General features: G+C 42.6%; 2 protein-coding genes across 3 annotated transcripts; both read left to right on the forward strand.

Annotated features, from left to right (window-relative positions):
* Positions 1 to 18317: 18317 nt before the first annotated feature.
* Positions 18318 to 66428, forward strand: LOC145361296 (polypeptide N-acetylgalactosaminyltransferase 15-like). The gene is made up of 10 exons (XM_080216950.1): positions 18318 to 19055; positions 22962 to 23128; positions 32514 to 32718; positions 46678 to 46845; positions 50195 to 50312; positions 60531 to 60725; positions 61520 to 61669; positions 62155 to 62256; positions 63169 to 63312; positions 65859 to 66428. The coding sequence occupies exons 1-10, from the start codon at positions 18544 to 18546 to the stop codon at positions 66006 to 66008; spliced, it is 1911 nt and encodes a 636-aa protein (XP_080073076.1). The 5' UTR covers positions 18318 to 18543; the 3' UTR covers positions 66009 to 66428.
* A 7811-nt stretch (positions 66429 to 74239) lies between these two features.
* oxnad1 (oxidoreductase NAD-binding domain containing 1) lies at positions 74240 to 117346 on the forward strand. 2 transcript variants are annotated; one of them, XM_080209617.1, is made up of 7 exons: positions 74240 to 74441; positions 77665 to 77731; positions 84760 to 84866; positions 95558 to 95699; positions 108361 to 108603; positions 111860 to 111968; positions 114488 to 117346. In XM_080209617.1, the coding sequence occupies exons 1-7, from the start codon at positions 74314 to 74316 to the stop codon at positions 114637 to 114639; spliced, it is 948 nt and encodes a 315-aa protein (XP_080065743.1). In that variant the 5' UTR covers positions 74240 to 74313; the 3' UTR covers positions 114640 to 117346. The 2 variants fall into 2 exon arrangements, with proteins under 2 accessions (XP_080065743.1, XP_080065744.1); XM_080209618.1 differs by having other exon boundaries at positions 77668 to 77731.
* Positions 117347 to 144179: the final 26833 nt, after the last annotated feature.

Here is a 144179-nt window from a genome sequence, read left to right on the forward strand (position 1 = left end):
GATATTGATCGAACTGGAAGACTGTAGCAGTGAGTGGAGCCAGAATGACACCAGTCAGTAAACAAATCCTACCAGGGAGAGGCAATGGCCTGGTGGTATTATTGATAGACTATTAATCCAGAAACTCAGATAATGTTCTGGGGACCCAGGTTTGAATCCCGACATGGCAGGTGGTGGAATGTGAATTTAATAAAAATTTGGAATTAAGAGTCTAATAATGACCATGAAAACATTGTCCATTATACCACTAATGTCTTTAGGAAAGGAAATCTACAGCCCTGAGCTGGTCTGGCCCACATGTGACTCCAGAGCCACAGCAATGTGATCAATTCTCAACCGTCTCTGAACAAGGGCAATTAGGGATGGGCAATAAAGTCTGGCCAGCCAGGGATGCCCATGTCCCATAAATGAGTCAAAAAGATAGCTACCTTATTTTAAGAGGTGGGTTTCCCCAATGAAAAATGTTGCAGGCCTCCCAGCACATGTTTGATGCTTGATAGATCAAGCACTGCAGTACTTGGATGGCAGACAACAGGAGTCCCATCTCATCAAGTTGTGCTAATATGTTTGTTAGCATCAGAAATAAATATTACAAAAGTTGCTGGATTGCTTTTATAAATTCAACTGGATTACTGATATTCTTCAGTGAAGGATCCCCACCATCTTCTACCCTTGTTTGCTACATATCAATTTAGCCCAAATTATTTTAATGACTCTCAATAATCTCTGAAATGATCCAACAAATCACCAAGTTGCAAAACTAAGAAGAAGTGGACAGACCTACAAGTATCAACAACTCAGGCATTGTATCTGAACAAGGCTCAGGCAGCATCCAGCAGAATCTTATTGTCCAATATCTGGGAACTGGTGTCCAAGTTGGGAAAACTTCCTACAGATCATTACAACAACAGCGTCATGTAACTGTTTGAAACAGTTTTCAAACATTTACACTATTTCTCCAAAGATCTCCCATTCAAAGTTCAACAGCAGGCTCAAAGGGCCAAATGTCCTACTCCTACTCTTAGTTCATATAATCGTATATATGTAACAGGAAGTCCCAGCTACAAAATAACTGTGGGCTTCTGATGGAAAGGACTTATCTTGAAAACATATCCCTATTAATGGATAATCAAATGAATGATTGGCATAAGGGCCCCAAAATAAGCTGCATAAATGGGATCTTGAGAGAGAAAAATAATTTTGAACTGGGAAGACCTTTTCAAGGTGGACCATGCTGGCTCTGGCCTAACATCTTGATTTGACTTTGGACAGAAGAGAGCTTTTCAAAGTGATCCATGTTGGCTTCAGCTTAACACTTTGGCTAGCTCAAGAAGATTAAGTGTGAAAGAAACTGCCACTTCCAGCCACCGAGGTGAACATTCAGTCAGCATCATCTGTCCATTCATCTTCCAGGCAGAAATCAGAATCCAACTACTTCCCCCATCTACTTATCTGATCCTGGATCAGTAAACATTTCTCACCAGATTATGTATCATATTTTAACTGTTGCTTTTGAATAATCTCCTTTAAGGTCATCCATGATGTGCGCAAAGCTTCTGGATAACCTAGGACCAGAATCATGCACTTGTTCACCCAGTTATCTGGAGAAGGGAAGAATAAAATACCTGGAGCAGAATTCCTTCCAGCTGTGTCTGTGGATTTCCTTATTAACCCAAGAGAGGAATTTAGGATACCCATAGAAATGTATGTTATTCGTTGTATCTCGTTCTTACAATTCAGCAACCTAATACAGATGGAGAAGGCTGTTTTGTGAGGGAAGGAGGGAAATGGTGTAAATAGACAACATTATCTTGTACTTCTCTTTTGCCTGCGCGGTGAAATAATAGTCAATTCTTCAGCCACAGATATTGAGCAGCAGCTGAAGATTATTACAACTAAAACATTTCTATTGCTGCTTGAAAACAGTGTTTCATACTGGAGAACATAATGGTAAAGGGTAGGATCTAGACCCATGGCACTGGTCTCCCCTGGTTAATAGAAAATGGAAAATCCTAGCCGTAGAGTACAAAACCGCAAAAAAAAAAATTTTTGAACCCTGTAAATGTGACAGAGAAGACGCTGACAACTCAAGGAAACGTGAAGATCCAAAACTGCAAAAACACCGCTGAATAGGACAAAGGAAAACAGACAAAGGCAGCACATGACTATGGCTTGAATAAAATGGTGAGTAAATTTTTCCATCCCTTCTCCAATGGCACTGGATGGTGATACTTGATAGTTGTACAGTGGCAAAACCACGAGATTGCATCAGACTTAATTAACAAGCTTGAAGGGTAAGAGTAGCCAAACTCCTCACACTGCTGGGGAGGGATTGCTACAATCCCGAAATTTGACCAATGAACAAAGAAAACAGATGGCAGACATTTTGAACCCTCAGTGAATGCTACATGTAGAAGCATAGAAACATAGAAAATAGGAGCAGGGGGAGGCCATTTGGCCCTTTGAGCCCACTCCACTATTGATTACGATCATGACTGATCATCCAATTCAATAGCCTAATCCTGCTTTTTCCCCATAACTTTTGACCCCATTTGCCCCAAGTGCTTTATCCAGCTGCCTCTTGAATACATTCAATGTTTCGGCATCAACTACTTCCTGTGGTAATGAACTCCACAGGCTCACCACTCTTTGGGTGAAGAAATGTCTCCATCCTAAATGGTCTACCCTGAATTCTCAGACTGTGACCCCTGGCTTTGGACTCCCCCATCATCAGGAACATCCTCCCTGCATCTTTATTATCTAGATTGTTAAAATTTTATAAGTCTCTATGAGATCCCTCTCATTCATCTGAACTCCAGCAAAAACAATCCTAACCTAGTCAATCTCTCCTCATACATCAATCCCTCCATCCCCGGAATCAACCTGTAAACCTTCGCTGCACTCCCTCAAGAGCAAGAACATCCTTTCTCAGAAAAGGAGACCAAAAATGCACACAATACTGTAGGTGTGGCCTCACCAAGACTGTGTACAACTGCAACAACGCATCCTTGCTCCTGAACTCAAAACCTCTTGCAATGAAGGTCAACATGCCATTTGCCTTCTTTACTGCCTGCTGCATCTGCATGCTTACTTTCAGTGACCGGTGCACAAAGATACCCAGTTCCTGCTGCACATTCCCCTCTCCCAATTTACAGCCATTCAGGTAGAAATCTGCCTTCTTGTTTTTGCTTCCAAAGTGAACAACCTCACACTTGTCCAGGTTATGTTGCATCTGCCATTGATTTGCCCATTCACCGAATCTGTCCAGATCATACTGAAGGATCTCTGTATCCTCAACACAATTCACCTTCCCACCCAACTTGGTATCATCTGCAAATTTTGAGATGTTACATTTTGTTCCCTCATTAATATATATTGTGAATCGATCCCCGTGGCATCCCACCAGTTACTACCAATTTGAAAAGCACCCATTAATTCCTATTCTTTGTTTCCTCTCTCCCTACCAGTTTTCTATCCATCTCAATACACTTCTTCCAATCCCATGCACTTTAATCTTGCGCAATAATTTCTGATGTCTTCATCAAATGCTTTCTGAAAATCCAAATATACCACATTGACTGGTTCCCCTTGTCAACTTTACCAGTTACATCTTCAAAGAATTCCAACAGATTTGTCAAGCATGATTTCCCCTTCACAAATCCATGCTGACTCTGTCTGATTCTTCCACTGCTTTCTAAATGTGCGAGTTAGGTTGATTGGCCATGTTAAATTGCCCCTTAGTGTACTAGGATGCTTAGGTTAGAGGGGTTAACAAGTAAAATATGTAGGGATATGGGGGTAGGGCCTGGGTGGGATTGTGGTTGGTGCAGACTCGATGGGCTGAAGGGCCTCTTTCTGCACTGTAGGGTTCTATGATAAATCATGACTTCTACTATGATAAATGCTCTGCTATTAAGTCCTTGATAATGGATTTGAGAATTTTCCCCGTTACCAGTTAAGCTTACTGGTCTATTATTCCCTGTTTTCTCTCGACCTCCCTTTTTGAATATTTGGATTGACATTCGCTACCCTCCAATCTGTAGGGACTGTCTACAAAATCCTGGAAGGTGACCACCAATGCATCCACTATTTCTAGAACCACTTCCTTCAGTACTCTGGGATGTAGGTTATCAGGTCCTGGGGACTTATCAGCCTTCAATCCCATCAACTTTCCTAGCACCATTTATCTACTAATATTGATCTCCCTCAGTTCTTCCCTCTCAATAAATCTTGCATTCTCCAACATCTCTTGTATCTGATTTGTGTCCTCTTTTGTGAAGGCAGAACCATGTATGTATTCAGTTGCTCAGCTATTTCTTTATCCCCTATTATACATTCTCCCATTTCTGTTTGTAGGGGACCTACATTTGTCTTCACCAACTTCTTTCTCTTCACATATCTGTAGAAACTCTTAGTGTCAGTCTTTATGTTCCTTAGCTTACTTTCATATTGTACTTTCCCCTTCTTAATCAATCCCTTTGTCCTCCTTTGCTGAATTCAAAACTGCTCCCAATCTTCAGACTATTATTTTTGTATACTTCCTCCTTTGATCGTATACGCTCTCTAATTTCCTTTGAGTGCCATGGATAGGCCCTCTTATCCATTTTGCTTTTGTGCCTGACAGGAATAAACGATATGTATTCAACACTGGAGCTCAGAGTGAAAGTGAGAACAGTGAACAGTATGTGACTGCAGTAACACAGCTAGCGGTGTCATGTGAATTTGGACAACTAAAAAATGATTTGATTAAAGGATCAGTCTTTGGTATGGAAGATTCCTTGGTGAGAGCAAGCCTACTGAAAGATGAGAACTCATGCTGACACAAGCAATAGATGTGTCTTCAGATGTGACATGTTAGCAAGAGCATATGTATAGCAGAGTAGGCCAGGAGGTACATTATGCAGAGAGACAGTCCAGAAGCAAGGGTTGGCATGTCTACCAGGAGAAATTTATCTAATAGTAGATGAGCGTGTAAGAGTAATTCAGCATCTACTGAAAAAGTTCCAGTTGCTCTCAAGTCAATCTTTAAAGTCAAGGTAGAAGAGCTGGAAAAGAGCGGAGTAATCAAAAAAGTGACAACTCCTGAAGGCTGGATTAGCAGTATGGTAGCAGTAAAACAGCCCGGAAAGCTGCTTAGATTCAAAGGAGCTAAATAAAGTGCTGAAGAGATCTCGCCATCTCATGCTAACCATAGCAGGAATGTTGCCACAACTTGCCACAGCAAAGATATTCACTGCTTTAAATGCGAAGGATGGTTACTGACAAGTGAAGTTGGATAAAAGCAATTACTTTTTAACAATATTTTGGATACTGTTTGGAAGGTACAATGGTTGCACATATCATTGGCATTTCCACATCTCCAGAAGAGTATCAATGCAGACAGCATTTGGGAGTCAGTGATTTCTCTGAGTGAAAACCATGGTGTATAATTTACTAGTCTATGGATATGGAGACACAATGGAAGAAGCCATAGCTGACCATGAACAGAATGTAATACAACTGCTAAAGAGAACTCACCAGATGAAGCTGAATCTGAATAAGACTAAATTGTAACTGAAGATGCCAGAAATCAAGTACACAGGCCATGTATTGATGGCAAAAAGTCTTTGCTTGGACCCTGGTAAGGTGACAAGGTGAGAGATGTAGCACTGATGCAGAAGCCAACAGATGTGACAACAGTGCAATGATTTGTTGGCTTCATGAACTATTTAGCTAAACTTTTGCCTAATCTGTGGTCAGTGTGTCAACCATTGTGCAAGTTCACTGCCAAGGATGTGCTGTGGTACTGGGGAACAGAACAAGAAGCAGCATTCTCTAATATACAACTAGTGACAATAATGCCAGTATTATGACATCGTTGGTGAAGTCACTTTGTTGTGAGACAGGTCTGGGAGCAACTCTGTAGCAGCAAAGACAACCAGTCACACAGGCATCCAGAGCATCAATGAAAATGGAACAATGCTATGCTCACATTGAGAATGAATGCCGGGCTTTTGTCTTTACCTGTGTTAATTTTAATTAGTATCTGCTAGGGAGAGACAAAGTAACTATGCTGTCTGACCACAAGTCTCCTCAAAGCATTTTTCGCAAACCACTACAATCTGCTCCAAATGTCATTTTGTTTACAAAGGTATCATCTGAACATGGTCTACAAACAAAAGAAACAGATATATATTGCAAACAATCTGTTGAGACAGCACAGAGGTACAGTGGTTAGCACTGCTGCTTCACAGCTCCAGAGACCTAGGTTCGGTTCCCAGCTTGGGTCACTGTCTGTGTGGAGTTTGTACATTCCCCTTGTGTCTGCATGGGTTTCTTCCAGGTGCTCCGATTTCTTCCCACAGTCCAAAGGTGTGCAGGTTAGGTTGATTGGCCATGCTAAAATTGCCCCTTAGTGTCCTGAGATGCGTAGGTTAGAGGGATTAGTGGGTAAATATGTAGGGATGTGGTGTTGGGCCTGGGTGGGATTGTGGTCAGTGTAGACTCGATGGGCCAAATGGCCTCTTTCTGCACTGTAGGGTTTCTATGATTCTATGATGCTCACCACGAAGGAAGTTGAGGAAGCTGCAACAGAATGTGACATGTTCCAGATTCATTATGAAGCAGCAGCTCAACATGAAGTTTTGAATAGCATCAAGATAGATAAATCACCGGGACCAGATGGGATGTACCCCAGGTTACTGTGGGAGGCCAGGGAAGAGATTGCAGAACCTCTGGCGATGATCTTTGCGTCTTCAATGGAGACGGGAGAGGTTCCGGAGGATTGGAGGATTGCGAATGCGGTTCCTATATTCAAGAAAGGGAATAGAGATAGCCCAGGAAATTACCAACCGTGAGTCTAACCTCAGTGGTTGGTAAGTTGATGGAGAGGACACTGAGGGACAGGAATTATGAACATTTAGAGAAGTTTAGTATGCTTAATAGTAGTCAGCACAGCTTTGTCAAAGGCAAATTGTGCCTTACGAGCCTGGCTGAGTTCTTTGAAAATGTGACTAAACACGTTGACAAAGGAAGAGTGGTAGATGTGATTTATATGGACTTCAGCGAGGCATTCGATAAGGTCCCTCATGCATTTTTCTTGAGAAAATGAGAGGGCATGGGATCCAAGGGGCTGTTGCCTTGTGGATCCAGAACTGGCTTGCCCGCAGAAGGCAGAGAGTGGTTGTAGATGGGTCTTTTTCTGCATGGAGGTCGGTCACCAGTGGAGTGCCCCAAGGATCTGTTCTGGGACCCTTGCTATTTGTAATTTTCATAAATAACCTGGATGAGGAAGTGGAGGGATGGGTTGGTAAGTTTGCTGATGACATGAAGGTTGGTGGTGTTGTAGATAGTTTGGAGGGATGTCAGAGGTTGCAGCATGATATAGATAGGATGCAAGGCTGGGCAGAAAAGTGGCAGATGGACTTCAACCCAGATAAATGTGTAGTGGTCCATTTTGGCAGGTCAAATGGGATGAAGGAGTATAATATCAAGGGTAAGACTCTTAGCAGTGTAGAGGATCAGAAGGACCTTGGGGTCCATAGGACTCTTAAATCGGCCTCACAGGTAGAGGATGTGGTTAAGAAGGTGTATGGTGTACTGGCCTTCATCAATCGAGGGATTGAGTTTAGGAGTCGGGAGATAATTTGCAGCTTTATAAGACCCTAATCAGACCCCACTTGGAGTACTGTGCTCAGTTCTGGTCGCCTCATTACAGAAGGGATGTGGAAGCTATTGAAAGCGTGCAGAGGAGATTTACAAGGATGTTACCTGGATTGGGTGGCATGCCTTATGAGGATAGGTTGAGGGAGCTCGGTCTTTTCTCCTTAGAGAGACAAAGGATGAGAGGTGACCTGATGGAAGTGTATAAGATGTTGAAAGGTATAGATTGGGTGGATTCTCAGAGGCTTTTTCCCAGGGTTGGAATGGTTGCTACGAGAGGACACCAGGTTTAAGGTGCTGGGGAGTAGGTACAGAGGAGATGTCAGGGGTAAGTTTTTCATTCAGAGGGTGGTGGGTGTGTGGAATCGGCTGCCGTTGGTAGTGGTGGAGACAAATTCGATAGGGTCTTTTAAGAGACTTCTGGATGAGTACATGGGACTTAATAGAATTGAGGGTTATAGGTAAGCCTAGTAGGTATGGATATCATCGGTGCAACTTGTGGGCTGAAGGGCCTGTTCGTACTGTAGTTTTTCTATGTTCTATGTTCTAAGTCTGATAATTATAATAATTGAGAAAAAATGGATTAAAAGGATAAGGACGTAAAGCCTATCAATGAGGGACACACTGCTGTGAAAGAGGGTAATGTGAGCAGATGCTTCAGTAATCCAAATATTTCTTCAAACTGTAAGTGTATCCATTTAGAGGGGCAGCAGGGGATGTCAGAATCTTATTACACTATGTTATTATAATAGCAGAGGCTTTGCCATGACATGCGTTTTGAAGCAGTAGAAAGGTTCACACAAAGGTTCCCAACTGCACCTTCCCTACCCAAACTCCCTCATTAACCAGCCCCTTGACCTACTGACACCCCACTGATCATGCCCACACTGAACATACAACCACCCCCCACACTGACAAAATCCCCCAGCTACCACTGACCTCCCCTTACCACCTGCCCCATCCTATCCACCCCTGCCCCTGCCTCTGTCCACCACCCCTCTCTGTCCACACACACACACACACACACACACACACACACAAAGACATGCACAATCCTACCCACTTACAAACTTACCTTCTTCTTGGCTTCTCAAAGGTCTGCTTTTCTTGACTTTTGAATATGAGGAATGGGCCTTTCGTAGTTGGGAGCAAAGATCAAGAAAATCATTGTCAAGCAGTTTCCCATTTTTTTCCTCACGTGTTTGCCTAATCAATATCTAAACAATTGGAATCCCTCTTCAATTAATGTCTAATCTGTTTATAGCCTTCTTTTGATTTCCTGGATCTTTAAACCTGCTTTTTGGCAGGAAATGTTCTCCTTAGTTCTGATCCAGTTGCCTCGACACAAGGCCTCAGGAACCTGCTGCACTGCACTATCCACCAGGCAGTGGCTTCATCCAGGTAAGTAACAGTGAGCAGAGTCTGATTGCCACTGGACAAAGAAGGAGAGGGTAGAGAAGAAATATATTTAGCAAATCAGAGAAGGCTATAAACAGTTTAGACATCAAAGCAAGAGGCCGAAGGCAGGATTGAAGGTGGATTTGTCTAACTTGGAGAGAATAAAGTGAACTTGTCAAAAGGAGTGGGAGAAGAGATGGAGTCACATCCTCAAAAATAACTGCACTTCATAACTTATCCCACCATTTACTTCAAAACTAACTTGTCCTTTTGTTAAGATGTTTTTGAAAAGTATGAGACTTCATTAACACCAACACATTTCACTTTATGTGTTGTCTTAACTATAGTTCTCTTTGAGGGTATGGCACCCTTTCTTACTGCCTAACTCAATCTTGGTTTCCACAGACCTAATGTAATACTTGAGGTAGAATTAGCCCTGTGACAGGCAAGAAGCCCCGTTGAAACAACTTTTTTGTTATTTTGTTGAGACGGGGCCAATATTGCAATGGGTGCACCATATTATCAAGACGAGAGGACTAAGGTCTGCAATGTATCTGTGGGCACAGTGCTGCTGGGTGTGATTGGCCAAAGGAAATAGTCAGAGTCCCATCACTTGAAATCTTCAGGAGCCTGTCTTTAGGCTGTTTTAAATTGAAAATTTTAATGATCAGGCTACCATCTCAGCCGATTATGCCTGGTTTAGCTAGCACTGCCAGTTTAAACCTTGACGGAATACTGATTTTAGTCTGTCATTTTTCACAACTAAAACAGAAGGAGAATGCATAAAGGAGCTGAGTCCCTGCACACAAACTGTGTACAAGGACTACTGGAAATATCAAATGAGAGGTCTAGCAAATGATTCCAAGGATGGGATGGACAATCTGGACTTTGGCCTTGATTGATCCACCGCTCTTTATACAGACATCTTTAGGATTGGAATTACATCTTTTGGGTTAATACCATACACAAGTCTCCTCTCATTCTATTCCCACCTCCTCCATGTGTATATAATACCCATTCCCACTTACATATGTCACTGTTATCTGCTTCAGCCAATCATAGACTCCCTACACTGAAGAAGGCCATTCGGCTCATAGAGTCCACACTGACTACAATCCCACCCAGGCCCTTTTCCTGTAACCCCACATATTTACCATGCTAATCCCCTTGACACTAGGGTCAATTTAGCACGGCCAGTCAACCTAACCTGCACATCTTTGGACTGTGGGAGGAAAACTGAAGCACCCGGAGGAAACTCACGCAGACACAGAGAGAATGTACAAACTCCACATGGAGAGTGACCCGAAGCTGGAATTGAACTCGGGTCCTGGCAGCGTGAGGCAGCAGTGCTAACAACTGTGCCATTATGCTGTCCTTGTGGAAATGAGTTCTACCTTTTCATCTCACCACTTCATGGGCAAAGGAATTTGTTCAACTTTATCTGAATATTAAATATTTACATATGTGTGTCCGTTTTCATTAAATGTACCTTCGCCTATTTAAAGTGCGCAGAGAACCTTGGTAGCCATACTATGTTAAACATACTTGGTGGCACAGTGGCCGCTGCCTCACAGCGCCAGGGTCCCATGTTCAATTCCCAGCTTGGGTCACGTCTGCGTGGAATTTGCACATTTTCCCTACGTCTGTGTGGGTTTCCATCTGGATGCTCCAGTTTCCTCCCGCACTCCAAAGATATGCAGCTTAGGTGGATTGGCCATGCTAAATTGCCTCTTAGTATCAGGGAGACTAGCTAGGGTAAATGCATGGAGTTATGGGGATAGGGCCTGGGTGGGATTGTGGTCAGTGCAGACTCGATGGGCTCGAAGGGCTTCTGCCAATCATTCAATGATTCGATGATATGGCACTGGGGCTAGGAAAATACTGTGCTAAATCATAAAAGGAAAGCACAGTCACCATCTGTATCTAAAAGTTAAGCATGTGAGTTAGAAGATTATCAGTCAATCAAATCAAAATAAAAAAGGAAACCATGCATTCATATAGCACTTAATGACCAAAAGATATCCCGAAGACCTTTGCAGCCAATGAAGTCTTTTATGAAGTCTCGTCATTGTTGCAATGTAGGAAGTATGACAGCAAATTTGTACAAAGTAATCTCCCATCAACAGTATGTGATAATTACTAGATTATCTGTTTTAGTGAATTGATTGAGGTATAAGTATTGGCCAGTACACTGGAATAACTCCCCTGCTTCACTTGGAGAAATATCTCAGCAAGATCTTCTCCATTCCTGAGAGTCAACCTGCCAAACAATCAGTATATTTTCTACCTTGTAAAAATTGAAGTGCTTCTTTGAAATGTGGCATTTTTGCATTTGTCCTTGCATTTGTAAGACAAAAAATTTAGTTTATCTTAAGTTTATTGAAAGATTTATAAGACAAGCAATTTATAGCACCATACAATGTCAGCTTCATGACATCCATCTGTCACCATGCAGTTTAGAGAACTGAAGAATTATTCAATTATTATTCACCTCACCAAACTGGCGAATCAGTATCACTTTGGTTCTTGCTATAGGGTGACCAGATTCATAGCCAGAATTTTACCAGACTGTCACAACCCTCTGAGTTAAAATGCTTCCCCCGCAATCAAATCTCCCATTCCTCACTTTTAACTTGTGTCCCATCGTAACTGACCCTTTAACTAAGGGGAACAGCTGTCCCCTATCCACCTTGTCCATGCCCCTCATAATCTTAAACGCCTCAATCAGGTTGCCCTTCAGTCTTCTCTGCTCCAACGAAAACAACCTAAGCCTATCTAACCTCTCTTCATAACTTAAATGTTGCATCCCAGGCAGCATCCTGGTGATTCTCCTTTGCACCCCCTCCAGTGCGTTCATGTCCTTCCTATAATGTGGTGGCCAGAGCTGCACATAGTATACCAGCTGTGCCCTCACCAAAGTTTTATACAACTCCATCATGACCTCTCTGCTTTTGTAATTTATACCCTGATTGATAAAGGTGAGTGTACCACATGCCTTTTTCACCACCCTATTTACCTGCCTTTAGAGATCTGTGGACAAATGTGCCAAGGTCCCTTTGTTCTTTGGAACTTTCCAGTATCAGACCTTTCATAGTATACTTCCTTGTCAAATTACTCTTTTTGAAGTGCATCACCTCACACTTTTCAGGGTTAAAACCCAACTGCTACTTATCTGCCCATTTGACCATCTTGTCTATATCTTCCTGTAACACAAGCCACTCAACTTCATTGACCACTCGGCCAATCTTTGTTTCACCGGCAAAATTACTGATCCTACTCCCCCATATAGTCATATGTGTCATTTATATAAATGACGAACAAAAGGGAGCCCAGCACAGATCCCTGTGGTACATCACTGGTCACTGGCCTCCAGTCAATAAAGCGGCCGTCAGTCACCACCCTCTGTCTCCTACACTAAACCAATTATGAACCCACTTTGTCAGATCGCTCTGTATCCCATTTACATTAGCCTTCTTAATAAGTCTCCAATGTGGGACTTTGTCGAAGGCTTTACTGAAATCCATGTAAACTATATCAACCGCACTACCCTCATCCACACACTTGGTTACATGCTCAAAAAGTTCAACCAAATTTGTTATACATGAGCTTCTTCTGACAAAACCACGCTGACTATACCTGATCAAACCTTGCCTCTCCAAATGGAGATAGATTCAGTCCTTCAGAATCTTCTCCAGTAGTTTCTCAACCACAGACATGAGACTCACTGGTCTGTAGCTACCTAGCTTGTCTGTACAATCTTTCTTAAACAGTGGGGCCACATTAGCTGTTCTCCCGTCCTCTGGCACATTCCCGGTGGTCAAGAAAGAATTAAAAATTTGGGTCAGAGCCCCTCCAACTTCCTCCCTTGCCTCCCACAATGTGGAGTTGCTGGCATTGGACTGGGGTAGGCACAGTAAGTAGTTTCACAACACCAGATTAAAGTCTAACAGGTTTATTTGGTAGCATGAGCTTTTGGAGCATTGCCCCTTCATCAGGTGAGTTACCTGATGAAGAGGCAGTGCTCCGAAAGTTTGTGCTACCAAATAAACCTGTTGGACTTTAATCTGGTGTTCTGAGACTACTTACTGTGCCTCCTAAAATAGCCTGGGACACAATTCATCTGGACCTGGAGAATCGGGGCAGGCGAGGCTTGCAGAACAGCCTCTGTTGGCCTCCGGTAGGATCTTACAAGCCTTGGGCAGGCGAGGCGGTAAAATTCCAACAATAATCTGGGCTGGCACTGCAGTGAGTGGTGAAAGAATGCAGCATTAGTGGATTTGATATTCTTCAGATCATATACTAAGTTGTTCAGCTGATATTAAAGAACTATTATCAAACTGCATAGGTCATTCAAAAACAAAGACCCTGACATTCTCAAGGTAACAATGACTGTTGGAATCAACATATACATTACTCTTTATTTGGAAAAGGACTTTGAACTTGTAAAAAGTCACAGGATCAGGGAGCCATGTTGTTGTATGCTTTAAAGATAAGTTAGAAGTCGTTTACAGAGAGTTCCATCAGAATGCTATTGAAGGTAATTATCAGCATATTTACCCTTGAAAACAGGAGAATCCACAGAGAGAAGAACCCCCCTCATCCTGTTCCACCCTCAAGTTCACTTGAGAACCAATCTTCTAGTAATTCAACAGCCTGCAGAAAATCTTAATCAAATTCTGAAGAATTTACAAGATACACAATTCAACTTTAAAGCATAGAACCCATCTAATAATCTGCAGGCCTGCCACTGTGGAAACGGAGATCATAAACGGAGAAGGTTGAGAGGTGACCTAATTGAGGCATACAAGATGATCAGAGGGTTAGATAGGGTGGATAATGAGAGCCTTTTTCCTCAGATGGTGATGGCTAACCTGAGGGGACATAGCTTTAAATTGAGGGGTGATAAATATCAGACAGATGTCAGAGAAGTTCTTTACTCAGAGGGTAGTAAGAGTGTGGAATGCCCTGCCTGCAGCAGTTGCGGACTCGCCAACTTTAAGGGCATTCAAATAGTCAGTGAATAGGCATATGGATAACATTGGAATAGTTTAGGTTAGAGGGTCATTAGATTGGTTCCACTGGTCGGTGCAACATCGAGGGCCGAAGGGCCTGTACTGTTTTGTTGTGTTCAATGTTCTATGTTCTAAACCAGAGACTGAGTTAACTATAATTTGTATCAGTATACTACCTTTACCCCCTCATCAGTCTTTACATGTGAGTGTGCAAGTAGCAATGAGTGTGTTTTTTTTTGTCAGAGTAAATGTGTGAGAATAATGAACTTTCTTTGTTACAAACTTGCAGAAGTTTGCAGCTTAAATTGTTTCATATGGGATGTGTACGTAAGAGCATAAGAAAACAGACAACTATTGCATACGAAACATACTGGTCATGCACAGTAAAGAGAACATGTACATTCCGTTTGTGGCAATATGGAACTGTAACCAGGGAAGCCATTAAAGGGGAAAACTCTGTGGGTAATTACTGTTAAGTGTTATGTTTACTCAGAAACCATATCAATTTTTAGATTTAAAAGCATAACAATTTTCTTTAAACCACAAAAATGCACTTGCGGGAATCCATTGTGAAAGTTTGCATGTTTTTTTCATTAATTCAGAAAAGAGTAAAATGCACATACTAATGTAGCCAAAAATTATCCTCATTACTGATCAAACATGAATATAGAAGTATGTTGATATAACAACAGAAGGGCAGAAAATGGATCAGTCTTATTAGCACATCACATCCAGACATGGTACAGCATGGGCCCATCTTATAACTGTACAATCTCAGTTAAAGATGCTAAATTTAAGCAAGGTGTTAATGTTGGAAGAGGCAAAAAAACCTTACAACTAATTCAGGAAATACACTGGAAAATTCCTTAGGTTAATCAAGGCAGTCTGAAAAAGATTATGGTGACTGTTATGATCCCCCTGGGAAAGCCATAAACCAAAATAACTGAATTTACTGAATGACCCCCACATGAAGAAATTACCATCAAGAATTCCATTTTTTATAGTAAGATAAAAGCAAAACACTACAGATGCTGGAAATGTGAAATAAAAGCTGAAAATGCTGGAAAATCTCACTAGCAGTATCTGTGGAGAGATAAATAGAGTTAATGAGTGGGATTTTTCAGCCCTTCTTCTGATCGCTCTGAGGTTCACCCCACCGTGATGACTGAGCCATGCAAATTACCATTGACTTCAGTGGGACGGGAAGATCCTACCAATGGCTAATGACAATCCATCTCCACCGCAGGAGGGAGAGCTGGGGATGGAAAAGTCCAGCCAACATTTCAAGGCCGTGTGGCTCTTCAGAGATGTTTTTATTCTACTTTTTACAGCTTTTAATTGAACATATCAGAAATCAAGCAAATTAAACATGCACAATGGGGCAAATTACAGTTTGTATGACGATAAATCACAAATGTAACAAAGACATGGTTACATGCATTTGTATAATGCTCTACACAAATGAATTGCAATTTCAGTCATTCCAACTGTGGAAAACAGGGTTTCTTCTCACTTAGTGGATTTGTTCTTTAATCACCTATATCGGTAGCACAACTTTTGGAAGAGTCCCTCAGAAACATCCATCACCCAAACAGCACACTCCTCCTTGGTGAAGTTCCTGGCAGTCTTGATGGCACAGATTCTCTAGGGACTTAGTTAATAATCCTGGCTATCAGCTTGGTCAACACTGGCAAACCATCCCATGCCCTCCCCAAGCTCACCATCACCACCCCCTATTGCTTCAGCTATATAAGAACATAAGAACATAAGAAATAGGAGCAGGAGTAGGCCATCTGGCCCTTCGAGCCTGCCCCGCCATTCAATAAGATCATGGCTGATCTGTCGTGGCTCAGCTCCACTTTCCCGCCCTCTCCCCATAACCCTTAATCCCCTCTCTTATCAAAAACCCATCAACCCGCTTCTTAAAAATATTTAGCGAGGCAGCCTCCACCACTTCAACGGGCAGAGAATTCCAGAGATTCACCACCCTTTGAGTGAAGAAGTTCCTCCTCAACTCCGTTCTGAACCGCCCCCCCTTTATCTTGAGGCTGTGCCCCCTAGTCCTACTGTCTTTTTTGAGCGGGAAGAGTCTTTCCACCTCTATCCTATCCATCCCATTCATCATCTTATACGTCTCAATGAGATCTCCCCTCATTCTTCTAAACTCTAACGAGTACAAGCCTAGTTTATTCAGCCTCTCCTCATAGCTCAACCCCCTCAACTCCGGTATATCCCTTCTATTTCCAAAGAGTTGGTCAACTGACTTACTGTATTGCTTTCAAAGCTTGAAATAGTGACCAAACTACCTAACTAGCAATTTATCCTCCATCCAAAAGTGCCTTCTTTGATTAAGAACATGTTAACTTTCATTTTTTTCAGGCCTGTGTGTGTGTTGCATGTCTGTCTTGTTCTTTGTTGATGTGGAGATGCTGGTGTCCTACTGGGGTGGGCAAATGTAAGACGTCTCAGGTTAACGTCCAACAGGTTTATTTGGAATCACGACCTTTGGAAGTGCTGCTCCTTCATCAGGTTTATTGTTCGCTGATGGTTCATCCTGAGCTGTTTTCTTGGTACAGAAACAGGAAGAAAAACATAAAATGCTGGAAAATCTCAGCTGGCCTGACAGCATCTATGCAGAGAGGATTAGAGCCAACGTTTCAGGGGTCTTCCAGACTTGAAACGTTGGCTCTATTCTCTCTCCACAGATGTCTTCAGACCCGCTGAGATTTTCCTGCATTTTTTCTTCTTGTTTCAGATTCCAACATCCGCAGTAATTTGCTTTTATCTTGTTTCCTTGGCAGTTACCCACCACCACCACCCCCCCACCCCGTGGGGATTTGCCATTTCTTATACACTCAGGAGTAGGGTGAGAAAATTCTCCGTTCATAGCAGCAACCTTGCAAACTTCCTTCGTAGTTAGTGTGCTTCCGTCCTGTCTGTAATGCAGTGACCAGTACTTTTTCTAAAATTCCTACTGGCGCAACGCAAACCTGTTCACAATTCACCTGGCATCTTCACTAAATAGGCTAAATAGGACAAATTAAGGGGAAGCTACGCGAGGAATGAACTAGATTGTGGTACAGGGGCTGCTTTTCTGAGAATGAGGTTGAGCGACATTGTGGTGGATCAGAGGCAGCGTCTAACTACTGTAATTGATACAAAGCTGCCTTGGATCGTGTGAGAAACACAGCTCACAGTTAAACAATTTAGTCAAGTCAAGTTCTGAAGGAGCAAGATTTTATTTGTCGTTCTTGCAAGACCGGGTGTCTAGTCAAAATAGGCACACCTTACATAGATTTGCAGCACATTTTATACTGTTTTTCAAACATTGTGATGGCTTGTATTGTGTTATTCCCCCTTATTTGGCTGTTAACCTTGTTAACTTTAAACACTGTAAATGGCTTGTATTGTGTCATTCCTTCAATTAACACTCTCTCAACTCCCATTTTGCGCTTAATCTCATCACTGCGGTTATCTGTTTCGTGTAACCTAGTTAACTGTCTGTCATGTGCCTCCCCCTTTCTGTATGCTGCTGAACTCGTCCATCACTGCTGATTGTACTGTTAGCTCTTGCAGCCTTAAAAATTACACTACTTCTCACAATAGGCACCCGGTCTTGCAAGAACGACAAATAAAATCTTGCTCCTTCAGAACCTGACTTGACTAAATTGTTTAACTGTGAGCTGTGTTTCTCACAATCGGATAGTGTGGGAAGGGAGAGGATTAAAATGGGAAGTTGAAGACCTGATCTGAAAGAAGAATCTTCGTTCTTTACAACTGGTTCATGGTGTTCGGAGCCTGGAAAACTAAAGTGCAAAAAAAAACCTCTCCCATTGCGGTAAACACATTGTTTCATAACAGCCATCAAATAAAACTTTGTGCATTGATACCGATGCTAACTGTCCTGGTGTTCTGTGCATCAGCTGATCAAGGAAGTAACTGTGCTCGGGTTGAGACCAAGGTTTGAACGTGGCAATGAATAAAGTTGCCCCAGATGACTACAGGCTTGAGGGTGACAACTGACTGTTGGTGATTTCACCTGAGGATCGCCACTGAGCCATGAACACAGTGACAGTGAACGTGGATTGCAAACTGGGCTGCTTTTGTTTTATTTAAAGAAGGAACAGCACATCAAAGCAGAATATTCTTTAAAACAAAGTTAAAGCATTTTCAGTGAACGGCACCCGAAGGGGACTGTACACTCCCCGGGACAAGGTGTAGTGTTTGGGGGCGCTAGGACCGAGCGCTGTGTCCTGCCAGATAGCAGCAATCCAGTCAATGAGGGAAGGGTCCCTGTCTGTATCTGTTGCTCAGTTCAGAGGATTCAAGCAGCAGTGGCAACCCAGCATCAGGCAGTGTGTGAGCGACTGGCAATCACACCTAACTCACCCTCCCTGTGTGTTTCCATTAGCACAGGCATTTTTAGTAAGCACAGACCCCCCAGAACATCATTGACAAGCTGCGGGTTAAAGCTCTGTGTGAGGATGGGGAGATGTGTTTGGGGAGATGCTCTTTGCTGAGAGTTTACAGCTTGTGTGCAGATTGCAGTATGTGGAGGAGACGCTGTGGATGTGGGCTGCAACTCAGTCCCCTCTGCCCGCTGCTGCTGCTGCTGCTGCTGGCTTTGCTGTTTCTCACTGCCCAGCGAGCCGGGCACACCCAGCCTGGTACCGGTCCCCACACAACACAGCAAAGCCCGCAGCACAGGCAGTTCCCACCGCAGCACTCAGCCCTGGAACTCATCCCCCTCGACTCCTTCAGCGAGGATCAGTTCATCGTGGCCACACACAGACTCTCCCGCTCCCGCTCCAGGAGGAAGGTTTACCGGCTGCTGAGAGCAGCCAGGCGGACCGAGGAGCCCGGGGTGGGCGGCAGGCCACTCCTGCACAAGCCAGAGCCAGAGGGGCAAGTGGAGCGCCAGGGGCTGGAGAAACGCGGCTTCAATGAGGTTGTCAGCGAGAGGATCTCTCTGCACCGGAGACTCCCTGAGGTACGCCACCCTTTGTAAGTACAGGAATGTTCCCCTTGTGAATATCCCACCCTGCCACCCTTTTACCCTGCCACCCTCTCCTCACACTGCCAACCCTCACCCTGTCACCATCACACTTTTACCTTCCTCTCACACCCTCCACTCCCCATGCCACCCTCATCCTGCCACACATTGCCATCATCACACTGCCACACTCTCCTCCTGTTGCCACCCTCATCCTGCCACCCTCCCCTCACATTGCCACCCTCACCCTGCCACACTCAAGCTGCCATCATCACACTGCCACCCTCTCACACTGGCACTGTCATCCTGCCATCCCTCTCACTCTACCACCCTCTCCTCACACTATCCTTACCCTGCCATCCCCTCACGCTGCTACCCCTCTCACCCTGCCCACTCACACTGCCATCATCACACTGCCATCTTCCCCTCACACTGCTATGCTCACCCTGCATCCCCCTCACCCTGCCACCCTCCCCTGCCACCCTCCCCTCACACTGCCACCCTCCCCTCACTATGCAACTTTGCTTGATTGCGTTATGTTCTCATTTAATATCACCATGATTAACGTGGTGAAAGTCCAAACAGCCAAAACACACACACTCACAATGTACCTATATATTATGTTTGTATATACACACACAGGGATTTGGATGTGTATACAAATATGCAGAGAGTAGATAGTGTATGATCAGTGTATGATCTGCTCTAATATACTAACACAGTAAGAAGTCTCACAACACCAGGTTAAAGTCCAACAGGTTTATTTGATAGCAAACGCCACTAGCTTTCGGAGCGCTGCTCCTTCGTCAGGTGAGCCTCACTGACAACGGATTGACTCTCATCAGATATGTGATCTTTTTCCTGAGGGTTTTGCCTGTAATGTTGACGTGCGCTGTGTAGGTGAAAGACTGTGATGTTGCTGCAACATCAGATACTTTCTTAACTGTTGTTGTCATGAAGCTAGGGAAGACCTTTAGCTATGTTGCAAAATGTTGAATTCAGGACAAATGGAACTAAGTCAAATACACCAGAATGGTCTCAGCTTCCAAGGTAAGAAGCAGGAAAATCAATCAAGATTTCAGTTCCCAACAACTAAACAATGACCCCAGTTGGGAGTATCTGCAAGGGCCGAAGGAAAGATTGGACACAAGTTGTGTTGGCTACTTGGCAAAAGAGTCCCATAGTAGAACACACCCTGGCAATCAATGTTTAAACTTCCACGTGCAGAATGACCTCTTTGATGGTTTTGCCAGATCCCATGAAGCCATTTAAGTGCCCGTGAGCCACTATATTCAGAAGAGGGGGGATGCAGGCAAATCTGAAGAGGGAATATAGAAATGTAATTAAAAATAGTTTGGAGCAAAATACTGATGGATTACTTGATGCAATGGAAGTCAAAGTTCCACTTGAGTATCTCCATTTCATCACACAATTTACTTCAGGTTTTTATAAAAGAGCTTCTTTGACAGTTATAATGATTTTCAGCAATTCTTAACGAAAAATAAAACCAACAGCATTTGAGGAATATTGATTGAACTGAAATCCACGTGACCATGGCTACAAAGAACAAATTGGAGAGTGTGGGAAAAGCATGCCTGAAAATGGATCAATGGCCCAAACATGCATTTTTCTTTTCATTCCTAATGTTGAAAGGCCACGCAAGTGCTATAATAACATATTTGGAATTTTCTACGCGATGTGCAACACATCACAAATTATTCATAAATAAAAATATCAGTCACATTTCTTACTGTTTCATAAATAAATATTGTTTTCCTATGGTTCTAGTTTTTCGGCTCACGATCATTTATCACTCATTCATCTGTCTAGTCTTTTACAAGCCTGGTTGAGGTCCAAGTTTCGGCTTATCCCTTTTAAAATCAGATCTGTTTTAAGATCTGTCTATCTGTGGCAAAATTGAACTGATTTATTGTTGACTCCATCGTATGAGCGTGGTCCAGTTTGCATTGGGTTTCAACCGAGAAGCGATTGAAATAATGCCAAATGAGGAATGAGGGATTTACCTTTCTAGAAATGCCAGAATTTTCTGTGACTGAGGCTGAAACGGAACATTCATATGAAGTGCTAAACATTACATGGTGTGGGAAGCAGATACAGTAACATGTGAAATATGTAAACTAGAGAATGTGTGTCGTGTGCTTCCAGTTAAAAAAAACATTGGAAGTAGGAATGTTCTAAGTGAAGTAATGTTTGTTCCAAATACGTTCCAATCTATAACAAGAAGCATTTGCTAAGTACTGATGACTTGGGAAGATGACGTTCTCAGTCCCTTAAGTGGCTTCACTGGGTCGGGCAATATCTTAACAGTTCTCAGGCCAGTCTGAAGTTGTGACCTCCTCACCTTGCTTGCATCAGAATCACTCCAGGACACTATTCTCTATCAGTTATGTCACCGAAGTGGGTTAACAGATATAGGCTCCGTGCTGGTAAGAAATGCATTTGTCTAAAAATGTCAAAACGTTATCCTGCTCAAACCAGTTTCTTTTCAAATAAAACCAACAGCATTTGGCGATTATTGATTGAAAATCCCCGTTAACTCAAATCCACGCGATGATGGCTACAAAGAACAAATTGGAGAATGTGGGGAAAGAATGCTGAAAGTAGATCAATGCAAGCCGCTAGAGCTGGCTATAACATGCATTTTTCTTTTCATTCCTTATGTTGAAAGGCCACGCAAGTGCTATAATAACATATTTGGAATTTTCCACGCGATGTGTGACACATCCCAAATTATTCATACTGCAAATAAAAATACATTTAGCATCAGTCACATTTCTTACTGTTTCATAAATACATCAAATTAAAAGAAAAACTCCGAATTTTCCTTTCCCTTTGAACATTGTTTTGAAGCGAACCAGCATTTTAGCACCACTGCCAGATACACAACCGTCTGACAGACTGGAACAAGACAGAAAAGTTCAAACGTTTAGAAAATGAAGGGTTAGTGATGTGTTGCAAAACGTCATTTTTTTAGTCTCTGAGGCTGTCCCAGGTTCACGTGACTTAGGTAATTCAGGTTAAAAAGCTTAAAAAGTAAAGAAAATTATCCTTAACCACAGTCAAAAGGAAATACAATACACTGCCCTGAGTTATCAAAGCTGTGTTCTTGATCTGCAGAAGCCTGAGTAGCATTCTCTGTAATATGATTAAAGCCTCATAAAATCTCTCAGCTTTACGGTCACAGCCACCACAGAATAATGCAGCCAAACTATTCACGTCGTGATCATTTCCTGAATTGCATAGAATTTGAAAGTAAATCAGGTTGTAACAGTTGTGTGCATTTCCCTAGAAGGCTGCCTGGACTTGGAACGCAACAATGTCATGTTTTTGAGGGTTTACACTGGAACCATAGCATCATAGAATTTTACAGTACAAAAAGAAGCCATTTGGTCCATCATGTCTGCTCCGGCCATCAAGCACCTACCTATTCTAATCCCTTGACTGTGTTCTCCCCATGGGATTGCTGTTTGTGCCCAAAGATGTGTAGATTAGGTGGATTAGCCATGGTAATTGCACAGCATTATAGGGAAAGGGCAGATGGGAGGGCTCGGGTGGGATGCTCTTTTGGAGCGTTGGTGCAGACTTGATTGACTGATGGCGTCTTTCTGCACTGTAAGGATTCTATGGTTCTATGAGGCCAATAGACTGTAAATATAGTCACAAGAGGAATAATTAGTGGTATAGAAAATAAAAGTAAGGTTAATTATCGTAAAGAAAGATTATTATTAATTGCAAAAAAATGAGAAAAATAGTCAATGGAATTTACAGTTAAGTTTTGTTATGCATTGCCCCTAGTGTGTAGTTACTAATTGGGTATGGTTGCAAAATGAATACCAAGTTGTGGATGCTCATTTGATAGTTGGAGAAAGCTGTGTATCTCACTACTTTGTATGTAGATGCCTCCAGCAGGAATACAGTCAGAACCTGCCAACTGCCAGCATCATCATTTGTTTCCACAATGAAGCCTGGTCTACTCTTCTAAGGACAGTGAACAGTGTTATGGATACAGCCCCGAAGAAATTTCTCAAGGAGATCATCTTAGTGGACGACCTAAGTAATCAAGGTATACCTTTACTTGAAAAATACAATAGCTAAGAAAATAAGATAGTGAGAGAGAGAAATCATGAGATGGAGGAAGTGGAAATGTATTATTGTTAGAAAATAATTCTAGAGTGTTCCATTGAATGTGGGGAAGAGGAGAGATTGGTTCCGTCAATAGTGCCTTCGGCACTGCTTGACCAGAGTTGTCCATGTGAGCTCCAATCTAATTCCAATACAGTACTAAGCAGTTACATTGGCAACAACTCTGAAAATGTATTTGTTTCAATTCCCTGGTTGCATGAATAGATACATCTAAATCTGTGAAGTCATTTCCCCAATCTCCATAAGATTTTGAATTCCAATATTAAAATGATAAAATCTGTTTAATTCTTGAATATTTCTTATTTCATAGCAACTTCTGTAAGATTGGTCACTGTTATCCTGTCAGCAATCGTTTGGAAAATGGTGAACTCTATTCTGAAGAAATATTTAACAATGCAGGGAAGCAATATATCTAATCAGCCAGAGTCAATATGGCTTTACAGATGGGAAATTGCGTTTGACAAGTTTATTAGAGATTTTTGAAGATCTAACTGGGAAAGGGAAGTCAGTAGGTGCAGTACACTTGGATTCCACAAGGTATTCGTAAAAGTAATGAAGTACCATATAAGACAGAGGTGTGCATGAAGCAGAGTTTTTTTTTAAAGTTTGCTTATTAGTGTCACAAGTAGGTTTGCATTAACACTGCAATGAAGTTACTGTGAAAATCTCCGAGTTGCCACACTCTGGGGGCATGTTTAGGTACACTGAGGGAGAATTTAGCATGGCCAATGCACCTTAGCCGCATGTCTTTCAGAGTGTGGGAGGGAATTGGAGCACCCAGAGGAAATCAACGCAGACACAGGGAGAATGTGCAGACTCTATACAGACAGTGACCTAAGCTGGGAATCAAACCCAGGTTCCTAACACTGTAAGACAGCAATGCTAACCTCTATGCCACCTGGAGCAGGGATAAGCGGAACATTTTTAAGTTGTCAGACTGTGACTAGTGGGACATTCCTGCCAATTTGGAGAGTGGCAAATATAACCCCACGAAGTTAAAAAGGAGGGGAAAAACAGGGAATTACAGTGTAGTTAGCCGATTAACAGTAGTAGGGAAAATGCTCAAGCAGTGGTGGGAGATCTGCGGCCCAGGGGCCACATACAGCCCATCTGGGTTCTGAGTGTGGCCCAAGAGATATTTTCTTGACCTTTGCCCACATGCAGCATTGCCACACTCTGCTGATCTCTGTCTGCATAATTATTTTACTATCGGTATGAATGAAGTGAGGTGCGTGTTGATTGCACTTAACTTTGACTGTGAGAACCATGTGCTCCCTATGTATCCAAAATATAAATATTTCTTTTGTTTTTAACCATTTAAAGTTGATAGTTTTATTAATATAAATGATTAAGCGTTTTCTATAACTCATTGTGAAATATGTATTAAATAATCTTATTCATGGGGTCATAGTTAATGAACTGGTGTGATTTCAATCTTATGGACCCTGAGATGAAGGCGGGCCGCTCAACAGCCTAGGTTGCCCATCACTGTGCTAGAGTCTATTATGAAGGGTGTGATAACAGGGTACTCAGAAAATATCAATGTGATTATACAAAATTTATGTGGAGTTATGAATGGGAAATCTGTTTGACAAAGCTACTGGAATTTTTTGTGGACATAACCGTCAGAACAGATAAGGGTGAATCAGCTAATGTAGTGTATTTGGTTCTTCAGAAAGCCTTTAATAAAGTCCCACCTAAGAGGTTAGGAATTAATGGGTCTTTTTCAGAATTACATGGAGTGGCTAGTGGGATACCATTGGAATCAGGTATCAGTGATTCGCAATATTTATTAATGATCTGGGTGAGGGAACCACTTGTAATGAGTGAGGAGAATGTAAAGAAGTTGCTGGGTGATTTGGGCAAGTTGAATCAGTGGGCAAACACATAGCAGAGGTAGTTATAACATGGGGAAGTGTGAAGTCATCCACTTTAGTAGAAAAGCAGAATGGCAAAGTATTAATTAAGTGGTGATAGATTGGGAAATGTTAATGTACAAAAAGATCTGGATGTCCTTGTACACGAGTCACCAATGCAGGTGCAGCAAGCAGTTAGGAATGTAAATGGAATGTTGGCCTTCATTGCAAGAGGTTTTGAGTACAGGAGCAAGGATATCTTACTGTAGTTGTACAGGGCCTCGATGAAACCGTACCTGGAGTATTGTGTGTAGTTTGGTCTCCTTACCTAAGAAAGAATATACTTGCCATAGAGGGATGCAGCGAAGGTCCACCAGACTGATTCCTGGGATGGCGGGATCATTGTATGACGAGAGATTGGGTTGACTAGTCCTGTATAGAAGAATGAGAAGGGATCTCATTGAAATGTATAAAATTCAGATAGGGCTGGACAAACTGGGTATAGGAATGATGTTTCCTCTGGATGGGGTGTCTAGAACAAGCGTCACAGTCTCAGGATATGGATAGGCTATTTAGGAATGAGATGAAGCAACTTCTTCACTGTGAGGATGGTGACCTGCGAAATTCTCTATCATAAAAGTCTGTGGAGGCCAAGTCACTCAATATATTTAAGAAGGAAATAGATAGATTTCTACACAATAAAGGCATCATGGGATATGGTGAGAGAGCAGGAGTATGGCATTGAGATAGAGGATCAGCCATGATCATATTGAATGTAGGAGCAGGTGCAAGAGGCTGAAGGGTCTACTCATGCTCTTATTTTCCAAATTTCGATGAATGCCTAAAAGCTGGGATCTCAGCTATTTTGAATCCAAAGCTCGGTGTGAGGGTAAGTTGTGTGAAGAACACAAAGAGGCTGCAATCCTACAGACAAGTTAAATGAGTGAGCAACAAAATGTCTAAATCTTTTGTACAATTGCAGTACTTGAAACCCATGAGTCTGGCACACAGTCAAGTATGCAGTAAATCTGGTAAATCAGCAAATCCAGCTTTTAAAACAAGACACTCAAGTTCTCTAAGCCCCACAAAGATCAACTGGTGAAATTTTACAAAATTTACCTGTCAGCCTGAACCCTTTTATATCTAGGTAGCTTTAGTCACAAGAATTCCATAATTTTTATAGTTCCATCAATTTGTATTCATGGTCAATCATTCTTAAGCAGCAGCGGGCCACTGTTTTTACTTTGATTGTTTTTGGTGGAATATCTGTTTATTGACTGAGACGGGCATCTACAGCTCAAGTGTTACAAATTAATCTACAGTAGTATCAGGCACTGTCCTGCTTACATATTGTCTGCTGGCTTTTAGCATCATCTTAATCAGAATCTCTCCCTACCAAGAAGAATTAAACAGTTTCACTAGCTGAATAACACCCAACCTCACTGCCCCTCCTTCACATACTGAGGCAGAACAGTTATAGGTGTCATTCATTAAATTATCCATTAATTCAGTGTCCAGTCAATTAGTTCAGTTGGACATTTAGGGTGGAATTTTCCCATCCCGCCCAGCATGGGAATCATAGCATGCGGGACATGGACTATGCAAAGGTCCATTGACCTCGGGCAGAACTTTTCAGACTTGGGGCGAGCGTGGCCAGAAAATCCCACCTTTAAAATTCTATCACATTATTCAAGGACTTCTGCCATTCTGGTCAACCTCCTTTCTAAACCAACACAACCAAAAACAGATTGGTCATTTATTTGGTCAGGCAGGATTTTAGGAGAGAGAAGCAGAATTAATGGGTGAGATTTCAACTCATTCAAATCCAATTCACAGATATATATAGGCGGAAGCTTCTGAATTTTTTTTCAGAGTGTCAGTGTCAGCTCTCCAGCTGCAGAGCTGAGCTTTCTCTTCAGATTCTGACTGAGAATCTGGGGATGGGGTTTCCACCATCACTTTGGTGGGTCGGAACCTGATAGAGCCAACAACACTGGCTCCACAGAGACTGGCAATCTGCAGATAATATAGACACCCGTCCCTGCAAATCCCCACGGACACCCCCGCTCCCCAAAGCATGAAGGTTACCCCCCCACCACCACACAAGCATTGTGATGCACCACCCTCCCTCCCCTCACTCCATCCACGTAGGTTAGCACTGCCAGGTTTGTGTTGCCAGGGTGGCATGTCCTTCTCCTCCTGGGGGCTATATTTAGCTTTGTGTTCATCACGGGTTCTCCTCAACTGCTTCAAGTTTTTAAAAATCTATTGTAAATTTTACCAACATGACACCATATTGGCAAGATATGAATATTCAATGGTGGGAGGGGGGACGTATTGCAAAAAAGCCCTTTAATTATATTTGAGCAGGCGAGAAACATAGAAACTAAGAAGATAGGAGCAGGAGGAGGCCATTCAGCCCTTCGAGCTTCTCCGCCATTCGTCTCGATCGTGGCTGATCAATAGCCTAATTCTGCTTCCTCCACATAGCCTTTGATCCCATTCATCCCAAGTGCTGTATCTAGCCACCTCTTGAATACATTCAATATTTTGGCATCAGCTACTTGCTGTGATAATGAATTCCATAGGCTCACTATTCTTTGGGTGAAGAAATACCTCCTCATCCCCATCCCAAATGGTCTACCCTCTATCCTCAGACTCTGAACCCTGGTTCTGGACACCCCCATCATAAGGAATATCCTTTCTGCTTCCTCTTTGTCTAGTCCTGTTAGAATTTTATAAGTCTCTATGAGATCCCCCCTCATTCGGCTGATCTCCAGCAAAAACAATCAGTCCTGCCATCCCCTGAATCAGCCTGGTAAACTTTCGCTACACTCCCGAGAGAGCAAGAATATCCTTCCTCAGAAAAGGAGACCAAAACTGTGCACAATATTCTAGGTGTAGCCTTACTAAGGCCCTGTATAATGCAACAACACATCCCTGCTCCTATACTCGAAACCTCTTGCAATGAAGGCCAACATGCCATTTGCCTTCTTTACTGCCTGCTGCACCTGCATACTTACCTTCAGCAAGTGGTGCACAAGGACACCCAGGTCCTGCTGCACACTCTCCTCTCCCAGTTTACAGCAATTCAGGTAGTAATCTGCCTTCTTGATTTTGTTTCCAAAATGAATAACCTCACACTTATCCAAATTATACTGCATCTGCTGTTGATTCGCCCACTCACCCAACCTGTCCAGATCATGCTGAAGGATCTCTGCATCCTCGTTGCAGTTCACCTTGCCACACAACTTTGATCTTCAAACTTTGAGATGTTATATTTTGTTCCTTCATCCAAATCATTAATATATATTGTGAGTAGCTGGGGTCTCAGCACCAATCCCAATGGCACCCCACTAGTTACTGCCTGCCAATTTGAAAAGGACCTATTAATTCCTTCTCTTTGATTCCTCTCTGCCAACCAGTTTTCTATCCATCCCAATACACTTCCCCCAATTCCACGCGCTTTAACCTTGCACGATAATCTCTCATGCAGGACTTTGTCAAACGCTTTCTGAAAGTCCAAATATACCTCATCAACTGGTTCCCCCTTGTCAACTCTACTAGTTATATCTTCAAAGAATTCCATTAGATTTGTCAAGCATGATTTGCCTTTCATAAATCCATGCTGATTCTGTCTGATCCTGCTTTCTGAATGCTCCGCTACAGAGTCCTTGATGACAGATTTGAAAATTTTCCCCACTACCAATGTTAGGCTTACTGGTCTACAATTCTGTTTTTATCTCTACCCCTCTTTTTGAGTATTGGAGTGACATTCACTATCCTCCAATTTGGAGAGACCTTTCCACAGTCTATAGATTCCTGAAAGATGACCACCAATGCATCCACTATTTCTAGACCCACTTCCTTAAGTATTCTAGGATGTAGATTATCAGGCCCTAGGGATTTGTCTGCCTTCAATCCCATCAATTTTCCCAGCACTATTTCTCTACTAATATTGATCTCCCTCAGTTCTTCCCTCTCATGAAACCTTGCATTCTCCATTTCTGGTATCTGATTTTTGTTCTCTTTTGTGAAGACAGAACCAAAGTACTTATTCAGTTGCTCAACCATTGCTCTGTCCCCTATTGTATTGATGTAAACACATTACTCACCAGCAAGAGGTGCAGAAAATCGGAAAATGAGATCTTGCCAGTGAGATTCTCATTTTCCGACTCTTGCGAGATTCTGGGCCCACCTTGCCATTTATGCTGACAGCTGATGTGGGCTCAGTACCACTCCATAGAGTTAGAATGAAACCCAACAATTCAGGTCAATGACTTTTCATCACACCTTGTTTGTCTCTTCCCTAATACTGCCTGACAAGTTGTGTGTTTTCACCATATCATTCAGATATTCACAGTATTTTGTTTTTGATCATTTATTTCATGTTGTTCTCACTGATGTTTTGGCACAGAATGGTTGCCACCTTTGCTTAACTAGCTGCAGCCTCACTTCTGAAATTATGTTTTGAGTACCACAACAAATTTCAATGCCATATATGTGGTGCATAAAGTATTTATTTTATGCTTATGGGTAACTAAAAAAGGGAAATAAAACACAGATATTATGGAGTACTGTGTCCAGTTTTGGTCTCCATATTTGAGGAAGGATGTGGTGGCATTGGAGACAGTTCAGAGGAGGTTTGCCAGGTTGATTCTGGGATTGATAGGGTTGATGTATGAGGAGAGATTAACTAGTATGGGCTTGTACTCGCTGGAGTTTTGAGGGCTGAGAGGGGATCTGATTGAGGTATATAAAATTTTAGAAGGGATTGATAAAGTAAGTGTGAACCAAATGTTTCCTTTTATGGGGTAATCTTGAACAAGAAGTCACAGGTATAGGTTGAGAGGCAGTAGATTTAAAACTGAAATGAGAAGGAACTACTTCCCGCAAAGGATGGTGAATTTGTGGAACTCGCTGCCCCACAGTGCGGTGGAGTCTGAATTGTTGAATGATGTCAAGAGGGAGATAAACATAATTCTAATAAAAAATGGGATAAGAGGATATGGGTAACAGATGGGGAGACTAAGGAGAGATCAGCCATGATTTGAATGAGTGGCAGAGCAAGCTCAAAGATCTGAATTTGTCTACTTCTGCTCCTAATTCCTATGTTCCTATGAAGCAAAACACTGAATTCAAGTTCAGCCTGTTTCATAAAAAGTCATTACGGATAATGCTGTATCTATATTGCAAACCACACTGTGGAGTACATGAACATTAAGCACACATACTTGACAAACTGCCAGTTTAAACTTATATTGCTATGAGGAGTTCTGTTATATGGAATTCTTTGGCACTTATTGTATTTTGTTTGAATTTATTATAATCCTCATAATGAGATTAAGCTGTGTTTTGCAAATGTGTGTTGTATTTATTTTTTAATAGATGATTTTAGTCTCCTGGGCCTCTTCATTGTATTATGAAGCTACTTGAATGTGTCTAATATACCCTAGCAGCAGTAAGCAGTGGATTCTTTTGTCCAAGTTGTGCCATTTATTGATTTGTCTTTAGAAAATTAAACATACCTGCTCAGAGACAATATTTTGTTTCTCTTTCCATTTCCAGATGATTTGCTACCCTTCTTGTTTTCCTCTTGATTTATTTGAGTTGGCATAATAAGCTCAACCTGTAGAATCATGGAATTATACAGTGCAGAAGAGGTCCTTCAGCCCATCAAGTTTGCACTGGCATGCAAACTCCCACCTAATCCCATTTACCAGCACTTGGCCCATAGCCTCAAATATTATGTGTGCCAGGTGCTCATCCATGTATTTTTTAAAAGACCCTTCACCACCCTCCCAGGCTGTGCATTCCAGGCCATCATCACCCTCTGGGTAAAAAGGTTTTTCCTCATATCCGCCCAAACCCTCTTGCCCCTCACCTTGAACCTATGTCTCCTTGTGACTGATCCTTCAACTAAAGGGAACAGTTGCTCCCTATCCACTCTGTCCTTCCCTCTCATAATCTTGTACACCTTGATCGGGTTACATCTTATGTCTTCTCTTCTCCCACGAAAACAACCCAAGTCTATTCAACCTCTCTTTATAACTTAAATGTTTCATTCTCTGTTAATATCACATAAGATGATGAAGGGTATAGATAGAGTGAACAGTGGGAAGCCTTTTCCCAGGTTGAATGTGAAAATCACGAGGGGTCACGGGCTCAAGGTGAGAGGGGCAAGGTATAACTCAGATGTTAGAGGGATGTTTTTCACACAGAGGGTTGTGGGGGCCTGGAATGCATTGCCAAGTAGGGTGGTGGAGGCAGACATGCTAGGGTTGTTTAAGACTTACCTAGATAGGCACATGAGCAGACAGGAGATGGAGGGATACAAAAGAATGTTCTAGCTGAAGATCAAGAGCCTCAGGACATTCCTGGGAATTAATAGATTCCTATTGGCCGTCCAACAAATTTTAAGGGTCACCTGTCTCTTACGTTGGAGCTACTGGGGATCTTCCATTAATGTCCGTATAGTCTGTTGTTTGTTTATTGATGTCCCCTTTTTACATCCACAGGAGATTCGGTCCGCCTTGTTGGCCAACAAGGGGCAGACACGTGGTGGGTCGTGTGAGGGCTGCTCTTGGATGTTGCTTTGAGAGTTGCCTAGTGCTTCACGTCCGTTAGTGTACGCTTAAACTGGACCAAATGACGGGCAACACGACAGCTCAGTGACTATCACTGTTTGCTGTGCAGTTACAGGGACCGGGTCGGATCTCCAACTTGGGTCAATGTCTGTGGGAGTTTGCACATTCTCCCCGTGCTTGCGTGGGTTTTCTCCGGGTGCTCTGGTTTCCTCCCACACCCCAAAAACGTGCTTTTAGGCTGACTGGTGTCAATAAATTGTCCCTAAATTGGATCTCCCTTAATCTGGCGCACGTATAATTCCCAAATTTTCACCCCTTTATTGTGGAGTCCACTAGATGTCAACAAAAGTCATAAGTAGAAGAGGGACTTGAATTAGGCACTCACTGAGTGATAAAATGGGCGGCGCAGGCTTGTCGGGCCGAAGGGCCTGTTTCCTGTGCTGTGCTGTTCTTTGTTCTTTGTTTGTGCAACCAAATGACAGGAGACACACAAACATAGCACAGGGATAGTGCTCTCTCCAGTTTCCCTTCTTTACTGGCGAAAAACACGTAACTACTGGAATTAGTCAGGGAAAACTCAGAACTAAATAGATCGTATATGCTCAGTGGAAGAAATTAGTTTCTGTGAAAAAAAACTCTCATTTGTTGCTGTCTAGTGTTCATGGTTCCACTGCATATTTGTTATTCAGTTGGGTTACTGATTGAGAATGAATCACTGCCGTCCCAAGTGAGTACAAACAATTCTCCATTTAACTCATTGGGAGTACAAAGTCCAAGTCTGTGCTTAGCAATGTTGACGCCTTGCAGCTTTAATAGTTTTAACAATAACTTTGAGCAGAACTGTGATTCCTCCTTTTCACAGGGCATCTGAAGGCAGCTCTGAGTGAATATGTTTCCAAGCTGGACGGTGTGAAGTTGATTCGAAGCAATAAGAGATTGGGGGTGATCGGAGGTCGCATGCTTGGTGCAGCACGGGCAACAGGGGATGTCTTAATTTTCATGGACTCACATTGCGAATGCCACAATGGCTGGCTTGAGCCACTATTGGATAGAATAGCCTTTGACAGGTATGGTTGGTGAGCTCTTATTTTTAACGTGCAATGAAAACAGATGTCTAAAGCTGAAGTTAATATCTATACAACAGGATTTGCTAAATGTCTGGTTGTAGTAGGTGGGTCATTGTTATATTTAGTTTCTATTTATTGGATATTATTGAAGCATCTATTTAATATCATTTAGCTTGGCACTGAGCCATAAGTTCCCAAGTTTGATCTGTAATCTAATTTTAGCTGGGAATGCAATGGTGGAGATACTTTTGGCTTCCACTCTTGACCACTCCGCAATGTACTAGGTGAAACTGATGGGGTGATTTAGCCTTTCACTAGAGTGGAATTGGAAGTCATGCAGGTGATATCCTGCCAAGTTTTCCTGCCATGATGGGGAAGGTGACCATCGTTTGACAGTTCCAACCCAGAGGATAGTCACTGAGGTGAGATAGGACAGGGTCATCATTACATGCACATATCATTCTTGCCTACTTATATTTACTGGTGTCACAAGTAGGCAAACGTTAACACAGCAATGAAGTGACTGTGAAAATCCCCTAGTCGCCACACTCCTGTGCCTGTTCGGGTACATTGAGGGAGAATTTAGCAGGGCCAATGCACCTAACCAGCACGTCTTTTGGACTGTGTGAGGAAACCAGAGAAGGCGGGGAAAACCCACGCAGACACTGAAAGAATGTGCAGACTCCGCACAGACAGTGACCCAAGCTAGGAATCGAACCTGGGTCCCTGGTGCTGTGAGGCAGCAGTGCTAACCACTGTGTCATTGTGCCTCCCTAATGGGTTCATTAAAGGAGGGATAGGGATAAGACTTCAGAAAATTGCAACAGAAATAGCATCAAATCTGCCTCTGTATACATGCCATGTGTGCATGTCACAAAGCAAACATGGTGTGAAAATATAATAAATTGCCAAAAGCCAGGTCAGATTAAAGTACTGGAACCAATTGACTGTAACTGATAATCATATGAGAAATGTTGATGCATAAATAAATCCCAGGGGGACAAAAAAATCTGTTCCTAATCTGTTGACCTCTTATCCTGAGGGAATGCTGCAGGACAAGTGGCCATTCATTTACAATCATTTGGAGTGAAATAGCAATGGTGGGTGGGATTTTTTGGCTGTTCCCATCAGTAGAGTCTTCTAGTCCTGCTGAAGCCAAGCCCCCCCCGCCGCCCCCCCCGCCCCCGAGATGAGTGCTCTGGCGGAGCGATAGGCAAATCATCTAAAACAACTTAGATATCAACAGGACTGGAAGATCCCACTGGCTGGCAATGGCAAGTCCTCTTTGCCACTGGAAAACACACCATGGGGAAAGGTGACAAAATTTAACTGAAGATAAATAATTGTATTTTAGTGCGCTATGTGACCCAAGCTACGTGTTTTTCATTCAATATTAAAACTACAGGTGCCATAGTTTTCTACATTAGTGTATTGCAAGTTAAGATGTCCAAATATTTGGCAGAATTTTAAATAATTATATGATATTTTAATTGCACACATTGTGCAGCCTAATGACTTTTAATGATGTTTTTACATGGCTAGGTGTATTTTTTGAACTTAAGCCGAACAGCAGGATAGCGTACATAAAAGTGAAAAATCTGAACACCGTCACAGTGTAATTAATTACCACATGAGGATCAAGCCCTGCGCAGCAACTCAAGTCTAATGAGATTGTCCTGCCGTCGGCAAAAGGAATACCCAACTAGACACATTAGATCATTGAAGGGAGGGACAATGATAATTATTTGTCTATTGTTGACAACAATGACAGCCTTTGATTCATCTCCAGTGAGTACATTTTGTGGATATGACTGTAAATTCAGACTTTCAATAAAAATGTTTACCCACACTTCGGACATCAGATGTGATTTTGACCAAAAGGCTAATTTTTCCTTTATTTCCTTTGGGCTCTTTTTCCTTTGGTTAGTTGGATGCGACTTGCTTTGCAATGTGGATTCCACCCACCAAGGGGCACAATGGACATGATCTTCACTGTGTGGTAACTAAAAGAGAAATGCAGGGAGCAGCACCATCCCATGTACATGGCCTGCTTTGACCTCAGAAAGGCCTTCGACACTGTCAATCACAAGGGATTACACAGCACCCTCTTCCGTTTTGGCTGCCCCTAAAGGTTTGTCACCATTCGCTGCCTGCTCCACCATGACATGCAAGTTGTAATTCTGACCAATGGAACCAACGTAGACCCAATTCACGTTTGAACTGGGTTCAGGCATGTCTGTGTCATTGCACCGATGCTCTTCTAGATCTTCCTTGCTGTAATGATCCATCTCTTCCTCAGCAAGCTGGAGTGGAGCTAGACTACAGAGCAAACAGGAATTTGTTCAATTTCTGCCACCTGCAGGCTAGATCCAAAGCCATCCCATCCTCTGTCATTGAATTACGGCATGCAGATGAAGCTTGCATCTCCGTATACATGGAGGCCGAGCTCCAAGCCATTTTCACTTCTTCACTGAGGTGCACAAGAGCATGGGGCTTTACACTAAACAGAAGAGTAAGAGGTCTTCCATCAATCTGCCCTCACACACAGCACTGCCCCCCAATTATCAAAATCCACCATGAGGCCTTGGACAAGGTGGGTCACTTTCCTTAACTTGGGGCCTACTGTCAACAAGAGCAGACTTCAACAATGAGGTTCAATCACCACTTTCAGTGCTTTCAAGGGTTTGCAGAATCTCCACAAGATCCTGCGGAATCATTAGCAGGACATGCATACCAATATCATTGTTATTGCTCAGGGTAATCATAGAATCATAGAAACCTACAGTGCAGAAAGAGGCCCTTTGGCCCATTGAGTCTGCACCAAACACAATCCCACCTAGGCCCTACCCCCATATCATAAACACTAATCCCTCTAACCTACGCATCCCTGGACGCTAAGGGGCAATTCCTTGGCGTGGCCAATCAACCTAACCTGCTCATCTTTGGACTGTGGGAGGAAACCGGAGTACCCGGAGGAAACCCATGCAGACATGAGGAGAATATGCAAACTCCACACAGACAGTGACCCGAGCCAGGAATCGAACCCAGGACCCTGGAACTGTGAAGCAGTAGTGCTAACCACTGTGCTACTGTGCCACCCTCGGCAGGCAGCCCTAACATCCCCAGGCAGCATAGAATCATTGACCATGCTCGATCAGCTCCATTGGACAGGCCACATTGTCCATATGCTTGACGTGAGAATCCCGAAACAAGTGCTCTACTCAACACTTTGACACAGCAAGTGAGCCAGAGGCAGGCAGAGGAAACTCTTCAAAGGCACCCTCAAAGCCACTTGAAAAAGTGAAACATTGCCACTGACGCCTGGGAACATCTGGCCCAAAACTGCCCGAAGAGGAGGAAAAGCATCCAGGAAGGAGCTGAAAACCTTGAGCTTCATCGCCGAGAGCAAGCTGAAGCTAAGCATTAACGGCAAAAGGAGCGCCTGGCACCTCACCCATTCATTCCTCCAACCACCATCTGCCCCACCTGTAACAGAGACTGTAGATCACGCACTGGGCTCTTCAGTCAGCTGAGAACTCATAATTAATGTGGAAGCAAGTCGCCCTCAACCCCGAGGGACTGCCTAAGAGAAGAGAGCTTCAGGCATTGTTGTGTCATCTTTTGCCACTTTTTCCTTTTCCAGTTGAGATGTCACTTTTTAAAATTTGTTCTTGTCTTTTGTACTGACTAGTACGAGGTTATTTACCAAATGTCAGCTTACTGCAAAGTACCTTCCTGTGTAGCAGCAGGCATTCCAACTTAATGACCAGCCCATCTTAGCTGTACCTTTACTCTCTTGCAACTGTGCTGAATATATTTGCTTTTCTGAATCTTATCACACTATCAAATTTTCATGATCAGTTGAAAATGATTAGTTTTCTGATATGGTGTCCATAAGTCATCCTGTTATCACACACTTGTGGCAGGGATATTCTAACTATTACTTTGTGGACATTGGGCCCGATTTGTTGACCCTTCTAACCTGGCAGAGCTGACGTTCACCCCTGGCAAGGTGATTTCAAGCAGCCCTGTGATCAACATTTGCTTTCGTGCCTGTAAACTGTGAAAATTCAGAAGCGGCCAGATCACTTTCATCCCCATGCTCCCCGGTCACCTGGCAGGCTTTTAAATCATTGCAGCTTCCATTCTGCAGCAGAGATTTTCCTTTCTCCCTGTCAGAAGCTGCAGGTGTGAGCAGATCCCTTTGAACTCCTCCGACAGAGAGGAGACACCTATTTTACTCAGAGGGTGAGGTTTCTTTTTTTGCAAACCAAAATCGTTTTGAAGAAACCACAGGCTGTCAATCAGGCTTAGACTCTGTCAACGTTGTGGTCAGGATCAATGGGGTAAGACCAAGGGGCATGAGGTGAAGGGGGTCTGAGTAGGAGCTCTCAGAGAGGAAGGAGACTGAGTGATGGGTCAGAGGGTGAAGGGGGCAGGGGGTGGCGGTCAGGTCACCTTCATGTCTGTGTGCTGTTGTTGGACAGTGGGGTTACCCATTATTTGTAGGTCAAGGTCATTATTTGTTGGTGAGGGGTTGGTGGTGCTCTCCTGGTGAGGAGGGGGAGTACCATTTCATTTTTTGGGAGGAGGGAGGCCCTGTTTCCGAGCACGGAGATCGGGTGATCTTTAAAAATGACAATCTGATCTTTGGTACAGTGGGGTTGGCCAGCAGGTTACTCGAAGTGAGCTCATTCTCATCTTTCCAGAGCTGACAGACGCTACCAGCACCAGTGGGAAACACTCTAGTTTTCCTGCCAGTGTGCCTCAAAGTGGGAGAATGGGACCCATTAGGTTTTGTTGCCAGTTTAAGATCCCATTACCTCATATGGAATTTCAATTTTAAACAATCTGTAAAATATATTATCATCTTAAATGTGCTTCCTCAGTAGGTGAACCTCAGCAGGTCAAAATCCTGGAGCACCCTTTCTAACAGCACTGTGGGTGTACTTACATGACATGGACTCCAGTGGTTCAAGAAGGCGGCACATCACCAGCATCTAAATTAGGAATGGGCAATAAATACTGGCCTTAACAGTGACACTGCCATCCCAGGAATGGGATGCTGCAGTGTGTGCTCTTAGACGTGTTATTTCATGACACCCAATGAGTTCATGGAGCAGGCTGATGTATAACCTCAGTCTTCTTCAGAGAAAATAAGCCATATTTACTTGGAGGTCCACTTCTATGTAGGCAATGAAGGTAGTCATCAACAACATTAATTTTCATCTGTATTGTGCCCTTAACATGGTAAAGTGTCTTGAGGTTCTTTAAGGAGCAGCATCAAACAAAAGTCTACATAATGAGGCTTGGCTGAGTTTGGCAGTTTAACTGAGACAGCTGGACAGCTGGTTAGTGACGCAGTGCAATGACATCTTCATCTGAGGTTCCTCCTCTACCTCCATCTCCGTCCTCTGTTGAATGGTCTTCTTCACTTCTTCACTTCTTCTTCACAGGGTCTTCTCCACCTCCATCTCCATCCTCTGTTGAATGGTCTTCTTCACTGGTATCTGGATCTCTTGGCCCCACATTCTCACCCATGGCCCTCGCCTGAGCTGTGGTGATCCTCAGGTTAAATCACCACCAGTCAGCTCTGCCCTTCAAAAAGGAGAGCAGCCTACGGTCATCTAGGACTGTGGCAACAGTAACTTTGCCTTTGGTCCGAGACTGTACAATAGATCAATGGAATTGGAAGTGACATAGTTTGGCAAAGGGGGCATGAGGGACCACGGGGGTGGGTTGAAGGGCAGAACTTGGCATCAAGGGCATGAAGGGCCAAAGGAGGAGGGTGGGAGAGGGCATGAGGCAGCCTGGGTAAGGCTTGGAGAGTGTTTGGAGGGCTAGAGGGCCTTGTGTTTTTATTTTAATTGGGTGGGGTACTACTGCTCTAAGGCAGGCCTTTTCAACTGCATGCCTCTGCACCCAACTGCCTCCAAACCTCTTTCCGACTCCAACGTACACTTATTACCCCCTGAACCACCACCCTCGGCAATTCAGTCTTCACAGGCACTTTCTCTCAAGGCAGGCGGGCTGAGCTGGGAAATTTTCCAAATCCCACTTCCCACCTCAATGAAAATCCAGGCACTTGGGAAGGGAATTTCAAAGCCTAGGGCCATGGCAGTGAATGAGATGGAGATGCTGGCGTTGGACTGTGCCCATGGTTGTGAAGGCATGGCTACTAGTAGTGGAACAATTAACATCAGGCCTTCTCAGAACTCAGAATTGGAAGAGTGGCGATATCTCATAGGATTGTGAGCCTGGAGGAGGTTACATAAATAAAGAGAATGAGGCCATAGAGAAATTCGAAAGTAAGTGTGAAAATTTTGAAATTGAAGTTTTACTTGAGCTGGAGGCAGTAAGGATCAGCAGACATATGGGAGATGGATGAATAAAAGTTGATGTAAGTTAGGATCTGAGCATCTGAGTTTTTGATGATCCCAATTTTACTGAATTTGGAATTTAGTCCAGTCAAGAGGTAAGAAAAGCAAGGATGAGGATTCAGCTGCAGACATGATGAGGTGGGTGTGGAGTCAGGTGATGTTCTCAAGGTGGAATGGTTTTAGTGATGGTATCGATATGTAGTCAGAAGCTCATCACAGGGTCCAATAGGATATAGGGGTTGTGAATTATACCTCAATGCTGTTCTGGGCTGCATGCCCAAAGCTGACTGCACTGCCCTTTATATAAAGTAAGATTCAAACCATCTAATAATCACCGATAATCACATCTACAAGTTATTTACTAGCTCATGTGTATCACATTAGGGATGGGCAATAAATTGCTGGCCAGCCAGCAAGGCCCATGTCCTGTGAATGAATGAAAAAAAACACAAACCACAGGATTTAACGGTCTTACGGTGGCATGGTGGCACAGTGGTTAACATGGTTGCCTCACAGAGCCAGGGAGCTAGGTTCAGTTCCCGGCTGAGGTCACTGTCAGTGCGGAGTCTGCAGGTTCTCCCCATGTCTGTGTGAGTTTCCTCCGGGTGCTCCGGTTTCCTTCCACAGTCCTAATGACATGCTGGTTAGGTGCATTGGCTGTGCTCCCTCAGCGAACCTGAACAGGCACCGGAGTGTGGCGACTAGGGGATTTTCATTGCAGTGTTAATGTAAGCCTACTTGTGACACTTATAAATGATGAAGAAAATCATGCAATAAAATAGATGGTAGAAAATTTGATGTGAACGGTACTCGTGATATGCAATGGTACATCTGGCTTTGTAAGAAATTTTGGACATTGTTATTTGCTGCGTTCATCAAGAATGAGCAGAGATGTCGTCTAAACTCTGATTGGTATGAAATAGGAAAAATTGAATATGATAGTATAGCTGGTCGGGTCCAGTTTGCCACCAGAATATATATCTGGAAAGCTATTCTTGTTACCATCCAAATGCTAGTTAAGCTTTTAATACTAGTAAATAGCAAGCAGTATAGCTGACCTTTTGCTAACATTAGGATATTTATAAATGAAGTTTACAATGTTCCAACTGGCCTCTTTGGAATGTTTTTAACATTTGTTCTTGCATTTCTCCTGTAATTAGTAGAGAGTAGCACAGTGTGAGACGACCTCCTGCTGATGATCATCAGCATTTCCCAGAATTTTATGCGGTCAATTTGGCAACTTTATTTGTTTTGCATCTTTTTATTAATGCAACAAAAAAAACCCTCATTGCATTGCATTCTTTAACTCGCCCGTACAATTGGCCCAGTTCTGATCCTGCCATTGGTAGTAAATGGCATATCATTACATAATTTGCTTATTAGCAATGCAAGCCTCAATGTAAACTGGCATGTAACCAACTTGTTAAAATAATTACAGCTGTTTTCTGGCCAATGACGTGACTGCGCCACAATATAAAACCTAGATTAGTGCAAAGCAGTCACCTATTTGGGGAGTAATTTTGGCTTGTGGCATTCTGATAGTGTTGGTGCTGACTTTCAAATTATCAGTGCAAAAGCTTTGTCATGGAAAGTATTGCAAAATCTTTGCATCTCAATTTAATAGTTCCTCACAAGCAGCAGCGTGCTTCAAATCTTTGATTATCTGGCCCCGCCCGCTAACAGGTTTTTCCAGTCCCAGCAAAAGTCAATGGACTTTTGGCTGGCCTGTGATGTCCCCTGCGGCAGGACCGGAAAATCCTGGCCTTTACCACTGAAACCTGATCTGCCCATTTTTCCCATGATACATTTTAAACATACTCTTCTTTTACAAAGTCTTCACATTTGGCGAATACAGCCTCTTGCATTGTTTAAAATATATAAAGCTTTGAGGGCCTTGCAAAATGAGGACAGGTTATTAGGATTTAGCAGAAGTACAGCTGGCTTTAGACACCCGTACAGCACAACAATGTTGTCAATTCACTCATAAGTTCTGCAGCCCCTGATTTTGTCCGTACAGGCTGCAAAAACCTCGAAGCTTTTGGATAATTGCAAAGGTTGAGGCTCCTCCACTTTCTTCTGAAGGTGCCCATACCTGCCTCATTCACAGTCACACTCCCATGTCCCTGACCACTGAGCAAATCAGAAGTCACCATGTATGCCCACCTGCTGGAATAAAGTGCCCAGGTAACTTTCCCTCTATCTGATTTATTGTAATGTCTGCAGCTCAGCCTCCAGTTTATGAACTCTGAACCAAAGCTCCTCAAGCCACAAACATTTACTGTGGACATGTTTGCCTTGGATCACATCAGTATCCAGGAGTTCCCATACTCTCCAATCACAGCACGTGTCCTGCCTTCTATATAATGCATAATTTTATAATTATTTTAACATGAATAATCCCTGCTACTCCCAGTGTTATCGCTGGTAAACCTTGCCAACAAATCTCGCAATTTTTAAAATTTTATTCATTTGTAGGACATGGGCATTGCTGGTTGGCCAGCATTTATTGCCCATCCCTAGCTGCCCGAGGGCAGTTGAGAGACAACCACATTGCTGTGGCTCTGGAATCACATGTAGACCAGACTGGTAAGGACGGTAGATTTCCTTCCATAAAAGACATTAGTGCAGAAGATGGGTTTTTCCGATAATCGACAATGGTTTCATGGTCATCAGTAGATTCTTAATTTCAGATTTTTTTAATCAAATTCAAATTCTACCAGCTGCCATGGTGGGATTTGAATATGGTGCCCAGAACAATAGCTGAGTTTCTGGATTAGTAATCTAGTGATAATACAGTTAGTCATCGCCTTACCTGCTTTGATCAGTGTTGATTGGTTAGCAATCTGTTAGGTTAGCTCTCTGATCGGTAGAGATGTTGCCATGGAGAATTATCCAGTTGATGCTGACTGACAATATGCTCAGAATTATGCTGACAACCAATATAAGATTGGCCATCAGGCTCACAGAGTGGCAAATTTCTACATGCATTAATACACAGGGCTCAGTCCTTTACAGACAGAAAGAACAGGTACATACATTGCACCTGTTTCAGCCGAACCAAAATAAGTTAGAGCCATTCGCTGACTCATTCCTCAGGGCAATGCCTTGACTATTTTGAGGTCAAGCTGCCGGAATTAAATTGCAAACAATGCTTGGCAGTTAACTGCCAGTCAGTATTAATTGGTGCATTCTCCATGGAAGCGATTCTACCAATCCAATATGTTATATTGCATTCTTGCAGAGTCCTGGTGAGTGCATGACAAAGAGCTTCAACATTTTTGTCAGCAACCACCATGTTCTGATACATAATGCTGGCATTCTAGGAATGGCATATTTATTCCAGCAGACTACTTGGCTGGTGAGATTCTTCCTAAATTGTCAAAGATACCTACCTCAAGAAACAGAAGTAATGTTGGTTGGATTGCATTCCAGCCTTGCCTCTGAGAGGTTCTTCTTGGGTAAAATGGCCAACAATAACAGTCTTTTTAACTATGGACTGACTATGTGTGCACCAATTATTTATGTCACAGCTGCAGGAGGCAAATATGCAAGGCCAGTTGAAAGGGTACACTGGTTTCCTGAACTGATCTAAATATTAATAATATTGCAAAGTTCATTCATTTGTTTGGACACATATCTTGCCCAATACTTAGAAAATGGAAATCAGGATAATTTACAGATCTTACATCATTGACAGCTGCTATAGCAACAGCTCCAAATAAAACTTTCTTTTCAACAGAGATGTGATACGGTAATGTAATTAGAAACAGCGTTTTTACATTGAACCACTCAGTATGCCATTATTGCCTCAATATATTCAGTGCATCAAAGACCATTACAATTACACTTGTCTTTCAAATATCAATTTAATTGTTTTAATTATAGCTTTAACTTCATTAGTTGTTTGAAACTGTGACCAAAAGCTATCGCCACAATTTTCCAGATTTCAAAATTCTTCATTTATCTAAAAGATGCAGAGGCATCTTTGTTCCAGTTTCAGTCATTGGTGTAGTATTTTCTAAGAGTGAGAATTTCATTTAGAATGAGTTAAGAAGCTTGCGAAACATTGAAACAAATTAATTATGAGAGGGAAATCTGGAAAAGATTTGTCAGCAATCAAGGATGATCATGACAGAATTGTAATAAAAAGATATTTTGGCTATTTTAAAGTAGATTAAGATGAACAAAATGCTGTGTTCAAAATGTTGTGGAGTTCTTTGAATGCATCCCAGGATTATTCCCTAATCAGTATGTTGTATGTGCAGCAAAGAAATATGTGGCACTTAGATCGAGTTCTGTTTAAAAAAGTAGGATGTCAGAAAATCATAGAATCCTTACATTGCAGAAGGAGGCCATTTGACCCATTGAGTCTGCACCAACAACAGACCCTATCCCTATAGCCCTTTATCCCCCTGACACTAAAGGACAATTTAGCATGGCCAATCCACCTAACCTGCACATCTTTGGACTATGCAAGGAAACCAGAGCACCCAAAGCAAACCCATGCAGACACAGGGAGAACGTGCAAGCTCCACACAGTCACTCAAGACCGAAATCAAACCTGGATTCCTGGCACTGTGAGGCATTAACCTCTGTGCCACCTGGATTATGTAAGAAATTTGTTAATTTTACAGTGAAAAAAGTTAGAGAAGAAGAATGAAGTGGAATGAAGGAATCTAGCTAAACTGGGTGGCAAATCTGTTAGATTTAGCCTGGCAGCATCTTTGTTGTGATCTCAATGTATGGCAACACAAGTGAAGTTGTAAGCTTTGCAAGACCATGCGACCTAGGGCTTGATTATTTTTATATTGAGGCTGGGGAACCCTACATTAGTTAATTTCTGGGTCACAAACCCACACAATGCCAGCATTGTTCATGCAATGCTAGCTTCAAATATTAATGCTCTACTAGGACGGTGTATGAGCTTGGTGCATAATTAATGGTATTGAGCACTGGAAGGAGGCAGGTGCTACCTACTAGGGCAGGAAGATCAAAGGCAAATGGCAGCCATGATGGGGACATCTTTCAGCAGGTGGGAGGAAACCAGAGCACTTGGAGGAAACCCGTGCAGACACAGGGAGAACGTGCAAACTCCACACAGCCAGTGACCCAAGCCGGGAATCAAACCCAAGTGTCCAGCGCTGTGAGACAGCGGGGCTAACCACTGTGCTACCATGCTGTCCCCTATATTTGTGCCTATTTTCCCAATGCCTGTCACCATATAAAAATTAAAACTTCATCCTTAAAGGTTCAATGCTTCCTACATTAGCCTCCTAATTATCTCTTAAGTACATTTATCTCTTACTAACCCATTCGACTCATGAGCACTAAATTTCTCAGAAAATTGTTAAAGATAAATTGCAAGATAAAGGATATACAATTTTCTTTTCACTTTGGGGAGTTGAAATGTATTTTCAAGCAGACACACAGCAATAATATAATCAAAAGGGGAAATTAATCTCACCATCAGTACAAAAATATTAGTTTTTTTGTTTGAAAAAAGGCACCCAAAGGGAAAACTATAACAAAACTCCTTGTATTCCTGATTTATATTCTATTGTCTCATATTCAACTGTGAAAGAGTGAACAGATAATAACAATTCGATTGATTGTCATCTAAATTTTGTATTCTGCCTTACTTTTAAAAAAAATTCAATGTTAAATTTATATTTGAGGTGTTTTTTATTAGAGATTTTCTGAGGCAGGGAGTGATCAAGAGTAATGCCCTATCTCTCCAGGCAAGACCATTCAGAGCGTTAGAGGTACGCATTTCATCATTATTAGTTACCAGTTCCTCTCAAACTCACAATCCGTTCTTCCAGCCCGAGCTCCACTGTGGCTGGTAAGTCTATTCCTATGGAGTATTGGACATTTTTAATTGGGTAAGGATGGCCTCTAGGCTTCACAGGGCAATTAAAAGTAGCTAATATCCAAAGGATGGTTTGAGGCACTTTAATTCACCCATTACCCTCAGCCACTCGGAGTAGCAAAGGCTGAACAGATAATTGAGGACAGGTTGATATTCTTAACTGCCTTGTATAGCGTCATGCTATTCTTACTTAATTAAGTGCTTCCGGGTTTATTCTGATTTGATTTGATTTGATTTATTGTTGTCACATATATTGGGGTACAGTGAAAAGTATCGTTTCTTGCACTTTCTACAGACAAGGCATACTGTTCATAGAATACATAGGGGAGAAGAAAAGGAGAGGATGCAGAATAAAGTGTTGCAATTACAGCTAGGATGTAGAGAAAGATCAGTTTAATATATAATAGGTCCATTCACAAGTCTGATGGCAGCAGGGAAGAAGCTATTCTTGAATCAGTTGATACTGAAAGTCAAGATCAAGCGAGCTTTTGCCCTTCTGCTCCATGGAAGGTTTCCGTCCTCCCTGAGCTCACCTTAGGACACCTGCGTTACGGTGTGACAGGTGTACCACCCCAGTCAAACTCCCCACCTGCCACTGTCCACAGAGCGGGTCGCGCCCGGCCACTCGGGTGCTTCCAACCAGAAGCGAGAGCCCCACTGGGGTCATTTCCCCACATCACCGTGTAAGTTAAAAAACGATCATGGGTACATGGGATTTAATGGGATTGATGAGTACATGGAACGATGAGTACATGGGATTTAATGGGATTGAGAGTTATAGATAGTTCTATGGCCTGGTAAATATAGATATGATCGGCGCAACTTGTGGGCCAAAGGGCCTGTTTGTGCTGTAGTGTTCTATGTTCTATGATATGTGTTCTCAGACTTTCGTATCTTTCTCCCCACAGAAGAAGGTGAAAGAGTGTTATGTTTGGGGTGTGTGGGATCCTTGATTAAGTTGGCTGTTTTTCTGAAGTAGTAGGAATTGTAGATGGAATCAATGGGTGGGAGGCTTATTTGCATGATGGATGAGCTACGTTCACAACCCTTTATAGTTTCTTGTGATCTTGGGCAGAGCAGGTGCCATACCAAGCTGTGATACATCCAGAAAGAATGCTTTCTATGGGGCATCTGTAAAAGTTGGTGCGAGTCATAGTGTTCATGTTGAATTTCCTTGGCTTTCTGAGAAAGTAGAGGCATTGGTGGGCTTTCTTAACTATAGTGCCAGTGTGGAGGGACCAGGACAGATTGCTGGTTAACATACAGATGGTCACCATACATTCACTGCTTAGTTTAGTAATGCACTAAAGGATTAAAGTTTCTGTTGTTGCTATTTGATGTGAGTCTCTGCTAATGTTTCAAATCACTTGTTTTTTTTCTCAATCCTTTCCAGTATCCTATGTACTCAAATAGTGAAGGGAATAATTTGCTGCTGAAGGGAATAATTTGCTTATGCCTCAACATGTGCTTCTTATGAAGGCATTCTCAATCATGATTCACTGATTAGACACCAATTGACTATTGTTGTTGCCAAGTACTAGAAAAGTTTAGAAGTTTGCATTTGCGAATGTTTCCTACTGAAGTGGAATGCAAGCAGAAAGCAGCGCTAATAAATATATGGAAGATTAATTAAGATCAGTTCTTATAAAATCGAGACTCATTGAGAAAAAGGTGAAGACAAGTTTCATAACCCTTTAATTTCTATTCCAGGAGGCGTGTTGTTTCTCCTGTAATCGATGTCATTGACTGGAAGACATTTCAGTATTATCACTCGGTGGACCCACAGCGGGGAGTTTTCAATTGGAAGCTAGACTTTCATTGGGAACCAATACCAGAATATGAACAGAAATGGCGAACATCTCCCACCAGTCCTATACAGTAGGTGATAGGACAAATGTCTACTTAACTTCCTGTTTGATTACAGTTCAAATCCAGATAGAAGTATTTAGTTAGTCAATCATGCCAAATATGGCTGAAAAGCAAAGGAAATAAGTGAAAAGGATGGACAGGAGTATAAAAATTTAAGTGCTGTAAATTTATACAAAATAATTTTCCTATATTTTGTTTTGTATTATGGAACTTTCTGAATGGCTTAGTGGGACAATGCACAATTTGAGTATGATACTGAGCTACAAGGCCCTGGATGGTCCATAGTTCATTCCCCATTTGGTGAGGAACTTGTTGGCTTCAGCAGTGGTAAATGTGATGTTATTGTTGACTTCAGCTTGTCTTTATTATGCAGAACACAAGTGGGATTCCTGCATGCTCCCAACTTTCAATCAGTTTTATTGCAAAAGTGCATGTGGATGCAAGTCAGATGAGAAGAGGATCAGGCTTAGCCGGGATACCATCTACAGTAGGATTTCTTAGGATTATTGTGGCCATGGGATAAAGTACAATAGGCATCAGTGTACCTATCTCCTGGCAAGAGTCAATATCTTTAGAAAAGTAATGAAAAAAATTGGAAAACTTTTTTTTTAAGTTGCACTTTAGATTCATAGGACCCTATTTTACCATTTTAATTCTAAATGCTGGACGGACTTGAAACTGGAAGTGTTTCAGATCCAACTTCTAAACCCGTTCTCAGGCACCCCCATATGCACTCTGACTGAAAAAATATCAGCGATTCTGAATCATGCTGCAGAAGCCTGTGGTCGGGGCTTATCGCACCTGAAACACTGTAGCTCCAATTGAAGCCTTCAACTGCGCATGAGCAGTAAAAACGATAGAAAAATGCTCCCCTGCTGCATCGTTCTCAGGCCAGATAATGCCTCCCCCAATCCCACAGACATTGCCCCATACCCACAATATTATTGACCCTCTTATCCCTCCACCTCTCTGCTACCCAGACTGATCATGGCCCCCTACCTCCCACCCTCGCACCAATCACACACAGAGTGGCAGCAGACAACCCCTCTCCTCTGACCCTGTGCCCCTCGCACCTCCTCCCAGTCCCCCCCATCAGAGAGCCATCTGACCCGCCTCCTTCTCCCCCCACCGGAGGGCCATCTGACCCATCTCTGTCCCCACCCCCCACCCCCAATCACCGATCTGAGTCAGAACTTACCTTCTCTGAAGCTGGAGCACCCAAATTGGACTTTTGCGGACCACGTCTGTTTCGTGCCGAATCTGGATGGGCGAACGCAGTGGTAAAGGGGGAAGCACTGGTAAGTTTGGGCGTTCACTGTATTAAGTCAATTTAAATGCATTTGCTCCCATTTCGGGCATAGTCCCGATGGTGGCCATTTTTGGCCATTGGTAAAGGGGGAAATGGGCTTGGAGGCAAGCGCGGATCGCTTTACTTGCCTCATGCCCAACTTTATCAAGATTTCACGCCCAAAAATGGGCGCAAAGCAATCGTAAAATTGGGTCCAATGTTTCATTCGAAGCTTTGAATTTCAGATTTTTAAAAATTCTGAAATGAATTAATCTCACAGACGTATTTTTTATTTTATTGTCTGTTTGAAAACAGACTTAAGAGGCATTCCTATATATGTTATAGTTAAAATATTTTATTTGCGATGGAATCTGTTGAGATTGCAATGAGCATTCCGGATGCTCCACTGCAGAATGAGACTGAAGACTGATTTGCTTATGATGACTCTATTGATGTTTGTTTAGATTGTGGTTTGTCTGTTACAATTCAGGCTGGTCATCAAACAATTTGGCATAAAATTTTTAAAAACTATTCAGAATGAAATTTTCCATTAATATCTTAGTAATCACCTTGCTTATAGCGTCTTAGAATCCTACAGTGCAGAGGGAGGCCAGTTGGCCCATCAAGGCTGCACCAATTTTAATTCCACCCAGGCCCTATCCCCATAACTCCACCCATTTTCCTTAGCTAGTCCCCCTGACACTAAGCAGCAATTTAGCATTGCCAAAATCCACCTAACCCACACATCTTTGGACTGTGGGAGGAAACTGGAGCACCTGGAAGAAACCCAAGCAGACAAGGGGAGAACGCGCAGATTCCACACAGACTGTGATCCAAGCCGGGAATCGAACCCAGGTCCCTGGCGCTGTGAGGCAGCAGTATTAACCACTGTGCCATCCTTCATGTATCATTGGCAATTATCTAATGATTTACATTGAGAAATGTCACTCCAACTCTGCAAATTACATTGTTGATCTTTTTTTCTCTGAACTTTCTTCTATTATTTATTTTCAGTTTTAAATATAGTAATCCACCTTTTCTTGTATCTTCACCATGTTGAAATCAAGACGTGTTGTGACATCTCCTAATATATTCTCTTCCTGGATCTCACCTTCCCTGGCCACTCCACTGGCCCTTAAAACCTTAATTGTCATTGTATCCTACACTTTGAACTTTAAGTGTCACTGGATTTCAAAATTGAAAAAAATAATTTTTGAAAAGAAAGCTCATTATTTTTATTTCTTTAAAGTACTCCCTTTTTCTATAGAAGGGTAAATATCCTGATCGTAAGATACTTCCACAGACCACCTTAGCAACAACAACTTATATTTCTGTGCTTCTTCAACTCTGAAGAAGTCATATGCACTCAAAGTTAACTCTGCTTCTCTCCCCACAGATGCTGCCAGACCTGCTGAGTCTTTCTAGCATTTTCTTTCTTATTTCAGATTTCCTGCATCTGCATTATTTTGCTTTTGTGATGTATTGCCCTCAGCATTAAATCCAGAAGGCTATAAGGAGGTCAGGTGAAAGAGGTGGCCACATTCTGAGCATTGACTACAACATGCAATATAAATTGAAAGGAGTACAAGTAAATGCTGTTTTCCCTATCTAGAATCTATCAAACGTTTGTTCCTTAAATGAGGAACCATAATCCTCTCAGCACTTGTAAGTGTACCAGAAGTAATCATTTGATGGGCAGCTAAACTAGTCAGCACGGTCTCCATCCAGCTCCAAATGAAATCAGAAAGCCAACTAACCTTTCCTCTAATTTGCAATTTCCCATTCTTGGAAAAGCGTAAAAGTGTTACTAATGCCATAAGGATACCATTCTGAATCTGCGACCAAGGCACATTGATGGGATAGAGTAAAAGAAGAGTTACTCTGAGTATGGTTCTGTTGTACTTAATTTAATGCTGAAACTGAATGGTAATTAGTCAAATAGGTAATATTGATCTTCTATAAGTTGATGATATTCCCCAGAAAAATGTAGAGGAAAGACGTCATTAGCCATTTCTTTAATTCATCACCTTAATTAAGCATGATTCCTCTCTGTCATGGCTCTTATTTCAGGAGTCCAGCTGTATCTGGAGGAGTGCTCGGGATCAATCGACATTATTTCCAAAATATTGGTGCATATGATCCAGCAATGCTGATGTGGGGAACGGAAAATGTAGAGCTATCTCTCAGGGTAAGGTTTGAATGTCAGAACCCTAAAATTTAACTGGTATTAGTCTTGAACACTCTGTACTACAACATCACACTGATTTCCTCACTTTGCTGTAATATTTCTGAAATATATTCAACAATATTGGTACTGGGATAGTGTGATGACTTGCCTGCTGTGAATCAAAGGTGATTCTGAGGGAGTGACCACATGAAGTTAGGCAATGAGATTTCAAGGATTTCAGGCATTACAATTTATTGGGCAGGACTTTCTCAAAAATTTCTAAGTGTAAAACGGGAGAGAAAATGGGAGATGGGAAGGGGGGGGGGTCACGGTTATGTCATTAATGTTTAACAAAAACAAAATGCTGGAGAAACTCGGCAGGCCTGACAGCATCAGTGGAGAGAGAATAGAAGCAATGTTTCAAGTTAGGATGACCCTGTATCACAACTAAAAACAAGGAAAATCAGACAAGGCTCATACTAATGAGGGTGAAGGGAGGTGGGGAGGCTGTAATTGATAGGAATGGCATAGACAAAAAGACATAGGGAATGTAAATAGTAATGACAAAGGTAGAAGTGGTGCTAAGAGTGTCCATTAAACATGGCAAGGCAGATGATAAAGATGCCTTCTAGAGGATCAGTAAAGGTATGCAGATGCCAATTTCGAGAGTTGCGAAATGTGAGAGATGCGGGCAGCCCAAATACATAAGGGAAAATCAAAGAGGAACCAGGATATAATTGTCAGCACTTGCAGGAGTAGGCATGCATTGTAACATCTCAGAGCCAACAGACCAGTTTCATATCTTGCATCTAAGAGCAAGAGGTCTTAGAGCTAAGATAGTGCAGGAACTGCATTCACAAAGGCAGTTTAAATATTGTTGCTGGAGTAGGAAAAGATGTTTTCCAAACTTGATCATCTGCTTTACTTTATGCAGTAACTATAAGCTGGATTTGATTCATACATTTATTTAAAGGATTTAGGAATCACAGATACATATTTTGGAACAAGCAGTAATTGATTTTTAACTGTGTGTGTAACTCAAATATTTAATTGTCTTAGAGTTTTATAGTTCTGTTGTGTGTATTTGTCTTTTTGTTAATTTATTTAATAGTCTTTAGTAATTGTTACCTGACAGTTATTCTCACTGATGATTCTTCACACCATTCCTAAAACAAAACTATACACTGCCATGAACTAGTGCTTCAACTTGAGATGCCCTTGCAGAGAGCATCTGCGTGGTTTGTGATAATTTACACTGACCTTTATTCATTTGTGACACCGTATCACTGTTTTCCTGAGGATGAAATAGCACTCATCACCGCAGATACCTCCTCCCAAGTTGGATTGATGACCTTGTTGGACTTCTGCCATCCACCCTAAAGATACAGAAGGTCATGGTGGGTCCTCTACAGTATCCAGAAGGTGACCCAGCAAGGTGTCACAAAACTTGAAGCCTGCACTCCTCCTGGTTTTGGGGGTAGTCTCTCATCTGTAACATTCCTGGCTGCAGATATTAAAATGTCTGAATACAGGTGTGGTTTCAATATGGCGCCCAGAGCAAAAATTCACTAAGATCTTAGTGGAGCAGGTGAATCACAGGCTTCCCATCGGCTAAATGGCAAGTTTCCAGTGATGTATATTTTACAAAGTGAGAGGTGGACAATCAGGTGTGAAAACATGCCATGGCAGGTGGCGGGGAAAAGCTGTGCTCCCACACTTGGGAACCTCCGCAAACAAAGTGTTTATCACACTTGGTCTGTGGAGGGGAAAGTCCTATCCAATGTTATCCAGTTTTGGTGCCAGATTCTTTTCACTTAGAGCTAAAAAAGTTCATGAGCAAAGTAAACACCTGAAAATAATAAATCACTGACTTGTATTTCTTCTCTATATACGGCACTGATTTCCAGGAACTTTTCCACTAACATGGATTGAATTAGTGTTTTGTTTGTTAATCTTAATTTAGAAAGGTGTCAAATGGGCATTTTGTACTTCCTGCACAATTACTTCCTAGGGAGACCTGTGTACATTCTTCTGTTAAACTATTTCCTCTGATCACTCCATGTTAGTGGTTTACTGAACATAATGAGAATATTTGTCATGTTATATTTGATTTTGTACGACAGGTTGTGGGAGAAAAGTGACACCCCATTTTACACACAGTAACCTAGAAATTAATATCAGCAGAGAAATAAGGTATTGAAGAAGTTTAAGGTACTCAGATCTGACAAATGCCCAGGAACTGATGGCTTACAACCATTTGGAAAGAGATCGAGGGCGGCATGATGGCACAGTGGTTAGCACTTCTGCCTCACAGTGCCAGAGTCCGGATTTGATTCCCAGCTTGGGTCACTGTGTGGAGTTTGTACATTCTCCCCGTGTTTGTGTGGGTTTCCTCCGGGTGCTCTGGTTTCCTCCCACAGATCAAAAATGTAGGGTTAGGTGATTGGCCATACTAAATTGACCCTAGTTTCGGGGGGATTAGCAGGGTAAATATATGGGGTTTCAGAGATAGGGTGAGATTGCAGTTGATGCAGACTTGATGGGCCGAATGGTCTCCCTCTGTACTGTAGGGATCCAATGAGCTGCGACATGGTGAACGTGCCAACTATGATACCCCAAAATTCCTTAGATTTGGGAATGGTCCCATTGCATTCAAAGTTAGCAATCCAATGTCTTGCTTTTTTGAAAAGGAGAGGGAGAGAGAATATAGAACTACAGGCCAATTAGCCTAACATCAGTTGTTGGGAAAATGCTAGAATTTATTGTTAAGGAAGTCTTAACATTGCACCTAGAAAGGTATTGTATGATTAGAACAAGTCAACAAGGATTTACTAAAGGCAAATCCTGTTGACAAATGCATGAAAGTTTTTTGAGAATGTATAGATAGAACTATAGATAAAGAAGAATCAGTAGATGTAGCATACCTTGATTTCCAAAAGCATTTGCTAAGGTGCTGCACAAAAGGTGAATAAGTAAGTTATAGGCTCATGAATTTGGGGGTAATATATCAGCAAGGATAGAGGATTGGTTAAAGGAAAGCAGAAAGTGGGTTTACACGGAATGTTCTCAAGCTGGAAAACAGTGAATATTAGAGTGCCGTAAAGATCAGAGCTGGGGTCTTAGCCACTTACAATCTATATGAGTGACGTGAGTGGAGAGATAGAAAGCAAAGTATCTTCAGTTTTCTGATTATATAAAACTAAGTGAAAAGTTAAGCTGTGGGGAGAACATGGAGGAGCCTCCAGAGAGATGTAGACAGGTGGACAACAAGATGGCAGATGGATTATAATGTAAGGAGGAAATGTGAAGTTATTCTATTTTATTGGAAGAATAGAAAAGCATAATATTTGTTAAAAGGGTGTGAAATGTTAAGAGACTTGGGTGTGCTTGTACAAGGAACACAAAAAGTTGACATGCAGGTGTACTTGCAATTAGGAAGGCCAAATCGCATGTTGCCTGTTATTGCAAGGGGATTGGAGTACAAGAATACAAACATATATAGCTTTGGTTTCCACATTTACGATCGATATATTCACATTAAAAGCGGTACAACAAAAGTTCAATAAGTTGGTTCCTGAGAAGAGCCCTGTGATGACATGCTGAGTAATTGGGCTTATATTCACTAGAGTTTAGGACAATGAAAGGGAAACACATCAAAACCTATGAAATTCTAAAGACACTTGATAGGGTGGATGCTGGGAGATCGTTTCCACTGGTTGGGGAATCTAAAGCACAAGGGCACGGTTTCAGCATATGGGACATTTCATTTAGGACCAAGATAAGGAGAAATTACCTCACTCAAAGGATGGTTAATCTTTGGATATCCCTACCGTAAACAGCAGTTGGGTGCTCCATTTTTGAATATATTTACTGCTGACATAGACAAATTTTTGGTTTCTCAGGGAATTAAGGGATACGGGGAGTGGGTGGAAAAATAGAGTTAAAGCCCATGATCAGCCGTGAATGTGTTAAATGGCAGAGCAGGTTCAATGGACAGAAGGAGGCCGGTTGGCCCATTGTGTCTGCACCGGGTTTTCAAAAGAGCATCATGACTTAGTACCATTCTCATGCCTTTTTCACGAATCCCTGCACACTATTTCTATTCAAATAATCATCTGATGCTGCATTCAGCCTGAATCCATCTCACTTCCAGACAGACCCAAACCACTCGTTTTGTGAAAACGATTTGACTCCCATCGCATTTGCTTCTTTTGCAGCTTACTTTAAAACTGTGCCCTCTCGTTCCTGATCATTTTTACGAGCAGAAACAATTTCTCCTTGGCGAAAACTGTAGCAGGCGACGGTGCAGAGGGACCTCGGGGTCCTTGTGCATGAGTCGCAAAAACCCAGCTTGCAGGTGCAGCAGGTGGCCAGGAAGGCGAATGGGATGCTGGCCTTCATAGCGAGGGGGATTGAATATAAAAGTAGGGAGGTCTTGCTGCAGCTGTATAGGGCATTGGTGAGGCCGCAGCTGGAGTACTGTGTGCAGTTTTGGGCGCCGTACTTACGCAAGGATATTTTGGCCTTGGAGGGAGTGCAGAGGAGGTTTACTAGGCTGATGCCGGAGTTGAGGGGGTTGAGCTATGAGGAGAGGCTGAATAAACTAGGCTTGTACTCGTTAGAGTTTAGAAGAATGAGGGGAGATCTCATTGAGACGTATAAGATGATGAATGGGATGGATAGGATAGAGGTGGAGAGACTCTTCCCACTCAGAAAGGACTAGGGGGCACAGCCTCAAGATAAAGGGGGGGGCGGTTTAGAACAGAGTTGAGGAGGAACTTCTTCACTCAAAGGGTGATGAATCTCTGGAATTCTCTGCCTGTTGAAGTGGTGGAGGCTACCTCGCTAAATATTTTTAAGACGCGGGTTGATGGGTTTTTGATAAGAGAGGGGATTAAGGGTTATGGGGAGAGGGCGGGAATGTGGAACTGAGCCATGACAGATCAGCCATGATCTTATTGAATGGCGGGGCAGGCTCGAAGGGCTAGATGGCCTACTCCTGCTCCTATTTCTTATGTTCTTATGTTCTTATTCAGTGCAGCACCCCTTTAAGAATTTTACTCCTTACTTTGTATTGCCTCTCCATGCTTTGCCTACTAAATTCTCCTTTTTTTTGTATTTTGTATATCTCCACAGTACTGTTAGGGTGCAAGCCCATTAACCTATATAGCACAAAAAAAATAATCTCATGGGTTTAACCTCATATAACAAAATTAATTGTAAATACCCTAATTAATCTGAGTATTTAATACAACATATAAAGGAGAAAATTATGAATGGGATAAAGTAAAGTAAGTTGCTTATCTTAGATAAAAATGTTAATTCAGCTCAACTCTTCACTTTTCCTCTCTCTGTTGCCTCTCTGTCAGTGTCTTTATCAGAGGTTTCTGATATTAAATTTAATTATGTAAACGTTTCCCTTCAGACTCATGCGGACAGGCCCTTTGACCCATCATGTCTGCACTGACAGAACTACATTAAATCTACACTACTCCCACTTTCCAGCACTTGCCCCATAGCCTTGAATTTTATGATATTTCAAGTGCTCATCCACATATCTTTTAAAGCTTGTAATGTTTCCCATCTCTCCTACCCTCCCAGGCAGTGCATTCAGATGCCCATCACCCTCTGTGTGAAAAAATGTTCCTCAAATCCCCTCCAAACCTCCTGCTCTCACCTTAAAATTATACCTCATCGTTATTGACCCTTCAACTAAGGGAAACAGCAGCTTCTTATCCACCCTGTACATACCTCTCAATCAGATCCTTCCTTCTCTGCTCTAAAGAAAACAACCCAAGCCTATCTAGCCTTTCATCATACCTCAAATGCTCCATCCCAGCAATATCCTAGTGAATCTCCTCTGCACTCTCTCCAGTACAATCACATTCTTCTTATAGTAGGGCAAAAAACTGCACACAGTCCTCCAGCTGTAGCCCAATCAAAATTTTGTACAGCTCTAACATAATCTCCCTGCTCTTATAATATATGCCACAAATGATAAAGGCAAGTGTTCCATATGTCTTTTTAACCTGTCCTGTCACCTTAAGGGATCTGTGGACAATCACGCCAAGATTCCTGTGTTCCTCTGAGCTTCCTAGTGACCTGCCATGTTCAGTAGCAGATGGAATTTAACCCAGACCAGCAATTGAACCCAAGCTTCTGACTTGTGTGACTGGCAGTAAATTTATCCATTAAGCATCAAGGATTCAGTTTATATAGTATGGCCTTAATGTACCATAATGATGACAGAAAAATAATTCTAATGAGTAAGACTGATTTCTTAAGTAATGTGTCGATTGTGTTGCCTGCCGCACAGTCTGTTTTAACCCTTATACGGTGGACAAATAGCTACGAGTAGATGTCTTGTTAGTACAACCAATATTTATTTAAACCCACACAATCAATAATCACCCACCCGACCAACAATAAGTTATAGTACATAGAACATAGAACATTACAGCGCAGTACAGGCCCTTCGGCCCTCGATGTTGCACCGACCAGTGGAACCAATCTAATGACCCTCTAACCTAAACTATTCCAATGTTATCCATATGCCTATCCACTGACCATCTGAACGCCCTTAAAGTTGGCGAGTCCGCAACTGCTGCAGGCAGGGCATTCCACACCCTTACTACCCTCTGAGTAAAGAACCTACCTCTGACATCCGTCCTATATTTATCACCCCTCAATTTAAAGCTATGTCCCCTCATGTTAGCCATCACCATCCGAGGAAAAAGGCTCTCACTGTCCACCCTATCTAACCCTCTGATCATCTTATGCCTCAATTAGGTCACCTCTTAACCTTCTTCTCTGTAACGAAAACAACCTCAAGTCCCTCAGCCTTTCCTCATAAGACCTTCCCACCATACCAGACAACCAGTATTTACAGAAAATACTGGAATTCAAGTCCAGTACAAGACCTTGACTTAAACTTGCGTGATTGGCAAGTACCCAAGCAGATATTGGCCTCTACCTGTGCGCTGGTCTCGGTAGTCATCTGCGTAGTCTGGTCCTTTGATCTGGTGTGGCACTCTGGCTCTGATCTTCCTTCCTTCCTTCCTTCTCGGGTGTGGTGGCTCTCCTCTTGCGATGTTCACCATCGTTCGTGGGGTCAGAAAGAGAGAGAGATTCCTGTTTGCGCAGCCCTCTTTATACCCCGTTTGGTTTCACGCCCCTTTTTGACCATTTCCAATCAATTGATTAGGACTTGATTTCCCTGATCAATAAGAGTCCAATCAGGTGCTACCACACCGATCTCTGGGTGTGACCCCAATGGCCATGTCTGTAGGTGCTGGAGGCACATAGGTCACATACCTCCCTCCTAAATAAGGGTTCATCGTTCCCCAATGTCTGGTACACAACCCAGTGTGACTGTAAAGTCCCTTTCATCCTGGAGATGACCCACATCCTGTTTATTCACTCATCAGGGTTGCAGCCTGTTTGTCTCTGTCTTTAAACTGCAGCCTGTCGGTTTAGTTCTTGCCCAATTGTCCCAGAGTGCTTTACAAAACGCCATTTTAGATGGCCTGTTTGGCCACAATTGTGAGTTGAGAATGGCTGAATCCAGGTCCTTGCATTCCACAGTCCAGCTTTTTGAAAGTGCTAAATGTTTGGCAAAATTCTCACTTCAATGGATTTTATTGATTCTCTATCTAAGACCATTAGTTGAGGATTGACAGATGTGTTAGGGTCACATTCTATACAATCTCTGGTCTCTTTCACATTTCATTCCAAACAGAGCCTGATTGAACTGAACCAGATATAATTACACTGCAATCTCCAAAGGTGCACCTTGACTGCATATGTTTAATTGTGACATTGTCATGGTCCCGGGCGATTTCTGATAAGGGGTTCTCATTTATCATTCAATTCGCTCTTCTGTATTCAAGATGGGATTTCATGTCTTTAGAAAGAAAAAAAATCTGCATATAAACTTCTAGTGCCTTTAAGTTTTTGCTGGCACCAGCGTTATATTACCCTGGTGACTGGCAGAAAACAGTTTGCTCTGAGAATCATAGAATCCTACAGTGCAGAAGGAGGCCATTCGGCCCAACAAGTCTGCACTGACTGCAATCCCACCCAAGCCCTATCCCCATCACCCCATACATTTACCCTAGATGGTCCTGACACTAAGGGACAATTTAGCTTGGCCAATCCACCTAATCTGCACAATTTTAGACTGTGGGAGGAAACTGGAGCATCTGGAGGAGTCCCACACGGACATGGGGAGAATGTACAAACTCCACATAGACAGTGACCCAAGCAGGGAATCGAACCCATCCTTGGTGTTGTGAGGCAGCAGGCTCAAATCCCACCAAAAATCTAGAATTAAAAGTCTAAAGATGAAAGCATTGTGGATTATTGTAAACACCTATCTGCTTCACTAACATCCTTTAGGGAAGGAAATCTGTTGTCCTTACCTGGTTGACTCCTAATTGCTCTGGACAATAAATGTTGGCTCAGACAGTGATGCCCACATCCCATGAGAGCCATTAATATAATATAGTCTGCAATAAATCAAGTAAGGAATTTAGGAGTTACTTCCTTACTCAGAATGGTAGAAGTGTGGAACTCCTTACCATGTAGAGTGGTTGTAGTGAATACCAACGATACATTCGAGGCAACAGTCTGAGATTAAAGTAGTCTGTTCACAACATTGGAGATCTTTGTAATCCTCTGTATCTCTGTAATCTCCTCCAGCCGCACAATCCTCTAACATATCTGCACTCTTGTCAATTCTGGCTTTTTGTGCTTACCCAGTTTTATTGGTACATCATTGGTGACCATCTCTTCAGTTGTCTAGACCCCAAATCTGGAATTGCCTCCCCACACCTCATTACCTTACTTTCCTCCATTAAAGACACTCTTTAAAACCTACCTCTTTGACCAAGCTTTTGATCATCTGATGCAGCTCGCTTTACTTTATAATTCTCCTGTGATGCATTTTGAGATACTTCATTTTGTTAAAGAGACTATATAAATACAAGATTCAGAAAGAATGTTCCCAATGGTGGAGGAGTCCAGAACAAGGGGCCATAGTTTGAGGATGAGGGGTAAACCTTTTAGAACTGAGGTGAGGAGAAATTTCTTCACCCAGAAGATGGTGAATGTGTGGAATTCACTACCACAGAAAGTAGTTGAGGCTGAAACGTTGTCTTATTTCAAGAAGAAATTAGATATAGCTCTTGGGGATAAAGGGCTCGAGGAATATGGGGTGGAAGGGGGGGTCAGGATATTGAATTTGATGATCAGTCATGATCAAAATGAATGGTGGAACTGGCTCAAAGGGCCGAATGGCCTATTCCTGCTTCTAGTTTCTATGAAGTTGTTGTTGTTACTTTATAATGTAACATGGAACTGAACTAGCAACATCCAGGAAATGTGAGGATCTGTTCTGTTCACTTGGCTGTTGCGACTGAGCTGTTGCTAGATGTTCTCAAATTAAACTCAGTACTGCTGGCAGGTAACACTGACTATGTTTGAGCATACTCTAACTGATCTTAACTAACAGAAGTTCTAGCATGATGAAGTACACACTTGCTCTGAGTGAAAAAAAATATACATTTCAGGACAAAAGAACAAAACTATTTCTTGGGCAGTATAGTGCAAACAGAGAGTAGCAAATCAACAGCCTGATGTAGAAGAAAAAGTGGCAGGGAGAAAAAGGGTAGGGAGTTTTAGTTCAGTTGGGCAGCATGGTCGATGCAGGCTTGGAGGGCCTGTTCCTGTGCTTAATTTTCTTTATTCTTTGTTCTTTTGTTCTTTGATGGCATTTACCCTGGCACAAAACCTTGCTCTCTTTGCCTGACATAGAGCTCATCTTGGTCAGTGTCACTAATAATGCAGTAGCAATTGGTACACCATGATCATAGCTTCTAAGTACCAGATATGAAACCAAATTAAGCAAGGTAAACTAAGCTTCCAATCTGTGGTCAGTAAACGTTTTTAATTTCCAATAATTTAATTTTAATTTCCAGACTAAAATAGAATAAAACAGCAGAACACTCAGAAACAAATTTTGTAACATTGTTCTGGTCAGGAACATTAATAATGCTGAACAAATGCAATCTTTTTGGAATGTATGTTGCTCTAACCAAACCGTGAGCCTATTCAATTGCAGTACTTTGAAATATGATGTTGTCATTCGTAGCTAAATGGGCTGTGTCCAAACAAAATTCCCAAAATCTTTAGTGACCCAGTAGTATCCTGTTTATTTTAGATGGTGTTACTTTCTCACAGGTCTGGCTCTGTGGTGGTTCAGTAGAAATTCTGCCCTGCTCTAGAGTTGGTCATGTATACAGGAAACATCTCCTATATTCCCTCCCAGATGAAGAAATTATGATGAAAAACAAAATCCGCGTAGCAGAGGTTTGGCTGGATTCCTTCAAAGAGATTTTCTACAAGCAAGATGTGCCTGCATATTTGCTGAGTAAGGTTAGGGAATAATTTTTGCTTTGCTCTTTTTTTTTGTTGGTATTCCAATTCAATCAAACCAAGTCCAATTCAGAGTCTGAGCAAGTTGAGACATTCAGGGCTCTCACCTCCTGTCATGGGCTTGCTCTACATGATCCAAGCTGATTGGAGTAGGCATAGCTCCTCCTCCAAGGCTTGATCTCATTTGCATCTTAGCCAAAAGGCCGAGATGCCGCTTTTAAAAATTGCTTCAAATGAAGCTGAAATGAAACCTAATGACTTCAACCAAGCACAGCAGGTCAATACTACACTTGACCTTAGCCTTTGCTTTGCTCTGTTTCAGAAAAAACAGATGATTTAATATTTTGCTGAAGTGGATCCAGAAATTGTTTGGCGTAGCACCCATGTGTCTGGCCTCGCTTTATCAGCAGCTTTGACAGGATTCTTTCATTTTCTCAAATAAAAAAAATTCTATCAAATAAACTAAAGTTATATTTTAGCGAATTATAAATGAGTACTTTAACTCCTTTCATAAAAGGACTTTCAGTATCAGACAAACAAAATGATTCCAGCATTGATTTTAAGCTAAATTACTCATGCATACTGAATAGATTCAAAACATAATAAATATTTAGCATGGAAATTTTTGTGACTAATACTATGTGAGTGTATCAAATTTTTCTTCCTGTTATTTTGAAGAAATTATTAGCCCATTAATTTTTAAATGTGGTGTGACTGACCTTAGCTGATTTGGTCCTACTTCATCTGATGCAGTTCAGCTAAATACAGATATCAATTTCTGCCTGTTTTGGTAGGCTGTGGTGCCTGACTGTATGGAGCGACTGCAGCTGCGAAAGAGACTAAGCTGTAAGAATTTTCATTGGTTTTTGACTAATATCTATCCAGAGCTCTACGTGCCTGAGGACACACCTGGATATTCTGCAGCAGCAAGACAAAGGTTTTTGGTATTTTATCTAACTTTCTATTTGCTATTCTTAATCTTCTAAATCATGAGGTTCAATAAAGTAAAACTTTCATTCTTTACTCAGTTATAAACTAATACTTCTGAACGTAAGAGACAGTTTATAACAATAATAATACGAACAAGATACTATAATACTGGAAACCTGAAGTAAAAATATCTCCCACATAAAAATAAAAATGTTTGTATTAACAGTTCATTCTAGTAAGCTTCATTGGACCTTGTTTATTTTCTGTCAGAGGCATATGGAATGTCAGACCCATGGAAGAAAACTGATTGCTTTCTAATTTTAATGTGTCATTAGTTTATAAGAAACAATATTCAACTTACTAAATAATTAATTGCTTTCTCTAAACCTGCTTAAGTCTGGATGACCCATTTTAAACATGGGACAAAATGTACTGAGCACTGAAGCAGGAATACTGATTATAAATGTCCTCATTCTCTGCACTTTCTTTTTGCTTCCAGCTCCATAACATTGGCACAGGCTATTGTGCAGGTTACGAGACCAAATGGAGCACAGGTGGATATCCTGTAACACTTGCTTCATGCAGTGGCAATGGAAATCAGGTAATGTCTAATATACATGATGGCCTATTGGTATTATCACTTGACTAAAAATCTAGAAACTCAACTAATGTTCTGGGGACACAGTTCAAATCCTGCCACGGCAAATGGTGGAATTTGAATTCAATATTTAAAAAATCTGAAATTAAAGATCTACTGACGACCATGAAACCATTGTCAATTGTTGGAAAAACCCATCTAGTTCACTAATGTGTTTTAGGGAGGGAAGTCTGCTGTCTTTACCTGGTCTGACCTACATGTGACTCCTCAGCCATGGTAATTTGGTTGACTCACAACTGCCCTGGGGCAGCTGGGGATGGGCAATAAATGGTGGCTAGCCAGCAACTCCCATGTCCCACGAATGAATTTACAAAATAATGCTTACTGCCAAACAAAAATTTAATATTGATGCACATAAACAATTTTAAAACATTTTGCTGTTATAAATTAACATCTTGGGTCAGATTATTCAATCTACTGTCATTTTGAATACCAGGCATCGGAATCAAGGTGGAAGTTGGCTTAGCTCCTTCAATCATTAAACTGAGTTAAACAGCTACAGTATTCAGCTTTGTGATGTAAGAAAATAAATTAGTAATGGCAAGTTATCTAAATGATGAGGTTCAAGTAGGTAAGCTTGTCAGTTATATATTTTTTAGCTGTCGGCTATGAACAGAAAGTTGAACCTTCTACATTGAGTTCTACGTTTAAATTGGGACAACTAAGACTTGAAATTTACACAGAGGAAATAATGAATTATTAACTACCTTTAACTGAGGAACTATTTCAATAGCAGCCTTGCTTTAGTGAAATCGACACAGATTTGATTATCCCTCAGTCAGTTATAGGCAAGTAAATGAATGGCCATTCAATGCAGTTATGTTAACAAACCTGCTGCTGTTCTTCTTCACACAGCATTTTGAATATAATAGTAGAAAAGAAATCCGATTTGGTGCCATTGTACAATTTTGCTTTGATGTCAGGAATGAGCGGATCGTATTGCAGAATTGTCACAGAGGGAACAAGATGGAATCGGAACAGCAGTGGAATGTGCAAAAGGTTTGTCAGTCTCCAATAATGTACTTAGCATATATAAGGAACTTTCTGGATAATGTGCATGGGTATAGTCTACTGCTCTTAATTCAAATCATAGAATCTGGAATGATGGCATGGAAGGAGGCCATTAGACTGGGTTCAGCCTCTCCTGTGGGAATAGGCTCTACCCCTGAAATTTAATGACATTCACATTAGTGGCCTCTGCAGTGCACAGTGGGAGATTCTTTTCCGAACTCCAACTGAAAAAAAACAGCGTGAATTACTCCAGTTTTCACGCAAATTCGACGCTTAGAATATTTTTAGGAGAATTCCGCCCAGCATCTGGGACATATGTATAAATGAGACAGCATTTTTCAACAGGACGCAAAGCCGTTTTAGTTTTTAACTCACAAAAGTCAACCGCCAAACAATTCACTTAATAGAAAGCCTCCAAGGGATGACATGGTGGCATAGTAGTTATCATTGCTGCCTCATTGTGCCAGGCATCTGAGTTCAATTCCTGGCATGGATCACTGTCTGTGTGGAGTTTGCACGTCTGCATGGGTAACTCGTACTGCTAATATGCTCAAGGTCTTGTCTGTTTTTCCACTCTTTCTGACTCATGAGCGCTACTAGTCAAGCCAAGTAATTTCAATAAAAGCATTGATGGAACTAATGCATTGGAAATTACTCTTACTGTAGTCTCGTAATGGGAAGGAAGAGGGTGTTGGTGCAATCTGGATTTTACCTTAGTGGAGTACTGGCGTTTGTTCATCATTCTCTCCTATGATAGTTGTTTACAGGCTTGTTAGTGGCAGTTTCCTCTAATCTTGTATATTTTATACTGTGGTGCCCAATACAGGGCACCCGTGGCAGCTGAAAGCTGGCAAGATTGAAGAATCATCACTGTCCAAAGAAGTACAAGGCAATAGATATAAATTTAGATTTAAATGTACTGCAAGCAAAAGAACTATTGAACTACCGGAGTTGAGAGGGTTGAGCTATGAGGAGAGGCTGAATAAACTAGGCTTGTACTCGTTAGAGTTTAGAAGAATGAGGGGAGATCTCATTGAGACGTATAAGATGACGAATGGGATGGATAGGATAGAGGTGGAGACACTCTTCCCGCTCAGAAAGGACAGTAGGACTAGGGGGCACAGCCTCAAGATAAAGGGGGGGGCGGTTTAGAACGGAGTTGAGGAGGAACTTCTTCACTCAAAGGGTGGTGAATCTCTGGAATTCTCTGCCCGTTGAGGTGGTGGAGGCTGCCTCGCTAAATATTTTCAAGAAGCGGGTTGATGGGTTTTTGATAAGAGAGGGGATTAAGGGTTATGGGGAGAGGGCGGGAATGTGGAACTGAGCCACGACAGATCAGCCATGATCTTATTGAATGGCGGGGCAGGCTCGAAGGGCTAGATGGCCTACTCCTGCTCCTATTTCTTATGTTCTTATGTTCTTATAAATGAGTCATCTCTTTAGTAGACCTATTCAATTAGATCAATAGGCTCCACTCTTTTTTAATAGTTACATGGGTTAGATGGTATTGAGGGATATGGGCCAAATGCAGGCAATTGGGACTAGCTTAGTGGTAAAAACTGGGCAGCATGGACAAACTGGGCTGAAGGGCCTGTTTCCATGCTGTAAGCCTCTATGACTATGACTCTATCTCCTGTTTAAATCCAACTTGATTTCTCTCCCATTGCTTTAGCTTTGCCTACAGAAGCTGTGCTGGGCTATCAATTCCTTCAAGCTACGACTCTGTTCATCTTCTGTCCTCCGGGGCTGTGTAAGTCTGCAAGCATCAAAGGCAAATCAGGCACCGCTTCCTCCTCCTCCCTGTGTCCTGGCAGCTGCTCATGGTCTTGCTGCAGGGCTATACCAAGCTTCTGTTGTTCCTCAGAGATCCAGGCCACTGTATAAGAGGTGCATCTTAGAAAGAAGTCTCACAGGAAAACCTATATAGGGCCAAACCTCCCCAAAGTGACAATCAGAGTCAGAATTCTTCTACTTTCTTACCCAAATTCTTTTTCGATCCTGGCTCACCCCATCTTCCGACTGAACCGGGCAAAATCCAGGCAATGCAGCTAGTCCCCAAAGTCTAGCATCAAAAAACAGCTTTGTCAGATGCAAAGAGGCCACACCTCTTTTTTACAGCACTAGCTGCCACAAACCAGGTAAGGTAAAGACCCACCCAAGTTGAAAGGTCCTTGACAGGCTTGTGGGAAGGTAAGTGGATAAGGTACATGGAGGATTTGGGGATGGGTAGTTGGGTCAGGACTTGTGGGGGGGGGGGGGGGGGAATGAGAGCGTTCAGGTCAGGCCTCAGGGGGAGGAGAGGTCATATCAGGCAATGGGGCTGGGAGCCAGTTGGCTAAGGATTGGGACAGGTCACACTTTGGAGATGTGGGTTGGGTCAAATCAAGTTAGGTCTTGGGGGTTGGGTCAGGTTGGGTCTACCTTGGGAGTGGGATTTGGTTGGATTGTGGGGATAGGGGGATTGGGGCTGGGGTAGATGGGGTCATTGTGCTTTAAACAAATCCAACTAGATATACTCTGCTTTTTCTTTTTAGAGTGGAGAAATTATCCATGTCTCTACTGGCAAGTGCATTGAGGCACTAAAGAATGGAACAAGCAAAGACTTATTCCTAAGACCGTGCAACAAGTACACTACCCAGCAGTTGTGGCGATTTGAGGAAGTGATGGTCATGAACAAGAGATGAACTTTTGCCCCCAACACTGACTGAGTGATAGCTGCAGCCCATATGCTCCTGTCTGGTCAAGTGCAGTTCAGCATTTCACGAATGTCCAGAACTTAGACTGCTGACAGTAACATGTGCCTTTTACTTCTGCTGAACCGAAGGAAATCCTCAGAACAGAATGGAAACAAACTGCATAGGTTTCCAAGGCCATCTTTGAACAATTCAGGGAAAGAAAAACAATGTGGGCTACCTAATGTGGCACAGCACAACTCCAGGTGTAACAGGGGTTACTATGGAAGAAACTAAACTCTCAATATCCATTGGCCAACCTACTGTGTGCTTGCAAGATTTTAAGTTTTACATCAATTTTCACTTTTGAAGGCCATTGCATTGTATATTTTAATGCTGGATCAAAAAATAAATTTACCATATTCTTGCCAAGTTGTCCCATTTTTGCCATTGTGTCAAATATTGTGATGGGGTGATATTTTTCCTTATGAGTCAATAAACCAAATTAGCAACCAGCCAATGAATGCAGCAATCTACATAAACCTGTTATTTCACTGGTACATACATGAAATCAATTACAAATGGCATTGAAGAAAGACTATGCAAAAGGGCTATTGATAGGAGTTATTTGAGCATTTGGAAAATGCAAATTGGGATCACAACTGCAGAGTGGCAGCTTACATTGCAAACTGGTATAGGGGTCAGTTCTTGTGCTCAAAACAAGTAGGTCTAAAGCCAGATTGAAATGGGGTCTTGCTTAAGTGTAAATTGCAAGCCGGTCCTCACACACTCTCCCTCCTTGCAAGTCCATGGCCAACCTTGGCTAACCCCTTCACATACTCTCCTTCGCTCACACCCTCACACTTCTCTGCCCCATCTCCCCATGCCCTCACAGTCTCCCCTCCATCCCTTATACTCACACATTCTCAGAATCTCATTCTCCTTGCTTGCCTGGGTTCTTCAGGGTAGCCTCCTGCTTTACTCATTATCTCCTTGCAGCTAAGGCTTAATTTAGTGCCAATCAAGCACTTAACTGGGCAGTGATGGGGTTCTTTCAGATTAACTGGATCGGATAACATTGGATTTACCAATGTTGTTGCAATTATACAGGGCCTTGGTGAGACCACACCTAGAGTATTGTGTGCAGTTTTGATCTCTGTTTCTGAGGAAGGATGTTCTCGCTCTTGAGGGAGTGCAGCGAAGGTTTACCAGGCTGATTCCAGGGATGGCGGGATTGACATATGAGGAAAGATTGACGTGGTTAGGATTGTTTTCGCTGGAGTTCAGGTGAATGAGAGGGATCTCATAGACACTAATAAAACTCTAACAGGACTAGACAGGGTAGATGCAGGGAGGATATTCCTGATGGTGGGAGTCCAGAACCAGGGTCACAGTCTGAGGATTCAGGATAGACCATTTAGGACAGAGGTGAGGAGACATTCCTTCACTCAAAGAATGGTAAGCCTGTGGAATTCATTATCACAGGAAGTAATTGATGCCAAAATATTGAATGTATTCAAGATGTGGCTGGATATAGCACTTGGAGTGAATGGGATCAAAGGTTAGCTGGAAAAAGTAGGATTAGGCTCGTGAGTTAGATGATCAGCCATGATTGTAATGAATGGTGCAGTAGGTTCAAGGGGCTAAACGATGTCCTCCTGTTCCTATCTTCTATGTTTCTATGTAAAGAATTCTGAGGTAGCTGGCCAATCAAAGACCAGCAGCTATGCATTGCCCAGCGGTGCAATTAGGAAGACGATGGTTCCTGCTGGTAATGCACCCACCCAAAGTCAGGATTGCCAAGGTCACATATGAGTGACAGTAGGATGAGGGTCACAAGATGGAGATCTTGGGGTAGAGCAGGAGGAGGCAAGAGGATGGGTCTTAGTGGCCACTCCCTTCCCAGTACCAGGTCTCTCAGTTAGGTACTGTGTATCTGACAACAAGGGATTCCCTCCACTCGGGAAGTCCACTAACAACCCTGATAGCAGTTGCTTTTCAAGCTTCCTGCATGACGGGTCCCCCGACAAACAGTAGGTTGATACCCATGGCAGAGGGTTCAGTCCCTTAAGTGGATATTAATTAACTAGTTAAGGGCTTCAATTGGCAGCAGGATAAGAAGGTTTTCCATGAGTCTTCCTGCCCCAAACTTAATCAGGACAAAGGTGGCGAGGTTCCCAGCTGCTACTCTCCTGCCTGATTAAACATCCCCTATGCCACCAAACATGCCAAGGGTAGGACATTAACTTCTGCCCATAGTTTCCAACTTATTGAATCCCTCCTTTTATGCCTCTTCATTTCCTCTTTCCTTGGGATATTTTTGTGTTTTTCATTGTGAGGACAGATGCAAAATATTCTACCGTTTCCTTGTTTCCCAATATTAAATTCTAAGTCTCAACCTTGAAGGAGCCAACTTTAGCGACTCTTTTTCTCTTTATATACTTTTAGTGTTTACTGTCTGTTTTTATAATTATTGCTAGTTTCCTCTTGTACTCAAATGTCTCCTTCTTTATTTTGTTTTCGTCACCCTTTCCAGTTTTCTAAAGTTTTCCCAGTCATCTGACCCATCACTAATCCTTGCAGCATTGTCTGTCTTTTTTTTCAAGTTCATACTATCCTTAATTTAAATTAAATAGAAAATTCAGGAAAAACTCAGCAGGCCTGGCACATCTGTGGAGACAGAAACAGAGTTGAGTCCATATGACTCTTCTTCAGAGTTAAAGTAAGGGAGAAATGTGATCAATTTTATATTATATAAAATGATAAGCAACAGGAAGGTCAGGGTCATGCTTACAGACTAAGCAAGGGTGTTACACACAAAAATCATCCAGTCTGAGTTTAGCCTCCCCATTATAGAGAAGACCACAGTGGGAGCAGAGAATACAAAAGATAAAACTGAAGGAGGTGCAAGTTAAATGCTGTTTCGCCTGAAAAGTGTGTTTGGGGCCACTGGATGGTGAGGAGGGAGGAGGTAAAGAGGCAAGTGTTGCACCTTCTCTGATTTCATGGGATGGTGCCAAGGGAAGGGGATGAGGAATTGGGGATGATGGAGTACTGGACCAGGAAATGGTCCCTATGAATGCTGACAAATGGGTGAGGGAAAGGTATGTTTGGTGGTTGTGTGATACTGGAATTGGCAGAAATGGCAGAGGATGAATGTGGGGTAAAAGGTGAGGACAGAGGGGAGCCTATCATGTTTTTGAGAGGGAGTGGAAAAGGTGAGAGCCGAGGAATGGGAATAATGGTTCAGACACAATCGAACAACCTGACAACTACATTGGGGGCACCTTCAGTTGAGGGAAAAGGAAGACGTGTCAGAAGTGTTATTAGGATGTGTCTTTCTCAACCTCAAATTGAGGGGAATAATCTGGGATTGTCTCAAAAAGGGGCTAGGATTGTAATCCACTGCACACACAATTATTTCAAATAACGTGAAGGCTGGTAACATCATCTCCACTTGTCTGACATAAATCAACTTCAGAATGAAAGGAAATAATCCCTGATTGCCTTGACCACAAAACCATAACAGTCCAAAGCTGTGCAAGTTGGATGGATTGGCCATACTAAATTGACCTTTAGGCCGGAATTTTACTGGGCTCAGTTCGGAGAACGGCATTTTCTGTTGGCCTCGGGCGGGATTGTGTAAAACTTGGGCAGACATGCCAGTAAAATTCTGCCCTTAGTGTCCAAAGATCTGTAGGTTAGATGGATTGGCCATGGTAAAGTGTGTGGGATTAGAGGGATAAGGTGGGGGAGAGGGCCTGAGTAAGACACTTTCTCAGAGAGTTGGTGCAAACTCAATGGGCTGAAGGCCTCTTCTGCATTGTAGAGATTCTATGATATGATTCTATGAACATGATGACAAAAGACCTTTTAAAGATATAGTTTTGCAGGAAACTGCTGCCATCTAGAGTTTTCAGGCAAAGATTATTCATTCTGTCAGTTGACAGTCCAGTGCTTTTTTTCAGCATATGCTTTTGTCTTTGTGGGTCATACTGGTGTGGACCATGGAGTTTTTAATAAAAGCTATCCTCAAGATGGATCAGTGAAGCCACCATTTATTGCCTGTTAGATTTACCCTGAACGACAGTGGTGAGCCTTCTTTATGAACCGCTACACAGTGTTTTAATACAACTGAATGGGCAGTTAAAAGTCAACCACATTGGTGTTGGACTGGAGTCAGACCAGATAAGGACAGAGTATTAGGGAATCAGTTGGGTTTTTTATGACAATCATCAGCTTCATTTTCACTTTTCCTGATTCCAGCTTTTAATTTCCAGAGCTTGCTTTCAAATTGAATTTAACTGTATCATCAACTCAATAGCATAAGTGTTATGCTACCATAGTTTGTATTACCATATTCAGAAACAAAATATACAATTTAAATCTACATTATTATGTATTTAGGTTGAACACATTTTGCTCATATTGACCAGCCTTTTGCTCAGATTTTGCATTTATTTACCAATAAGGCACAAATAAAAAGGGCCCATCCAAGCCTGTAGGTCAGTGTTGTCTAGTCACTAGAAATCAGTAGCCCTACAGGCATGGCCATGATAACGTTGTTAATAGCAGCAGAAATATCTTTACATAGATTAACACAATGTGGCAAATGCACTTTATATATATTTTTACTCATTATCTACCACCAGTCAGTGCAAAACCTTGTAATCTTTCCCTTCTGATGAAGTTTGGAATCTAGGCTAAATTTATCAGACACAGCACATCTGAGTGCAGTTTCATCCTTTTAGTCCAGTAGTCCAGTAAAACAGAGGCCTATAGGACCTGGTCTTCATCCACAGCTCAGATGGGGGTGGCATGGTGGCACAGTGGTTAGCGCTCACAGTGCCAGGGACCTGGGTACAATTCCAGCCTCAGATGACTGCGTGGAACAAAGAAGTTACAGCACAGGAACAGGCCTTTCAGCCCTCCAAGCCTGCACCGACCATGCTGCCCGACTGAAGTAAAACCCTGTACCCTTCAGGGGACCATTTCCCTCTATTCCCATCCTATTCATGTATTTGTCAAGATGCCCCTTAAAAGTCACTACCATATCTGCTTCCACTACACCCGCCACCGACCCCCCCCATCCCCCCCCACAACCCCAGCAACAAGTTCCAGGCACCCCCTACTCTCTGTGTAAAATGTCTGCCTTGTACATCTCTTTTAAACCTTGTGCCTCACACCTTAAACCTGTGCCCCTAATAATTGACTTTTATCAGGTTGCCCCTTAATCTCTGTCGTTCCAGTGAGAACAAACCAAGTTTCTTCAACCTCTCCTCATAGCTAATGCACTCCATACCAGGCAATATCCTGGTAAATCCTTTCTGTACTCTTTCCGAAGCCTCCACGTCAGTTTGGTAGTGTGGCGACCAGAACTGAACACTATATTCTAATTGCAGTCTAAGATTCTATAAAGCTGCAACATGATTTGCCAATTTTTAAACTCAATGTCCCGGCCAATGAAGGCAAGCATGCCGTATGCCTTCATGAATACCTTCTCCACCTGCATTGCCACTTTCAGTGACCTGGGTACCTGTACACCCAGATCCCTTTGCCTATCAATACTCTTATGGGCTCTACCATTTACTGTACATTTCCTATCTGTATTAGACCTTCCAAAATGCATTACCTCACATTTGTCTGGATTAAACTCCATCTGCCATCTCTCCTCCCTAGTCTCCAACTGATCTATATCCAGCTGCATCCTCTGATGGTCCTCATCGCTATCTGCAAATCCATCAACCTTTGTGTCGTCTGCAAACTTACTAATCCTCCAAATCATTTATATATATTACAAACAGCAAAGGTCCCAGCACTGAACCATGAGAAATGCCATTTGTCACAGTCCTCCATTCACACACCCTTCCACTGCTACCCTCTGTCCTCTTTGACCAAGTCAGTTTTGTATCCACCTTGCCAGCTCACTTCTGATCCCATGCGACTTCACTTTCTGCACCATGAGGGACCTTGTCAAAAGTCTTACTGAAGTCCATGTAGACAACATCCACTGCCCTACCCTCATCAATCATCTTTGTCACTTTCTTGAAAAACTCAATCAAGTTCATGAGACACGACCACATCCCCCTGCTGCTTCACAAAACCAAGTTGCCTCTCACTAATACGTCCATTTATTTCCAAGTGGGAATAAATCCTGTCTCAAAGAATCCTCTCCAATAATTTCCCTACCACTGATGTAAGGCTCACCAGCCTGTAAGTACCTGGGTTATTCTTGCTACCCTTCTTAAACAAAGGAACAACAGGAGTTTGCACCTTTTCCATGTGTCAATGTGAGTTTCCTCCAGATGCTCTGGTTTCCTCCAAAGATTTGTGAGTTCGGTTGATTAGGTGTGCTAAATTGCCACTTAATGTCAGGAGGATTAGTAGGGAAAATACATGGGGTTAAGGGGATAGAGCCTGGGAGGGATTGTTGTCGGTGCAGGCTCGATGGGCTGAATAGCCTCTTTCTGCACTGTACAGATTCTATTCCAGAAGCCCCCTTCTCTTTTCTATATTACATCCATTGGAGCTGCTCATTGATTGACAGATTTGGTTTCTGTTGGCCTGACTGGAAACGGTCCTTGCACATAGCAATACTTGGGCAACATTCAGACTTGGTCAGGTAAGTGGAGAATAGCATTCACATTACATAAATTGCTGGGAATGACCATCTCCAACATGTGAGAAACTAATCATCTCCCCATGAAGTTTAGTGCATTACATCACTGAATCCCCCATCATTAACATTCTAAAGGTTCCTAATGACCAAACGTAACTGGGCCAGCAAATATATACTGTGGCTATAAAAGCAGGTAAGGCACTAGAAATTCTGTGGTGAATAACTCCTCTTCTGATGTCTCAAACTCAGCTTCTGTCTCCCCAAAGCCTATCCATCAGAAGGCACAGGTCAGGAGTATGACGGAATACTCTTCACTTGTCTGACTAAAGTGCAGATCAAATAGTTATCATTCAAGCATCTCAAAACCAGCCAAGACAAAGCAGCCGGCAATATCGACACTCCATCCACCTTAAGCATTCATTCCTTCCATCACCTATGCATAATGGTAGCGAAGTGGTCCTGTCAGCAACATTCACAACCCATGAATGGATAATAAGAAAAATATTTGCAAATGGTTAGGATCTATTGGATGCCCCCTTTCTCATCAAATGTGGCCATCTTGTGGCAGGAAGATGCAAGTACACATTAAATGTTATTGAACAAGGGAAACAGTGTAATTACTCTATCATATTGTGGGAAAGGGATCTTAGTGCCAAGGAATAGAAAGAAAAATCAATGTACCATCAATACTGTTAGGATGGGAGAAAAAATGAACCTTTAATAAGTTGTTCCCGTGTCAACAAATTCCTGTTAACAAATTATGATTCATGTTATTTAAAGATTGCATTCCCATATTTGCAGACAGCACATTTCTCTGCCGACTCATAGCACCAGGGACCCATGTTTGATTCCTGGCTTGGGTCACTGTCTGTGTGGAGTCTGCACATTCTCCTCATGTCTGAATGGGTTTCCCCTGGGTGCTCTGGTTTCCTCCCACAGTCCAAAGATGTGCAGGTCACGTGGATTGGCCAGGGTAAACACGTGGGGTTATGGAGATACGGCCTGGTTGGGATTGTGGTCGGTGCAGACTCAATTTCTTGAATGGCCTCCTTCTGTAGGGATTCTATGACATCAAATCAAATCAAAAAATCACTCTAACCAAGTGACTGTGATACCCAGTTCCCAAATTTGGAACACACAGGTCCATTTGGTGAAACTGCTCAAGTATTTAAAAGCAAGAAGAGCTGACAACCAGCAACGTTTGAGGGACTGGGCACTGAAATTGCAGCGTAAGAAGTCTCACAAACCAGGTGAAAATCCAACAGGTTTATTTGGTAACAAACACCACTAGCTTTCAGAACTGGCTGTTCTTCATCAGGTAGGTGGGAGTTCTGAATTACATTATTCATGTAAACTGAGTGTGTGTCTTTATAGGCCCTGTTTGTGGTCAGAACTCCCGCCTACCTGACGAAGGAGCAGCAAGCGCTCCGAAAGCCAGTGGCGTTTACTACCAAATGAACCTGTTGGACTTTAACCAGGTCTTGTGAGCCCAGTCCAACTCCGGCATCTCCGCATCCCGACCCAAACTGCAGCCCAGACTTCACCACTGACAGCCCGCCTCCTGTCACGTGACGAGGGCCGCTTCCTGTGACGCATTTCCGGCTGTCGCTTGGCCCGCCTGGGAAGCCCCGGCACGGGAGCCGGCAGCGCGAGCGCGGGGTCAGAGGTTGCCAGCGTCCGTCGGTCAGCCGGCTGGCCATGAGCCTGGCCGGAGCGGCCCCCGGGTGGCCCGCGTTCCGAGGCGCTGTCAGGGGGCTGGCAGCCTGTTTCTCTGCCTCACCCCCGCTGTCAGCGCCCAGGATTTACTCTCATTCCCGGCCCACAAGGTGAGTGTGAACCCGGCTTCTCCGCTGCATTTTAATCCGTGCCCAGCCTCCATGGTCATGTGTCACCCCTGGATGGCTCCATGTGGGTGAAAGGGGCACTGACACCACCGTGCGGGTGCAGGGAGTGAGCGTGAATGCCAAAAGGTTTCCCTTTATCAGACCACCGTTAAAAGTGTAAGTTTAACCCAAAGCTTAAGCCAGATAGCATCATTCAATTTCTTTCTGCAGCCAGTTTCACTCTGGATTCACATTGCACAAGATAAGTTGTTTTGTACCAACTCTAAACTTGTCATTTTATGTAGATTTGTGATTACTTTAATTATGTAAGTCGCATCTAACAGTTGAGATAAAAGGAAATATTGCCGGTGTTGGAAATTTGAATTTAGAGCAGCAAAGACCACACAGCTTTCTGATCTTGACCAATGTACTTCCTTCACGATTTCAGAGCTGCATGCAGTCCAGTTCAATGGTAGTGACTGCTCTTGAGACCTCATGTCACTGATTTATCAAATCAATGGTTTATCAAACTATTGATCAGAGTATAGTTTAGTCAGTAAAAGTATTGTAAGTTTTTCAATTCATGCATGTTGAGGGTGACACCCTTCTGAATTTGTTGGCTGAAGTCTTTTTAAAATGCACTTTACTGCACATGCCCAAACTTGTTCATTTTCTGGCCACTGTCAAATTTTAATGTAATGGGGTGGCATGGTAGCACAGTGGTTAGCACTACTGCTTCACAGCTTCAGGGACCTGGGTTTGATTCCTGGCTTGGGTCACTGTGTGGAGTTTGCACATTCACCTCACTTCTGCATGGGTTTCCTCCAGGTGCTCCGGTTTCCTCCCACTGTCCAAAGATATGCAGGTTAGGTTGATTGGCCATGCTAAAATTGCCCCTTAGTGACCCGAGATGCGTAGGTTAGAGGGATTAATTGGTAAATGTGTAGGGATATGCGGGTAGGGCCTGGGTGCAGACCTGATGGGCCAGATGGCCTCTTTTTGCACTGTATAGTTTTTATGATTCTGTGGAAATAACTGAATTTGAGTTCTATGTTTTATTGGATGTCAGTTAGCCCCAAAACAATTTCTGGATTTTTCTATGTCCAGTGGTGTCAATACCATCAATTGGAATGTCAGCTACCCCTCTGTGTCACACAAACTAGAATTTTATCATGTTTAACCGTACTAATCTATAGCCTTAGCCAGTGATTAGGTGCTATGAACATGCTCAGATTGAACAGCTTCCTCTCCAGATCATCATTCTTTGATTCATGCTGAAAAGAGTGTATAGATGTTGGATAGGACTGGATTAGAAATGGCTGAGATGGATTTCACTTGTGTGAAAAAATAGGTACTTGCATGAGGGAGCGACAGATATTGAAACCTTCTAAATCAACTTTCATCTTTTTTTCAAGTTAATCCCAGTCATTAATGTTGCTTGTAACATTTTCTCAAAGTTAACTGATTTGTAAAATTGATTTTGAAGCAAGGTAAGTTTCATATGCTTAAAATGAATATTGAATTTTATGTGAAGAGTGAAAGTATATTAAGACGATTCATATTTCAAACAAATGTCTTTATTATAATGAACTATACAGATGTAAGTACTGAACACTGAAAAAGATTGGGGAGGTCACCAAAGGCATGTTCAAAGAGCCACATTTTGAGGGGTTCTCTGAAACACTGGACAAAGGGGGAAATGAGTTTTGTAATAGCTTATAACATTTTTTAAACAACTCAAAGCGCTTTGCAATCTGTTACTTTTGAAGTACAGATACTTCAGTCAAGAATGGAAAGCAGTTCTCTCAAACTACATAAGTGAATGACAAGATCATGTATTTTTGGTAAAGCTGGTTGAAATTGTTTTATGCTTCTTTAAATAGTGCCATAGAGTCTTTTTTTTAACTTCCTGAGAAACAGATGGGATCTTGGTTTATTATACCCAAAAGACCGAATCTCTGACAATGTAGCACTTCCTCCATGTTGCACACAAGTGTCAGCCAAGGTTGTGTGCCCAAGTCTATCTGTGACTTCATCGCAAAGGCTTGGCAGTAGCATAAAGGTGAATATAAATAAGATGTATTCTTTGTTAAGTTGGTGCATTGTTAGCATGGATAGAGGATTGGTTGTCAAATAGGAGGCAGAGAGTGGGGGTCAACGGGTGCTATTCGGATTGGCGGATGGTGACTAGTGGAGTGCCCCAGGGGTCGGTGCTGGGGCCTCAGCTTTTTACCATTTATATAGATGATCTGGAGGAGGGAACCGAGTGTAGGGTGTCGAAATTTGCTGATGACACCAAGATTGGGGGAACGGCAAATTGTGCGGAGGGTGTGGAGAGTCTGCAGAAGGATATAGATAGGCTGGGCGAATGGGCCAGGAAATGGCAAATGGAATTTAATGTTGGCAAGTGTGAGGTGGTCCACTTTGGTAGGAAGAATGGTAGGAAGGACTATTACTTACGTGGCGAAAAACTGCAGCAGGCGACGGTGCAGAGGGACCTCGGGGTCCTTGTGCATGAGTCGCAAAAACCCAGCTTGCAGGTGCAGCATGTGGTCAGGAAGGCGAATGGGATGCTGGCCTTCATAGCGAGGGGGATTGAATATAAAAGTAGGGAGGTCTTGCTGCAGCTGTATAGGGCATTGGTGAGGCCGCAGCTGGAGTACTGTGTGCAGTTTTGGGCGCTGCACCTACGCAAAGATATTTTGGCCTTGGAGGGAGTGCAGAGGAGGTTTACTAGGCTGATACCGGAGTTGAGGGGGTTGAGCTATGAGGAGAGGCTGAATAAACTAGGCTTGTACTCGTTAGAGTTTAGAAGAATGAGGGGAGATCTCATTGAGACGTATAAGATGATGAATGGGATGGATAGGATAGAGGTGGAGAGACTCTTCCTGCTCAAAAAAGACAGTAGGACTAGGGGGCACAGCCTCAAGATAAAGGGGGGGCGGTTTAGAACGGAGTTGAGTAGGAACTTCTTCACTCAAAGGGTGGTGAATCTCTGGAATTCTCTGCCCGTTGAAGTGGTGGAGGCTGCCTCGCTAAATATTTTTAAGAAGCGGGTTGATGGGTTTTTGATAAGAGAGGGGATTAAGGGTTATGGGGAGAGGGCGGGAAGGTGGAACTGAGCCACGACAGATCAGCCATGATCTTATTGAATGGCGGGGCAGGCTCGAAGGGCTAGATGGCCTACTCCTGCTCCTATTTCTTATGTTCTTATGTTTACTTTTAGCAGACTTATGTCATCAAGAAGGAAAACAAACCATCTGGAGAGAACAGTCAATAATTTCCGCCAGGAGGTCAGTATATACTACTTATTGGCGTGATGGGGAAGCTTTTATTTGTCACATAACATGCTGAATGTAGATTTCAAACATTTGTGATGATTCTAATGTGGAAAAGTTACTGCTATTAATGAGTGCTGTGTTTTACAAGTATTTTCAGCAGTGCATTGAATAAATGCAAGCACCTGACCACAACAGAGCACACAACCACCATTGGTTTTTCACCTCTGCCATTTCATTACAAACTATCATTTTTTAGTCCACTGCATGTGATATGAAGGCCATTGCATGTGATGTTGATGCAAAGCTTTCAAAGAAATGCTTGTTTCCAACTTGAACACACAATTTCTAAACCTTGTGGTTTTTTACAATTTAATTAAAACAGGAAATATTTCTTGATGGCAAGAATGTTGTGTTTTTCTGACGAAATCGTTGACAAATATTTTAGTGCAAGCGTTTTGTGATAACCCAATTACTTTCATAGAAATCCGAAAGTGCAGAAGGAGGCAATTCGGTCCATCGAGCCTGCACCAACGACAACTCTACCCAGGCTCCCTCCCCGTAACCCCGTGTATTTTACCCTGCTAATCCTCCAACACTAAGGGACAATTTAGCATGGCCAATCAACTTAACCCACACATCTTTGGAATGTAGGAGGAAACTGAAGCACCTGGATGAAACCCACAAAGACGTAGCAAGGACATGCAAATTCCACACAGTCACCCAAGCTGGGAATTGAACCAGGATTCCTGGCACTCTGAGGCAGCAGTGCTGAGAGCCTGGTAACTTGGAGTCTTTAGTCAACAGTCATTACATTGTACCAATATTAATATTTGACTCAATTACTGCTAATATCTATATTTTTCTGTTCTTTAATTTTTCCCTCCTAATGTCTTTGAAAAAATAGTTGTGCTCCTTATAGTAACATTTTGTGCAACACATTTTCAGTGAGTTAGGAATCACAAGGCAAACTAAAGAATACCTGCATTTTGCAAATTGCAGACAAGAACCTTATGATCTTAATCAGGATTTTCTGCAACCTTTTTAAAGTAATTTACTCCCAAAATGTAGATAAAAATTTGGGTGGGCAGATCTTTTGGTCCTACTGATGATACATTAATTTTAATGGAGCAATGTTATGCATCGCAGGGCATACACTTATATTTGTGAAATTGCTTGTTTTAGTTCAAGCAGATTCACAGAACCATCTGTTCTTTTGCACATTTCCTTGTGTTTCTATTTGAATTTCTAGTTATTAGCTGAAGGGGTAACACATCCAGGATTTCATGTTTTAAAAACTTTGACTCTATTAAATGACTTAAAAAAACTTAACTTTTTAATGTAGGCAAATTATGCTTCAAGCTATAGAAATAAACTATTCTTTTCACTTATCCCTCTCAATGGAAATACAGATTTTATTGCAAACCCTTCATGGTTGCTCCCAGCTTCCAATTAGCTGCTTCTGTTTTACTTTCCCAGTCAGTTAACTCCAATTTCCGAACTGCCATTTACTGTAAGCATTTTGCTGTAGATCTCTTCCTCTAGCTCCAAATGAGACATTTGGCAGCCTTCTTTAAATCCTCACAAATCTGGTCTTTAATCTGAGTGCAGACTTCATCTGTGTTCTGCATAACAAATGGTAAGAATCAGCATTTGCTCTACTTGAGACCTGGCTATTTCTATCTTTTATTCTTTCTTTCTCAGTTGGCTATAAACCAAACAAGATAAAAACTGCAACTGCTGTCTGCCTGTGATATGCGTGAGTTTATAAGAAAGCTTCAAAGTGACTACCTTTACTCTCTTCTGCATGGCAATGGGAAAACAGTAGCATTGCCTAAATATAAAGCTAATCAGTCATCTTGGATGAAAAGCAATAATTTACTGCACTACTGTTCACAACCTTTTGGGACTTTAAAGTATGTTCAATATTTCTGGCATTGGCTCCAAGCGTAAATACCTTGTACCTTCCTCTCAATAAAACAATGACTCTTCCTCAGACCACCTTAAATCACCCAGGCTTATTGTCAGGCACACTAAAAGGTCACGTGCCCTACATTCAAAGTGATAAGTCCCAAAATATAGTAATCTTATGAACCAAAAGATATCCTGAAACAATGGCCTCGATCTTCTGGGCAACAAAGCAGAAGGTGTTTCGAATGTTGAATGCAGTTTAATTTATGTTACAGCGTTTACACCTTCTGATGCCAGTTCCAGCAGGAATGAACACAGTTGGCAGCCAAGTAATGTGTGTAATTCCAGCCAACCACATCCCCTTTTCTCGTCATGAGCTGAAGACTCACCCCTTAAGGTCTGTCTACAGTCCATTGATTTACACTGTTTCACATGGGGCTTTCAACTCCAACACTGCACAGCCTTCCCTCATTGACAGTGCTCACTGCAACAACGTTACCAACCCTCCACATCCCCAAACTATAAGGAATCAGGTGATGAATGACATTGGGTGGTGGTTAGCAGTGGGGCTTTGGTTTGGTCAGGAGATAGTCAGTGGGGTAACTAGGGTCATGGGGTGGTCAATAGAGCGAATCAGGGGGGAGTAGGGTGGGTCAGGTGGTCAGTGGAGGGGAGTAGGGTTGGTCAGAGAGGAGTGGGGAATAGGATGTGTCAGGTGGTCAGTGGAGGTGGGGGAATCAGGTGGGTTGGGTGGTCAATGTGGGAGGGAGTAGGGTGGATCTTGTGGTCAGTAGGAGGTAGGGTGGTCTGGGAGGTCGGATCGTTGGGGGAGTGTGATTAAATCAGCAATTACAAGTTGAATTTGGGGGGTATAGTCAGGGAGGGGCCCTTACCCAGCTGTAAGGGTAGCTGGGGGACCTAGGGGATGTACTCAGCGGGGAAGGCCAGTGTTATAATTACCCACAAGTTAAAAGTGGGTTTGATTCTTCTACTCTGCATAACTATATCTGGTAAGACAGCCAGAATCACCCAAAGTCTCCAATTTAAATATTGGATGGTTCCCAGTGAAAGGTAAATAGCCATCGGAAGTTTGTGCCATCCTGGGCAGACTTTGGGTAGAAGTGGTGAGGGGTGGCTTCCCCAGAACGTCTTCTGGAGGACCTCCCAGTAAAGATGTCTTCCCCACACTTGAGATTTATTGGCTCAGAAGAGTATTGATGACAATTGCCCTGCACTGGGAGCCATCCATTACTCTGACTTAAATTGGAAACTTGTGTTTGGCAGATATGCACACATTGCAAGTTCCTCCGGTCTCAATAAGTGGAATTTGAGGCCTCTCTCTCTCCCCCCCACCCCCCCCCCCCCCCAAAAGAAAACAAACATCCTGAAAAGGAAGAAATTGCACACCTCTGCTCGTGCCATAATTAAGCCAAAACATTCCAGAATATCAGGTTTTTAAGGTTAAATGTCCAGCTGTTCTGATGACATGTGGGTGCAATCACCTAGTTTACACAAAGGCATACGGACTAGAAAGTTCCAGTTTAGGATTCTATTTTGTGCTGAAATAGTTACTTTGTTAGGCTATTAATTTGAGGATCACAAAGTATCTTGACACCATTGGGCTAACAAAGTGAAAAATCAGCAAAAAAAACCCATTCTGATTGTGTGGATGTTTGTGGAGATGTAATCAGGTTTAACTTTGGGCCTCTATCCCTGCCACAGGTTGATAAGGCTGTTGAAAGTCACAGGCATAAAAAGAACCATTGATCCAAAGAGGAGATAAGGAGAAATGACCAAAAGCCTAGTCAGGGGTGGGATTTGAAAGAGCTTTATATAGAGAGTCAGTGGAGTTTAGGAATGGAATGGAATGGAGTTTAGGAATGGAGCACACAAGAAGACACTGCCACCAATGTTCAACTGAAAGGAGGGAGATGTAAAACTTAGCCCAGCTGGGGGATTATAAGGATGTGCAAAGTTAAGCATAAGGCAGAGAAGCACTCTATTATTTAAATCTCTTATAGTAAGAATTACATTTGAGATCAGGAACCAGTATAGATTGGGGTTAGCCAAGTGGTGGAATACTGGCAGGAGGTATGGATGAACTGGATGGGGGAGGCAGTGGCATAGTGGCATTGTTGCTGTGCTATTAATACAACAAACCAAAGTAAAGCTCTGGAGACTGGAGTTCAAAGCCCACTATGGCAAATTTGTAGTTAATAAAAACCTGGAATTACAAGTTTAATGATGAATATCGGTTATCGGTTATCGGAAAGAAATATTTTGTTCACCATTGTCCTTTAGAAAAGCAAATCTTCTGTCTTTACACGATCTGGCCGACATGTGGCTCTAGATCCCAAACAATGCGGTTGACTGTCAAGTGCCCTCTGAAATAGCCTAGCAAGCCACTGAATTCACTTAATTAGATTGCCTATGGATGCCCATGTCCAATAGATGAATGAAAAAGACCCCTGAAATTTATGGAAGATCAGAGGCTGGCCATAGGCTAATTGAGTCTCATTGCATTCGAAGTGCAGATAACGGTGAGGAATCAGTTGGGATAGGAGATAGGGTGAAAATTGGCAGCCACAGTGGCAGTGCTGCATTGGAAGAAATTACATCTTACACTGGATATTAAGCAGGTAATTAAGAGAGGCAGCAGTGAAATAGGTGAAATTGTATTACAATTAGTGTACATACGGAAGTTAACCAATGTCTGTAGATTTGTTAGCTAGGGAATACATTATATAACCAAGAAGGAACAAAGCTGGATTTTGGGGGAACACTGGAGGTAAAGATGTAGGTCAGGATTCTCCCAAGGACAAGGGGAGATCATTTCTAACAAATTTGATTGATTTTTTTGAGGTGACTAGGTGTGTATATGAGGCCAATGTAGTTGATGTAGTCTACATGGACTTCAGTAAGGCCTTTGACAAGGTCCTACTTAGGAAACTGATCAAGAAGATGAGAGCCTGTTGGACCCAATACAATTTGGCAAGTTGGATTCAAAATTTGTTCAAGTGGCAGGGGGCAGAAGGTGATAGTCAAAGGTTGATTTTGTGATTGGAAACCTATGTCCAGTGGTGTGCCACATGGATTGGTGGTGAATCACTTGCTGTTTGTAGTGTACATTAATGTCCTAGATGTGAATGTGGGGATATGATCAGTAAGATCGCAGACGACGGGAAAATTGGTGATGTGGTAAATAGTGAGGAGGAAAGCCTAAAATTGCAAGATGATCCAGATGGCTGGTTGGATGAGTAGAACAGTGGCAAATTAATTTAACCTTAAAGTGTGAGATTATACACTTTGGGAGAACTAACAAGACAATGGAAAACATAATGAATGGTAGGAGCTAGGAAGTATAGAGGACCAAAGGATGCATTTTCAAAGACCCTTGAAGGTGGCAGGATAATGGATAAAGTGGTTAAGAACAGATATAGTCTTTATTAGCTGAGGCACAGAATGTAAGAGCACGGTCGTTATGATGGAGCTGTATAAAACATTCATTACGCCTCAACTAGAGTTAATGTGTACAGTTCTAGTCACCACACTAGGAAAAGATGTGGTTGCACTAGAAAGGGTGCAGAAGAGAGGTAAGCAGTAGGAATTTAGAGGGGATTTGAGGAAAAATGTATTCACGCTGTGGGAATCTGGAATTCTCTGCCTGAAAAGGTGGTAGAGGCAGGACAGCTCACCATGTTTAAGCATTTAGATTAGCACTCAACACCAGAGCATACAAGGCTATGGACCGAGTGCTGGAAAAATGGAGTTAGAATAGTTAGGTGCCTGCTGGCCGGTGCAGACACGATGGGCTGAAGGGCTCTTTCTGTGCTGTAAAAGTTTGTGACTCTAAAGAGAATGTAATCTAGGGGCTCAAAAAAGAGAAGAATTAAGGTTATTAGAATCAACAAAGAAAAAGTATTGAGAAACTTGAACCAAATCTGAAAATCCTCAGGAACTATATCCTAAGATTCTAAAAGCCAGCTGCAGAGATTGTGGAAGTGCTAGCTATGATTTTCCAAAAATCCTTGGATTCAGGAACAATGCCAATAGATTGGAAGTCCTTAAAAGAGCCCCCCGCCCCCTACAATAGATTGGAAGTTGGCAAGTGTAACATCACTGTTTAAAAGGAAGGAGAGAGAAGTAAAATGAATTAGCCAGTAGTTCTCTGACAACAGTCATTGAGAAAATGCTAGATTCTATTATTATGGATGTTTTAACAATACACTTAAAAACATAGTATGACTAGAACACATCAGCGTGGTATTACAAAAGGAAAACCTTTTGAATGTAACTAGTAGGGCAGATAACAGGGAACCCAGTAGATGTAATGGATTTCTAAAATGTATTATCTAAGGTGCTATACAATTGGTTAATGGGCAACATAAAGGTTCAGAGCGTTGTCCTATGATGAGAGGCTGAGTAAATTGAGTTTGTGTCCTCCGGAGTTTAGAAGAATGAGATGCAATCTCATCAGAACATACAAGATTTTGAAGGGACTTGACAGGGTAGATGCTGAGAGATTACATCCACTGGCTGAGGAATCTAATTGTGGGCACAACCTCCAGATAGAAGAGCAATCACTTAGGACTGAGATGAGGAGAATTTTTTCACTGGAAGAGCAGCGAGTCTTTGGAATTCTCTACCTCTTAGGAGTTGTGTATGCTCCATCATTAAATATATTTATGGCTGGGATAGTCAGATTTTGGTCTCAGGGTATTGAGGAGTAGGTGGAAAGTGGAGTTGAAGTCCAAGATCAGCCATAATCCTATTGAATGGTGGAGTAGATGCAAGGGACCATATGGGCTATTCTTCCCATTTCTTCTGTTCATGTGTTCTAAAAAATTGTGAAGGCAACTAAAAGTTCATGCAAACAGATTTTGCAGCAGCACATTAGAAAACGTTGTATTGGTTTTATTTTGGGGATAGGGATTCTTTCAGTATTGGTGGAATGACAAAATTCAATGTGCCATACTTATCTATACCTCATTAAATATTTCAATAACCAGTTAATGTAGGAAATTACAAAAATAATACAGATTATGGAGTAAAAAAATTGAAACCTGCTAATGAACATGTGGAGGAATTATTTTTGGTTCCCAGTGCAATAAACTTTATTTTGTTTAATTTAGATGATTGCTCAAGCAAAAGTCTGTGGAATAGTTCATGAATCTGAAACAGTTAAAAGATTACGTCTTCTCGTGATGAACAAAGATTTTGCCTTCAAAGCAGGACAATGGTAAGAAGAGTACATGTTTTAATTACCTGTACTTGTTACTTTAATTTTTTTTGTGCACTGAATTATTTTAAAGTTCAAAGTACATTTAGCTCCAAAATGTCACCATTCTGTGTACCAGAACTGCTGGTTTGTAAACATCCTGAGTACAAACTAAATTTGGTAGATATGCCTTCAAAAAATAACATTTACTTGTCAAAATGCAATTAAGGTTATAGCCTAAACAATGTGCATTGATTCACTGAAGCAAGGCAATATTTTTTTTCAAAGCTAAATCAAAATAGCTGCATTTCTTCATAATGTTTACAAACTGTTGTATTTGGGGTGTCACCTTTTTTTCCAATCCAAAATCAGATAGCAGAGTGAAAGTTAATGATCAGATATTTTTGCCAGTAATTTCACTTCAGTGCAGAAAAGGACAAGTTCTTACAGAATTGGCAAAAATAAGCTGAACCAAAGAAAATAGTTTCACTCCCTCTACTACCAATACACTGTGGCAGCAATGTGTACCATCTAAAAGATGCACTGCAGCAACTTCCCAAAGCACCTTTGACAACATTGTTCTCCGGAGCATTCCTCATTGTTCTCCGGAGCATTGAACCTGGTGGCTGTGGCTGTGGTGAGTGACTGATTTGAATTGAAAACCGCTTTTTTCCTGTACTTCCGGTTCTCGGGGCTTGTTAGAGTGTAGTTTACTTCCGTACCGGAAGTTAGGCGAGGGGATTGTTGTTAAGGGGGAGCGGGGGGTATAAAAAAAGGGGTAGCAGCATAGAGCGGGCAGCGGAGTGAATGGGAACTGAGTGAGAAGGGCTTAGGCTCGCTGGGCTTAGGAGAGAGTAGGCTTAGAGAAGGTGAGTGACAGATTTCTACCTTTTGCCGCATACAGGAGGTTGGGACGTGGCAGGGAATATAGGGAGGAATATAAGTTGTGTCAGGTGCCACATGTGGGAGTTCTTGGTGGTGTCACGTGTCCCCAAGGTCCACATCTGCAGTAAATGTTTAGAACTGCAGCGCTTGAGGGCCCGGGTCAGGCAACTCGAGGGGCGTTTGGAGGATGCGTTTCTAGTCAGGGAAAACGAGGAGTTGATGGCTAGGAACCACGAGCAGGAAGAGGTCCCAAGGGCTGAAGAGCAGGAAGGGTGGACGACGGTTAGGAGGAGAAAGAGGAAGAAGAAGAGTGGTCAGGGTCCCCCAGCCTCCCCGGAGGCCCCCCAAGGTTCGTCGACAGGGGCACAGAAAGATAGGCAGGAAGGGGAGACTGACTTAGAGGGACAGAAGGGGGCTGGCAAGGTGATAGTGGTAGGAGATGGGAGGGTCCGAGGTATTGATAGGAGGTTCTGTGGACAGAGGCGAGACTCCAGGATGGTGGTCTGCCTCCCTGGAGCAGGGGTAAAGGATGTAACGGAAAGGGTAGAGGGAATTTTGAATGGGGAGGGGACCCAGGCAGAGGTCATAGTACACGTAGGGGAGGGGGACATAGGAAGGAGGAGTAGGGTAGAGGTCCGTAGGCAATTTAGGGAGTTGGGGTCCAAACTAAAGAGCAGGACCTCCAGGGTGGCACTCTCTGGATTGCTGCCCAGTACTAGCAGGGCAAAGAATGATGAGATCATGCAGTTGAATGCATGGTTGAGGGATTGGTGTAGGGTAGAGGGCTTTACTTTTGTGGATCACTGGGAGGTGTTTAGGAGAGAAGGGCAACTGTACAGGAGGGGTGGGGAGAATTTGAACGGGAGGGAAACTAGTGTCTTAGCGGGGAGGTTAGCTGGGGTGTTCAGGAATGGTTTAAACTAATGGGGGGGGGGGGAGGTGGCTGGGAGAGAGTCGGGTGAAAGGAAAATTATCAGGGAGAAGGAGGTTCTGAGGGACACTCGTGGGTTGAACTGTGTCTGTTTCAATGCTAGGAGTGTGGCAGGGAAAACGGATGAGCTTAGGGCCTTGATGTTTGTGAGGCAGTTAGATGTGGTGGCTGTAACGGAGACGTGGTTACGGGAAGGGCAGGACTGGCAGCTGAATGTTCCTGGGTACAAGTGTTTTAGGTGTGACAGAGGAGGGTTGAAGAGAGGTGGAGGGGTGGCACTGTTAGTAAAGGAAAACATCACAGTAGTGCAGAGGGAGGACGATATGGAAGAGACAGGGATTGAGTCGCTGTGGGTGGAGTTGAGGAATAAAAAGGGAGAGATCACATTGCTAGGGGTGTACTATAGGGCACCCAGCAGCCCGAGGTCGGTGGAGGAAGGTATTTGCAGGGGCATTTTGGATAGGTGCAGGAAGAATAGAGTGGTTGTAGTGGGTGACTTTAATCTTCCAGGAGTGAATTGGAGGGGGCCTAGAGCTGGGGGTACGGAGGGAGAGGAGTTTATGAGATGTGTTTTGGAAGGGTCGCTAGAGCAGTATGTAACTAGCCCGACTAGGGAAGGGGCTATACTTGATTTAGTGTTGGGTAATGAGCCGGGGCAGGTGGGTGAGGTAGAGGTAGGCGAACATGTGGCTAACAGTGACCACAAGTCCGTCTACTTTAGGTTAAAAATGGAAAGGGATGAGTGCCGGCCGAACGGGAGTGTGCTGAACTGGGGAAAGGCGAGCTATAGCAGGATTAGGAAGGAGCTGCAGGACACTGATTGGGAGGGACTGTTAGCTGGAAAGTCCACGGTTGGCAAGTGGGAGGTTTTTAAGGGCAAAATGAAATGGTTGCAGGGGAGGTATGTTCCGGTTAAGCGGAAGGGTGGGAAAGGTAGGATTAGAGAGCCGTGGATTACAGGGGGTATTGAAGACTTGGTCAGGAAGAAGAGGGAGGCGTATGTTAGGTCAAAACGACTGGGTACGGAGAGTGTGCTGGAGGAATATAGAGAGAGTAGGAGGGAGCTAAAAAGGGGAATTAGAAGGGCGAAGAGAGGGCATGAAATGGCTTTGGCTGGTAGGATTAAGGAAAATCCAAAGGCATTTTATTCCTATATTAGAGGCAAGATAGTCGTTAGAGGGAAAATTGGTCCTCTTAGGGACAAGAGTGGAGAGTTATGTATTGAGTCGGAGGGAATGGGGGAGCTCCTGAATGAATACTTTGCGTCGGTATTCATGAAGGAGAGGGGTTCGGAATCGTGCGGTCTCTTGAAGGGAGCTGAGGATCAGTTGCAGGAGATATCTATTACGAGGGAGGAAGTGCTAGGGCTTTTAGGTAGCGTAAGGACGGATAAAGCTCCGGGGCCTGATGGTATTTATCCCAGGCTGCTTAGGGAGGTGAAAGATGAAATTGCTGGGCCTCTGGCGCAAATCTTTGTCTCTTCTTTGGACACAGGTGAGGTCCCAGAGGACTGGAGGGTAGCAAATGTGGTACCGCTGTTCAAAAAAGGTAGTAGGGATAACCCTGGAAATTATAGACCGGTGAGTTTGACATCGGTGGTAGGGAAATTAATGGAAAAAATACTTAGGGGTAGGATGTATGAGCATTTGGAGCGTTGCGATCTGATTAGGGATACGCAACATGGCTTTGTTAGAGGGAGGTCTTGCCTTACGAATCTGGTGGAATTCTTTGAGGAGGTGACAAAAACGGTTGACGATGGGAGAGCCGTTGATGTCATCTATATGGATTTCAGTAAGGCGTTTGACAAAGTCCCTCATGGTAGGCTGGTAGAAAAGGTTAAGGCGCGTGGGATACGAGGCCAGGTACCTCGGTGGATTGAGAACTGGCTGGGTAATAGGAGACAGAGGGTAGTTGTGGAGGGGACCTTGTCGGGCTGGAGGCCAGTGACCAGTGGTGTGCCACAGGGCTCAGTACTGGGACCTCTCCTCTTTGTAGTATACATAAATGACTTGGAAGAGAGCGTAGGTGGTGTGATCAGCAAGTTTGCTGATGACACCAAGATGGCAGGGTTGGCGGGTACGGAACTGGATTGTCAGGTGATACAACAGGATATAGATAGGTTGGTGCATTGGGCAGATAGGTGGCAGATGGAATTTAATCCTGACAAATGCGAGGTGATGCATTTTGGAAGGAATAATGCAGAGAGGAGCTACGTGATAAAAGGTAGACAGATTAGGAGTATAGACATACAGAGGGACCTGGGAGTGCAGGTTCACAAATCCATGAAGGTTGCGTCACAAGTTGAGAAGGTTGTTAGGAAGGCGTGTGGAATGTTAGCCTTTATAGGAAGGGGTATTGAGTATAAAAGCTGCCGTCTAATGCTTCAGTTATACAGAACGTTGGATAGACCGCATTTGGAGTACTGCGTCCAGTTCTGGTCACCTTACTACCGGAAGGACGTGGAGTCTCTGGAAAGGGTGCAGAGGAGGTTTACCAGGATGTTGCCTGGCATGGAGGGGCTGGGTTACAAGGAAAGGTTGGAGAAACTGGGACTATTCTCCTTGGAAAGACGGAGATTGAGGGGGGACATGATAGAGGTATATGATACTGAAGGGAATAGATAGAGTTAATAGTGAGAGACTGCTCCCTAGACTGGGTACAAACACGAGAGGTCATGATTTAAGGGTGAGGGGGGAGAGGTATAATTTGAAAGTGAGAGGAAGGTTCTTTACGCAGAGAGTTGTGGGGGTATGGAACGCGCTACCGAGTAGGGTGGTGGAGGCAGGAACATTGGACTCGTTTAAGGTTCAGTTAGATAGACACATGAGTGAAACAAGGATGGAGGGTTATGGTAGGGGCTATTAAATAAGGTTAGAACCTCAGGAGACACCGGAAAAGCAGGCTTGTAAATTAACGTTTTTGTCTTTTTATTCCACAGGTGGAGGTCCACCTCGTGTCAAACGAGGGGCATGCACATGGTGGGTCGTGCGTGGGCTGCTCTTGGAAGTTCCGGGAGTGGCCTAGCACTTCGTGTCGGTGTGTGTGCTTGATCCTGGACCGGTAGACGGGCACCGCAACAGCTCGGTGACTATCACTGCTAGCTGTGCAGATACATGGATTTGGGCCTGTGTCTGTGGGAGTTTGCGCATTCTCCCTGTGGTTGCGTGAGTTTCCTCCGGGCGCTCCGGTTTCCTCCCACACCCCAAAGATGTGCTCTTAGGCTGATTGGTTTTACCAAATTGACACTATTCTTCCCTGAATCTGGCTAAGTTAGGGGTTCCATTCGTAGACATGCAGGGTAGAATGCGGTGATGCGGCGGCGTGGGCTCGTTGGGCCGAAGGGCCTGTTTCCCGTGCTGGGTTGTTCTTTGTTCTTTGTAACACCTTCCAAACTTATGACCTCTATCATCTAGAAGGATATGGGCAGCAGATTAATGGGAAGAGCACCACCAAGTCACGCACCATCCTGACATGGAACTATATTGCCATTTCTTCATTGACACTGGGTCAAAAGAAACCCCTCCCTAACGGCATTTTGACTGTGCCTATATCAGATGGACTTCAAGAAGGCAGCCCAGTATCAACTTGTTGAGGACAATTGGAGAAAGGCAGCAAGTGTTGGCCTTGTCAGAGTTGTTCACATCCCATGAAAGTACATTTTTAACAGGTATCAGTGTCATTACCTCAAGCTAAGCTAAGTTCAGGAATTGATTTGGAACCTGTTTTTATCTCTCACACCCAGATTGTTTTACCTCTAACATTTCTCATCTCTTGTCTAGTTATCTCCCTCTGCTTTTGAAATTTATACCTTTAACGAGTTTAAACTGCACTTCAATCTGCTTTTCACTATCCATTTTCCCTATTTATGAACTGCAGTTCAGGCAGTGATACAGCCCTTGTTCTCACTGGTGGTAAGATCAGAACCCCAATTTTGTATGTTTTGTGAAGCTCTACTGCGTCACGTCCCAATTTCCCGTTGCTCCATCATCTTTTTCCTACCGCACCTCATTTCGCTGCTTCCCTCCCCACACAGTCCAATCCTCCACAATCTCTGCCAGCTGTTTTCCCTTTATTATTTTGTTTGTTACTCCCTTTCTTGGTATCCCTGATTTAGCTGCTGTGACCTGCCTTGTCTAAGTCCCTCCTTCAGTATCTCTGCATTGCCATTTCCCATTCTTTCCTTCTAAAATTCCTTCCTTTTCCTTTCTTCATTCTGCTCAATGTCTACTTTTTACCTGTAAATTGCTGAGACGTCTGTTTAAATTGAGCAGTGCTGTAGAACTGTTAAGAAATTGAAGAAAGGTATATTATCATTAACGGTAATGTAACAATCCACAGTAACTAATAGTTGAGATCTTAGTGACTGTCATGCTAACAGGTTCAAAAAATGCTGCCACAGCTCTGACATGAGGCTTTGTAGCTTAAGCAGTCAGCATATGCAATGCCCTTGTACTTGTATTGGAAGAAAAATTATGATTCCCAGAAAACCCAAAATATCAAAGGTACAAAATTGGTGATGCCTTTCTAGGTGATCCTTGGAATGCTTTCTTGCAAAACTTTAAATCTTTTTTCTGTATTTCATAATTAATAAACTTGTGAAGTTTGTATTTTCAACAGAGAAGTCAGATTATCACTTACCTAAATCTATCACCATCACTTGTTCCAAGTCGCAAAAACATTCCAACCCTCTGGTTCAAGTTCACAAAAACACTGCTGCCCTCCATCGTCCCATCCATTCCAAGGTGCACTTTACTCTCCTTGCTTTTCCATTTCATATTGGCATTCTTCCTCTGGTGTGTCAATTTAACTCTCTTCTTATATCTAACACCTTTAAGCTTGTACATTTCTTCTACTCCCCCATTCAAACTTCTTTCTTTCCTGAAATTTTTGCTGATACTTCCATCCATGTTCCCTCCCATGCAAAGCTAACTACAATCTCCTTTTTCCCTTACAATGTAACTGTTCCAAGCTTCTGTCTCTTCGCCTTTCTTCATTATTATTCTCCCACCCACTGATCCTATTACACTGCTATCTAATTCATTTCCCTCAATTGCCATCTATTTTTTCTTCTCCCCCCTTCCCCCCAATCTGTGCTACCCACTTACTCCTTGTCCTTGTTGCCATTCTCTTGCCTGTCTAACTTTTTATCTCATCCTCTATTTTCCCTTTGCCTTTCTTAATGAATGGTTCATGTTTCAGACTTCATTCAGTTCGGTTCACTGTCTTAATAAAATTGTTTGCAATTATTGACCATTTTACTTTCTAGGTTTAAAATTTTGCCAGTGTTCCTCGTTCACCATTCCTGAAAATTGAATGTACTAACTATACTGCCAATTTCCTTCTGTCATCCCTTGTCAGATTAATTTGTTTTTGCTTTAAGACCGTTTGAAACATTTTACCAATTGCTTTCAACTTTTAGATTTTAGCTGTACAGCTCCACAAGTCTTTCCCTTTTATTATCAATTTCCTCCTTTAGCTTTCAGAATTGTTTTCACTAGAGTAATATGAAAATATTGAGTGCTAGTCAGTCTTTAAAGACAAAGAATAGTCAGATTCCAAATCTCCCTTCATCTTACCTCATCTTCCTTTAAGTCACTCTTTAAAACCAGCTTCTTCAAACGTTTTGGTAATCATTCTAATATCTCTTGATGTGGCTTGCTGTTGGGTTTTGTTTGATAATGCTCCAATGAAGTACTTGTATTAATTAAGTTTACTTAACTTCCAATTACATAGAGCCTTTGTTATTATGCTGGTTTGTGCAAGAAATGGTCAAAAACAATCTCTTTGTGCAGCTCTAGAGTTGTCTGTGCACAGCAAAAATAGCTGCTGACTGCATTGCAATGGGTGACCTTCAGGGCATATAGTGTATTCTGCTATTCCAAAGGCCCTTGCTCCTAACTTTCATTAGCATCATGATTGGTTGTCTTCCATCCCTGCAAACTCCAGAATGGAAGACAATTGACTGAATCAATGTAGGCGAATTCCAGTAATGGCAAGACCACAAAGACTACAGTGATTTTACAATGTTCTGAAATCTCTGTAAAGACGCCAGGTTCATGACTAATCTTCCGTGCCTATGGGCCAACATTGCTCACAGAAAAAAGCAAATTCCGAAAAGAAGGGCAGAGCGCTTAATCGCATCCTCAGTTGGCCTTCATCCGTCAATGAAGAAGCAATCAAGCATTCGAGTAGCTTCTTCCCTGTTGCCATCAGACCTTTGAATGGATCTGCCATATATTAAGCTGAACTTTCTCTACACGCTATCTGTAACTGCAACACTTTAATCTGCACCCTCTCCTTTCCTTCTCTCCTATGTACTCTCTGAATAGTTATGTCTGTATAGCACGTAAGAAACAGTGCTTTTCACTGTATCTCTACATGTGACAATAATAAATGAAATCAAAAATGGGCAGCCATAGGTTGCCATCAACTGCTCTCTTGATAACCTCTCATGCTGTTAGAAATGATGAACATAACCAAACTCCAGTCTAGGGGCAAAGTTTCAGGAGCTGATGACCCGAATTCTACATAACAAGCAATCGATGCCAGGTCAAGAAGCTCATTGAACTCTTTATCTATGGGGGAACAAGGAACTATCCTGCAGGAATACACAGATCCTTCCATTGTCTACTTGTGCAAGTGGAAAAAAACTCATCAGCCTTGCATAAATCATAAAGGACTCTCACTTCTGTTCATCGTCTGAATCTTTCTGAACTGCTTACTTCAATGTCTTGACCAAGATCTGCTGCCAGTGAGTGCACTTTCAGAAAAAGTTGGGGAAACCAGTGACATAGTGTTTGCGGTTACGTGCCTCCAAGAGAAATGCCAAGAGCAGAACATGGACCAAGTTTATTGACCTTACCTTCCAAAGGCCCGCTAATGAAGAAATCTGGTTGCCCTGAGAAACTCATCACAATGGTTTGATAGTTCCATGATAGCATGTTTGTATGTGCCTTGGATGATGGCGAATCTTCACAGTCACTAATAGGGTTGTGTGTTAGTGCCAACCCTTTTCATGTTTTTCTCTAACGAGCAATCTAATGTCAGGATGACCATTTTGGATATCACATGGATGGAGGCTTCTCAATCTGGGATGACTCCAGGAAAAGTCCAAGAATGTATTTTGCAAACTTCTGTTTACTAATGATGATACATAACTGCTGGTTCAAAGCTAGACATGCAACCTAACATAAACTTCTTCTCCAATGCATGCAACAACTTTGGCTTTACAATCAGCATGAAGAAAGCTACACAAACCTGCTCCAGGGAAGCTCTGTCTCAAGTTCAAGGTTTAGCCCATGATCAGAATCTGTCAGCAGTGGATACATTGAATTCCTATAGTGTAGAAGGAGGCCATTTGGTCCATCAGATCTGCACCGGCTCTCCGAAAGAGCATCTTACTCAATCTTCCACCCACCCTATCCCTGTAATTCCTCTTATTTACCATGACCAATCCATCTAAGTTGCACACCTATGGACTGTGCAAGGAAACCAGAGTACCTGGAGGAAAGCCATGCAGACACAGGGACAATGTGCAAACTCCCCATTCTCATTTATCTTGGCAAGATACTTGAGCTATCGATATTGAAAGTGAGGCATTTGACAGAATTACCAAAGCAAGTGTCAATCTTTGGAAAATTTGAGAATGAGGACATGTAAGCCTACTGATCACACTAAGTATATAAAGCAATAGTCCTATCTACTTAACTCTGCATAAGCAGGGCTTGAACTATGCACCACTTTCAGTTGAGTTGCCTTTGGAAGATTCTAAAGATCAGATGGCAGGACGAAATACCAGAAGACACTGAGCTGCTCACTTGAGCTGGCACACTGAGTGTCCGCTCCACAGTTACAACAGAGTCGAGCTGAGCATGTAGTCGAAATGACATTCGCTTTACAGAAGGGAATATTCTATGGAAAGAGTGAGCCTGGGATGTACTCTGGTGGTCGAAGGAAGCACTACATGGACTCTCTGAGGCTTTACTTACAAGTTTTGACATCAACTAGGAGAAGATTGCCCAGGACCATTACATCTGCCACAACTAAATTAAATAACAGTACAGCCCCCTTTGAAAGTAAACACCTATGAGAGGCGGAGAAAAAATCCACAACTCATCTGAAATTCCATCATCTGTGGAATCTCGTCTTATTTGTAGCAGAACCTTCTAGTTGCAAATAGGCCATATACCCATCAGAACTCTACCAACATCCCAGTGAATGAATACAATCATCTTCTTGGTCATGGTCATCATTGGTCCAAAGAACGAATAATGAGTCATAAGTACAATTTATTTTTATACAGTACTTCAGTTATTATTCTATGGCTTGCAAGACCGGCTAGCATTGTTCCAAAAATTATTGGATTATTCGATTCAACTGGAGCAAAAAAATGTATTTTTAAATTAGATTTCTTTTAACTTGTAAGTTGCTCTGTTCTCAACTTCCATGCTCTTGAGTGGAATATGAATAATATTTTATGCATAACTGCGTGACTCCCTTTACGTCTTCTGATGTGGTACCTTTCGTATTTAAGGAGAAAATCGAAAGTAAGTCAGAGTTATACTGGCTCCTTACCTGCTGGACCCTGTCATTCAAAGGTTCTGGTGTTATAAGACATTGTGAAAACTAACCTTAAGCTTTCAGCACTGAACAGCTATTTTCAGAAATAGGAACTGCCATGGCTCTGGGCTGTCATGGTGACATGTTACCAAAAAATTGCAGTCTAAGTAATTGTAATTGACACACATTGAAAAAATACCTGTTTCAGAAATATCCACCATAAATAAGATCACCTTAATCGCGCTGTTTAGCCACTTTGTGTCAGTATGGGTTTTATTTAAATTTTTTGTCAATTGGTAGAATCTTTTTATTTTAGAAAGTTTTTTTTTCATTCAAGGGTGGATTTCTTTATTCCTGGCACATCTCAAGTCGGTGGTTTTTCTATCTGTTCAAGTCCAGGATTATTGGAGAGGGAGAATGCATTAGAATTGGCAGTAAAATACAGCAAACACCCACCTGCCCAATGGATTCATACCCAGGTAACCACATCAATTTCTTTATTTCCCAATAGTTTCAAAACAAATCGACATCAGTGAATGAAGACCAAATATATCAATGCAGTGTTCAGTGATGTAATTTTTTTATTAAAACATGTCTGTTACTTATATCCCTCAGGACTTGGTCAACTTAGTAAGTTTTTTTGAGCCCTCTTCATGATTAAAAATAATGACAGTATGTTTAGTGCTCTAGTTACTCTATTTCCCAGTGTGTTCATCTCCTGATGGAGGGCAGTAGGTACTGTTCAGTATTCATGGTAAGTGCAGCAAGGGAGATGCTGATTCATAAGTAACCAATCAAGTTACTCTTGATTCTCTGAAATTGACGGTGGGCTTGGACTAAAAAACAAGAAGGCTGCGATTCAACTGACTAACAGGGAGTTGCACTAAATTTGAAAACCCATTTAAATTACTGGTTAGACATTGCGTTGAGACTGAGTAATAATGAGATGTATAATTTAGTTTAAAAAATTAAAACCCAAATTAAAAACTAATTAAATAAAATAGAAATGGAGGATCAGGTGATGTGTTGTTCATGCATGATGTAGGAGCTGGTGGACCCCATTGTGGTTCCAATAAGTGATGGTTGCTTGAAGAACTCCAGTTCAGAGTGGATGAGCTTGATTCTGAGCTTTGGCCGTTGTGACACGTCAGGGAGAGGGACAGATACCTGGACACTGTTCCAGGAGACAATCACACCCCTTGGATTAAATACCCTGAATTCGGCCAGTGGACAGAGACAGGAGGGTATAGCTGTGAGTGAGGCAGGTAGAGGGATCTAGGAGATTGGGTCGCAGGAGCCTCAGTCCCTGAGCTTGTCCAACAGGTTCGAGATTCTTGCTCCTTGTTTGGTTGGGAACGGGTATTGCACGGAGATGAGCAAACTGACCACAGCACCATCATACAGGGAAACATTCAAGTGGGGGAGAAAAAAGAAATGTAGTTGTAACCGGATGGAATGCATCCGAGGGTTCTGAAAGAAATGGCGGAGGTGATAGTGGATGCCTTGGTGGTTATTTTCCAGACGTCGCTGGATTCTGGGGAAGTGCCGGAAGATTGGAAAACGGCTAATGTTACGCCATTGTTTAAGAAGGGTGCCAGGCAAAAGGCGGGGAATTATAGGCCGGTTAGTTTAACGTCTGTGGTAGGTAAAATGTTAGAATCTGTCATTAAGCAGGAAATTGCGAGGCATCTTGAAGGGAATTGCTTGATAGGGCGGACGCAACACGGTTTCATTAAAGGGAAGTCGTGTCTGACAAATTTACTGGAGTTCTATGAGGATGTGTCTAGGGCAGTGGATAGAGGAGAGCCGGTGGATGTGGTCTTTCTGGATTTTCAGAAGGCGTTTGACAAGGTACCTCACAAGAGGTTATTGCAGAAGGTCAGGGGACATGGAGTTGGGGGTAGGGTGTTAGCGTGGATAGAGGATTGGTTGTCAAATAGGAGGCAGAGAGTGGGGGTCAATGGGTGCTATTCGGATTGGCGGATGGTGACTAGTGGGGTGCCCCAGGGGTCAGTGCTGGGGCCTCAGCTATTTACCATTTATATAGATGATCTGGAGGAGGGAACCGAGTGCAGGGTGTCGAAATTTGCTGATGACACCAAGATTGGGGGAACGGCAAATTGTGCGGAGGGTGTGGAGAGTCTGCAGAAGGATCTAGATAGGCTGGGCGAATGGGCCAGGAAATGGCAAATGGAATTTAATGTTGGCAAGTGTGAGGTGGTCCACTTTGGTAGGAAGAATGGTAGGAAGGACTATTACTTACGGGGCGAAAAACTGCAGCAGGCGACGGTGCAGAGGGACCTCGGGGTCCTTGTGCATGAGTCGCAAAAACCCAGCTTGCAGGTGCAGCAGGTGGTCAGGAAGGCAAATGGGATGCTGGCCTTCATAGCGAGGGGGATTGAATATAAAAGTAGGGAGGTCTTGCTGCAGCTGTATAGGGCATTGGTGAGGCCGCAGCTGGAGTACTGTGTGCAGTTTTGGGCGCCGCACCTGCGCAAGGATATTTTGGCCCTGGAGGGAGTGCAGAGGAGGTTTACTAGGCTGATACCGGAGTTGAGGGGATTGAGCTATGAGGAGAGGCTGAATAAACTAGGCTTGTACTCGTTAGAGTTTAGAAGAATGAGGGGAGATCTCATTGAGACGTATAAGATGATGAATGGGATGGATAGGATAGAGGTGGAGAGACTCTTCCCGCTCAAAAAAGACAGTAGGACTAGGGGGCACAGCCTCAAGATAAAGGGGAGGCGGTTTAGAACGGAGTTGAGGAGGAACTTCTTCACTCAAAGGGTGGTGAATCTCTGGAATTCTCTGCCCGTTGAAGTGGTGGAGGCTGCCTCGCTAAATATTTTTAAGAAGCGGGTTGATGGGTTTTTGATAAGAGAAGGGATTGAGGGTTATGGGGAGAGGGCGGGAAAGTGGAACTGAGCCACGACAGATCAGCCATGATCTTATTGAATGGCGGGGCAGGCTCGAAGGGCTAGATGGCCTACTCCTGCTCCTATTTCTTATGTTCTTATGTTCTTATGTAATCAGGGATAACATAGTTAGGAGCATTGATACTGTTCTCTGTGACCAGGATCAAGAATCCCAAAGGTTGTGTTGCCTGCCTGATGCTCGGATTCAGGATATCTCATCTGGGCTGCAGAGGAACTTGGAGTGGAGGATAAAGACCCAGTTGTCGTGATCCATGTAGGCACCAATGACATAGGTGGAACAGGAGCAAAGGGTCTGCCAAGACTGTATGAACAGCTAGGAGCTAAATTAGAAAGCACCAACCATAAAGGTAATAATCTCTGAATTAGTACCTGAGCCACAAGCTAATTGGCACAAGGTAAATAAGATTAATGCATGCCTCAAAGATTGGTATGAGAGGAATGGGTTTGAATTCATAGGACGTTGGTACCAGTATTGGGGAAGAGGGGACCCCGTTCTGATGGGACAGTCTTATCTGAATCGTGCTGGGACCAGAATCATATAACCATATAACTAGGGCTGTAGATAAGGCTTTAAACTAAATAATGGGGGGGAGGGTTCAGTTGTATGGAGAATTAGAAAATCAAAGTTAAAGGAGAAGGTACAAGTATAGGTTAATGGAGCTGGGGGCTCAGGAGAGATTAGTAAAGTTTCCAGAGGTGGACTAGGAAAATCAGGTAGGTACTGGATCCCAAGAAAAGGAATTTGTGGAATGTCGAAGAGGTGGTTTTTTTTTGGAGCAGCTTGTGACAGAACCTACTAGGGAACGGCAATTCTGGATTTGGTGGTGTAATGAGGTAGACTTGATTAGGGAACTTAAGGTGAAGGAACCCTTAGGGAGCAGTGACCGCAATATGATAGAATTTACCCTGCAGTTTGAAAGGGAGAAGCTGGAATCAGATGTAATGGTATTACAGTTAAATAAAGGTAACTACAAGGGCATGAGGAACAGGCCAGAGTTAATTGGAAAGGGAGCCTAGCAGAGAAGACAGTGGAACAGCAATGGCAGGAGTTTTTGAGAATTATTCGGAAGGCACAACAGAAATTCATCCCAAGGAGGAGAAAACATACTAAGGAGAGGACAAAGCATTCGTGGCTGATGAGGGAAGTCAAGGACAGATAAAAACAAAAGAAAAAGCATACAAAATGATAAAGATTAGTGGGAAGCCAGAGGATTAGGAAGCCTTTAAAAGTGAGGACAACTAAGGCCATAAGACATAGGAGCAGAATTAGGCCACTCGGCCCATCAAGTCTGCTCCGCCATTCAATTATGGCTGATATTTTTCTCATTCCCATTCTTCTGCCTTTCCCCCATAACCCCTGACCACCTTATCAATCAAGAACTATCTAGCTCTGTCTTAAAGACACTCAATGATCTGGTCTCCACAATCTTCTGCGACGAAGAGTTCCATAGATTCACCACTCTAGCTGAAGAAATTCCTCATCGTCTGTTTTAAAGGATCGTCCCTTTAGCCTGAGGCTGTGCCATCTGGTTCTAGTTTTTTCCTACTAGTGGAAACATCCTTTCCGTGTTCACTCTATCCAGGCCTCGCGGTATCCTGTAAGTTTCAATAAGATCTCCCCTCATCCTTCTAAACTCTGAATAAAGACTCGAGAGTCCTCAACCATTCCTCATAGGACAAGCTCTTCATTCCAGGGATCATTCTTGTGAACCTCCTCTGGGCGCTTTCCAAGGCCAGCACATTCCCCCTTAAATATGGGGCCCAAAACTGCTCACAATACTCAAAATGTGGTCTGACCAGAGCCTTATATGGCCTCAGAAGTACATTCCTGCTCTGTATTCTAGCCCTCTTGACATGAATGCTAACGTTGCATTTGCCTTCCTTATTGTCAACTAAACCTTAACCATAAGAGAATCTTGAACAATGATTCCTAAGTCCCTTTTGTGTTTCTGATTTCCTAAGCATTTCCCCATTTAGAAAATAGTCCACGACCCCATTCCTCCTTCCAAAGTGCATAACCTCACACTCTTCCACATTATATTCCATCTAGCTCTTTGCCCACTCTCCTAACCTGTCCAAATCCTTCTGCTGCCCCCCTGCTTCCTCAGTGCTACCTGTCCCTCTACTTATCTTAATATCATCTGCAAACTTAGCAACAGTGTGTTCAGTTCCTTCCTCCAAATCATTAATTTATATTGTGAAAAGTTGTGATCACAGCATTGACCCCTGAGGCACACCACTAATCACCAGCTGCCGCCCAGAAAAAGATCCATTTATCCCCACTCTCTGCCTTTTGCCAGTCAGCCAATCCTCAGTTGACGCCAGGGTCTTACCCTTAACACCAGGGGCGCTTATCTTATTTATCAGTCTCCTATGTGGCATCTTCTGGAAATCTAAGTAAATTATGTCCACTGTTCTCTTTATCTAACTTCCTTGTTACCTCCTCAAAGAACTTATAACATTTGTCAGACATGACCTCCCCTTGACAAAGCCATGCTGACTCAGTCCTACTTATCATGCACTTCCAAGCACTCCACTATCTCATCTTTAATAATGGACCCTCAAATCTTGCTAATGACCAAAGTCAGGCTAGCTGGCCTATAATTTCCTGTCTGCTGCCTCCCTCCCTTCTTAAACAGCGGTGTTACATCAGCTACTTTCCAGTCCTCTGGTATCCTCCCTGCCTCCAGTGATTCCTGAAAGATCACCACCAATGCCTTCACAATTTCCTCAGCTACCTCTTTTAGAACCCTGGGGTGTAGTCCATCTGGCCCATGTGATTTATCCACCTTCAGAAAAGCAGTAATGGGGGAGAAAATGGAATATGAGTAAGCTAGCTAGTAATATAAAAGAAGATAGGAACAGTTTTTTTCAATATGTAAAAGATAAGAGAAAGGTAAAAATAGCCATTGGACCACAGGAAAATGAGGCTGGAGATGTAATAATAGGAAACAAAGCAACAGCAGAGGAACTGAATAGTTACTTTGCATCAATCTTCACAGTGCAAACATCAGTGGGATGCCAGAGCTCCGGGAGAGTTGGGGACACAGGTGAGTGTAGTGGCCATTCCTAAAGAGAAGGTTCTGGGGAAACTGAAAACTCTCAAGGTGGATAAATCACCTTGGACTGGATGGACTACACCCCAGGGTTCTAAAAGAGACAGCTGAGGAAATTGTGGAGGCATTGGTGCTGATCTTTCAGGAACCTCTGGAGGCATGGAGACTTGATGTGGGAATGCCGGCGTTGGACTGGCGTAAACACAGTAAAAAGTCTGACAACACCAGGTTTTAGTCCAACCGATTTATTTGATATGTCTGAGGCCAGAACTCTCCATTCACCTGACAAAGAGGCAGTCCCCTCGAAAGCTTGTGAGTATTATCAAATAAATCGGTTGGACTAAAACCTGGTGTTGTCAGACTTTTGACGGCATGGAGACTACCAGAGGACTGGAAAGTAGCTAATGCTGTTTAAGAAGGGAGGGAGGCAGTGGACAGGAAATTGTACGCCAGTTAGCCTGACTTCGGTCATTGGCAAATTTTAGAATCCATTAGTAAAGAAGAGATTGTGGAGCACTTGGAAGTGAATGATAAAGTAGGACTGAATCAGCATGGCTTCCTCAAGGGGAGGTCATGTCTGACAAATCTGTTAGAGCTCTTTGAGGAGGCAACAAGGAAGTTAGATAAAGAGAACAGTGGACGTAATTTATTTAGATTTCCAGAAGGCCTTTGACAAGTTGCAGCCTAGGAGACTGATAAATAAGTTAAGTGCCCATGGTGTTAAGGGTAAGGTCCTGGCATGGTGAGAGGATTGGCTGACTGGCAGAAGACAAATGGGGCTAAATGGATCTTTTTCAGGATGGCAGCTGGTGACTCGTGATGTGCCTTGGGTCAGTGCTGGGACCACAATTTTTCACAATGTACATCAACGATTTGGAGGAAGGAACTGAACACACTGTTGCTAAGTTTGCAGATGATACAAAGATGTGTAAAGGGACAGGTAGTATTGAGGAAGCAGGGGCGCTGCAGAAGGACTTAGACAGATTAGGAGAGTGGGCAAAGAAGTGGCAGATGGAATATAATGTGGAAAAGTGTGAGGTTATGCGCTTTGGAAGGAGGAGTGGAGGCATAGACTATTTTCTAAATGGGAAAATGCTTAGGAAATCAGAAGCACAAAGGGACTTGGGAGTTGTTGTTCAAGATTCTCTTAAGGTCAACGTGCGGGTTCAGTCGGCAGTTAGGAAGGCAAATGCAATGCTAGCATTCATGTCAAGAGGGCTAGAATACAAGAGCAGGGATGTACTTCTGAGGTTGTATGGGGGTCTGGTCAGACCCTGTCTGGAGTATTTAGGGATCCTTATCTAAGGAAGAATGTGCTGGCCTTAGGGTCCAGAGGAGGTTCACAAGATTAATCCCTGGAATGAAGAGCTTGTTGTATGAGGAACGGTTGAGGACTCTGGGTCTGTACTCATTGGAATTTAGAAGGATGAGGGGGGGGGTCTTATTGAAACTTACAGGATACTGAGAGACCTGGATAGAGTGAATTGGAAAGGATGTTTCCATTAGTACGAAAAATTGGAACCAGAGGGCACAACTGGAGACTAAAGGGATGATCCTTTAAAACAGATGAGGAGGAATTTCTTCAGCCAGAGAGTGGTGAATCTGTGGAACTCTTTGCCACTGAAGACTATGGAGGCCAGGTCATTGAGTATCTTTAAGACAGATAGATAGATAGATAGATTCTTGATTAATAAGGGGATCAGGAATTATGGGGGAAAGGGAATGGAGATGAGAAAAATATCAGCCATGATTGAATGGCAGAGCAGACTCGATGGGCTGAATGGCCAATGCTGCTGCTATGTCTTATGGTCTTCATTTTGATGGATTGCAGTAGGTGGTAATCTACACGTTTCCTTGCCCAAAGTTATTGACTGGACACTATGCAGTCTTGTTAACTCCCAGACTCTTTCCCTCCTGACTGTGCTGCCACCTCTAGTGAACCTGTTTTGTCAATGGGAAAGAACACATCTAGGATGGTAATGGTGGAATTTGGGATGTTGGCTGCTATGTGTGGCACTGAATGGATTGTTGCTTGACTAATCTATGCAAAAGCTCTCCCAATTTTGACAAGTCCCCACAACGACTTTTCAGGAGTGACTGCATGGGATGAGCCTGTTGCCTGTCGGAAACTAATGCCTATATAACGACCAGGTGATCTATTCCAATTCCTGCAACTTATTTTTGCATTGGCTTATTCGATCAGTTCAGAACAGTCAACCTAATAGCTGTTCTGGAGTGATGTAGGCCAGGATAAGGTAAGACCCTGAAGGTCTTGTTACTATTACTGATGCTAGCTTTTTATTCTTATTTATTTAACTAGAATCAAATTCACAAATTATCATGGTGGGATGCAGACTTGGCTTTGCCAATTATTAGTCTGGACTTCTGGAATATTAGTCTAGTCGCAAGGCTACTATAATATATTGTTTATATGGTGTAATATTTAAAAATTATTAATTCTATAAGTAATTGAAGTAATTTCTTTCAAATTGGCACTTCGTTTCACATTTGTCTTGCTGTAAGAAATTGGATTTTTAAAAATACGTTTTTTCTATTTTACAACAAATTTGAAATTTAATTGCATCTTGAGTTAAATATTTATACTTTACCATCTGCATGTGGGAGTATTTTGGTCTTTTGATTTCAAATCTACTATTTAGACTTTCATTTCAGTGAGTGAGTGCACATATTAGCACAGAATATTAAAAATAAATCAGGTAATTATACTGCCATCATCTGATATTTTATCTTAGTTACCTGCACAAATTGAATACATGATAAGGAAACTGAGAAGCAGCTTTGTGAGGAAAATCTTTTGTGAGGCAAATTTCCCTCTTGCCCATTATTGGGATCCTCTATGCTGGAACAACAGTTGTAGTATGAGTGAATGTACAAAAGTACCACTAATTCTATTCCTTATTTGAAAGTAATGATAGGCATTTAAACTGAAAACAAACAGAACAAAGTAAATAATGCAAATTATTTCAGACTTATTTTAGTTCAGAATTAATAATCCACATCATCGTGACTTCCAGGTTGTGATCTGCATGCATTCTGCTACCACTAGCTGGTGCTGCAACACTGCACCTGTCTACTCGCTAAATGTTTATACAGCTTCAAAGATGCAAGACAAAAATAAAGCGTTTTTTCCTTCTGCAAATTGTTTTTTGTTTCAGAAATATTCTAGCTTGAATTTGAAACTATATTGAGAAATATTTATTCACTTAGCAGATGTCATTGAATGAATGTGCTCAGGTGAACTGGCTTGCAAACACAACTGTCAATTTCAAACTTCTGTGACTAGATGTATGTTGTACATTCCTCTGTCAATTCTGGGACTAGAGCTCTAGCATTTTGAGGTGATCTTTCTATTCTGTGCAACATTCAGATGTCATTGCCATGTCATTTGACTGCTTTGTTATGAATCAAAATGGACCTCATGAATATGAATATTTTCTACTCTGGTCTTGAAATCATTACTTAGAGCATGAAGTATTGAACTGATTACATGTGCGCTTTTAATGAAGTGAAACCTTTATCAAACTTGAATGGACAACTTGGTGTATTACTGCAGAATGCCAGGTTGTTGATATGTATCAATTTGTTCTTTTTTAAAGTCTTGATGCTCAGATTAAACTTCAGCAACCAGTTGAAGCTTATCTAATCTAGGTCCTCAAATTAATAGCTGGATTTATAGATCAGGAAGATCCCAAGATCAGTCTCTGTACTGAGCCATCCTTCTTAGCTATTAGAGTGAGGTGATGGGTTGCTTTACAGTTGACCTGTTGCCCTAGGGTTAGGCAAGGAAAATGAACCACAGATGCTGATCCACATCAGTCTAAGTAAACATTTCATTTGTATGAGCAAAGCTCAAGGGCAGGACTGGGCTCAGCTGTGATGCCCTCTGATGTTTAATCACTTGCTGACATGCGCTATTCAGCTTCTCACATGAATGACTATATCCAGGATAAAGTACTGGGGGGTAGTGGCTAGCATAAAAAGATCCTCGGTATGTTCTAGGAAGTAAGTAATTGGCAACTAGGTTGAGATAAATCTTCAGTTCCCCTCCAGTCAAGTCAAAAAGATGAGTACAGATGAAGACAGTTGTTTAGCTCAAACTATATCAGCCTTCCATAGAACTCCACAATATCCCTGCAGCATCTAACTGTCTCTTAAATAAACCCAGAGATTTTGCCTCTGTCACCTTACCAGAAGATGTTAGTTCAATTCTAGAAATCAGTAAGGTGTTTTAAAGATCTTGCTTAACTGTGTTGTTGAAGATTTGAGATTTTGAATTTTCTATGCAAATTACACAAGCAATTATTACAAGTTATGTATGTAATTTTTAAAACTTGGCTTTACCATAAAAGCAACTACTTAAATTTAAATGCTGTTATATTTTAGTTCTTGAACATTGTTACGAAAAGAGAAGACATAAGGCAAAATTTTTCAGTCCCACTTGGCATCATAGAGGATGAAACAGAAAATTGGTGGACCATTTAAAGGGATATTGATCTTGGTGGGAATTTCTGGTCCTAAGGTGTGAACGGCTGGAAAATCCAGCCCATGCTATTGAAACTTTTTATCTTGTGCAGATAAACCAATAGTAAAAAGAACGACAATTTATACTGCATGCGAAGATTTGTTGGTAAGTGGACTCTGGTAGAGATGTTGCCATGAGGAACACAGCAGGAAACAGTTAACTGCAAACTGTCAGACTTCAAAATGTTCAGATTTAAACCAGGCAGGTTGACACTGGTCAAAGTATTGCCATGTGGAATGAACTAGGGAATGGCTGTCCCCCAAACTGTAAATGTGCATACATGGACAAGCTTCTTCTTCTTCAAAGACCAGGGTCCTGTGTGTGAATATATGTGTATTCTAACATGTGTAAGTGAGCCACGTGGTGATGCTGGAATCTGCAGTAAAATCTAAAAAGCTGGAAATTGTTGTATTACTGCAAAAGGTTAGCATCTGTAAAGTGAGAAACTTAATATTTTGAGTCAATATGAATCTTTTTTGAATCTTTCAGAATTCAGGATTTTAACATAAACTTATGATCAGCCTCGTGAAAGCAGCCAACAGCCTTTATTCTATCCTCAGTCTTTATAGATAGTAAAACTAACCTTTATGATTCAATCAGCTATTTGGAAATTAATTAAATTAAGTATAAGTATATACAAAGGATGCAGATCTACATGAATGGAATCATCTTGCTGAGTTGACAGTGATAATGCTTTCGAGTGCAAGATGTAAAGAAAGAAGTGCGTGCATTTCTAAAGTTACTTTTGCGACCACTTGACATCGCAATGTGCTTTATGGCCAAAGGAATACTTTTAAATCTAGTCACTATTGCAACCTAGGAAATGTGACAGCCATTCTGCACTCCCACAATATGATATGACTAGATAATCAGTTTTTAGGACATTGATTGAGGGATAAATATTGACCAGGACATGGGTAACTGCTCTGCTCTTTTTGAAATGGGGATCTTTTATGTTCACCCAAGCAGGCTGATGAGGCCTTTGGTTAAATGTCTCCTCCAACAGAAGCACTTTAATAATGTAGACCTCCATCACCACTGTACTGGAGTATCGGCTTTGATTTTGTGCTCAAGGTACGAGTGAAAATTCACATTATGAATGCAGTACTTGAAGTGTCAAAATAATATTTGTGGCAAAGTTATCTAACTGAAGCTTTAAAAAATGCCATATTGGGCTATCTACTTTATTATTGAATAATGAAGGTCTTAATAACGTGTCCTGTAGTTAGCTAAGTAATGTCCTTCTCGTACGTAGAAGAAAGAGTTGAATAACACCATGAAAGCATCCTTGAAGCATGTATAATTTTTGTTAATGAATGGAAGATCACAGCAATGGAAATTTCATCATCGTGCACTTTCCTGCAGGTTGGCATTTATGTCAGTTCATAATGAGTGCTTGCCCAAGTTGAACTTCAAAATTCCATAGTACTCATTGCAATTAAGTGACTTCAGAGGGACCATTCTGTGCTGAGACAATCGAAGGTTCCCACATTGGAATGATCAATCGCTGGGAGATTAACGAAACTTCAATATCCTGTTATGTTCAATACCGTATACAAGAATGGGAGAAAAAAATAAATTTTAATCAGGTGTTTAAACATTAAACAGCCATATTAACATGTGAACAGCTAATTGGAACCATTTGTTTGTTGTGTTGACCTTGATTCGGGCGGCATGGTGGCACAGTGATTAACACTGTTGCCTCTCAGCGCCAGGCACCCGGGTTCAATTCCCAGCTTGGGTCTGTGTGGATTTTGCACGTTCTCCCTGTACCTGTGTGGGTTTCCTCCGGGTGCTCCAGTTTCCTCCCACAATCCAAAGATGTGCAGGTTAGGTGGATTAGCCATGCTAAATTCTCTGTGTACCCAAACAAGTGCTGGAGTGTGGCAACTAGGGAATTTTCACGGTAACTTCATTGTATTGTGAATGTAAGCCTACTTGTGACTAATAAAACTTTACAAACTTTCTATTCACACAGCAGATATTGCCATTTGAATGGTGATGCTAGTGGTAGAATACATTTCAGTTTTCTGATAATTTTAAAGCACTAACAAAAATACTATTGCACAATCCATTTAAATAGAAAAATAATGTATTTGTGAAATCCGATTTTTGTAAAAAAAATTAGTTTTATTGCTCATGAAGAAGTCGTCAAGTCAGTTTAACATATTCGCAACTCTATCTGTACAGTGCACCTATTATTCTAGGAACAAGAATTTATCAAATATACTCTTTAAAAATTATATTCTTTTAAAGAATGTTGATTTTTAGTGAAATTTATTCAAAGTTCTGGCATTACATTTCAAATTAAGCAATGTTCAAGAAGCCAGATACAGTTTTTACTTTTTAGTAAATTGTTATTGAATTAGCAGTATTATGTAATGTACAGTGACATTTAGTTTAGCTGCAGGGGAAGTTCTGATGAAACATTATTACCATGTTTTGCCTGATGTTAAACATGACTTTTCATTTTGAGGAAGCAAGATTTCCCTTAGGCGACAAATGCCCAGGAGTTATTTTGAGGCTTCAGTATTGTGTTTTCCAGAAAATGCGTTTTCTTTTTAAAACTGTATTCATAACAAAAACCTTTCATTTTCTCCCTCAGTGCAATGTTGGTTCAGAAGTAACTCTTCGCGTAGGAGGTGATTTCTTCTTTGACCCTCAGCCTTCTGACTCTCCAGTGAACCTGTTATTAGTTGCAGGTGGAGTGGGCATTAATCCCTTGTATTCTATACTGTTGCACATGGTGGATCTTCATCGATTGCAAGGCAGCAAGCAATGTAAATACAAACCAGGATCAGTACACCTCTGCTATAGTGCCAAAAACACAGATGAGCTTCTTTTCAAGGTTAGCTTATCTTTACTTTTGCTTTTGGTTTTAGATTTTCAAACCACAGAGCTGATCTGTAGCCAGACTAGATCAATGATGGATGATACTGTTGCTCTACACACTGATCTTGAGCAGAATTTGGACTAGATTTTATTACAACATTTAATGTAATTTAACAGCACATCAAACTGGTGGCTTAACCTAATTTTCCTGGCCTGGAAGGAGAAGAATTGGGCTGCCAGTGGAATTTTAATGTTTCCTTTAGTGCTCAGCTCTCAAGTTATTCACTTAAAGACAATGTGTTGTCCATTTGTTCATATTTGTTTAAAATTCCTCTGGGGCCAAAAAAGACCAGCAGTTTTTAGCTTGAGCCACTTCCCAGTCTTTTTTTGTTCATGTTTTAATCAGAATAATTTGCTACCTTGTTCATTTACCTTTTGTGAGTGAACCCGTTGAAATTCGGTTAACTTCACGTTCCCAACAAGTACTGTATTCTTGGAAGCTGTGATGTATCCTATCTTCAACCCACCCTTCTTGTGAATGTGTTTATCCTTTGGGAAAATCTTAAATTTTTTTTAATACCTTTGGATTGTTGTGCTTAATCAGCTAAGGCCAAGGAATAAAACAATTTTCTTCTTTATTATTCTTCGTGTAAGCACTGCCCAGCCAGTATGTTAGTTTAAACTCAGAATAAAGCTTTTTCTGCAGTACCCAAATATGTGCTGTAGACCTCCAACAAAATTGATATAGCTCCTTTTATGTAACAAAACAGTCCATGTGCTCCACAGTTAAAGCTGACATGAACAAGAGAGGATCAAAGGCGTCAATGAAGAAATGTTTCAAGGGGACTGAAGATTGATTCCTGAGTTGGCAGGATTGACATATGAGGAGATATTGAGTTGGTTTGGATTATAGCCACTGGAGTTCAGAAGAATGAGGCGGGGGTGTCTCATAGAAACCTGTAAAATTCCAACAGGACTGTACAGAGTAAATACATGGAGGATGTTCCCGACAGTGGGAGAGTCCAGAACAGAGATCATAGTCTAAGGATATAGAGTAAACCTTTGGGGACTAAAGTGAGGGGAAATTTCAGCATCCAGATTATGGTAAGCCTGTGGAATTCGCAACCACAGAAAGCAGTTAAGGCTAAAACATTGCATGTTTTCAAAAAGAAGTAGAGAAGAAGAAAGCTCTTGGGGCAAAGGGGATTAAAGGATGTAGCATCAGTCTATTCAACTGGATGATCAGCTATGATCATTATGAATGGAGGAGCAGGTTCAAAGGACCAAGTGGCCTACTCCTATTTTCCATGTTTCTATGTTCTGTGGGAACATTATAGCAGAACAGGAAAATTCAGGGAAAGGGTTTTAGTGTACAAGATGGTTGATGAGCCGCAGTGGGGAGGATAAATGCAGAATAGGCTAGAATTGGATGACTAGAAGATATGGGGGAACAATCCTAGGGTTACAAGTAATTGTAGAAACTGGGGAGAGTGAGACCATGGAAAAGGTTGAAGGTGAGAATGTTAAAAATCAATACACTGAAGGACAAGGTATTAGCATGCAACAGGAATAGGACACTTAATGAAAATTTTGTATTTGATCTGCAGGTCAGAATTCTGATTTTTAGTTTGTGTATTGGAGCTCAGTAGGTCATAAGACCATTAGATGTAGGACCAAAAATAGGCCATTCAGCCCATCATGTCTGCTGTATCATGCAAGTCAAACCACGACTGATCTAATATGATTAATCCTCAACTCCAGTTTCCTGCCTTATCCCATAGTCGTTAATTCCCTTGCTGATTAAAAATCTGTCTATCTCAGCCTTGAACTTAATTAACAAAAGTCTCTACAGCTCTCTATGGTAAAGAATTCCACAGATTCACTATACTCAGAAGAAAGGTTTCCTCAACTCTGTCTTAAATGAGGACTTCTTACTCTGAGATTATGTCCTCTGGTCTTAGACTCTCCCACAAGGGGAAACAATCTCTTAATAAGTGTGCTTCTCATTCTTCTGAACTCCAATGAGTACAGGCCCAACTTACTCAACCTCTCCTCATAAGAAAATCCTTCCATTCCAGGATCAACCTAGAACAAAGAACAACACAGCACGGGAAACAGGCCCTTCGGCCCAACGAGCCCGCGCCGCCGTCTTACTATCTCAGTGACCTATTCATGATTTTAGTCTACGCCTAACGTGCGAGGATCAGGGAGGTCCAATTTAGGGACAATTTTAGTACCCAATCAATCAGCCTAAATGAACCTAATGAACTTTCTGGACTGCCATTATATCTTTCTTTAGAAAAAGGGACCAAATCTGTTCGCAGTATTTCTAGTGTGGTCTAACTAGTGCCTCGGAGAAGTTAGTAATAATTCCCTATTTTATACTTCATTACCTTTGAAATAAAGACCAAACTTCCATTTGCCTACCCTATTACTTGAACTTTCATGCTAGTTTTTGTGATTTATGTACAAGGACTCCCAAATTCCTTTGTGCTGCAGCTTTCTGCAGTCTTCCTCCATTTAAATAATATTCAGCTCCACTATTCTTCCTGTTGAAGTTCATAATTTTACATTTTCCTATATTGTATTCCATTTGCTGAGTTTTGTCCACTCACTTTATATGTTAGTATCCCCTATAGACACTGTCATCCTCACCATTTGCCTTCCCACCTATTTTTGTGTCATCTGCAAACTTGGCAATAATGTATTCACTTCCCTTATCCAATCATTAATATATGTTGTAAATTATTGTGGCCTCCAACATGCCACTCCACTAATTATAGGTTGCCATCCTGAAAATGTCCTCTTTTTCCAACTCTTGTCTTTTATTAGTTAGCCAATCTTCTATCCATGCTAATATATGATCCCTAACACCAAGTAACCGTTTTGCAGTACCTTGTCAAATGCTTTTTTGAAATCCAAATATGTTACATCTCTTGGTTTTCCCCTTTATCTATCCTTTTCATTACCACCTCAAAATTCAGTGAAGTAGGCATTGGGAAAGATCCCCTGGGCCAAGCGACAGCCTAAAAGTTCTCATACAGGCCATGCATAAGGAGTGTGGGTGGGTTAATAGGTAAGCACTTAAACAAATAATTAACACATTCCCAAAGAAAAATCAGAAAGTATGTTGGTTTTCTCCCCTTTTGTTTCTCATCCTTCCCTTTCTCTAGCCACTTTTCTATCCAACCTTTCTCCTTTCATCATTGTCTCTATTGTTTGAGCAACATGTAGTTAGCGTACAACTAATACCAAATTTTCTTATTTTCTAGAGAAACATCATAAACTTGGCAAAGGAGTTTACAGGAAAGATTAGCTGCCATTTTCATGTGACACAGCAAGACTTTGAAATATCTGCAGATATCCAACCTTATGTAACTGGTGAGCTTCAGTCTGTCCATATAGTTCAATCAAATGTACCATAAAAGTACTAGCCATGTCTTGTTAAACTCCTTAGATTGGTAGAAGTAGCACTGCTGCTCAGTTTTATTGAAAAGCAAGTTACCCAAGAAAGTAACTTTACATTTTAAATAGAAAAGAACGGCTATGAATGCTTGAAGTTGTATGGGGGGGGGGGGAAATTACTGGAAATAACAGCAATGTGATCAGTAAAAGATGTATTTCATATTATACTTTAGGACTATTAATTGTATATACAAAAGTAAACATTCCTTTTTTATTGCAATTGTTCTTGGTCATAAATTTTTACAATGTAATTCAGTACTATAACATTGTTGATTGAGTCTCATAGAGTTGTGTTGAGTCTCTTTGGTGATTACTGTTGGTTTATATTGTGAAAGCTTGTAGCCATAATGATGTATGCTCCATGTTTTCACTGGAGACTAATAACTTCATTTAATTTACAGAGATGAAATAACATCCATTATAACAGTGCCTGACTATGTGGCAGGGCAATGTGGTGGTCGGGGTGGGTGGGGGGGATGCTATTTGTAGGTAGGAGGAGCAAAGAGATCTAGGTGTCCAGGCACACCCACAACTAAAAGTTAATGCAAAGATAAAAATTTATGGTAAGGGTGACTAATTTTCCTGAGTTCCTCTTTTTGCATTTCCTGAGTTATAACTATTTCTGTGATGTTACTTGTATCCTCCGTAGTGAACACTGATACAAAATGGCTGTTTAATTCATCTGGCATCTCGTTATTTTCCATTATTTGTCACCCAGACTCACTTCTGATAGGACCAGTGCTCAATTGTTAACTGTTTTTTTAAAATTTCCATAGAAACTTTAATGATATATCTTTATATTTCTAACTAGCTCTTGTACTCCAATTTCTCCCTCCTTATTACTGTTTATCATTCTTTGCTAATTAGTATCCTGTCCAATCTTCTGATGCATCCTCGTGCAATTATGTTTTTATTCTTTAAGTTTAGTAGTTTTTTTAACTTTTTAGTTATCCATAGATGGTGGATCCTCCCCATAGAATTTTTCTTTCTTGTTAGCATGTATCTATTCTGTGACTTCTGAAATATCTCTAAATTTCTGCCATTGAATGTCTATTGGCCTATTTCTTATCCTCACTTCCCAGTTTACTTTAGCTAGCCCTGTTTTCATGCCTTATAATTACCTTATTTAAGATTGAAATACTTTTTAAAGTGTTTAAAGTTTATTTATTAGCGTTACAAATAGCTTACATTAACACTGCAATGAAGGTACTGTGACAATCTCCTAGTCTCCACATTCCAGCACCTGTTCGAGTACACTGAGGTAGAATTTAGCACGGCCGTGCATCTAACCAGCACGTCTTTCAGGCTGTGGGAGGAAACCGGAGGACACCCACACAGACAGAGGGAAAATATGCAGACTCCACATAGAAAGCTGGGAATTGAACCTGGGACCCTGGCAATGTGAGGCAGTGGTGCAAATACTAGCTTTGGACCTACTCTCTCCCTCAAAGGGAACATAAAATTCAATCATATTATAATTGTTGCTATCTAAGGGGCACCTTCATCATAAGGTGATTAATTAATCCTATCTCATTGTACACTACTGGGTCTTGTATACCCTGTTACCTGGTTGGTCCCAGAAAGTGTTGTTCTAAGAAACAATCCTGAAAACATATTTCTCATCTAGGTAACCTTTGTCCACCTGACTATTTCCAATCTATATGTAGATTAAAATCCCCCATGGTCATCACCATACTGTCCTGATAAGTTTCAATTTTTCTTCTTTTGTACATCATCCTACTGTGTGGATACCGTTAGGGGTCTTATACACCACTTCTTGCCGTTATCATTTCACATCTCTGCCCAAGCTGCTTCTACATCCTGTTTTCCTGAAGTTGGATCATCTCTCTCTATTGTGCTAATGCCATAAGTAACTAACAGAGCCACCCCTCCACCTTTTCCTAGCTTCCTGTCCTCCTTAAATGTCATGTACCTTTTAATGTTTAGGTTCTGAACTATATCATCCTGTGTGTCTGTGTAATTTCAATTGTTTTGTTTTGAATGCTCCGTGGGATTTTCTAGTCAAGCCTTCTTTGAGATCAGAAATTCACGCCCAACGTCAATGGACTTTTAAACAGTCCATCACCATTCTGGTCCTGCCGTGATGATCCCCGCAGCATGTGGGACTGAAAATTTACCCCCGAGCCTTTAGTTTAGCCCTAATGTTTTGAAACCTCGACTTACTTGCTGATTTACTCACAGATTTGTACTCTTTATGTCTTGCTGTCATTGTCTATTTTTCATTTGTAATAGTAACATCTCTCTGTCTTGCCTTGTCTTTACTCTTTGGGTAGAATTTCTAGAGTTTTTCTTCATAACCGCCATTGACTTCCATATAATGGATTAAAAAATGTGATGGTGAAGTTGTACGCCAAAGTATTTAATTATAAATATTTTTAGATACAATTCTTTAACAGTTTTCATTTATATTTTAGCTGGAAGAATATCTGAAAGGACTCTGGCATCCGTGTCAAAGGAAAGTCTCTGTTATATTTGTGGTCCACCTCCGATGATAGAAGCTATTTCTCAACAGCTAGAAAAACTTGGTGTTCCAAAAGAAAGGATCATTTTTGAAAAGTGGTGGTAGTGCGTATCTAAAACGGCCATTTTCCCTGACATTAATCTCGTGTTTTACTATTCAAAGCCATTGTAATTTACTTTGGCATTGAATGTCGGTCTCTGGTAGTTGATCTTTGATATCAGAACGACAAAAAGTGTTGGCCAGTACTAAACTTGGAGTTTGCAATCAGTATCATTGGGAATGATGCTATTCCTGCAGCAAATAATCTCCCACAGGATGACAAGTCATTAATATTGCCTTTAAGCTGCTGCTTTGAAACATTGAAAATCTTAAAATATTCAATAGTAAAAGTTAGTACCTAATTTACATTTTTCTACCATAATTTGCATTCTTTGTAATTTTATTTATATATTTTGAATGTTGAATCTTAAGCTGTCATTACATTACTTTCAGTGGAATATAATTTATATTAATTTAAATGTAATGGAACAATCCAGGAATCAAACTCTAGTCTAACTCCCAAATACACTGATGCCAAGAAATGTAAGACCATTTTCAAATCAATAGTCTGATGCCACTCAGCTTACACATCAGGTCTGACTCTAGCTCAGTGCAAAACCACAGAATGACCAGCAGAACTCAGATGAAACCATTTTGTATATTGAAGGATAAGAAGTGCAACCAGTTTGTGTTACTTTTAACATTTAGAATCAGCCATCAGAGAGCATAACTTGGAGCCTGTGGAATCCCAGTCTGCCACCTGCTCATTGAACTGTATTGATATTGGTTTCAGATAGTTGGCTGCAACATAATAGCCATTTTTAAATGAGGAAAATTTGTGAGAGGAATTCATGCTGGCAAATTAGTACTATGCTTGCAAAAAAAAATTGAACTACATCAGTGTCTGTGATCATGTTTCTTTCTTGAAAGATGAATGAATCTGGATTACAAGTTCGTAAGAGGATTAGAAACTTACATTGACTTTAACGTTTTGAAAACCATATTCTACAATTCCAACTTTGAAAATGAGAAATGAATGAACTAGTTGATGTAACTTCTATTTGTAATATTCACCATTTTTAGCTTTTAAGCATAATGATGCAATTAAGTACTTCTAGTTAGTTATTTGGAAAATATTTTAATTTTATTCAAACTCTAAGAATTTTTTAAACTACACTTTTTTTCAATGCAATATAACCCTCTACATTGGACCTCTGTTTAAAACTGAACATCACCAAGACCAAATGAAACCTATCCTAGTTTACATATATTTGTTACTTTTGCCTTCTATGAGAAAGTGACCAGTAACGATCACCATAAATGATATGCTTCTTTCTCCCTCCTTCCCTTCCCCTCTCCTTCCTAGCTCAGATGTTGCTGTCCCAATGCTGCCTATTATTTGATTCCTTCTGCTAATTTTAGTATGCCCACAAGAGTAGAATATTTTGATAGATTTTACTTAATTTTGAGAGAGTTTTCTGGTATCTTCCTTTAATATATCATGCATGTTTCTGCCTGACCTTCCAATTTGATGACTTGGTTCAATGAATTTGTACCATTCTAACACTTTATTCTCTCCCCTTCAGTTCTTTATTTGTATGAAGCATGACAGGTTGCTCACTGTTCCCGCTCTATTTTTGGTTTGATTTTATGTGGAGATGTTGGCATTGGACTGTGGCAGGCACAGTAAAAAGTCTCAACACCAGGTTAAAGTCCAACAGGTTTATTTGGAATCATGCGTTGCTCCAAACTCCGAAAGCTCGTGATTCCAAATAAAGCTATTTTGGACTTTAACCTGATGTTGTGAGACTTTTTATTGCTTTTGAAATTGTATTTTTTATGTTCAACTGTTGCTGAATTTTGTAGCTGCTTTCTCTACAGTTCTAGCAGTCCAGATTTCTTAAGTCAGGATTTAACAACACTTAACTGAAAATGTAGAACCACCATTAGTATAACCTGTAAGCATATTTGATTTGTACTGTTTATTTATGAACATATTACCATTGCCTACTCTTTATTTCGTGCCTGGTACTGGTTTTTGGTCAGTTGAAGAATTAAAATTGCTTCATTTTCTCATCGATGCTGACAAAACCCAAGATTAATGAAAGTGGCCTGTTCTGAAAATTCTAACCCATTTGAAGTATATCCAGATCAACTGTTTTCCATATCTAACTACTGTTTATATTTATTCTCATCAAACTCCACACAATGAATAGAACAATGTTGATTTTATATGATTTCATTCTGTTAATTGGGATTCTGAATTATTATCACTGGCTGTTTAATATAATGAGACTCCTGAGCCACACCAAACATGCTTAACAGTTGACCGCCATAGCCAAAACCACTACAAGATGTCAGGCTGTCATGGTTTAACATAAAGGTGACTGCAAATTGTCACACATGAGTTTCATAATGTATTTTAAATTGCATCATCAGAATTCACTGGCCGTATCTAAGTGACTCATGCATTTGAAAATTCTGATAATTATGGTAACTGGTACAAATATCTTGCATTGAAGCTTAAATAGACCAATATGGTACATTGGCTATAACTTACTGGCCAGTTAGATTTGTTAATATTATCTGGTAAATTATTAATTTCTTTAGGTTGGGTTGTATGTGTATTTCCTAAGAGATTTTCCTTTGAATTTGGTTCATAGGATTTAAAAATGCTGAATTTATTTTCAGTCTCTTGCAGAACTGTTAAAATTATTGTATTTTATGCAAAGTGAATGCCTCATGTATGATGCAATAAATTATTTAGACTATTCCTGAAATTTCCTTTGTTGCACTCTGCATACAGTGGATATAAAACTCATAAGAAAAATCCTGTGTATCTATTTCTTTGAAGAGAAAATATAGCTTGTTTGTATTCTTATTAGGCGCCAAAAACTTCTTGGAATCCCTACAATTCAGAACGCAGCCATTCAGCCTTTTGAGTCTGCACCGACTCTCCAAAAGAGCATCTTACCCAGGCTCACCACCCTGCCCTATGCCTGTAGCCTGCACATTTACCATGGCTAATCTACATACCTTTGGACAGTAAGGGCAATTTAACATGACCAGTCCACCTAGCCTGCACCACTTTCGACTGGGAGGCAGCCAGAACACCCAGAGAAAACCCATGAAGAAACAGAGAATGTGCAAACTCCACACACAGTCACGCAAGGCTGGGATTGAACCAGGGTGCCTGGCACTTTGAGACAGCAGTGCTAACCACTGTCTCACTCTCCTCTCAATTTATGTTGATTGATGTTAACTTCATTTTTAGAAAATACTGTGTAGAACATTTGTATTTTTCTTTAAAAAAAATGTTTTTTTTTACAAGTAGCAATGAAAATTCATTAAATCACACATCCAATAATTAGGAAACTAGTTTGATATCATGCTGTTACGAATGCATTTTTCATCATTTACTAATATATATCCAAAGTTATAAGTTGACCCACATTATAGACTTCAACGTGACTTTAAAAAGGAAAGATGCATGCATTTGAAAGCAGAAAAGGATTTTTCCAGAAGGCAAGCAGCTGAGAATCCTCTCTGCCAATAATCTTTGTTTAAATTAATTCTCAGAAGAGCCCAAAACATGCTTTACGTTTGCAGAGATTCATCACAATTGTTCCAGCTCCCTGCCAGTGATGGGAATCCTGACATTCAACATGAAAAATCTTATGATAAATTTAGGTATTATTGTTATCAGGCTTCCAATGTACCCCAACCCCCACACCACACCACCACCCCCCCCCCCCCACCCCCTGCCCTGCCCCGCCCCAGTGAGATGAATCAGTCACATCAGCTTGAATTGCAACTGATGTCCTCTGACAGCAAGCCCCACTGGAGGTGCGGGGTTGTTGCATGGTGGGGGGAGTTCTATTTTATTTTTGTATCCAGGTGTGGCTTTTAAAATGGCACCCTGATATTTAAAAAGCTAAATTCCTGGCCACTCCCCCAGTGTGACATCATCCCACAGCTTCAAGTTTTTTAATTAAGTTCCAAGCGGTATGGCAGAGAAACTTCCAATGCTGCTTTTGCTGCCTGCTACCACACTGCATAAAGCAGGAAAATGTTGCCTGTTGTGCTGTATTACTTGCCTATGTGCAAATCCATTTGTTGCACAACACTAGTAAGCAATAAAGTAGAATATTTGAAGATTGACACTATACAAGTTACAGGAGAGCTCAATAGATGGGTCTACTCAAGGGATTCAGCGCACACAGTCTGCTGGTCACATGCTTTTTTATATCCTGGTTCTGTGTAGACATGTTTGTATCCTCTCAAATATCACATCATCTCCCTTTCCCCCCCCAAAGACAAATATTATGCTTGTGAAGAGTAAATATACGTAACAATGAAACTGCACAAAAAACCCAAATGATGAAGGGAGAAATCAGAGTCTCCATCGCATATTGGTGGTTTGCTAATCCTTCTAGATCTTGACATGGTATAGCCTCATTGCTTCGGTGTTCTTGATTCATAAATCATAGAACCCCTATGACACAAGAGGAGAGCATTTAGCCAATTGAGCCTGCCCTGACAACAATCCCACCCTATCCCCATAACCCTATGTATTTACACTGCTAATTTCCAACCCCCCACACCTCCCCCCACACCTCCCCCCCCCACCACCACCACAAAAAGAACTAGAGTATATTTAGCATAGCCAGTCAACCTAACCCACACATATTTGGAATGTGGGAGGAAACCAGAACACTTGGAGGAAATCCACACAGACATGGGGAGAACGTGCAAACACCATACAATGACCCAAGCTGGGAATCAAAACTGGTTCCCTGGCATTGAGGCAGCAGTACTACTGTGGCACTGTGCCACCCATATGCATTGGTATCCTGAGTACTGTCATAGTGCTGGTTGTTTTCATAGTAGTCTTCCACAATTTCACTTTTCAAGTTCATCTTGGAATGTGTTCTTGATGCATTTGCCGTTCGGGGTGATATAGAACCGGACAAATCCTTCAGCTGTATCATTGATTTCCAGCAGTTCAGATACATGCCCTCCAGGATTCTGACTGGCAAGATGTTCTTGCTCAACTCATGTCAACTTACATGGGTAGTGCATGTTTGCGACTTTGGGTATATGATGCTGATGATAAAAGTTTCTCATTTTATGACTTCCTCTATGTACTGTCATTCACAATGTGGAAAGCCTGTTCACTTTCTAGTTGAACATTTCCCCACTCTGAATCTTCATCCTGGTCTATCCTGCCACTAACGTTCTGTATGTGTTTGCATTGAGACCAACATAAATGTCTTCCTGTTGTTGCTGCACATACATTTATTTGGTCATGTCTTATTGTAATCTCTTAGAATGAAATTTCCTGCATTGATGTGCCCAATTCCCTCTTACATCACATGCTTTGCAAAATCTTGAACTCAGGACAGCTATGTAGTCTCTACAGGAGACCACACTTCCCACAAAGCTTGCTTTTTTTTGTATTCTGGCTACTACACCAATACTTATAGCTGCACCCAATGCTTGCAAGTATTGTCATCCATTCATGATCTGAATACTGGCAGGTGAGGTCTAATCACAATGGCTTTGTATTTTCTGCTTTCTCCTCCAAGACTTTTTGGAGGGTTTAGTTAGCATTCAAGAAAGCTCAATTTCCAAACATTCTCTGTTCTTGTCCTTATCATGGCACCTGCTGATAAACTGATTGATTTTTTGTAGCTGATGTCTGTAAGCCATCATCTTCAATCATATGAAATTCATCTTTACAGAAAACTGATCCTCCATGGTTCCAATGCTTTACAGGATCTTTCGAATCCTACTTGGACAGGCATGAAGTTTTGATTCAAGGATGCCCCTCATTTTTGTTTCAGTACGTGTTTATCCTGTTCTGTAATGGCTGAATCTAAAAAGCATATTTTCATCCTTTCTCTAAAAGGAGATTTAGAATCCATGAAGATATTTAGCAATGCTCCTGCTGTTTTTTCTCTTTTTTGCCACACTCATCCCAGTGTTTTGGATGCTTTCTATCCTTCACCCCACCCACATAATTATTTGTGTGGGAATAGCAACCAAAGACACCTCTGTAGCCACACAGCATTTCAATTTTCCTCAAATCTATCTATGCAGTGCAATCCTGAACCAATTTATTGCTCCCATTTACCACCGATCTGTATACTTTTCCAATCAGGTACTCAGTGTTCTGTCCAAAGTCTGGTTAGAGAGGCACTGTTCCTCCAAAGATACATACAGATACTGCCTTCGCTGCAGATAGCCTGCTTTGCACCAAAACAGAACAGTACAGCACCGGAACAGCCTTTCGGCCCCCCAAGCCTGCGCCAATCATGATGTTTGCCTAAACTAAAACCGTATTCTCTTTCGGGGTCCATATCCCTCCATTCCCATCAAATTCATGTATTTGTCTAGCTGCCCCTTAAATGCTGCTATTGTAACTGCTCCCACCACTTCCCAAGGCAGGGCGTTCCTGCCATGCTCTATGTTTAAAAAAAACTTGCCTCATACATCTCTTCTAAACTTTGAACATAAACATAAGAACATAAGAAATAGGAGCAGGAGTAGGCCATCTAGCCCTTCGAGCCTGCCCCGCCATTCAATAAGATCATGGCTGATCTGTTGTGGCTCAGTTCCACTTTCCCGCCCTCTCCCCATAACCCTTAATCCCCTCTCTTATCAAAAACCCATCAACCCGCGTCTTAAAAATATTTAGCGAGGCAGCCTCCACCACTTCAACGGGCAGAGAATTCCAGAGATTCACCACCCTTTGAGTGTAGAAGTTCCTCCTCAACTCCGTTCTAAACCGCCCCCCCTTTATCTTGAGGCTGTGCCCCCTAGTCCTACTGTCTTTTTTGAGCGGGAAGAGTCTCTCCACCTCTATCCTATCCATCCCATTCATCATCTTATACGTCTCAATGAGATCTCCCCTCATTCTTCTAAACTCTAACGAGTACAAGCCTAGTTTATTCAGCCTCTCCTTATAGCTCAACCCCCTCAACTCCGGTATCAGCCTAGTAAACCTCCTCTGCACTCCCTCCAAGGCCAAAATATCTTTGCGCAGGTGCGGCGCCCAAAACTGCACACACTACTCCAGCTGCGGCCTCACCAATGCCCTATACAGCTGCAGCAAGACCTCCCTACTTTTATATTCAATCCCCCTCGCTATGAAGGCCAGCATCCCATTCGCCTTCCTGACCACATGCTGCACCTGCAAGCTGGGTTTTTGCGACTCATGCACAAGGACCTCGAGGTCCCTCTGCACCGTCGCCTACTGCAGTTTTTCGCCACGTAAGTAATAGTCCTTCCTCCCATTCTTCCTACCAAAGTGGACCACCTCACACTTGCCAACATTAAATTCCATTTGCCATTTCCTGGCCCATTTGCCCAGCCTATTTAGATCCTTCTGCAGACTCTCCACACCCTCCGCACAATTTGCCGTTCCCCCAATCTTGGTGTCATCAGCAAATTTCGACACCCTACACTCGGTTCCCTCCTCCAGATCATCTATATAAATGGTAAAAAGCTAAGGCCCCAGCACCGACCCCTGGGGCACTCCACTAGTCACCATCCGCCAATCCGAATAGCACCCGTTGACCCCCACTCTCTGCCTCCTATTTGACAACCAATCCTCTATCCACGCTAACACCCTACCCCCAACTCCATGTCCCTTGACCTTCTGCAATAACCTCTTGTGAGGTACTTTGTCAAACGCCTTCTGAAAATCCAGAAAGACCGCATCCACCGGCTCTCCTCTATCCACCGCCCTAGACACATCCTCATAGAACTCCAGTAAATTTGTCAGACACGACTTCCCTTTAATGAAACTGTGCTGCGTCTGCTCTATCAAGCAATTCCCTTCAAGATGCCTCGCAATTTCCTCCTTAATGACGGATTCTAACATTTTACCTACCACAGACGTTAAACTAACCGGCCTATAATTCCCCGCCTTTTGCCTGGCACCCTTCTTAAACAACGGCGTAACATTAGCCGTTTTCCAATCCTCCGGCACTTCCCCGGAATCCAGCGACGTCTGGAAAATAACCATCAAGGCATCCACTATCACCTCCGCCATTTCTTTCAGAACCCTCGGATGCATTCCATCCGGTCCTGGGGACTTGTCCACAATCAGCCCCTCCAGTCTGTCAAGCACCTCCTCTCTAGTAACAGTAATAGAACATAGAACATTACAGCGCAGAACAGGCCCTTCAGCCCACGATGTTGCGCCGACCAGTTACAAAACAATGACCCACTAACCTAAACCAATCCCTTTTCGTCCATAAACCTATCCACGGATCTCTTAAACGCCCCCAAACTAGGCGCATTTACAACTGCAGCAGGCAGGGCATTCCAATCCCTCACCACCCTCTGGGTAAAGAACCTACCCCTGACATCCGTCCTATAACTACCCCCCCTTAATTTAAAGCCATGCCCCCTCGTGCTAGATTTCTCCATCAGAGGAAAAAGGCTATCACTATCCACCCTATCTAAACCTCTAATCATCTTATATGTTTCAATAAGATCCCCTCTTAGCCGCCTTCTTTCCAGCGAAAACAACCCCAAATCCCTCAGCCTCTCCTCATAGGACCTCCCCTCCATACCAGGCAACATCCTGGTAAACCTCCTCTGCACCCTCTCCAAGCCTCCACATCCTTCCTGTAATGTGGGGACCAGAACTGCACACAGTACTCCAAGTGCGGCCGCACCAGAGTTGTGTACAGTTGCAACATGACGCTGCGACTCCTAAATTCAATCCCCCTACCAATAAACACCAAGACACCGTATGCCTTCTTAACAACCTTATCTACTTGATTCCCAACTTTCAGGGATCTATGTACACATACACCTAGATCCCTCTGCTCATCCACACTATTCAAAGTCCTCCCGTTAGCCCTATACTCGACACATCTGTTATTCCTACCAAAGTGAATTACCTCACACTTCTCCGCATTAAACTCCATCCTCCACCTCTCGGCCCAGCTCTGCAACCTGTCTAAGTCTTCCTGCAAACTATGACACCCTTCCTCACTATCTACCACACCTCCGACTTTGGTGTCATCAGCAAATTTACTAATCCACCCAATTATACCCTCATCCAGATCATTAATAAAAATTACAAACAGCAGTGGCCCCAAAACAGATCCCTGAGGCACACCACTCGTAACCGAACTCCATGATGAATATTTACCATCAACCACCACCCTCTGTCTCCTATCCGCTAGCCAATTCCTGATCCAATTCCCTAGATCACCCCCAATCCCATACATCTGCATTTTCTGCAGAAGCCTACCATGGTGAACCTTATCAAACGCCTTACTAAAATCCATATACACCACGTCCACTGCCTTACCCCCATCCACTTCTTTGGTCACTTTCTCAAAAAACTCAGTAAGGTTAGTAAGGCACGACCTACCCGCCACAAAACCATGCTGACTATCTCCAATCAATTCATTACTCTCCAAATAACTATAAATCCTATCCCTAATAATTTTTTCTAAAACCTTGCCCACAACAGAAGTGAGACTCACCGGTCTATAATTCCCGGGGAAGTCTCTGTTCCCCTTCTTAAACAATGGGACAACATTCGCTAACCTCCAATCTCCCGGTACTATACCAGAGGCCAACGAGGACCTGAAGATCAGAGCCAGAGGCTCTGCAATCACTTCTCTTGCCTCCCAGAGAATCCTGGGGTAAATCCCATCCGGACCAGGGGACTTATCTATTTTCAGACCCTCCAGAATATCCAGCACATCCTCCTTATCAACTGTAACACTGTCAATTCTACTCCCCTGCAACCCAGTGTCCTCCTCAGCTATATCCATGTCCCCCTGCGTGAACACCGAAGAGAAATATTGGTTCAATGCTTCACCAATCTCCTCCGGTTCCACACATAACTTCCCTCTGCCGTCTATAACTGGCCCTAACCTTGCCCTAACCAACCTTCTGTTCTTGACATACCTATAGAACGCCTTAGGATTCTCCTTAACCCTATCAGCCAAAGTCTTCTCATGTCCTCTTTTAGCCCTTCTTAGCTCACTCTTCAACTCCCTCCTAGCCAATCTAAAGTTTTCTAGTGCACTACCCGAGCCCACACGTCTCATCCGAACATAAGCCTCCTTTTTCCTTTTAACCAACGAAACTACTTTTTTGGTGCACCACGGTTCCCTAGCCCTACCAATTCCTCCTTGCCTGACAGGGACATACCTATCACGGACTCGCAGTAGCTGCTCCTTGAAAAAACTCCACATTTCGGATGTTCCCAGTCCCTGTAATCTCCTAGTCCAATCTATGCTTCCTAATTCTCTCCTAATAGCCTCATAATTACCCTTCCCCCAGCTAAAACCACTGGCCCGAGGTTCATGCCTATCCCTTTCCATCACTAAGGTGAACGTAACCGAATTGTGGTCACTATCACCAAAACGCACACCAACTTCCAAGTCTAGCACCTGGTCTGGCTCATTTCCCAGCACCAAATCCAATATAGCCTCACCTCTAGTTGGCCTATCTACATACTGAGTCAAAAAACCTTCCTGCACGCTTTGTACAAAAACTGACCCCTCTAACGAGCTAGAGCTATAACAATTCCAATCAATATTAGTAAAGTTAAAATCCCCCATAACAATTACCCTATTACTTTCACTCCTAACCAGGATTGTCTCTGCAATCCTTTCCTCAACCTCTCTAGAACTTTTAGGAGGTCTATAAAAGACTCCCAACAGGGTGACCTCTCCACTCCTATTTCTAATCTCCGCCCATACTACCTCAACAGACAAGTCCTCATCAAACTTCCTCTCTGACACTGTGATACAGTCCCTGACCAATAATGCTACCCCTCCCTCCCTTCTACCTCCTTCTCTACTCCGACTAAAACATTTGAACCCCGGGACCTGCAGCAACCATTCCTGCCCCTGCTCTATCCATGTCTCTGAAATGGCCACAACATCGAAGTCCCAGGTACTGATCCACGCTGCAAGTTCATCCACTTTATTGCGAATACTCTTCGCATTAAAGTATACGCATTTCAAACCCTGCTCCACCCCACCCCTGCGATGCTGTGCATTGCAGTCCCCATCTATGCCCCCCTCACTTTCAACCCCTCTACTCAGGATCCCTGAGTAATGTCATTAATGTCATTAAGACCCTCCAGTCCTACCACCTTTCCATCGCTAACACCCGGCAAATTATTCACGTCCTCCTCCGTGAAGACAGAAACAAAAAAGTTATTCAATACCTTAGCCATATCCCCATCCCCTACCACTAGGTCCCCTTTCTCATCCTCTAAAGGACCAACGTTCACCCTAGCCAGCCTCTTCCTTTTTAATATATTTATAAAAACTCTTGCTATCCTTTTTTACATTAAGCGCTAGCCCAGCTTCATAGTTTCTCCTACCCTTCTTTATCAACTTCTTTGTCAATCTTTGTTGACATTTAAACCTCTCCCAATCCTCTTCTCGCCCACTACTCTTAGCTACTCTAAATTCCTCCGCTTTTAATTTAACACTTTCCTTCACCTCCTTTGTTATCCACGGCTTATTACCTCTCCTCCTACTGTCCTTTTTGACCATCGGAATAAATTTCCGCTGAGCACCAAGAAAGATCTCCTTAAATATCCTCCACTGCTCCTCAGCAGACCCTCCCTCCAATGCGCTCCCCCAGTCAACATTCGCCAATTCTTCTCTCATCCTTCCGTACTCCCCTCTATTCAAACAAAGTACGTGTGTCTGGGAACCCACTTTCTCCTCCTCCATCTGCACCAGAAACTCCACCATACAATGATCACTCTCCCCAAGAGGATCCTTCACCGCAAGGTCCCTAATTCTACCCGCCTCATTACATAGCACGAGATCCAAGATAGCTCTCTCCCTCGTCGGCTCCAACACACACTGTTCGAGGAAACTATCCCGGCAGCATTCCAAGAACTCCTCCTCGAGCCCACCGCGTCCAACATGGGTCGACCAATCAATATGCAGATTGAAATCCCCCATAACTACGGCCGTCCCATTCCTGCACGCCGCACTTATTTGCGTGTTAACAGCCCGCCCCACCTCCAGATCATTATTCAGGGGCCTATAGACGACACCCACCAGCGTCTTCCTCCCTTTGCTGTTCCTAATCTCCACCCACAACGATTCCACGTTCTGCTCCTTGGCTCCAATATCATCCCTTGCTACCACCCTGATGCTATCCTTAATCAGCAGAACTACGCCACCCCCTTTTCCCTCCTGCCTATCCTTCCTAAACACTTGATAGCCCTGTACATTCAGCTCCCAGTCCCTGTCACCTTGCAGCCACGTCTCTGTAATGGCCACCAGATCGTATCCATTTGTGTCGATCTGCGCCACCAGCTCATCCACTTTATTCCGAATGCTTCGCACATTCAGATAAAGCGCTTTCATCCCAGCCTTCACCTGGACCCTATTTGCCGTAACGCCACCAACCATACTCACGCCCCCTACTCCCTCTATTATTGGGACATCCTCGGCCTCTTCCCTTACCTGTACCCTATCCTTAACTTTAGACCTCGTAACGTCACCTACCCTCGCACCCTCCCCCTCCTAATTAGTTCAAAGCCCTGTCTACAGTCCTCTTTACTCGATTCGCCAGCACTCTGGTCCCAGCACGGTTCAGACCAACCCCATCCCGCCCGAACAGGTCCCACCTACCCCAATACTGGTGCCAATGCCCCATAAATTCAAACCCATTCCTCCCACACCAATCCCTGAGCCACCCATTCACTTCCTTAATCCTGTCAACCTTATGCCCGTCTGCACTCGGTTCAGGCAGTAACCCAGAGATGACCACCTTTTCGGTTCTACTTTTTAATTCCATTCCCAGCTTTTCATACTCCCTCCCCAGATCCTCAGTCCGCATTTTGCTTACGTCGCCGGCACCCACATGTACCACAATGACCGGATTCTCACCCTCCCACTCCAGGTTCCTCTGCAGCCCAGCTGTGACATCCCGGACCCGAGCACCAGGCAGACAACACACCCTTCTGTGCACTTTGTCATTGTGACAAAGGACAGTGTCAATACCCTTCACCCCACTATCCCCAATTACTACTACGTTCCTTTTCCCCTTCTCTTTGCCTATGTCCTGCTGCATCACTGTACCGTGTGCAGTTTGCTCACCAACCTCACCTGCCTTGTCCTCTTCCAGACTGGAAGCAAGAACCTCAAACCTGTTATGCAGATTAAGAGGCTGAGGCCTCCGCTCCCCACCCCCTTCCTCCTCTCCCCACTCTCCTTCCTCCGCTCCTCACCCCCCTTCCTCCCCCCAGCAGCCCCCTCTTGTCCCTGACCCTTAGAGTTGGCCAGTCTAGGGGGGGTGGATGTCACTTGCACCCCATTGACAATAGCACCCTCTCTCCCCCTGATGAGCCTCAGTGTCTGTAGCTCAGAGGCCAGCTCATCTACCTTGAGCTGGAGCGCCTCCAACAACCTGCACTTACAGCAGACATGGTCACTGGGATGGACCCTGGAGTCCACCAGTTCCCACATCATACAGAAACCACACATCACATGCCCCTCCATTATTCACTGTAGTAGTTTTGAAAAAAAAATTTTTTTTTTCCTTGTTTTTCAAACGAACTCACCTGGCCTTTTTTCACTCCAGCCCTTTTTGATATTAAGCCCTAATAGCTCACTCTGCTTCCCTCTCACTCCGCTGCCCGCTCCGACGCTGCCCGCTGTCTACACCAGGCCTCCTTTTAAACCTGGCGCTGATTTAAAGCTGTTGGCCCACAACTGCCTTCTAAACACTCCCTCAGAATTCTTAAAGCAGTAAATACAATAAATAAATGCTTTAAACAGTTCTACAAAGAACAAAGTGCTTTAAACTTATTTTAAACAAGTTTTTAACAGGTAAAATCTTAGCTCTCTCTCTGCTCCTTCACTCATCTGCTCCAGCAAACCCCACACACCTTAAACCTATGGCCCCTAGTACTTGACTTCTCTGCCATAAGAAAGAGCATTTGACTATCCAAACTTCAAACTTATACTGCTGTTACCATGTGTATTAGAAGCTTTCTTCATGCAAACTCACCAATGGTATGCAGGACTCGTGAACAATAAAATACTTTATTTTCTTTGAAGACTAATGCTAATATATATGAGTTACAGGAGAGCTCAGCAAACGCGTCTACTCTGGGGATTGAAACACAGTCTGCTGGTCACATGTTGCTGATATGCATTTATGTGTATTTTGCTAGCTTTCTCCTGTGGCCTAGTAGTATAGGTCACCAAACTGGTAAGCCACAAACCTAGAGCAATGCTCTGGGGTTCCAGGCTTGAATGCCACTGTGGTAAATAGTCAATCGTCCTGTGGCAGGCATGGTTGAGCTGAAAAATATAAAATATACATGTGGTATCTTGCAAAGATGAGTGACCGCCAAGCAGATTAACAAATCAATGATTTATTAAGACCATAAAATATAGGAGCAGAATTAGGCCACTCTGCACACCGAGTCTGTTGTGCCATTCAATCATGGCTGATATGATTCTCATCCCCATTCTCCTCATAATGCTCGATTCCCCTTTTTGGTCAAAAACTTATCTATCCCTGTCTTAAAGTAACTCAATGACCTGGCCTCCATAGCCCTCTGGCCATGAGTTCCACAGATTCACCACCCTCCGGCTGAAGAAATTCCTCCTCATCTCAGTTTTAAAGAAACATCCCTTCATTCTGAGGTTGTGCCCTTAAGTTCTAGTCTCTCCCACTAGTGAAATTTCCTTTCCATGTCATTCTATCTCGGCCTCCCAATATTCTGTAAGTTTCAATCAAATCCCCCTCAACCTTCTAAAGTCCATCGACCCAGACTCCTCAACTGCTTCTTATATGACAAACTCTTCATTCTTGGATCATTCCTGTGAAGATCTTCTGGACCCCCTCCAAGGCCAGCACATCCTTCCTTAGGTATGGGGCCCAAAACTGCTCACAATATTCCATATAGGGTCTGAATGGATCCCCATACAGCTTCAGCAGCACATCCTTGCTCTTGTATTCTGGCCCTCTAGAAATGAATGCTAACACTGAATTTGTCACACTCTGGCACCTGCTTGGGTACGCTGAGAGAGAATTTAGCATGGCCAATGCACCTAACCAGCACATTGTTTTGGACTGTTGCTTGATAGTACAGGATGTTGAATAAAAGAGAAATGCTGTCACATTTTTTTGTCAGCTATCATCAGGACAGATACAAGATTCCAAATTCCAAAGGGATTGATAATATCACATGAGGAAAGGATTACTATTGGTTGGCTAGTTGGTTCTGATTGAGACCCAAATCAAGCAAGTGAAGCAATGCATTTTTTTTCTTAAGAACATAAGAACATAAGAAATAGGAGCAGGAGTAGGCCATCTAGCCCTTCGAGCCTGCCCCGCCATTCAGTAAGATCATGGCTGATCTGTTGTGGCTCAGTTCCACTTTCCCGCCCTCTCCCCATAACCCTTAATCCCCTCTCTTATCAAGAACCCATCAACCCGCTTCTTAAAAATATTTAGCGAGGCAGCCTCCACCACTTCAACGGGCAGAGAATTCCAGAGATTCACCACCCTTTGAGTGAAGAAGTTCCTCCTCAACTCCGTTCTAAACCGCCCCCCCTTTATCTTGAGGCTGTGCCCCCTAGTCCTACTGTCTTTTTTGAGCGGGAAGAGTCTCTCCACCTCTATCCTATCCATCCCATTCATCATCTTATACGTCTCAATGAGATCTCCCCTCATTCTTCTAAACTCTAACGAGTACAAGCCTAGTTTATTCAGCCTCTCCTCATAGCTCAATCCCCTCAACTCCGGTATCAGCCTAGTAAACCTCCTCTGCACTCCCTCCAGGGCCAAAATATCCTTGCGCAGGTGCGGCGCCCAAAACTGCACACACTACTCCAGCTGCGGCCTCACCAATGCCCTATACAGCTGCAGCAAGACCTCCCTACTTTTATATTCAATCCCCCTCGCTATGAAGGCCAGCATCCCATTTGCCTTCCTGACCACCTGCTGCACCTGCAAGCTGGGTTTTTGCGACTCATGCACAAGGACCCCGAGGTCCCTCTGCACCGTCGCCTGCTGCAGTTTTTCGCCACGTAAGTAATAGTCCTTCCCACCATTCTTCCTACCAAAGTGGACCACCTCACACTTGCCAACATTAAATTCCATTTGCCATTTCCTGGCCCATTCGCCCAGCCTATCTAGATCCTTCTGCAGACTCTCCACACCCTCCGCACAATTTGCCTTTCCCCCAATCTTGGTGTCATCAGCAAATTTCGACACCTTGCACTCGGTTCCCTCCTCCAGATCATCTATATAAATGGTAAATAGCTGAGGCCCCAGCACCGACCCCTGGGGCACCCCACTAGTCACCAACCGCCAATCCGAATAGCACCCATTGACCCCCACTCTCTGCCTCCTATTTGACAACCAATCCTCTATCCACGCTAACACCCTACCCCCAACTCCATGTCCCCTGACCTTCTGCAATAACCTCTTGTGAGGTACCTTGTCAAACGCCTTCTGAAAATCCAGAAAGACCACATCCACCGGCTCTCCTCTATCCACTGCCCTAGACACATCCTCATAGAACTCCAGTAAATTTGTCAGACACGACTTCCCTTTAATGAAACCGTGTTGCGTCCGCCCTATCAAGCAATTCCCTTCAAGATGCCTCGCTTTTGTGGGATGTGTTGCTAGTAAAGCCAGCATTTATTGCCCATCCCTAACTGCCGCCACAAAGGTATTGGATGTTTAGCCACCATGAACCATTTCACTCCTTGTGGTGTAGGTATGCCTGCAGTGCGCTTCAGAAGGGAGTTCAAAGATTTGGGCCCAATGACAGTGAAGGAACAGTTAAATTCTTCCAAATTAGAGTGGTGCATTGCTTGGAGAGGCATTTGAAGGTATTCCCACATCCTTGATCTTCTAGATGGTGGAGGTCACAGATTCAAGAGGAGTGTTAATGAGTTGTTGCATTGCTTCTTGTATGTGAGTCACAGTGCTGTTAGCATATGCTCTTGGTGGAGGGCATTACAGTCAAGCAGCCTGGTTTATCTTGCATGGTGTCAAGCTTCTTCAGTGTCGTTGAAGCTGTAGTCAACCAGGCAACTGGAGAATATTCCACCACACTCTCGAGTTGTGGCTTGCCAATGATAGATAGGCATTGGGGAGTCAGGAGGTGAGTACCACAAAATTCTTAGCCTCTGGCCTGCTCCTGTAGCTATAATAATACTACAGCTAGACCAATAAATTTGTGGTCAATGGTAACTCACAATGCTAATGGTGAGGGATTTGGTGCTGGTAATGCTATTGAACATCAAGAGGAGATGGTTAGATTGTCTCTTGTTACCGGTAGTCATTTCCAGGCATTTGCAAAGTTACTTGCACTGATTTCCAATAAAATCTACTCTGACCAAGAATTTGTAGAACCTCCCAACCTCCCCCACCCCCCCAACTCTCCTCCACCACCTCTTTGTTGCAGACTCTGGGAACTCTATAATTGCTTTTATTTTTGCACCTCCTGTGGCCATCTGACTTGTGCTTTTGCAAATTCACTTTTTGCCAAGTTCACTACCAGGTTAGCTTCTTGTAAGCAACTGAATAGTACTTTCAGATCCTATAGATGCTCCTTTCAACCCTGACTGAATTCCTATAAGTTACTGTAGAAAGTTGCCACACTCCAGCGCCTGTTGGGGTACACTGAGGGAGAATTTAGCGTGGCCATTACACCTAAGCAGCACATCTTTCAGGCTGTGGGAGGAAACCCACACAGACATGGCGAGAACATACAGATTTCATGCAGACAGTGACCCAAGCTGGGAATAAAACCGAGGACCCTGACACTGTGAGGCAGCTGTGCTAACCACTGTGCTACTGTGCCAGTTCAGTCCATTAATTATCCTATTTGTTAGTTTCTAGGAAGTTGTGGGTGCATATATCATTCCAAACACCAATGGTGTGATCTTATCAGTAATTCACACCATGCTTGTGCTGCAGCGATGTCAGAGAATTTCGTATCAAGCAAAATCTCCATTCACTGCATTGGGATGGGTAAACCCACCAGCATGAATGGCTGTAACACTCTGGCCCATGACTTTGAACTGAACTTTGGTGTGACAAAGATTGAAGTCTCCTTTAGCTTTTCTGATTAATGTACTCGCCAATATCCTTTTAGCAAGTCAATTTTTGTAATGAGCTTTTGCTATCCCACTTTTTCGATATAGTCCTCCTGAGAATGTAAAGGGGTTTTTGGCGTTGCGGGTGCATGCTTTGGGGTGCTTTGTAATGTTGTATATTGTAGGCATAATTGTGCAGAAACTATTGCAGGTATTTGCCTTAAGATAATTGCAAGCTTTGCAGAACAAAGAATAATGGCTGCTGATGATTTAACTGAATGCAGTCACTAACTGCCATGCGGGAAGAAAATACGTACAGCAGGGAGTGATTGGTTAATACGAGATATGATGAATGGAGCATGAATGGTGTATAACCCTATTTGGTAAAAATGTGTGGTGGAGACAAGTGATAGACTGTTTACTTTGTGCATGCTTCAGTTGGGGAGAAGTATAAATCCTCTGTATAATCATAGTAAGTTGTTGGTCTTTCTTCAGTGGAGTGGGTATTACTTACCCACCTCATGTTATGTGGAAGACCAACCCAACGTTGTAAATCACATTCAATAACTACTTTAAAAATATAACTGGAGTTGAATCGATTATTGTCGAACTGAGCCTGACGAGGTGCAGAGTTTTACATTATCACTCCAACCATGGAATAGAGTACGAGCCCATACTGGTTATTGTATTCACTTTCCTATAGTGTCCACAAACAGTCTTTGGGTTGCACCTAGCTTCGATACCATTGGAAATTCCAATCACAAGAATCAATTCACTAATATCATTTTAGAGCATAAATTCAATTTCGTTTTGCACCTCTGATAGTCTTATTGGATCAACCCATAAGAATGTTATGTTATTGGAACAGAAACTCTCACATCTATATCATAATATATATCTATATTCCTATAAAACTCATCTTCAAACTCCATGGCATGGGGGTCAGCTCCTCCCTCTGCGACTGGATCCTGGACTTCCTAACCCAAAGACCATAATCAGTAAGGATAGGCAGCAACACCTCCTCCAATATCATCCTCAACACTGGTGCCCCACAAGGCTCTGTCCTCAGTCCCTTACTATACTCCGCCCATGGCTGTGTGGCCAAATTTCCTTCCAACTCGATTTCTGATGGCACCACCATAATGGGTCGGATTTCAAATAATGATGAAACGGAGTACAGGAAAGAGTGAGAGAATCTGGTGAACTGGCATGACAACAATAATTTCTCCCTCAGTGAAATGAAAGAGATAGTCATCGACTTCAGGAAGCATGGTTGAGGGCATGTCCCTGTCTACATCAATAGGGACAAAGTGGAAATGGCCAACAGCTTTAAGTTTTGAAGTGTGCGGTTCACCAATAACCTGTCCTGTCTCTCCATGATGACACTATGGTTAAAAAAGCCCACCAATGCCTCTACTTTCTCAGGAGGCTAAGGAAATTTGTCCTTTTGAAGTTCTACACTGTCCACCTCATGTTGGCTGCCAGTCTTTTCTCATAATCCATCTTCGCTTCTCCAATGTGCTTTTTACTTCCCCTCTGAATCATTTATATTACTCATGGTTCTCAACTCTATTTTCCACCTGACACCTGCCATAAGCACATTTGTTCTTCTTTATCTTAATCTCTACCTCTGTTGTCATTCAGGAAGCTCTGGATTTCTTTTCTGACCTTTCCCTTTTGAGGGAATATACCTTGCCTGTGCCTGAACCATTTACATTTTGAAAGTAGCCCATTGTTAACTACAGTTTTTTCCACCAATGTTCATTGCAGTCTAACCGGCCCAGCTCTGTTTTTGCCCCATTGAAATCAGCTCTCCAATTAACTATTCTTACTGTGGATTGCTTATTGTCCTTTTCTATCATCATCCTAAACCTTATGAAACACTGCCTCCTAAGCGTTCCTTCACTGACATTTGGGTGCGATCTTACTGGCTCACCGCACCAGTCAATCAGTGTGGTGAGCCGGGAAGATTGCACAGGAGGCTAAAAAACTGATTCATGCCCGGTTCCGTATCCTCCTGGCTCTGTTTTGCCGGCGAGAATGTCTTTGCACCTAGAAAGGGGGCAAAGCCTATTTACATAAAGTTAAGGTATGTTAAAAGGACTTAGTTGCTCCTGCATGTCTTCTTCCAACCTCAGAGTTGCTTCTCCTCTCACTAGCAAGACATGGTAGGGGAATTGGGGGCTGCTATGTAAGGGAGGGTTTCATTGTGCAGGTAGGTGCTGTGCAAGGGTGGGGTCATGATGGGTGTGGGGGGTGATGATGGGGGTGGGAGGGTCATGTCAGGGGTCCACAAGGGGACTCACTGGGAGGATCCTGATATCTAGTGACCTATGTTGGTATGGCGGGGTAGCAATGCTGCAGATGACTGGGGGAAAGGGGGGGTCTGATATCTGTGGGGGAGGGGGGAGTGCTGGGATGAGGTCTCCCAGTTCAGTAGGAGATTGGGGTACCCTGAGCAATGACACCTGAGCACTCTGAAGCTGGCCTCCATGCTGTACCTAGGCTCTGCTCATCCTTCCAGCTCAAAGCTCCCAGCTGTCAGAAAATCTGAGAGTGTAGGAAGATTACAGTGCTGAACACACCCAAAAAACCAATGCAGAACACTCCCATTTTCATGTTATTATGACTCAGGATTATTTTGGGAACATTCTACCCTTGATGTTCTCGGCCCACTTATTTCCAAGAACTAGGTCCGTTCTTGGTGGACTGTGACACATACTGCTGTAGAAAATGTCCCTGAACACAATCTCGGAAATCTAGGAAAACTTCCCAGAACAGAATCCACCCTTCACATTTCCACCATCTCAGTTTACACTCACATAATTAAAGTCCCCCATTAAAACTATTCTATAATGTTTACATCTCTCTGTAATTTCCCTACAGGTTTGTTCTTCTGTGTCTTTCTCACTAGTTGGCAGTCTATAAGCTACTCTAAACAACATAATTGCGCCCTTTTTGTTCCTTAGCTCTCGTGAAATTGATTCTGTCCTTGAACTCTCTTGAATATCATCTTTCTCCAGTACTGCAAATCCCTCCCTCCCCTTTCCCTCATTTCCTATCTTTCCTGAACACCTTGTATCCAGGAATATTTAACACCCAATCCTGCCCTTCCTTAAGCCAAGTCTGTGTTATCACCACATCAGATTTCCACAATACAGTCTGCATCTGTAACTTCCCAATTTTATTTACTACACTTTGTCATTCACATACATGCATAGTAACCCTGATTTAGGCATTATTGTTTCCCTACTCTGACCTCACATATCAGCTTACTATTCTCCATATGAGTGCTATTTGTCTCTCCCAGTACTTTGTAATATTTCTCTTGATTCCCGTATCCCCACCAAGTTAGTTTAAAGCCCTTCCAAAAGCACTAGTTAAATGTCTCCCTAAGAATTCAGTCCCAGCTCTGATCAGTGTAACCCATCCAGATTGTACAGGTAATAATTCCCCAGCGTTATTCCTGGTGTCAAAGCTGTCCCTCCTGTACCATCTTTCCTTCCATGCTTCATTTGCCTTATTTTCTTCTTTCTGTCCTGTTCATGTGGCACAGAGAGTAAACTGTAAATTATTACATTTGAGGGCCAATTGCTAATTTTCTGCCTAGGTCCCTAAATTCTGATTGCAGGACCCCATTCCCCCTTCCTATCCAAGTCATTGGCGCCACTATGGATCATGACCTCTGGCTGTTTACTATCCTCCACCAGAATGTCCTGCAGCCTCGCTGTGACATTCTTGGCCCTGGCACCAGGGAGGTAACATACCATCCTGGGGTCATGTCTATGGCCACAGAAACACCTGTGGTTTGGCTAACTGATAAATCCCCCTGATTATTGCTTTTCCTTTCCTTCCCGCATTTCACAGATGGTGGACAGGCTTTGAGGAATCAGAAGGCACAAGATTCCTAGCCTCTGATCTGCTCTTGTAGCAACCGTACTTATACGGAGCTTAGTCAAACAGGTAGATTTTGAAAGGGCTTATAAGAAGGAAAAAAATAGCTTGAGAACTTTAGGAAGGGAATTCCAGTTTGTGGGGCCTAAACTAGTGAAGGCTTAGCCTCCAACTGTGAAGTGAAGAGTGGGAGAAGAGTAAGAGTAGTCTGAGGTATGTAGAGTTCTCCGTTGTAGACTTGAAGGAGGTTACAGAGATAGGGTGAAGCCAGAACATGGAGAGATCTGAACACAATGTTGAGAGTTTTAAATTTAAGACATTAATGGAATGAGAGCCAACCATCGATCAGTAAGCACGTGCTTGCTAAGCGTGTGAGGTTGTTTGGAGGTTGGGCAGCAAGTTGTTGGATAGGGTCAAGTGCGTGGAGAATGGAATTTGGGTAGCCAAATAAAAGAGCATTGGGACAGTTATGTCTGAAGGTAAGACAAACATTGACACAGATTTAATGCGGATGGCTGAGGCTGGGCTGAAGGTGGTGGTATTACGGAGGTGGAAATAGATACTCATTGTAGTACAGAGATCATGGGGTGAAGCTTCAGATTGGGATCAAATATGATCCTCAGGGACTACAGGAATAATAGTAGTCCTTATGTTACGAGGCTTGTTGTTCCGAGGCCAGGATTAGTTGTTTGGAGATTTGAGTTCAAATTCATTTGAATTCAGTGAATTATATAAACAAGGAAAAACAAACTAGCATCAGTAATGATAATTGTCTAGCAACAAGGTTATTGTAAGAATCCATTTGGCACATTAATTTCCTTTAGGGAAGGAAATTTACCATCTTTATCCAATAAGGCCTATGTTGTTGGTCTGGAACCGTATGATGTGATTGGTTCTTAAGCTGAAAAGATGAGCAAATGCATCAGTTGTCAAGAAAATTGCACGCCATTGCCTTCTCAAGGACAATTGGGGATGGGTAATAAATACTGGCCTTACCAATAGCATCAGTACTCTATGAATTAATAAAGAGTCTATGAAAAATGGAAACAAATATTTTCCTTGTGCAAGTGCTAATGGTTTATTTTCAGCACTCTGTCTTGATGCAGGTAGCTACAATTTGGTCTTAATTTGTTTCCTCTGGTTAATCAGCCTGGTTTGACATATCCCTGAGGAACAAATTAGGTGTTTCTGATACTAATCTTAAAAAAAAGGTTGCATTATTGTTTGCCTATAAATATAAAATCTTCACAGTCAATTAGTGTTTAGAAATGGAGCATTGGGTTGAGTGCTGTCCCAGTGAAACAAAGTTATTCATTGTGCACAGGCAAATATTTAGCTACCGTCAGTGAAAGCTCTATTCATTTGAAGTCAGTCAAAATCATACAACAGTGAAGTTAATGATAGTGATTACCATGTCCAATAAATACAGGTAAACACAAATGCTTTATTTTAATAACAAGAAAAGGAATACAGCTCATCTGCCATCAACTCATTTAGATTAATTGCAGGCAGCACTGTGGTACAGTACATTGGTGTCGCTAAGAAGAACCAAGGTTTACAGCAATAATTATGCTGTCATCTGGGCTATTGTACCAAGGGAGAGAGAGAATCAGCAGGTGCACTAACTTAAACCTGTCTTCATACAGCTCATGGTAGCTGGTTTTTATGTGCTAATTAGATGAAAACTGGCTAAGCAATAGAAAGCAGACAGCAAAGCTTCCTGCAGGTTCAGTGTATCTATCCAGCAAATAGCTAAGACCAAAGGGAAAGAAAATGAAGTTTGATTACCAGTTTCTACTGAGATATCTACAGAAGGACACCATCATTGGAACTTAAGTGATGGCGATATTGGGGTCAGCTGGGCTGAATGAAAGGGGAAGAAAATTTGAGCTTGACTTGGCTGCTGACCTCAGGACCTTGAACTGGAGGTCAGGAAAATCTGCCATTTGATATCAGTTGGTTACCTTCTTTTCATTGGCCAGGCCATAACAAAGTTTATTTTTAAATCTGGAGACTAGCTACATGGATGCTTTTACTGATTTTGCTTAACTCAGAAATACGTGAGTGGAAATGAAAAGCTGTAGGTTGGGATTTTCCTCCAGCTCCATTCCGTGTTTTGCGACAGCAGGAGACAGTGTTCTGCTCCTGGTGGCGGCATCTAACGGTCCTGCCATTGTCAATGAAGTTTCCTGTTGAACACACCCCTTTCTTCCAAGAAACCCGCGGCAGGGGTACGCCTTTGCCGGGACTGTAAGATCCCACCACCATGAACATTAGCAAGATTTTGGCAAAAGTGTTCAAAAATATATATGTAGCAGACTTCCCAAATTCCTTTTCTCTGATAGAGTTCTTTTCTTGATGATTGAGATAAAGGGAGTTGAATCTCAGTTTAAGATTAAATATTGTGCTAATATACAGCAAAATGTTACTCAGACTGAGAAGCCAACGAGAGGAATCAGTGTCAACAAAACAGAGTTTCTGCCAAAAATGATACTCCAATCTTCCTGGCTTTAACATCCATGAACACGAAAGTGGTCATGAGGTTGGAAAATGGAGAAGAGATACAGATGGGTGTTGCCAGATGATTGAAGCGATTCTGTACCTATGGATAGTAATCACCAAGAAGCATCATATTGAAGAGGAAGGGAGAGGATACAACTAATTTTCTCCAAACTAGTTTAAAATATCATTTCTTAAAGTTTGAGGTTGGCTAGGCCTTTTTCAACATCTGTTATCTCTCATTTAACTAAGCATTGGTTTTCTTTCTGACTCTTGATCTGATTGTTTCTGTTTAGACGTTTTCAGTTGTTTAGCATAATTGCCATCCCTCTCCAGCATAACGTTTCCTTGTTTCCCGATTGTTGAAAACTTTCTATCGAAAGAGAGAAATTTTATGGCACAGAAAGAGGCCACTTGATCCATTGTCTCTGCAGTGGCCAAAAGATAAGCCACCCAGATTAATCCCACATACCAGTTTATGAACAGATTACTTTGCACTTTGCTAACTTTCACAAACTAACCACTAGTGCTTCGCAAATATCCGTCCTGATTTCCGTACCTTCCCTGAAATCATCTTTCTGGAAGAAATCTATTAGAGTTTCTACTTTGATCAGACAAAATCCAGAGCACACAATGGATGATGTATAGACAGTACCTACCCTGAGCCTCCAAGAAATAAATTATTGCTTATAATGGTTTACATCTGATGTATAATATGAGGGGCTGAGAGACATCAGCGAGGGCCATTTCACAGGCTCCCCATGGGGCACCACAGTCTCCACAGTTAAGATTTCCATGTAATCGGCTCCAATGCCCCCCTACCCCTGACCAGGAGTGGTTCCGTCCAGTAGGGTTTACAACAGCTCCGCATGAAGGGTGAACAGGCAGCCAACCTCGTTGGAGGGAAAAGAGGCCAATGAGGCCCCCCTCAGGAGGTCGAGGGTAGGGAGGAGTGCCTCCTAGGCAGTGCCAGTCTTGGCACTGCCCACCGGGCATCGGGCAGTGCCAAGGATGGAGCCAGAGGGGTTGGGGCTTATTGGGGGGCTGATTGGTTTGGGTGGCGTCTGTTGCCACTCTGCATAGGGATCACAGGCAAAGGGAGGGAGGACGGTGATTGGCGTTGGCCGTCAGGGTCGAGGAGGGAGGGGACTAGGACTGGTCATGGTAAGTGGGGGTCGGGGCTGCTAGAGGGGACCAGGAGATCATGGTTAGCGGAGGAACGAGGTCAGGGAGATAAGACTGGCTGGTGGGCAGGCAGAGGTACTGGGGCTTGCTCAGGGAGTTCTGGGAGGCCAGTGATTGGGGGTGAGGAATTCGCAAGGCCAGCAATGGGGAAATACAGAGCTGGCTAGCAATTGGGAAGCCGGCAATGCAGGGCCACTGCATATGCACCAATCTGTGCCTGTCCAGCGGGAGTAGGCCCGCCCACTGATGTTCAGAGTGGATCTCACTGAGGCACTCTGCAGTGCACAGAGTGTCAGAGATTTGCTCTGAACATCAGTGGGCGGGCTTATTCTGAAAAAAACCAATAAGGTTTACTCCCATTTTCCTGCAAATTGGGGGACTTAGAATGTTTTGTGAGAATCCTGTTCATTATATCGGTAAACAATGAAATTATGGATGTGAACCATTTGAGTTACCATTCATTGATACTTATGGTGTTTGAGTTATGCATTCAGCCTATCAAGGCTGTTCAGTCATTTAATGTGATAAAGTTAGTATACTTGCTGCACTTGCATGTTAACTTCAGTATCTTATTGACGAAGACACCCAGGTTCCTTTGTGCATTGCTAATTTAAAACGCTGCACATCTTTCATAGAATAGAATCCCCACAGTGTGGAAGAAGCTATTTGGCCCATTGAGTCTTCACTGACTCCCTGACAGAGTGTCTTACCCATGTCCTCTCCCCCACCCTATCCCCGTAACCCCACACATTTATCACGGCCAATCCACCTAACTTAACACACCTTTGGACTGTGAGAGGAAGCTGGAGCATCTGGAGGGAACCCATGCAGACACGGGGAGAACTTTCAAACTCCACACAAGTCACCCAAGGCTGGAATTGAACCAGAGTCCCAGGAGCTGTGAGGCAGCAGTGCTCACCACTGTGCCAGTTCTCCGACTAAAGTGGCTAGCTCATTTTTTCACAATGTATTTCAATTGCCATGTTCTTATCCAATCTCTGAGTCTGTATAAACCCCTTCAAAGCTACTTTGCATCTTCCTCAACACACATTCCCATCCGGTTTTGTGTCATTTGCAAATGTGGGAAATGTTACATTTGGTCCCTTCATCCAAATCATTGCTACATTGTGAATAGCTGAGTCCTAAGTGCTGATCCACTAGTCACAGCCTACCAACGTGAGAATGACCCATTTATCACGCTGAGGGTGGGGGTGGCAGGGACGGGTGAAGCTGTGTTGGGTAGTGGCATCATGCTGGAGTTAGCAGAAATGGTGGAGGATGAAAGTGTGAGAGCAGTAGCTCAGGAGATGGGTCAGGCACAGTTGAGATCCCTGTCAACCACAGTGGGTGGAAAATCATGATTGAGGAAGATATATCGGCAGCACCATTTGTAAAGTGACATCACTGGAACAGATGTGACTGAGATGAAGGAACTGAGAGAATGGGATGGCGACCTTACAGGATGTGGGGTGTGAAGAACTGTAGTCATCGTAGCTGTGGGAATTGCTGTGCTTGTAATGAACACTGGTGGACAGTTCATCACCAGAAATGGATTCAGAGAGGTCAAGGAAGGGAAGTATCAGAGAGGCACAATGTGAAGCTGACAGAGGGGTGGAAATTGGAAGCGAAATTGATAAATGTTTTCAAATCCAGACAACAGCATCAAGCAGCATTGAAATAGTTGACAATATACTGATAAAACAGTTGTGAAGGGAGTCAGAGCAGGACTGGAACAAGGAATGTTCCACATAATCCATAAAGAAACAGGCAAAACTAGGACCCATGCAGATACCCATAGCCACACCTTTTATCTGAAACAACCCTTAACTTCCTTTGTTAGCCGGAGCTAACTGACTTTTCTTTGTGGGTTTTTGTGCCTTGTGTATAATCGCTGTAAACTATGTGATATTTCTTTGAAGGCTATCCATTGTCTATGTACCATCATATTTTTTAGTGACTCTTCCTAATCTACCTCAGCTAATTTTCTCCTCATATTTTCATAATTTCCTTTGTTCCAATTTAACACCCTGGCTTCAGATTGAACGACCTCACTTTCAAATACAACGTAAAATTCCATCATATTATGATCACTCATCCCTAAAGTTTCTTTTACAACAAAATTGTTAATTAGTCATTTTGTGTTACATAACACTTGATCTGAAATAGCTGGTTCTCCAGTTAGTTCCTCAACATACTGTTCTAGAAAACCATCCCCAAATTATTACAGAAATTCGCCCTCCAACAAAATAGTGCCACCTGTGACCCCCTTTATATATCAGTGACTTCGATCGAATAACTTACATCAAATTAGGACTCCATTGAAAGGTCTGTTAACCCATTCCTAACACATTACTGGCCTGGTTCTCTGAGACAGCTGAATGGTTATCCATTCTCTTGCAGCCTACACTCCATACTTGCAGTGTGAATACTCTGTAAACACGCTGGCAGCATTGAACTCAGCCTTACAGATGCACAAGAGTGAATCTAGTCACCACTCGAGTTCCGAAAGCCAGAGCTCAGGCTTCTGCAGCCACTGACACTTCCTGCAGATGTGTTGTTCATCTGGGACACATGGTGCACGCATGACTTCCCACATAACCACACAATGTACATTTCAATGGGCTGAGCTGACCTACCGTACCATAACTTTAGAACTATTTATTACAATGAGAATAAATCAAATAACTTGCCCCTGCTCACCATTCAGCCCCTTCCTCTGCACCAACTACTGGAGGCTGATAAATGGTAGAAAAGGAACAGAGCGCCTCCCCCACCAAACTCTCATTCACCAAACTCCCATTTTACGCTTTAAAATGCCATGCTGCTACAGGAAGGCCTGTTTCTCTATATTTGGAAAAACAACAGATTCAAGCTTCTGAAAACCAGTTACGTAACCAGCTAATTGCTCTCAGAGAGCCTTGATGTCCCAGTTTTAAAACTGGATTAAACTTTAATTTTCTTAACATATTTGTTTTTATTTTAAGAAGTATTTTTAGTTAATTAATACATTTTTTAAAAAATACATTAAATGATACATTACAGAAATTGAGCTTTGAAACTCCTTCACTCATCAGCTCTCAGTATAGGCAATCCATATAGAACAAAGAACAAAGAACAAAGAACAACACAGCACGGGAAACAGGTCCTTCGGCCCAACGAGCCCGCGCCGCCGTCCCACTGTCTCAGTGACCTATTCATGATTTTAGTCTATACCTAACGTGCGAGGATCAGGGAGGTCCAATTTAGGGACAATTTAGTACCCAATCAATCGGCCTAAAAGCACATCTTTGGGGGGATGTGGGAGGAAACCGGAGCACCCGGAGGAAACCCACGCAACCACGGGGAGAACGTGCAAACTCCCACAGACACAGGCCCAAATCCATGTGTCCGCACAGCAACAGAGATAGTCTCTGAGCTGTCATGTTGCCCTCGAGATGGTCCAGTTTAAGCACACTAACAACATGAAGCAATAGGCAACTCCCGAAGCAACGTCCAAGAGCAGCCCACTACAACCTGCCGCATGCATGCCCCTTGCTGGACTTAAATGCCTGTGGAGACAAAAAAATTCATTATTAAACAGGCAAAGACTAACATCCCTGAGGCAAAACGTATTCCCAAGCCTACAATGTTTAGTAAGGCCTACTATATCCCCCTATATGTAGCCCGCTCATATGGCTGTCTAAGTGGCTCTTAAACAACCCTAGCGTGCCTGCTTCCACCACCTTACTCGGCAGTGCATTCCACACCCCCACTACCCTTTGCGTGAAAAACTGCCCTCTAATATTTGTCTTATACCTAGCCCCCCTCACCCTAAGCCCGTGACCCCTCGTTCTATCCATTTCTAATAGCGGAAAAAGCTTACCACCATTTACTCTATCTATCCCCTTCATAATCTTATAAACCTCTATTAGATCCCCCCTCAGCCGACGTCTCTCAAGGGAAAAC

The sequence above is a fragment of the Carcharhinus amblyrhynchos genome, chromosome 2 (genome assembly GCF_965287045.1).
Source record: "Carcharhinus amblyrhynchos chromosome 2, sCarAmb.v2.hapA, whole genome shotgun sequence".
NCBI classification, from domain to species: Eukaryota; Metazoa; Chordata; class Chondrichthyes; order Carcharhiniformes; family Carcharhinidae; genus Carcharhinus; species Carcharhinus amblyrhynchos.

What these genes read in the sequence shown, in the direction of transcription:
- oxnad1 (XM_080209617.1), top strand. Translation starts at nt 74,314, where the DNA reads ATGAGCCTGGCCGGAGCGGCCCCCGGGTGGCCCGCGTTCCGAGGCGCT. An exon ending in TCAATAATTTCCGCCAGGAG is followed by an intron (nt 77,732 to 84,759) that starts GTCAGTATATAC and finishes TGTTTAATTTAG; the next exon opens with ATGATTGCTCAAGCAAAAGT. An exon ending in CAGATGAGCTTCTTTTCAAG is followed by an intron (nt 108,604 to 111,859) that starts GTTAGCTTATCT and finishes CTTATTTTCTAG; the next exon opens with AGAAACATCATAAACTTGGC.
- LOC145361296 (XM_080216950.1), top strand. Translation starts at nt 18,544, where the DNA reads ATGTGTTTGGGGAGATGCTCTTTGCTGAGAGTTTACAGCTTGTGTGCA. An exon ending in CAGCAAGACAAAGGTTTTTG is followed by an intron (nt 61,670 to 62,154) that starts GTATTTTATCTA and finishes TTTTGCTTCCAG; the next exon opens with CTCCATAACATTGGCACAGG. An exon ending in AGCAGTGGAATGTGCAAAAG is followed by an intron (nt 63,313 to 65,858) that starts GTTTGTCAGTCT and finishes TTTTCTTTTTAG; the next exon opens with AGTGGAGAAATTATCCATGT.